Below are 144,179 nucleotides of genomic sequence, written 5' to 3'. Positions count from 1 at the left end.
AATTTTTCTATAGAAATAAAATTTTGACAAAACTTTCTATGGAAATAAAATTTTGACAAAACTTTCTATAGAAATAAAATTTTGACAAAATTTTCTACAGAAATAAAATTTTGACATTTGCCATAGAAATAAAATTTTTCTATAGAAATTAAATTTTTACAAAATTTTCTATAGAAATAAATTTTGACAAAATTTTCTATAGAAATAAAATTTTCTACAGATATAAAATTTTGACAGCATTTTCTATAGAAATAAAATTTTGACAAAATTTTCTATAAAAATAAAATTTTGACAAAATTTTCTACAGAAATAAAATTTTGACGAAATTTTCTATTGAAATAAAATTTTGACGAAATTTTCTATTGAAATAAAATTTTGACGAAATTTTCTATACGAACAAAATTTTGACAAAATTGACTATAGAAAAGAAAATTTGACAACATTTTCTTTTGAAATACAATTTTGACAAAATTTTCTATAGAAATAAAATTTTGACAAAAATTTCTATAGAAATAAAATTTTGACAAAATTTTCTATAGAAATAAAATTTTGAGAAAATTTTCTATAGAAATAAAATTTTGACAAAATTTTCTATAGAAATAAAATTTTGACAAAATTTTCTACAGAAATAAAATTTTGACAAAATTTTCCATAGAAATAAAATTTCGACAAAATTTGAAATACAATTTTGAGAACATTTTCTTACAAATAAAATTTTGAGAAAAATTTCTATAGAAATAAAATTTTGAAAAATTTTATAGAATAAAATGTTGACGGCCTACATCAATAACAACTCGTTGTGCCAAATTTCAAGAAGACAGCTTAGATCTTAAGGAAATCAACAGACGGATGTCGCTAGATCGATACTTCAATGTGTTACTAGCAGAATGACAATGTAATGGTGAAGGGTGTAACAATATGCAGACACTTTTCCAATTTTGAAACAATCGAAAAGTGCACAATCCGAAAAGTTGAAAGTTGGCTTTCAAATTTCTGATCTACCAGAAGCAAAAAAAAAACACTGTAACAGTATTGGATTGATTACAAAAATAAAACAGACATATATCTCTAGAGCGTCAAAGAATTCCTCGCCTATAGAAGGGCAAACTTATAGGAAACTCTATTTTTATCGCCTTTAATAGCTCGACAATTCTTATGAATTGCCAACAATCAATTTCCTCTAATAAAAGCCACTTTAGCAACCAATAATTTTTCCATCAACCTTTAAAATACATGGCATGTCATAAAGACATTGTGGAAGAAAAGGTTCAAATAACATGGCCATACCAAAGGAAGCCTAGACGATAAACAGCTAACTATCGAACCATTTGCACAGAAACCTGCAACCTTGCCGTTAGACCATAAAACTCTCAACATTCAAATAAAGCAAAGAAAAATACGATTTTTAAATTGATTTCTCATGTTTTAACAATTAGTTGGCAATGAATCACGTCCAAATGGAAGACAATTCAACAAGGATTGTCTAGTATCACGAAAACACACAAACACAAACTTACACGTGCACACATACATACATCTACATTCACACTTGTAATACGTCATAGAACCTAACGACGCCAAAGATATCTCAGTGTCGTTACAACACCTAACCAAAGTATGGTAAAATTATTATCGAACTTAAGAGTTTGTTGGCAAACGTTCGCATTCGATTTAGGAAGACAATGTCCATTCCATACCACCCACCACCAATTGCCATTACTTTGAGATCCTTAGAAAATGAATGAATGAAAAAAATTGAATTCTCTAAGAAGACGGTGGAATTGGAGCCAAATCAAATGTTAAGCAAAATATCAATCTCTTGGCATTTTTGGCACATATAGACGCGCAAATGAATTAAATTAAGTAGCGATAAATTCTGTGAGTGAGTTTTTGTGTTTTCTGCTTGAGAACCAAGCTGTGCGCCTTGGGCAAATCGAGGAGAATCTCACATTTGGGAGTACCACACCATCAGGGAATTTTCTTCCCGTCTAAGCTCTGTTTGGCATATGGCCATTATTGTGGAGTGCAGAGTCAAAAATTCAATGCTGGCATTTGCCACTTGGGGAGTTGGTGAAAATAATCTCTGATTTGGCATAGAATTGGAACATATCACGGTGTGATAATAGCATAGACGTAAATGAGACATTGATTGGCATTAAGAACTTGAAATATGCTAAATCAAATAACAGCAAACATTTTAACATAAAGGTCTTTAAATAGCAATCAGACATTGGTAGCTGCTTTAACCAAAATAAAAATCAAATGTTTGTTTATTTAGAGAGCAAAATAAAAATGCGGGACTTTTTTTTTAATGTTTGAGAATTTATTTCGAAAAAAAAATTATATAGTCCGATCAATCAGTGATGTCCATCGATGGCCACTATTTTTTGCATCTTTCCGCTAACATACAGAAACTTTACAAAAAAAAAAAAAAAAAACAACAACAACAACGATTCGTCTTTTGACTCAATCGACGAATCGATTCTTCCTCATAACAACGAAAATGCTGATCAGCCAGGTCACGTGTCATCGATCGTAACATGTGTTAATCAGAAGGAGCAATGTCTGGGCGATACGGCGCGTGGGATAGTTAAGTGACTCCAAATCATTTTTACCGACTTTGCAGCATGTGGCCGAGTCTTGTCGTGCTGCAAAACATTTTCCGGACATTTCCAATTATTGTGGCCGTTTATAACCCGAACGCATTATTTGAATTCCATACCAAGCTCGTATGACCATTTACGCAGCATAGGATTATGACCTGGGATATTCAGTTTTGCCTTCGATGTTGAGGTTATTTGAGTAACATGATTTTTATACCCTCCACCATCTGATGGGTGGTATATTAACTTTGTCGTTCCGTTTGCAACACATCGAAATATTGCTATAAGTCCCCATTAAGTATATATATTCTGGGTCGTGGTGAAATTCTGTGTCGATCTAAGCATGTCCGTCCGTGAGTGTGTTGAAATCACGCTATCTTCCGAACGAAACAAGCAATCGACTTGAAACTTGGCACAAGTAGTTGTTATTGGTGTAGGTCGGATGGTATTGCAAATGGGCTATATCGGACCACTTTTACGTATAGCTCCCATATAAACCGATCCCAGATTTGGTTTGCGGAATCTCTAGGAGGTACAAGTTTCACCCTATCCGATTTAATTTAATATATAGTGTTACTCTGTAGCCCTTAACAACCATGCAAAATTGCCCCATATTATATAAACAGATCCCTAGATTTGAATTCCTATTGGAAGAGCAAAATTCATCAGGCTGAAATTTAGTACGTGGTGTTAGATTATGCCCTCCTTTGACCATAATTATATATATATATATAAAGGGTGATACGGTCAAAATTTGGTCAAGGGAAAGCGCGTGTAAATCGGTGAAATCGTTTATTTAAAAAATCAAATTAAATTTCTTTTTCAAGTTCAATTAGTATAAAATTCAGGAAAAATATTCAGTTAGGCTTTCGCTTTTCCAAATCCGAATTGCCGGGCCTCACGCTTGACACCCACCATCAGATTTTGTACAGCCACCTTGTCCACCTTCTTCGCCGCAGAAAGCCAGTTTGCCTTGAACTGCTGCTCGTCCTAAGCAATTTTTTGGTCCTCTTTAGGTTCCGCTTGACAATAGCCCAGTATTTCTCAATTGGGCGGAGCTCTGGCGTGTTGGGAGGGTTCTTGTCCTTGGGAACCACCTGCACGTTGTTGGCGGCGTACCACTCCATGGCCTTTTTAATGTAATGGCAAGATGCCAAATCCGGCCAAAACAGTACGGAACAACTGTGTTTCTTCAAGAAAGGCAGCAGACGTTTATTCAAACACTCTTTCACGTAAATTTCTTGGTTGACAGTCCCGGAAGTTATGAAAATGCTGTTTTTCACGCCACAGGTACAGATGGCTTGCCAAACCAGATATTTCTTTGCGAACTTTGACAGTTTTATATGCTTGAAAATATCTACTACGTTTCCCCTTCCTTTTGCCGTATAAAACTCCTGTCCCGGAAGCTGCTGCGGCTTTGACGTAGGTTTCGTCGTCCATTACCACGCAGTCAAACTTCGTCAGCATCGTCGTGTACAGCCTCCGGGATCGCGCTTTGGCCGTCGTATTTTGTGTATCATCGCGATTTGGAGTCACTACCTTCTTGTAAGTCGATAGTCCGGCTCGTTTTTTGGCTCGATGCACGGTTGTAGACGATACACCCAGCTTTTTTGCGGCATCTCGGAGAGAGAGGTTAGGGTTTCGCTTGAAGCTACCGGTAACTCTCTTTGTCGTCTCAGCGGCTTCCGGTTTTCGATTTCCCCCCAATCCAGACTTCCGGGCTGTCGACAAACGTTCCCCAAACACTTTAATTACATTTGTAACGGTTGATTTGGCAACTTTTAGCGATTTTGCCAGCTTTGCGTGCGAGTAGCTCGGATTTTCGCGATGCGCGAGCAAAATTTTGATACGCTGCTCTTCTTGCTTGGACGGCATTTTGACAACTGAAGAGTGAATTCCAAAATTAAAATAGGAGCAACATTCTACACACACACACCTTCAAAATGAGGGGTGTTCAGGTGTTTTTTTAAATGCAAAATTGAAAGAAATACGTCAAGTTTATATTGACCAAATTTTGACCGTATCACCCTTTATGTCCCTATATAAACCGAGATTTGTCTTGTGGAACCTCTTGGAGGAGTAAAATTCACTCGATCCTTAATTCGAAAACGGCCATCGACTGCCGCAAATCTCTACACGAGATGGCTGAGCAGTACAATTTTCACCTACTATGGGTACCTGGCCATAGAAACATACAGGGGAACTGCGAAGCGTATGAGTTAGCAAGGCTGGGATATACCTTACATATTCCAGGGGAACTAGAATCTGTTGTTATGGTTCCAGCTACATGCAAACTCTTACTGCGTGACAAGGCTGTTATGATGACAAATGTTCGATGGAAGAATTGCAAGGGTTATAATGACACCAAGCAAATATGGTCCCATTTCAACTTAAACCGCACACTAGATACGCTAGTGTTCTCAACACGTCAGATATCAATCCTGATATATGCTGTAACGAGTCGCTCCCTGATAGGCGAGTTTGCTAAACCTTTTGGCCCAAAGTATAATATCATGATGAGGAGGAAAAGGAATCTTGTGTGAATGTCCTGCATTTTGTATAAGGCGCAGCGTTGCCACACTGAATTTTTATTTTGGACCACCATTTTTCCAAGATTGGACCAAAATTCATACCAGCGGACCATTTTTCCAAATTAAATTAATAACATTTGAAAGTTAAAATTTTTATTTCTATTCAAAATTTTTATTTCTATTTACTTCTTTTGACAATTTTTTCAAAATTTTATTTCTATAGAAAGTTGTATTAAAATTTTATTTCTATAGAAAATTTTGTCAAAATTTTATTTCTATAGAACATTTTGTCAACATTTTATTTCTATATAAAATTTTGTCAAAATTTTATTTCTATATAAAATTTTGTCAAAATGTTGTTTCTATAGAAAATTTTGTCAAAATTTTATTTCTATAGAAAATTTTGTCAAAATGTTATTTCTATAGAAAATTTTGTCAAAATTTTATTTCTATAGAATATTTTTTCACAATTTTATTTCTAAAGATTTTTTTTTTCAAAATTTTATTTCTAAAGAAATTTTTTTCAAAATTTTATTTCTATAGAAAATATTGTCAAAATTTTATTTCTATCGAAAAATTTTATTTCTATTTAAAATTTTTAAAAAATTTTCGCATATTTTTATACCCTGCGACACACTGTGGAACAGGGTATTATAAGTTAGTGCATATGTTTGTAACACCAAGAAGGAGACAAGACAGACACATGGTGTCTTTGGCAATAATGCTCAGGGTGGGTCCCTGAGTCGATATAACCATGTCCGTCTGTCCGTCCGTCTGTCTGTGAACACATTTTTGTGATCAAAGTCTAGGTCGCAATTTAAGTCCAATCGCATTCAAATTTTGCACATGTTGCTAATTTGGGTCAGAATAGAACCCTATTGATTTTGGAAGAAATCGGTTCAGATTTAGATATAGCTCGCATATATATTTTTCGCCCTATATGCACTAATATGGACCCAGCAGCCAGAGTTTTATTCCGATTTGCTTGAAATTTTGTACAAGCATAACACTTAGTCGTATAGTCAAGTGTGCAAAATTTGATTGAAATCGGTTCAGATTTAGATATAGCTCCCATATATATCTTTCCCCCGATATGGACTTATATGGCCCCAGAAGCCAGATTTTTGGCCGAATTTGGGTGAAATTTTGCACCAGGAGTACAATTAGTAGTATAGTCAAGTGTGCAAAATTTGATTGAAATCGGTTCAGATTTAGATATAGCTCCTATACATATCTTTCGCCCGATTTACACTCATATGACCACTGAGGCCAATTTTTAACTTGGATTTAGTTGAAATTTTGTAGAGGGAGTAGAATTAGCATTGTAGCTATGCGTGCCAAATTTGGTTGAAATCGGTTTAGATTTAGATATAGCTCCCATATATATGTTTTTCTGATTTCGACAAAAATGGTCAAAATACCAACATTTTCCTTGTAAAATGACTCTAATTTCCCTAAATTTGTAATACATATATATCGAGCGATAAGTCATAAATAAACTTTGCGAAGTTGCCTTAAAATTGCTTCAGATTTAAATGTTTCCCATATTTTTTACTAACATTGCGTTCCACCCTAGTGCATTAGCCGACTTAAATTGTGAGTCTATAGATTTTGTAGAAGTCTATCAAATTCTGTCCAGATCGAGCGATATTTAAATGTATGTATTTGGGACAAACCTTTATATATAGCCCCAAACACATTTGACGGATGTGATATGGTATCGAAAATTTAGATCTACAAAGTGGTGCAGGGTATAATACAGTCGGCCCCGCCCGACTTTAGACTTTCCTTACTTGTTTTATCTATACAAAATTCTTTTAAATTATATTGCTGTACAAAATTTTGTCAACATTTTATTTCTATAGAAAATGTTGTCAAAATTTTATTTCTTTAGAAAATTTTGAAAAAATTACCAATTTGACGAAAATGGACCAAGATCAACCAAATTCCAATTGGTCCGACCATCGGACCAAATTTAAAAATGAATAATTTTTTGGACCAATTTTGGTCCGATCGCACCAAAATTGCTACCCTGGTAAGGCGTAAGCGAATTTTAGGGGCATATAGCTTTAGATTACTGGCAGACCTGGAAAACGTTAACTTTAGAAGTCTGCTAATGTTTTTGGAACAATCTGATTGGTTTAGCAGAAGAAAATAATCGAGTAGGTTCAGTGGTTAAAACTAGAAGTGCCCATATGTAATTGGTACTTTTAGTGGAGGCGATAGTCTAATGGACGCAATAGTCTAAGTGAGCCTGAAGTAGATCGGGTTGTCACTTTAAAGAAACATTTGCAACGTATGCAACTTAAAAATCTAAATAAATAGTTGATTTAGCCACCACAATAAAAGTTGATTTAGCCACCGTAATGTAATGGTCACCGTTTGCGGTAAATAAGGTTGATAAAAATCGGCAAAGAAAAGGAAAGTAAGATGTTTTCAACGCCATCTATAGGGATCAGAATCTAAAGTTGACTTTCAGTTGTTTTGTTTTTCAAAACTTTACAAAAATAAAATTTCGGTCTTGAAACATGTTTGAAGTGATCATATTCCTTTAATTGTATAAAATGGTGTGTTTTTAGGCCTAGGAGTTTATCGGATCATTGTCAGAGCTGATCGGATCATTTTACTTAAATATAGCCATTTATTATGTTCAGAGCTTCATATAAAGCTTTTAGTGTAGATTTTACCCAAAAGGAAGGACTAGGAATTTAACCTGAATTCCTCAACTTCCGTACCATTTTTTCTCTTTATAGCTTTTTTGATTATTTCATTTGCGCTTGTCTTTTTGTATCAGAGCAATGAAATCCATAAAATTAAATGCCAAAAATTACATCAACTTATTGGTGTACTTACTTCGCTCGTTCACTGGACAAAGAGGCTCATTGGTAGATTGAATAAAATAATCATTTCAAGTAGAGTGATAAAATAAAAAACAAAACCAATGAACAAAATTCCCAAAAGTAGATTAAATTGAGGAAGACAGCAAAAACCATTTGGCACATTTATTCTCACTATGTGAGTGGGTGATGACTCCCTGTGAATCGTATTCCATGTTCCATACGACAGTCCAAGGCAGATCCTCAATGGGAACACAGATTACTAAATAAATTGTCGATTTTTCCTGAATGATGGCTTTGATGTAAAAACACCATTTGTGTGATGTGATTGAATGAGTAAAACAAAATTCTAGATGAGAAACGAAGGCAGTTGGTTGGAGTTGCAGCAGGCAAAAATTTGTTACCCCATAAAGAGTAACAACATTTTGAATAAATGAATAAGCAATTACAGCAAATAAATAAAATTGTCTACTTGTTTTCTTCCTCTTCTTCGACCTGATGAGTACCATTGTGTATGGCCTAGTCTTGCTGTTTTTTTTTTTTTTTTGCATCTCATTTCAATGCCATTTATCCATCCAGTGCAACATCATCACCAATTCGACAGTCTCACCAAAGCAATGGTGGTGGCATTTGAGTTTTTATTTTTTATTTTATTTTATTGTTAATCAATTACATGATAAAAATTCCCCCAGCTTAAGTTATAAAAATACGAATACGACACAGTAAAGTTTTAATTGCTACGCTAAAAAAGCAACATCAACCAAAAAGTGCAGATCACAAATGTTAAAAAATGAAATAAAAACCAAATTACAAGTGTACCCAAATTAAGTGCACTTTTTCATCATTCATTTCATGCTTAAGGCAAAACAGAGGGGGGTGTCACAATAACATTTTATGTCATTAAATTCAAATTTGGTAAGTGGGGCGGAATATGTCATATAAATACTGCAGTAAGGCAAAGAAATGCTATAGCTATCATCAACGAAATTTGGTCTTAAACAATTTTTAATTTGCTAATTTGAGAAAATAGCAGCAAAGATTAAAGTGAAAGTTGTATAATTTTTATACTCGTATAGTTTTTATATCTACCACAATGAGATGGTGATGGGGGTCTAACTAGTTTCTTTATAAGCGAGTAATTCTAAGACGATCGAACGATATCTGTCTCTCCGCCTGTCTGTTGTACTCGTAATAACCCTACAGCCTTTAACGATGGAACTATCGGTCGGAAATTTTCCACAGATTTGTTTTTGGTCAAAGATTGTCTATCTCGTTTCAGGGTTTTCTAGCACCCATATCCAGTGCAATTCGCATCCGATTTTACGGAAATAAGTGTTCAGAATCATCCATTTGGACTCCATGGACATTTATTTCATCCGACCTGGCTGAAATTTGGTACATGGTGTTGGTATATGGTGTCTTATAACCATGCAAAAATTGGTCCACATCAGTCGATAATTATATATAGTTCCCATATAATCCAATCCCCAGATTTGGCTTCCGGACCTTCTAAGAGAAGCAAATTTCATCCGATTCGGTTGAAATTTGGTACGTGGTGTTAGTATATGGTCTCTAACAACCATGTAAAAATTGGTCCATATCGGTTCATAATTATATATAGCCCCATATAAACCGATCCCCAATTTGGGGAAAAATCACCAATACTGGTAACACTGTGTCTATTCAACTTCGTCACTCCTGATTATTTCGCTCTATACTACCAACCTTACATTTTTAAAGTTTTTCTCTTTGTTTCGGCTCGCAATCACGGTTGTCACAGTAGAATTGTATCAAATTCTTGTATAATTCTTGACCTGTTGGTAGATTTTGCAAATTTTCACAAATTTTCTATAGAAATAAAATTTTCGCAAAATTTTCTATAGAAGTAATATTTTTGACAAAATTTTCTATAGAAATAAAATTCTTTTAAAAATTTTCTATAGGAATAAAATTTTGACAAAATTTTCTATAGGCATAAAAGTTTGACTGAATTTTTTATAGAAATAAAATTTTAATTCTATTTGTTTAGTTCGTCTTGAAGTCATGTGTTGTTGTTTTTGTGAGTTGTAATTATTATTTTTATTTATTCACATGACCTAAAGCCGAACTAAACCAATATAATTAACAGTTTAAAAGTCAACTATCAAACAACAACGAAATACAATTTTGACAAAATTTTCTTCAGAAATAATATTATGACAAAACTTTCTATAGAAATAAAATGTTGACTAAATTTTCTATACAAAATAAAATTTTGACAAAATTTTCTATAAAAATAAAATTTTGACAACATTTTCTAGAGAAATAAAATTTTGACAAAATTTTCTTCAGAAATAAAATTTTTGAAAACATTTTCTATAGAAATAAAATTTTGACAACATTTTTCTAGAGAGATAAAATGTTGACAAAGTTTTCTATAGAATAAAATTTGAACAAAATTTTATTCTATAGAATAAAATTTGGACAAAATGTTATTCTATAGAATAAAATTTGAACAAAATTTTATTCTATAGAAATAAAATTTTGACAAAATTTTCAATAGATATGAAATTTTGACAAAATTTTCAATAGGTATGGAAATTTCACAAAATTTTCTATAGAAATAAAATTTCCCAAAATATACTAAGGAAATAAAATTTTCGCAAAATTTTCTGTAGAAACAAACTTTGGATAAACACATTTTTTGTTTGGTAGTTTTCTGGTAAAATTTCTCCAAAATTTGGTATATTTTTTTGGCTCGAGTGGCAACCGTGCTAGCAATGCCAAAAAGAGATGTTGATTACTCATAAACTTTGAAACAACGAATTCAAGTTATGTATGGTTAATTAAAAAACGTAACAATATAAATACTTGCGAAAAACAACCTTAGATCTGATAGCTTAATCATATGGGAAATTTTAGAAACTAATAAACGGACCAAAATAATAATCACAATAAATACTTCAGGCTGAGGGATACGCTAAAAATATTTTAGGGGAATCCATTTTCTTTAATATTCTCATTCATTCCCCTATTGGAAATAAACTCAAGGTACTCTGACATTTTTGTGTGTCAGTGTGCGTTTTCAAGATGATTGGATATGACATCAGTGAATATGTAGCATTTTTAAATAACCACGTATACTGCGATTTAATTTTTGCCATACCATATGTTACAGTCTTCTCTGTATGAATGAGAGAAAATATTCTGTCGCTGTGGTGCATGGGAGAATTTAGAATAGATGCGTATGTGGCATTAATTGGTCTCTGTATTAGCTGTAGCAGTAGTGCTACGGTTCATAACGATAATGACACACTGATATTGTGGCTCTGACACACAGCAACACAGGAACACTAGCCCACACAACAGCATTCTTGAAATGACAACAACAGGCAAAGGCAATGTCATTTAGTACAGATTCTAAGTACCCGAAAACTGATGTACACTACTACATCCTACTCTAAGTGTACTACATTAATGTGAGAGTGTATTTAATTAACCAGTGGATATAATAAGGAATTAAGTTAAACATTAAGGGCCACAATAACATCATCAGACTACTTTTCACCATCAAATTTATTTACACTTTCCATTCAGAATTGCCAGTATTGTGGATTTGTACTAAAATTAGGCATTTTTCATAGAATGAGAGAAATTTGGGGATTGGGAGATTTGAAGAAATTTGGGAAATTATGTTTTTTATACACTGTGCCACACTGTGGAACAGGGTATTATAAGTTAGAACATATGTTTGCTACACCCAGAAGGAGACGACATAGTCATATTGTGTCTTTGACATTAATGCTCAGGGTCGGCCCTGAGTCGATCTAGCCAAGTCCGTCCGTCCGTCTGTCTCTAAACACATTTTAGTGATCAAAGTCTAGGTCGACTTTCGCACAAATATGTGGCTTCTTAGGACAAAATACAACCCTATTGATTTTGGAAGAAATCGGTTCAGATTTAAATATAGCTCCCATATATAAAGGAAAGTTCTTAAGAAATGCAAATGCCGGGCAGGGGGAAAATGTATATCCCGAATATATGGCGTAAAATGAAATACCCTCTATATCGCTTGCCAAGTTCATGTAAAGTTTTTTTTTTTTTTGTTTATACCCTCCACCATAGGATGGGGGGTATACCAACTTTGTCATTCCGTTTGTAAAACATCGAAATATTGCTCTAAGACCCCATAGAGTATATATATTCTGGGTAGTGGTGAAATTCTGAGTCGATCTGAGCGTGTCCGTCCGTCTGCTCAAATCACGCTAACTTCCGAACGAAAAATTTCAGCCGGATCATCCGAAATTTGGTACATGGTGGTACTATATGGTCTCTAACAACCATGCAAAAATTGGTCCACATCGGCCCATAATTATATATAGCCCCCATATAAACCGATCCTCCGATTTGGCTTTCGGAGCCTCTAAGAGAAGCAAATTTCATCCGATCCGGCTGAAATTTGGTACATGGTGTTAGTATATGGTCTTTGATAACCATGAAAAACTTGGTCCACATCGGTCCATAATTATATATAGCACTCATATAAACCGATCCCCAGATTTGGCTTGTGGAGACTCTAAGAGAAGAAAATTTCATACGATCCGGCTTAAAATGGGTGCATGGTGTTAGTATATGGTATCTAACAACTATGCAAAAATTGGTCTACATCGGTCAATAATTATATATAGCCCCCATATAAACCGATCACCAGATTTGACCTCCGGAGCCTCTTGGAAGTCCAAAATTCATCTGATTCAGTTGAAATTTGGTACGTGGTGTTAATACATGGCATCAAATACCCATGCAAAAATTGGTCGAAATCGGTCCATAATTATATATAGCGCCCATATAAACCGATCCCCAGATTTGACCTCCGGTGCCTTTTGGAGAAGCAAAATTCATCCGATCTGGTTGAAATTTGGTACGTGGTGGTAGTGTATGATATTTAACAGCCATGCAAAAAGTGGTCCATATCAGTCCATAATCATATATAGCCCCCATATAAACCGATCCCGCGATTTGGTTTTGGAGCCTCTTGGAGGGCCAAATTTCATCCGAGTCAGTTGAAATTTGGTACATAGTATATGGCCTGTAACAACCATGCCTAACTAGGTCCATATCGGTCTATAGTTATATATATCCCTCAGATAAATCGATCCCCAATCACACAAAAATTGGTCCATATCAAGTTCATAATTCATATAGCCCCGATATAAGCGACCCCCATATTTCAATTCTGGCTCTCTACCACGTATGGACTAACTCACAATTTAGAAAACGATGTTAAGAAGTTTTAAGATACCACAACCCAAGTAATTCGATTGTGAATGACAGTCTTTCGTAGAATTTTTTACGCAATCCATGGTGGAGGGTACATAAGATTCGGCCTGGCCGAACTTACGGCCGTATATACTTGTTTTTTTTTATATTTTTTCTATACAGTGCGCCACACTGTGGAACAGGGATTATAAGTTAGTACAAGAGAGATTGAGACAGATTGAGGCAAAGCCCCATATATATGTTCTTCCGATATGGGCAAATACATGGCCAAAATATCCACATGTCGCTTATGAAATCGCCACTACTAAGTCGAAAACTTGTAAAAATTAATCAAACTTTCTACACCTCTAAAATTACATTTTAGGTCTAGAGAATTTGTAGAAGTTTAATGAATGTTGTACATTATGGCTTAGATTTAAACATATGTATAGGATTTGAGATGGTGTCGAAAATGTAGATGAAAGTGGCGCAGGTATATTATAGTCAGCCGCGGCCGACTTTAGACTTTCCTTACTTGTTTTTCATCGGTTTTGTGAAGCAAAAAAAATTTAGATTTCGATTTTGGCCATGCACTTATGCAGTTTGTTATATTCAAGGCCTTTAACAATTTAAAACGGCGTTCTATTCAAAAGCAGCTTAACCCCATTTTAATTAATGCGACCACTGGGTAGATAAGCAGTTTGTATATATACATATGTATTCCTCCATTTATGCCTATGACACCAGGACAATAAGAAGACAAAGATATGTTAATGTATGGCAGAATGGAGAGGATACTCCATAGAGACCATAATGTCATCAACAGGAACTACAATGATATTTAGTGGCCATAATTTAAATGAAAACCCCATGCATGCTAATGTATTCTATTGTTGCGTGTGCGGAAAATCACTTGAGTCTCACTGATTATTGCATATCCAAAGATAGCATTGAATTTTGTGTGGAAATCTTTCTTTATTTGAACCAAATTTGTGTATGTAGTTCTAAAGCGTATCCGTGTAAAAGAATTGAAATGTTTTGCAAATCACTCGTCAGTCTATACTGTGTCTCATGAAAAATGAATTTGTACAATTACATTTAGCGCGTGTAACTTATTTCAACGTTATTATAGATAAAGCGACCTCACATTTGATTTCTGGTGAATCTTGAAAGAGCTGAAATCTGGTACGTCATGTAAGTTTATACCAGAAATTGGTCCAAATGGGTCTATAATGATATACGGCCCTTATATATACCGTTCCTTGGATTTGGCCTCTGGAGCATCAACCAATCCTGCTAGAACTTAATATCTGACGTCAAGGTTAGGTTAGGTTAAGTGACAGCCCGATGTATCAGGCTCACTTGGACTATTCAGTACATTGTGATACCACATTGGTGAACTTCTCTCTTATCACTGAGTGCTGCCCGATTCCATGTTAAGCTCAATAACAAGGGACCTCCTTTTTATAGCCGTGCCCGAACGGAGTTCCACATTGCAGTGAAACCACTTAGAGAAGCTTTGAAATCCACCGCTGAAAAACTTTTTGGTGTTCGGTCGAAGCAGGAATCGAACACACTACCTTGTGTATGCAAGGCGGGCAGGCTAACTATTGCACCTTGGTGGCTACGATGTCAATATACGACCTATACATTGGTCATTATGGCTCCATAATTATATATAGCCCACATATAAACCGATCCCTAGATTTAACTTGGGGATCCTCTTGGAGGAGTAAATTTCATCGGAACAGGTAGAATTTTTGTACGCTAAGTTATCATATGCCCTCTAGGAACCGAGCAAAAGTTTGTTCATCTCGATCCATAATCAGTTCAGAAACAGTTTAGATTTGTTCGAATTGGTTGCCTTAGTCATCACTCGGTGACTGAAAATTTTGAAGCAAGGGCATAACCTCGTGGCTCCAAGTATAATTTTTGGTTCAACGATGAGCTTGCGGACATTTAACAAGTGGACATTTAACAAGTGGACATTTAACAAGGCCGTAAGTTCGGCCAGGCCGAATCTTATGTACCCTCCACCATGGATTGCGAAGAAACTTCCACGAAAGACTGTCATCCACACTTGAATTATTTGGGTTGTGGTATCTTAAAACTTCTTAACACCGTTTTCTAAATTGTGAGTTAGTCCATATGTGGTATATATATTATGTATAGGTAAGTCTACAAATATGGACATTTGCACGGTACGTAGAGACCCAGAATTAAAATATGGGGGTCGCTTATATGAGTGCTATATACAATTATGCATTTTATATCGACCAATTTTTGTGTGATTGGGGATCGATTTATCTGAGGGCTATATATAACTATAGACCGATATAAACCTAGTTAGGCATGTTTGTTAACGGCCATATACTAGCACAATGTACCAAATTTCAACTGACTGGGATGAAATTTGCTCCTCCAAGAGGCTCCAAAACCAAATCTCGGGATTGGGTTATATGAGGGCTATATATGATTATAGACTGATATGGACCACTTTTGGCATTGTTGTTAAATATCATATACTACCACCACGTACCAAATTTCAACCAGATCGGATGAATTTGGCTTCTCCAAAAGAAACCGGAGGTCAAATCTGGGGATCAGTTTATATGGGGGCTATATATAATTATGGACTGATATGAGCCAATTCCTACATGGTTGTTGGATACCATATACTATACGTACCAAATTTCAACCGAATCGGATGAATTTTTCTCTTCCCAGGGGCTCCGAAGGTCAAATCTGGGGATCGGTTTATATGGGGCCTGTATTTAATTATGGACCGATTTGGACCAATTTTTGCATGGGTGTTTGAGGCCACATATTAACATCACGTACCAAATTTCTACTAAATCAGATGAATTTTGGTCTTCCAAGAGGCTCCGGACGCCAAATCTGGTGATAGGTTTATATGGGGGCTATATATAATTATGGACCGATGTGGACCAATTTTTGCATGGTTATTAGAGACCATATACTTACAGCATGTACCAAATTTCAGCCGTATTGGATGAAATGTGCTTCTCTTAGAGGCTCCGCAAGCCAAATCGGGGGATCGGTTTATCCCCCATATAAACCGATCCCCCGATTTGGCTTGCGGAGCCTCTATATGTAATTATGGACCGATGTGGACCAATTTGTGCATGATTGTTAGAGACCATATACTAACATCATGTACCAAATTTCAGTGAGATTGGATGAAATTTGCTTGTCTTAGAGGAATCGCAAGCCAAATTGGGGGGTCCGTTTAAATGGGGGCTATACGTAAAAGTGTACCGATATGCCCCATTTGCAATATCATCCGACTTACATCAATAACAACTACTTGTGCCAAGTTTCAAGTCGATAGCTTGTTTCGTTCGGAAGTTAGCGTGATTTCAACAGACGGACGGACGGACGGACGAACGGACATGCTCAGATCGACTCAGAATTTCACCACGACCCAGAATATATATACTTTATGGGGTCTTAGATCAATATTTCGATGTGTTACAAACGGGATGACAAAGTTAATATACCCCCATCCTATGGTGGAGGGTATAAAACTTCAATTTCGTCCAAGCTCATTTTTCATTATGGGTTTTATCCATTCTGGAGATATGTTCAGCACTTGGACAAGTTTTCTACTACTGAGGCATGGATTTCGATCAAATCTGGCCTCGCATTTCCACGTGTTGGACGCGGTTGCAACTCGAGCCAAAAAAAATCTACGGAAATTTGAAGAATACTACGCAATAAAAAAGTTATTTTGCAGTTTTTCATCAAAATTTTGTGGTTATTATGAAAATACGTTACTTTGAAATATTTTTAGCTTGCACCACAAGGGAAAATTGCTACTTCTAAAAAAGTGGTGAAACACCCAAAATGGTATATGATAGTATAAAGTATATTTCTTTTTTCCCTTTAGTTTATTTTGTCAAAATTTTATTTTTATAGAAAATTTTGTCAAAATTTTATTTCTATAGAAAATTTTGTTAAAATTTTATTTCTATAGAAAATTTTGTCAAAATTTTATTTCTATTAAAAATTTTTTCAAATTTTTATTTTTATAGAAGATTTTGTCAAAACTTTTTTATAGAAAATTTTGTCAAAATTTTATTGTCGTTGTTTTTGATTTCATCTTAAAACCATGCATTGACTAAACTACAAGTGTATCTTAACCAACAGAGGAAAAGAATGTTTGTCAAATTTATTTGGGCAAAGCCCTATAGACTGCAAGATGGTTGGATGGATGCACGTTTCGGAATTACCACATTCCTCAGCAGCATCCTCTACTTGCAGCAAAACTATCAACCAATTATCAGAATAAGTTCAGGCAGTTCATTAAACCCAACAATGAACCCCACTTGAACTTACCGAAAAAAAGGTTTTACATGATAGGCGGCTTATGCAAAAATAAGTGTATTAAGTGATCGACAAATAAAAGTGCGTGAAATTGCTAATAGCATTGGCATCTCAAATGATCGAGTCCATTTAATTTTGCATGAAGAACTACAGATGAAAAAGCTTTCTGCCGCATTTGTTAACAGTCCATCAAAAACGCATAAGGATGAACATTTCTCAAGCTTGTTTGGATCGTTTAAAGCGAAATAAAATGGATTTTAAGCGTCGTTTCCAAACAATGGACTGAAACTGGAGGAAGTGCCCCAAAGAAGGCAAAAACAATTCAATCGGCTGGTAAAGTTATGACAACGCACCAGCGCACAAGAGTGTTTTAACATTGGTTAAAATTAACGAATTAAAGTACGAGTTGCTTGACCACCCACCTTATTCTCCTGATTTAGCTCCCAGTGACTTTTACTTGTTCCCAAATCTAAAAAATTCCTTGCTGGCAAGCGTTTTACCTCAAACGAAGATGCAATTACAAGGGATAGAATTGCTAGAAGAGCGTTGGACTAAGTGTATTGAAGTTTCTGGAGATTATATTTAAAAATAAAATATTTTTGAAAAACTAACTACTCTCTTTCTTTTATAGGCTAAGAACTCTCCGAACCGCCCTCATATATATGGTCTGCGGTTGAAATCTTTATCTGACCAGGGCTTCAATATTGTCTTTAGGACTTTTTCCCGATATTTGGCTTTTATTTCTACTCTGCGATCGATAAATACTATCAGATGCCATTGACCATTACAATTTAATTTTTATAGAAAATGTTGTTAACATTTTATTTTTATAAAAATTTTTTAAAAAATTTATTTTAATAGAAAATTTTGTTAAAATTTTATTTGTTTAGAAAATTTTGTTAAAACTGTATTTCTATGGTATGGTAAACTTTTGTCCAAATTTTATTTCTTTTAAAAAATGTATGAAGTACCTCCTTAGTTGGGGAGGAATATTTTTCAAAATTTACAAAACACAAGAATTCTACCAATCTATCAAATTGTAAAAAAATCTAACAATTTTGGTAGAATTCTACCAACTATGTCAACCGTGGATGCAGCGCTGTCACTGTAACGAACAATGGTAGAAATAAAAAAAAATTATTCACATTTAAATTCCGAAGGAATGTAAAGATGGCCACATTTTGGCTTTCTATCCAAACATAAAACAATCACACTATCACGCTTGAATTCCATAACAAAAAAAAATATTTCTGAATGCGGTAGATGTTTCTTTTGTAAGCTTGTAAACAATAAAGCTCTGAGACGAGTGTTTTATAATTGATACCTATTTCAATACATATCAGGCAACATGTAAGTTATTTTTATACAGGATAATGGAAGAATTTTTATACCCTCCACCATAGGATGGGGGGTATATTAACTTTGTCATTCCGTTTGTAACACATCGAAATATTGATCTAAGACCCCATAAAGTATATATACTCTGGGTAGTGGTGAAATTCTGAGTCGATCTGAGCATGTCCGTCCGTCCGTCTGTTGAAATCACGCTAACTTCCGAACGAAACAAGCTATCGACTTGAAACTTGGCACAAGTAGTTGTTATTGATGTAGGTCGGATGGTATTGCAAATGGGCCATATCGGTCCACTTTTACGTATAGCCCCCATATAAACGGACCCCCAAATTTGGCTTGCGAGGCCTCTAAGAGAAGCAAATTTCATCCGATCCGGCTGAAATTTTGTACATGGTGTTAGTATATGGTCTCTACCAACCGTGCAAAAATTGGTTCACATCGGTCCATAATTATATATAGCCCCCATATAAACCGATCCCCCGATTTGGCTTGCGGAGCCTCTAAGAGAAGCAAATTTCATCCGATCCGGCTGAAATTTGGTACATGGTGTTGGTATATGGTCTCTAACAACCGTGCAAAAATTGGTCCACATAGGTCTATAATTATATATAGCCCCCATATAATGCGATCCCCCGATTTGGCTTGCGGAGCCTCTAAGAGAAGCAAATTTCATCCGATCCGGCTGAAATTTGGTACATGGTCTCTAACAACCATGCAAAAATTGGTCCATATCGGTCCATAATTATATATAGCCCCCATATAAACCGATCACCAGATTTGACCTCCGGAGCCTCTTGGAAGACCAGAATTCATCTGATTCAGTTGAAATTTGGTATGTGATGTCAATATATGGCCTCAAACGCCCATGCAAAAATTGGCCCCATATAAACCGATCCCCCGATTTGGCCTCCGGAGCATCTTGGAAGAGCAAAATTCTTCCCATTCGCTTGAAATTTGGTACGTGATGTTAGTATATGGTATCCAACAACCGTGCAGGAATTAGTTCCTATCAGTCCATAATTATATATAGCTCCCATATAAACCGATCGCCAGATTTGACCTCCGGTGCTTTTTGGAGAAGCAAAATTCATCCGATCTGGTTGAAATTTGGTACGTGGTGGTAGTATATGATATTTAACAACCATGCCAAAAGTGGTCCATATCAGTCCATAATCATTTATAGCCCCCATATAAACCGATCCCGAGATTTGGTTTTGGAGCCTCTTGGAGGAGCAAATTTCATCCGAGTGAGTTGAAATGTGCGGATGACAGTCTTTCGTAGAAGTTTCTACGCAATCCATGGTGGAGGGTACATAAGATTCGGCCTGGCCGAACTTTCGGCCGTATATACTTGTTTTTACATTTTTTTTTTGTTTTCTCGCCAAAAGTAAATATGCTTGCTGAACTCAGATACATAACTTCCGACAAAATAAAATGGTTGCGACAAATATATTACATGTTCATGGTTTGGTATTATTATATACTTCAGTACGCATAGAATCATATATAACCTCAAGTATGCCACATGGACAACTTGGATAATCTGATGGAGGTGTGCTTTATTCAAAATTAGCGTCTCTGGTATGGGTATATTAAAGTCATATTTTTCCCCTTGATGCGAGTATTCTCGTTCATTACATATATTTGGGTTTGTAACAATATTCAAATATGGATACGATATAATAGTAGCCATATTTGAGTAGTAAACTTTATCTTGTTTATTGCACCGAAATGAATCACATTTCAAGAGAAATGATGAAGGCATAACTTACCTCTAATTGCTTTTCTTTTATTTTCCATGAAAATAATCTAAGTTTGTCTGTTTTACTGGCAATTCGTCGACATAACAGTTTTTCGCTCATTACATTTACGATTTTAATTATTTTTGCATTTTAATAAGAACAGAGTATTATTTGATACACAATTTCCAGCCCCCCACACCACACCTCACCTAACTACCAGTATTGGTATATTTCTTTTGTTTGGCAATGTGTTCATTATAATACCACGAAAATGAAGAGCAAAAACAACATCAAAAGAAGCATCTAAGTAAACCCCATCCGTCGGTTAGTAAACAGACAAGGAGGAGGGTAACATCTAAAGATCCTGGAAATCAGGGGGTGGGAACATCAATGCCGAATGTTCATAATTTGCATTACTCCTAAGCGGCATAATTACAAACTCATTAAAAAGTTGTAGATGTTTTTTTTTCTGGTATGGTCGTAGCCGTCGACGATTTCTTTTTTTGCAACTTGGGCTTGTTTATTTGTATAAATTGTTTCATTTTTTAATAACGCCCAAGTTTTTATGTTTTTTCTTTCTTTCTTTCTTAATTTTTATGCATGTGTATGGAAAAACCAAAACAATGTCCAAAGCATTACAGCGTAAAATAATTTGGCCCAACCTCCCTTAAGAAGAGAAAATCCTCCTGCACTAGCATACTCGTACTATATTCACATTCACTTGTCTCCTCGACCCCTTGGAACCCAAACCTAGCGATTTTTACTGGTATGTTGTTTTTTTGTTCAGGGGCATTGTGCATGTAACTGTATACATTTGCCTAACAAGATACCAGCTAAACGCTAACAAGAAAGATATAAAATTTAAATAAACTTTAAGTATCGCATAACATTTTTGTTGTTGTTGTTTTTTTTTTAATTTTAATTGAAGCGTTATATTAATAAAATAAATTTTATTACATGGTGGTGGTATTTATTGGATAAAACAAAATCAACTGGAATAAAAAATGGTTCGAGATATAATTAAAATTCATCTAAGAAATCCTATTTGACCCAAAAAAAAAAAAAATAAATAAAATAAGAAAACAATGGCCGTAAGTTCGGTCAGGCCGAATCTTATTTACCCTCCACCATGGATTGCGTAGAAACTTCCAAGAAAGACTGTCATCTACAATCGCATTACTAGGGTTGTGGTATCTAAAAACTTCTTAACATCGTTTTCTAAATTGTATATATTAGATATACACAGAAAAAAATTTCACGAAAAGTTTTCCAATTAAAATCTTAATTGAGTTTTGAAAAATATTCAATTAAAAATTTAATTGATTCAACAATTTTTGTAATTGAAATAAAAATCAATCACACAAATTAATAGTATCAATTAATTTTTTAATTGTATCAATTAATTTTTAATTGACTGTCAATTAATTTTTTAATTGATACTATCATTTCTGTGATTGAAGACATTTCAATTAAAAAATTAATTGGATCAATTAATTTCGTGATTGAATCAGAAAAAAAAATTTTGTGTGTATTTATATATTAGTATATATTAGACAAAAAAGTTATGTACAAGTAAGTCTACAAATATTTACGAATCGATATGGACTCTTTGCACGATACGTAGAGAGTCAGAATTGATATATGGGGGTCGCTTATATGGGGGCTATATAGAATTTTGAACTTGATATGGACCAATTTTTGTGTGATTGGGGATCGATTTATCGGAGGGGTATATATAACTATAGACCGATATGGACCTAGTTTGGCATGGTTGTTAACGGCCATATACTAGCATAATGTATCAAATTTCAACTGACTCGGATGAAATTTGCTCCTCCAAGAGGCTCCAAAACCAAATCTCGGGATCAGTTTATATTGGGTCTATATATGATTATGGACTGATATGGACCACTTTTGGAATGGTTGTTAAATATCATATACTACCACGTACCAAATTTCAACCAGATCGGATGAATTTTGCTTCTCCAAAAGGCACCGGAGGTCAAATCTGCAATTAGGAATTAATAAAATGGTAAAAATTATTTAAATTTTGTCTAAAAAAAAATGTCAAATCCATTCTAGAAAAATTGTTTAAATTTTGTCTAAAAAAAAAATGTCAAATCCATTCTAGAAAAATTGCGAATTTTTGAAAATATTTTATGTCAAATGTTCCACACAAGCTTAAGAATGCGTTAAATCTCATAAAAAATTTTAAAAATTATTTATTTGTCAAAATATCACAAAATTTCTTAGTTCGCATTCAAAACATTGAATTTGCATCACACCTTAAGAAGTGATGCAAATTCAGTGTAACGGCTGTCAAAATGAGCCCATGTTAAATGCATCACTTCTGTGTCAATTTTGCACCACTTCCGTATCCAAAAATAACATTTTCTCTACTTTTTTGGCGACGCTTTTTTTACTGGGTAGATATATCAAAACCGGAACCGATATATGGTAGTTCATCTTCGAATTTGACCTGCATACAGAAAAAAAACAAGTATATACAGCACTAAGTTCGGCCGGGCCGAATCTTAAATACCCACCACCATGAACCAAATATTATGGTTTCCTTTGAAATTTCAGGAGAGCTTGAGGACTTGAGGACACTTCCCGAAGATAAATTTAAAGATTTCACCTATGAGGACTATATCAGATTCTGGATTTATAAGAACCATTTTTGTTTCGAGTTTTAGAGGAATCATTAACATCTCTTGTAAGTGTGCAAGAAAATTATAAAATAACGTCTTGATTTGAAATTTTAAATCTGTAGAAGTAAAATCTGGAAATTTTACATAAGTTTCAAACAATTTTCATGATCAGTGCGCCTTCTACACCCTCAAGAAATGAAGTCGGTCTATATGGAGGCATTACCAAATGTACCGATAAAAACTTAATCGGATACACGTTTTTGTGAGCCTAAAATGCCAGAATATTTACAATTTCAGGCAAATCAGATAAAAACTACGGTTTCTAGCCTCTACCTCTAGATTTCAAATTTCAGGCAAAAAGGATAAAAACTTCAGATTCTAGAAGCCCAAGAAGTAAAATCGGGAAATCGGTCTATATGGGTGCTATACCAAAATATGGACCGATACTCACCATTTTCGGCACACCTCTTTATGGTCCTAAAATACCTCTAGATTTCCAATTTCAGACAATTTGGATAAAAACTACGGTTTCTATAAACCCAAGACCCCAAATCGGGAGGTCGTTTTATATGGGGACCATACCAAAAGATGGACCGATACTCACAATTTTTGGCACACGTATTTGTGATCCTACTATACCTCTAGATTTCAAATTTCAGGTAAATTGAATAAAAACTGCGGTTTCTATAAGCCCAAAAAGTAAAATCGGGAGATCGGTCTATATGGGGGCTATACCAAAACATTGACCGATACTCACCATTTTTGGCACACCTCTTTATGGTCATAAAATACCCCTAGATTTCAAATTTCAGGCAAATTGGATAAAAACTACGATTTCAATAAGCCCAAGACCCAAATCGGGAGGTTGGTTTATATGGGGGCTATACCAAAACCTGGACCGATATAACCCATCTTCGAACTTGACCTGCCTGCAGACAAAAAATTTCAAATTTGTGCAAAATTTCAGCACGATTGCTTTATTATTGAAGACTGTAGCGTGATTACAACAGACAGACAGACGGACATCGTTATATCGTCTTAGAATTTCTCCCTGATCAAGAATATATATACTTTATATAGTCGGAAATCGTTATTTCGATGTGTTACAAACGGAATGACAAACTTATTATACCCCCGTCACCATTCTATGGTGGTGGGTATAAAAAAAAAACAAAATGCTTCAAAATTTCAGGGAGCCCCCGTGGCGCAATGGTTAGCATGCCCGCCTTGCATACACAAGGTCGTGGGTTCGATTCCTGCTTCGACCGAAAACCAAACTTTTTTCAGCGGTGGATTATCCCACCTCAGTAATGCTGGTGACATTTCTGAGGGTTTCAAAGCTTCTCTAAGTGGTTTCACTGCAATGTGGAACGCCGTTCGGACTCGGCTTTAAAAAGGAGGTCCCTTGCCATTTAGCTTAACATGGAATCGGGCAGCACTCAGTGATAAGAGAGAAGTTCACCAATGTGGTATCACAATGGACTGAATAGTCTAAGTGAGCCTCATACATCGGGCTGCCATCTAACCTAACCTAACCTAAAGGCTGTAGCGTGACTACAGCAGACTGACGAACATCTTTACAGGGTCATATAATTTAGCCCTCATCATTAAAATATAGATAATTCGAAATCCATATTTCCAAGTGTTACAAACGGAATTGCAAACCTTTTATATTATTTTATGATGGCTTGCATAAAATCTCCCAATCCTTAATGAAGGTCTTTACCAGTTTGGCCTATGGTACATCCATACTCCAGTTTTTCTTGGAATTTGTATTTTTCAAGAACACTTAGAATTCACCAATTTTCTACCATATAAGATATAACAAATATATTAAATTTATTTAGTTTATTTATTCTTTCAAACAAAATTTGTATATAAATTTACATTAGTGTATGAGTGTGTGTTTGTGTTTTATGTGGGTGTGTAACTATCCGTATAATACAATAAATTATTTCTTAATTTATTTTAAGGCAATTCTCTATGAATTTCAAAACACTTTAATTTTATGAAAATAAAAATTATGGAATATTCATAAACAAAAATAAAATAAAATGGTAGACAATCCCACATCAATGGTGATTGCCATAAATGATTAATTTATTTAAATTCGTATACAATTTTGGGAAACCATAACTGATTTGATTGATTTCATGTTAACTAAAATAAAATTAAATCTTTAGCTACAGCATATTCAATAAACCGAGATTATCTTATGTTAATAGACAAACAAATAAAGGGTGATTTGTTAAGAGCTTGATAACTTTTTTTAAAAAAAAAACGCATAAAATTTGCAAAATCTCATCGGTTCTTTATTTGAAACGTTAGATTGGTCCATGACATTTACTTTTTGAAGATAATTTCATTTAAATGTTGACCGCGGCTGCGTCTTAGGTGGTCCATTCGGAAAGTCCAATTTTGGGCAACTTTTTCGAGCATTTCGGCCGGAATAGCCCGAATTTCTTCGGAAATGTTGTCTTCCAAAGCTGGAATAGTTGCTGGCTTATTTCTGTAGACTTTAGACTTGACGTAGCCCCACAAAAAATAGTCTAAAGGCGTCAAATCGCATGATCTTGGTGGCCAACTTACCGGTCCATTTCTTGAGATGAATTGTTCTCCGAAGTTTTCCCTCAAAATGGCCATAGAATCGCGAGCTGTGTGGCATGTAGCGCCATCTTGTTGAAACCACATGTCAACCAAGTTCAGTTCTTCCATTTTTGGCAACAAAAAGTTTGTTAGCATCGAACGATAGCGATCGCCATTCACCGTAACGTTGCGTCCAACAGCATCTTTGAAAAAATACGGTCCAATGATTCCACCAGCGTACAAACCACACCAAACAGTGCATTTTTCGGGATGCATGGGCAGTTCTTGAACGGCTTCTGGTTGCTCTTCACTCCAAATGCGGCAATTTTGCTTATTTACGTAGCCATTCAACCAGAAATGAGCCTCATCGCTGAACAAAATTTGTCGATAAAAAAGCGGATTTTCTGCCAACTTTTCTAGGGCCCATTCACTGAAAATTCGACGTTGTGGCAGATCGTAAGTCTATTCATGATGAAATGTCAAAGCATACTGAGCATCTTTCTCTTTGACACCATGTCTGAAATCCCACGTGATCTGTCAAATACTAATGCATGAAAATCCTAACCTCAAAAGAATCACCCTTTACATATACATATTAACTAACTACCATAGAAATCTTATTTACACATATAGAGAGTACAGTAGCCGCAAGGGATATTTTGTTGGGAGTGGTTGGAGTGGGATGAGAATACTATAGAATACAGGCATTACCACCCATTCATTAATATAAACTGGAATTCATTGAAAGGATATTCCTTTTTTCCAAAGAGGTTCAATCATTTGGAAACAACCTATACCTTTGCTCCAATTTCGATTTCAAAATTTCCCTTTTGTATATGACCAGGAGTGTATGCAAGCAAGCATCACTGATTTAGCCAAGATCCTGCTGCAGCAACAACAACAACAATATACACCACTCGCAGCCATCATTCGCATATAGCTTGGAGCATACTCTACAACTTCACAAACATCCATTTCCCCAACATCCGCACCAAGGTATTTTACCACCCGTATTCGAACTAACCGACAGCTTCCGCCTCGTCGAGCGCATACTAAAACTGGCAGATGACTCACGCGACGAGGCTAAACTATTCGAGTTACGATCCGAACATGAGGCCACCGTCTCATGATTGCTATCCTGATGCGAATGATGGCTATGATGGGGATTGTTGCTATTGCTAACAAGCGATGAACTATGCTGATGATGATGATGATTATGATGGCCATGATGATGGCCGCCATTAGTACCACCACTAGCCCCACTACTACGTTGATTTGTATGGGAAACGGTACCCTCGGAATGACGTCGGGAACATTTCGATTTAACCACATTTGCAGCGGCACATGCAATTTCAGCAGCACTAGCTTTTATTGTATCCTGACTGTTTTTCCTCTGCTGGTGTTGAGCTCCAGACATTGCTGTATTGGGATAACTATTACTATGCGGATGATGATGATGTGGTGATCCATTACCATGAGATGATGTGGCTCGTCCATGCTGGTGCAAGGGTGATGTTGGGGTTATCGATATCGTTGGTGGTGGTTGCGGGGCTGTGGATTGGGGCTGTTGTACAGGTGTTGTTAAGGGTGAACCCTCATGTTTTCGCAAGGAATGTGGTGAACTGGGCGTACTCAGGCTGGGTTGTTTGAAATTTCGCAAAGCGGGATTTTGCATAACAGTGGGCAGATCCGAGCAGCTGGCTGTTGTGGAATTTTGTGATTGAATAGTTCGCACAGTAGGTGTTGGCTTGTCTGGTGTTCCTGGGCTATCTGTGTCAGCGCATACAATAGAAACTCTACGAGCTTTTCGTTTGACAAATTCGGCCATCTGTAAAAATAAAACAACAACAAAAACCTTAGAAGAATATAGAAAGAGTTGTAGGCATCAAAAATGAGGTATTACACAAAACAAAAATATATATTGAATCAAATAAAACACACAATTTATCCAATATTAGGAATAAAATAACTAAAAACAAGTCTATACGGCCGTAAGTTCGGCCGGGCCGAATCTTATGTACCCTCCACCATGGATTGCTTAGAAACTTCTACTAAAGACTATTATCCACAATCGAATTACTTGGGTTGTGGTTATCCATGCCGATGGCGAGGTATCTTAAAACTTCTTAACATCGTCTTCTAAATTGTAAGTTAGTCCATATGTGGAATATATTACACAAACAAACAGATTAAACACGTATATAATCTAGTTCTTGACCGGTATGTATAGGGAAGTCTACAAAATAATTACGAACCGATGTGAACTTTTGGGCGGTAATTAGAGAGCCAGAATTGAAATATGGGGCTCGCTTTATATGGGAGCTATCTATCTATATATATAAAATTCAATCTATGTTTGTTTATTTGTTTGTTTGATTGTTTGTTTGTATGTTCCGAGTTGGCTCCGAAACGGTTGAACCGATTTACTTGAAACTTTCAGAGATCGTACGGGGCGTTCATGTGGTGAAAATAGGGTACCTCATTTTTTGACACCTGATCGCGGAGGGGAACCTCCCCTTTGTCGGACTTTTTGAAAATTGGACCAAAGTTGACCGATTTGCTTGAAATTTTCATTGAAGATTGGGGTTGGTATCTAGACAATGATCCGCTACTTTATATTTCGATACTTGGTAGTGGAGGGGGATCTCCCCTTTGTTCGACTTTTTTTTAAGTACATTGAAAAAACTAAAATTTTCTAAATTATCTGAGTTTTACAGAGAACATGCGGTGAGGATATGGAATTAATGTGGGGTACCTAATGATTTCATATGTGGACGGGGAGGGGGACCTCCTCCATTGCCCTACTTTTTGAAACTTGGAACAAAATTATGCGATTTTCTTGAAATTTTCATTGAATGTTGGGGTTGGCATCTAGACAAAAATCCGCTACATTATTTTTCGATATTTGGTGGGGGAGGGGGACCACTCCTTTGCACGACTTTTTTTTAAAGTCCACTGAAAACAAAAATAAACTCCCCCGGCTGAAATTTTACGGAAAAATGGGTGAGGTTACGAAATTTACAGGGAACGTGGGAGGAGGTGAATTTTTACATGATTTTTAAATTAGTATATGATTTTTCGATATCTGGTTGGGGAAGGGGAAATTTGAAATAAACTTTGTCGATTTACTTCGATAGAATTTATAGGGACCATCGATATCAGGTCGGGATGGAGCGAAGGTGGGGAGAGGGTTCCCTTTGGCCGTTTTGTCCGTACCTATAAACGAAAAAGCAAGTAGTCCGATTTGTTTGAAAGAATTCAAATCTTTTTGAATTTGTTTTCAGCACGAAGGATATGGTTGACTAAGTTAACGCAAAATGTTCCTACAAATACGCTTCGGAAGGCGCAGTGAAGCGGGCCGGGTTACGCTAGTATATACTTATGAACCGATATGGACCAATTTTTGTATGGTTGTTAGAGACCATATACTTACACCACGTACCGAATTTCAACCGGATCGTATGAAATTTCCTATATATAATTTCGACCGATATGGACCAATTTTTGCATGGTTGTTATAGACCATATACTAACACCTCGTACCAAATTTCAACCGAATATGATGAATTTTGCCTCTGTAAGAGGCTCCGGAAGTCAAATCTGGGGATGGGTTAATATCGACCGATATGGACCAATTTTTTGCATGGTTTTTAGAGACCATATACTACACCACGTACCGAATTTCAACCGCATCGGATGAAATTTGCTACTTCAAGAGGTTCGGCAAGCAAAATCTGGGGATCGGTTTATATGGGGTCTATATATAATTATCAACCAATATGTACCAATTTTTGCATGGTTGTTAGAGATCTCGTACCAAATTTTAACAGGATCGGATAAAATTTGCTTTTCTAAGAGATTCCGCAAGCCAAATTGGGAGTCGGTGTGCCGTAAATGGTGCCTTTCGGTCCATGTTTCGATCGAAGATGGGCTATATCGGTCCAAGTTTTGATATAGTCCCCATATAAACCGAACTCCGGATTTGGGGTCTTGGGCTATTTAAAAACTGTAGTTTTTATTCAATTTGCCTAAAATTGGAAATCTAGAAGTATTTTAGGACCATAAAAAGGTGTGGAAAAATGGGGCGTATCGCTCTATCTTTTGGTATAGCCCCCATGTAGACCGATCTCCTGATTTTACTTCTTGGACTTCTAGAAACGGTATTTACTTTCCGATTTGCCTGAAATTTGAAATCTAGAGGTATTCAAGGACCATAAAAAGGTGTGCCGAAATTGGTGAGTATCGGTCCATGTTTTGGTATAGCTCCCATATAGACCGATCTCCCGATTTTATTCTTGGGCTTATAGAAACCGTAGTTTTTATCCAATTTGCCTGAAATTAAAAATCTAGAGGTACTTTTGAACCATAAAGGGGTGTGCCAAAAATGGTGAGTATCGGTTCATGTTTTGGTATAGCACCCATATATACCGATTTCCCGATTTTACTTCTTGAGCGTCTAGACACTGTATTTACTATCCGATTCGCTAAAAATTTAAAATCTAAAGGTATTCTAAGACTACAAATAGGTGTGGCAAAAATGGGACGCATCGGTCCATCTTTTGGTATAGCCCCTATATAGACCGATCTCCCGATTTTACTTCTTGGGCTTATAGAAACCGTAGTTTTTATCCAATTTGCCTGAAATTAAAAATCTAGAGGTACTTTTGAACCATAAAGGGGTGTGCCAAAAATGGTGAGTATCGGTCCATGTTTTGGTATAGCACCCATATAGACCGGTCTCTCGATTTTACTTCTTGGGCTTCTAGAAACTTTATTTACTATCCGATTTATCTGATATTTGAAATCTAGAGATATTTTAGTACCAAAAGTGGGTGTAGCGCAAATGGCGCATATTGGTCCATCGTCTGGTATAGCTTCCATATAGACCGATCTCCCGATTTTACTTCTTGAGCGTCTAGACACTGTATATACTGTCCCATTTGTCTGAAATTGAAAATTTAGAGGTATTATGGGACCACAGATAAGTGTGTCGCAATTGGGGTGTATTGGTCGATGTTTTGGTGTAGCCCCCATATAGATCGATCTCTCGACTATACTTCTTGTTCTTCTAGAATTCGTCTGAAATTGGATTTTTAGAGATATTTGAGGACCATTAAGAGATGTGTGGAAAATGGTAAGTATTGGTCTATGTTTTGGTATAGCCCCTATATTAACCTACCTCTAGAATTTATTTCTAGGACTTCTAGAATCCGGCTGACCACAAATAGGTCAGCTGAATATGGTGTGTGTCGAACCATGTTTTGGATCGACACACTGCATAGACCGATCTCCCGATTTAACTCCTTGGGCTTCTAGAAATCGTAGTTTTTATCCGATTTGCTCGAAAATATAAATATACTGGTATTGTAGACCCTCAAAAATTTGTGTCGCATTTATTTTTACCGGTCGATTTAGTAAGGCTTCGATATAGACCGAATTCTCTTCTTGACGGTACACCAAAAGAAAAAAATATTTTCCTCCGGAATGAAATTTTAGACAAACGAAATTCCCCTTTCGTATAAAGTATTTTCGTTTAGAGCAAATAATCCAAATTTTGATAAGTGATTCAACGATTGTCTCTAAAATTTGTGTCAAAAGGAAACTTTGCTTGTCTAAAATTTCGTTCTTCAGAATAGAAAACTCTTCTTTAGGAAGAATGCTTAAATTTATCTTCGGGAAGCGTACTTGATCAACTGATTTTCTGGGGAGAATATTTGTCATCAAACCCCCTGAAGTTCTATATATTATCAACTAACGCGCTACGATGAAGAGTTTTAAAAGGAAACTATTATATTTGATTTATGGTGGTGGGTATTTAAGATTCGGCCCGGCCGAACTTACTGCTGTATATACCTGTTTCTTTTTATACCCGCGCCACACTGTGGAACAGGGTATTCTAGGCATATGTTTGAAACACCCAGAATGAGACGAGATAGACACTTAGTGTCTTTGGCAATAATACTCAGCGACGGCCCCTGAATCGATCAAGGCATGTCCGTCCGTTCATCTGTCCGTCCGTCCGTCCGTCTGTCTGTGAACACATTTTTGTAATCAAAGTCTAGGTGGCAGTTTTAGGTCCAGTTGACAAATTTGGCATAATTATGTGATTTGGGTCAGAATAAAACCCTCCTGATTTTGGGAGAAATCATTTCAGATTTATATAGCTCCCATGTGCATCTTTTGCCCGATGTCCACTTATAAGGCCACAGAAGCCAGAGTTTTAAGCCAATTTGTTACAGAATCCAAAGTTTTAATCCAATTTACTGGAAGTTTTGCACAGAGAGTAGAATTAGGCTTCTGCATATGCCTAATAATTTTGGTTGAAATCGGTTAAGATTTATATATAGTTCACATATATATCTTTCGTCCGATTTACTCTCATATGACTACGGAAGCCAAAGTTTCACTCTGAAAATTTTGAAATTTTTCAAAGGAATTGCATTAACATTTTTTTTAATGTGTGCCAAATTTGGTCAAAATTGGCTCAGATTGAGACAAAACCTCCATGTATATATTCTTCCGACTTAGGGAAATATGGACTAAATACCAACATGTTCCTTGTAAAATCGGCACTGCTAAATCGAAAACTTGTAACAATTAATCGAATTTTTATATACCATTGCCATTTTTTTTTGCCACTTTTTGGAAATTCTCAACGATATTTCTGCCAAAAACGTATGCAGAGAATTTTTGTTTTCACATCCGCATAAAAATTATTCAAGCGAACCACAATAAAATCCCATACTAACCTCCTTTTCATTCTTATCACTTGTTAGCGAATTTTCATTGGCACTCTCGAGTAGACAATCCGTTTCTAGAGATCTTGTCATATGTGTTGGTTGTGATCGAAATTGTGCTCTTTTCGCCGCTGCATTTGCTATTGCTGAAAACAGATGACTTTTATTGGGATGTACTCCAGCACATGGTATGGGAGAACCTGTCGGTGATTGTATGGCATTTGTCTTATAGCTCACTGAAGAACTTCTTTGTATACCGGCACATTTAATATTCAACGGTGAGGGAAATGAACGGGCAGGCGGTGTGGGAGGAATGGATTTACCATTGCCCTGCAAAGGTATATTCAAATTGGTGACCAGAGGTGATAAAGGTAAATGTGTCCTATGACCATGGGGTGTAGCTATAACTGGTGATGTTTGTGTTCCTGTGGCAGCCACTACAATTCTCGGTGACTCCACTGTTGTAGTTATAGCCGCTGTAGATGCAGCCATAGATGCAGCTGCTACACTATTTAAATGATCAAATCCTATATATTTACGATTATCTGGAAATGGTTGCATGGGATCTGGTATATTCGGCGAAGGACTATCTGTGTGATCCCTTTCCAATGATCTTGTTCTCCTTCCGGTTCCATTGTCTCCTGGGTTTTCTGTGGAACTTTTATTTAAATTTGTGGAGGGATGAGCCTGTATTATCGTAGGATTATCTCCATCATAGGTGAGAAGTAGATTCATTTCAGATCTATAAGGTTTGGAATTTTTATTGTTTTGTTGTAGGGGTGCATTTGCTTTTGTGATCGCTTTCGCTGCCTTGCCAGCAAGATTTTCCCTTGATCGAGATTTTTCCAATTGTATGGCTAAAATGTCTTCCGATATGGCTTCAATGTCATTTAAAATGGACTCTAAATTTGCAGAATCGGTCTGAAAAAGACAATAAAGAATATAAATTTAGTAAATATGGGAAAATTGTTATTGAAGAATCAGTTTTGGTTTGGGGGTTGGCAATTGAAAATTCACAAAAAAATAAAATAAAATAATACAAAAAAGGAAATTTTTGTTTAGTTTTTTTTTAGAACATTAAAAGCCTGTACATAAATAATATTTTTCTACGGATGTTAATCGGTGGGAAATCTGTTAATATCTTGTTTGTATTAAATTACCGATTTTTATGGACCCTCTCACTTTTGATTTTTGAGGGTGTAATTTTAACATAAAGAATTTTACGCGGATTGGATGGAATATACGCTCTTAAGCGATGATAAAACATTTTCGTCAAAATCAGAAAAACATATATATGGAAGCTATATCTAAATCTGAACCGATTTCAATCAAATTTGGCACACAAGTCTATATTACTACCCAGCAAAAAAATTTGGAAGTTCTTCCAAAGCCACAACTTTAGAAGCACTTCCAGAAGATGCACTCCCAATGATGTTCCTTATTTTAACAACCCTGGAAGTTCTTTTAATTCAGTTTTTTATAACTTGGGTTTTTCATATTTTTAATGGGTAATTTTAACTTTTTTGTTTCAAATAGGTTAAAAACAGAGTAAGAATTCATAAAATGGTACAAATCATTTAAATTTTGTCGAAAAAAATGCTAAATCCAATCTGAAAAAATTGTGAATTTTTGAAAATATTTGAGGTCAAACGTTTCTGACAAGCGTTAGAATCCATTAAAAATTATAAAAAATTATAAAAATTATTTATTTGACAAAATATCACAGAATTTTTTTTAGTTACATCCAAAACATTGAATTCGGATCACACCAAAAGAAGTGATGCAAATTCAGTGAAACGGCTGTTGAAAGGGAGGACTTCCGTCCTATGACAAGCCCATGTTAAATTCATCGCTTCTGCGTAAATTTTGCACCACTTCCGGATCCAAGAAGAACATTTTCATTACTTTTTTGGCGACGCTTTTTTTGCTGGGTAATTGTATTCCTAGTGCAAAATTTCAACCAAATTCGGCCAAAAATCTGGCTTCTGGGGCCATATAAGTCCATATCGGGCGAAAGATATACATGGGAGCTATATCTAAATCTGAACCGATTTCAATCAAATTTTGCACACATGACTATACTACCAATTTTAGTCCTTGTGCAAAATTTCAAGCTAATCGGGATAAAACTCTGGCTTCTGGGTCCATATAAGTGCATATCGGGCGAAAGATATATATGGGAGCTATATCTAAATCTGAATCGATTTCAACCAAATTTGGCACGCATAGCTACAATGCTAAATCTACTCCCTGTGCAATTTCAACCAAATTGGGCCAAAACTCTGGCTTTTAGGACCATATTAGTCCATATCGGGCGAAAGATATATATGGGAGCTATATCTAAATCTGAACCGATTTCAATCAACTTTTGCACACTTGACTATACGACTAAGTGTTATGTTTCTACAAAATTTCAAGCAAATCGGTATAAAACTCTGGCTTTTAGGACCATATTAGTCCATATCGGGCGAAATATATATATGGGAGCTATATCTAAATCTGAACCGATTTCTTCCAAAATCAATAGGGTTCTATTCTGACCCAAATTAGGAACATGTGCCAAATTTGAAGGCGATTGGACTTAAATTGTGACCTAGACTTTGATCACAAAAATGTGTTCACAAACAGACGGACGGACATGGTTATATCGACCCAGGGACCCACCCTGAGCATTATTGCCAAAGACACCATGTGTCTATCTCGTCTCCTTCTGGGTGTTACATTTATAGCCTGCGCCACACTGTTCCACAGGGTATAAATATTTGCATCCAATTACATTTTTTTTCTTGAGTGTAAAATGCTTTAATTATCTATTGCACAAAATTTATTCCTGTCATTTATTTTTGAGGTCCATAATCCAATCAAATGTTTATGTTAATTAATTGAAAAAAAAATAGTTATACCTTTATTAGTTTAACATTGTCAACGATTTGGTTAAGTTTATATAATTAACAAATAAATACAGTATAATGTCAATATAAATATGTTTATTTAAATTGTTCATATTATGTTATATTGGCATATTAAACATAACTTTGTGATTTTTAATGGTTAATGGATTGGCCATATGCAAATAACTAACTAACATATGGGAATGTTATAAACTCAAATTTCATAGGTCATATATTATAGATTTTAAACAGGTCGAATATTTCGAAAATGGTATGAAAGGCTATGACCAATATCACAAGATACGATTTATGGAAAGAGAAGTATATTCGGCCAAAAATTCGGCCAGACCAAAACTTATGTACCCTCTATCATGTAAGGCGTACAAAATTCTACTGAAACTCCAATGGCAAGATATTTTAAAACTTCTTAGCTTTGCCTTAATAATTGTTAGTTACTCCATATAGAGCATATGTTAGATGAAACAAGTATATACGAACAATAGGTCGACGGTATATATGTATTTCAAATCAATTGCTATATCGGTATATATGTATCTCAAATCAATTGCTAGTATGTCAAATGAAAATTACTCTTTCCATGGGCCCAATAAGTCAAACCGGGAGATTGGTCTATAATAGAGTTATATCGACACATTGATCGATATAAACTACATTTGGGATATCAACTTTGGGATTTCAAATCGGATGAAACTTGCGGCTTCCATGTCTTCAAGAAATCAAATCTGGAGATCGGTCTAAAAGTGCGCTATTTTAAAATTTGGCATCTTAGTAATTTAGCTCTCGTTAGTACCTCTGGGTTTTTAATTCCAAGCAAGTCGAATACAAATTGCGATTTCCATTTCCTCAAGAATTCAAATAAAGAGATCGGTATATTTGGCATATTTTTATGGCTCTAAAATATATCTGGATTTCCAATTACAGGAAGGATGAAGTAGGTGAAGGCCAGATTTGATTGAAATCCATGCCATAGAACATATCGCGAGGACGCTGCAACCCATATTGAAGTATGAGCTTCGACTAAAGCCATTAAAATACACAAAAAGGGCTCAGCGATGTACAAAACACTTAGTTCGAAAAGAGCCATGGGAATCGAAGAAACGATTGCACGAACGAGACCAGTTACCCAGTATGGGTTTTGTCAAAATTTTATTTCTATAGAAAATTTTGTCAAAATGCTATTTCTATAGAAAATTTTATTAAAATTTTATTTCTATAGAAAATGTTGTCAATTTTTTGTATAGAAAATGTTGACAAAATTTTATTTCTATAGAAAATATTGTCAAAATTTTATATCTATAGAAAATATTGTGAACATTTTATATCTATAGAAAATATTGTCAAAATATTATTTCTATAGAAAATGTTGGCAAAATTTTATTTTTATAGAAAATTTTGTCAAAATATTTTTTCTCTAAAAAAATTTGTCAAAATGTTATTTCTTTAGAAAATTTTGTCAAAATTTTATTTTTTTATTAGAAAATTTTGTCAAAATTTTATTTCTATAGAAATTTTTGTCAAAATTGTATTTCTATAGGAAATTTTGTCAAAATTTTATTTCTATAGAAAATTTTGTCAAAATTGATTCCAAATTGAGAAAGAGCCATGGAGTCTATTCGATTGTACGAAGATGGACATATGGACGAAAAAGACTGTTTGTCATATGTTTGGGTGTAAAAATTATATGTTTGGAACTCAAATTTTTTAACACAATATTTTTAAATGCAAGCATATAATGTTCATAAACTGCCATAACATGTTTGGGACATATATGTTAATATGTTAGAACATATTATGTTTGGAACATAAAATGTTTGTAAATATAATATGCTAAGATGCAAACATATATTAATTTGGAAATAGCCTATAAACATATATGTGTTTAGAAAGAGAGACCTAGAGAGTATGCTGCAAGTAAACTAATTGAAGTATCCCATTGGCGCCTTAAATATATATATCTACACAAAGAAAATTTCATTAAAATTTTTTACTACTAGTCTATGCCCTAAGGTGAAACATAATATGTTTGAACAATATTTTGTTTGCACCAATCCTGAAAATATATATGCTTGAAGCAAAATATGTTTGGGGTATATGTTACAGAAGTGATTTTTTTTTTTTGAGGGTGCAGTTATTAATTTTATTTTTTCCGATTGAGCAAACAAATTGAAAAAAAAAACAAACAAGTATATACGGCCGTAAGTTCGGTCAGGCCGAAGCTTATGTACCCTCCACCATGGATTGCGTAGAAAATTCTGCTGAAGAAATAACATTTTGACAATGTTTTCTATAAAAAAAAAAAAAAAAATTTGGTAGATTATTTTTGGCTCGAGTGGCAACCAAGATTATGAACCGATGAGGACCAATTTTTGTGTGATTGGGGATCGCCTATATATAACTATAGACCGAAAATCTGGGAATCGATTTATATGGGGGCTATATATAATTATGGACCTATATGGACCAATTCTGGCACGGTTGTTAGAGACCATATACTAACACCACGTACACAATTTCAACCGGATCGGATGAATTTTGCTCCTCTAAGAGGCTCCGGAGGTCAAATCTGGGGATCGGCTTGAATGGGGGCTATATATAATTATGGACCGATATGGACCAATTTTGGCATGGTTGTTAAAGACAATATACTAACACCACGGACCAAATTTCAATCGGATCGGATGACTTTTGTTCCTCTATGAGGCTCCGGAGATCAAATCTGGGGATCGGTTTATATGGGGGCTATATATAATTATGGACCCATGTATACCAATTTTTGCATGGTCATTAGAGAACATATACCAACACCATGTACCAAATTTCAGCCGGATCGGATGAAATTTTCTTCTCTTAGAGGCTCCGCAAACCAAATTGGGGGATCGGTTTATATGGGGGCTATATATAATTATTGACCGATGTGGACCAATTTTTGAGTGGTTGTTAGAGACCATATTCTAACACCATGTACCAAATTTCAGCCGGATCTGATGAAATTTGCTTCTGTTAGAGGCTCAGCAAGTCAAATCGGGGGATCTGTTTATATGGGGGCTATATATAATTATGGACCGATGTGGACCAATTTTTCCATGGTCATTAAAGAACATATACCAACACCATGTACGAAATTTCAGCCGGATCGGATGATATTTGCTTCTCTTAGAGGCTCCGCAAGCCAAATCGGGGGATCGGTTTATATGGGGGCTATATATAATTATGGACGGATGTGGACCAATTTTTGCATGGTTGTTGGAGACCATATACTAACACCATGTACCCAATTTCGGACGGATCGGATGAAATTTGCTTCTCTTGGAGGATTCTTGCAGTGCATTATAAAGAGACGGACCATATGTTCACGGAGCATGTTTATCATCAGAAACCGGCACAGGAGCTCTGAACATGGACGGATCAAAGATGGAGGAAGGAACGGACAGCGGAATTTATTGCAGCGAATTGGGAATAAGGGAGTCTTACACACTGGATAGTGATGGCAGTATTTTGCAGTGCTGACATAAGGTAGTCAGCTACTGTCGTAGAGAACTCAAGGTTCTCACTGAACTCTGTGCTGGGTACCTGGGCACTGTGGGATAATAGGAAATGAGGAAGAGGATGTGCTGGCTAAGGAGGGAGCTCGTGGAACGAATAATGTCCTAGCGGACGTTTTTCCTCCACCTTCTTCTTATCATTACAAGATGGAGATCAAATAAATTATGATCAACTATGTCGAAGACTCTGGTTCTCTTCGGATGGTTGTGAGCAAACCAAGTTGATCTGGGACGAAAAGGAACTGTGAAATTTTAATGTCGATGAACAGAGAGCCCATGGGCTCAGCAGAAATGCCGAATATTGTCCGAAAAATATCTTAAAAACAATATTGAGAATGGCTTAAAAATGATGTCCTTGCATCATATCTAGAGCACAATGGTCACCTTAAATCTGCGGATCTCAATCCATTGGACTTTTGCGCCAAGAGCATTTTGAAGAGTAAGGTTAGCACTAAAAATATTTATCTGGTGGTCGGTTTATATTGAGGTTATTACAGATCAATTACTGACATCACATACCAAACTTCTACCGGGTCGGCTGAAATTTGCTTCTCCAGGAGGCTCAAGAAGTCAAGTCTGTCGATTGATTGATATGGGATTATACCTAAAGTGGTCCGATATGGCCCATCAATATAATCAATAACAAATACTTGTGACAATTTCAAGCCGATATCGGGTTGCGTTCAGAACCCAGCAAAAAAATTCTGGATTAGTACATTTTTAAGTAGAATATTTTGGAAGTATATATACAAATTAGAAATTAGGATTATATTGTGAATTATCCAAAGACTGAATAAATAAATAAATAAATAAATAAAAAATTTGGAAGTTCTTCCAAAGGCACAACCAAAGCACTTCCAGAAGAGGTACTCTCAATGATGTTCCTTATTTTAACTTCCCAGGGAGTTCTTTTAATTCAAATTTGTATAACATGTTTTGTTCATACTTTTACGGCCATTTTCATGTATCTCCGTTAGGCTTAACTCCCAGCTAACAGAAAGTAAAATCGAAATATCTTCTCTCCGGTTAACTTTAACTGAAAAATTTTTATCAGTTAAGTTCCTAACTGGCATATGTAATATATAGACAAGATGACAGACATGTCCATAGTATGGTTTTAAAGTTCGTTAGCTAACGTAGCACTAACGGAGCTTCCTGAAAATTGGGGTTAATGGGTAATTTTAACTTTTTTTTGTTTCAAATAGATTACAAACAGAAAAAAAATGCTAACTCCAATCTGAAAAAAATGTGAATTTTTGAAAATATATGCGGTCAAACGTTTCTGACAAGCGTTAGAATCCATTAAAAATTATAAAAAATTATAAAAATTATTTATTTGACAAAATATCATAGAATTTTTTAATTTATATCCAAAACATTGAATTCGGATCACGCCTAAAGAAGTGATGCAAATTCAGTGAAACGTCTGTTGAAATGGAGGACTTCCGTCCTATAAGAAGCCCATGTTAAATTCATCGCTTCTGCGTCAATTGTGCACCACTTCCGGATCCAAAAAGAGCATTTTCATTACTTTTTTGGCGTCGCTTTTTTGCTAGGAAGTTAGTTTGATTTCAACGGACGGACGGATAGACTTTATGGGTTCTAAGGCAAATATTTCGGTAATTACGAACGGAGTGTCTATGTTAATATACCCTTTATCATGGGGGGGGGGGGGGGGGTAAAAAAAAATATATAATAATCCACACCAGTAAAAAAGGGACTTCCAAAAATGACTTTATATCTCCAACTTCTGATATGCACGCAGAGAAGGAATATGATCACCCCAACCATGTTTCAAGAGCAAAATGTTATTTTTGGATGGTGACCATGTAACATGTTTATGGCAAAAATGTTCTTTTCTCGCCAAAAATAATATGCTTGCCGAATTCAGACACATAACCTCCGAGAAAATAACATGGTTGCGACAAACATGTTACATGATCACCATTCAAAAATAACATTTTGCTCTTGAAACATGGTTGAGGTGATCATATTCCTTCTCTGGGTGTGGAAATACTGAAAATTTCGATCGTCTCCAATGAGTTTTGCGTGGAGTAGTTCCATCCCGTTGTCACTTTCGATCTCATACGTTGTTCTTCTACGGAAGTGAAAAAATAAAACCGCACTAGTTCAAATCATTTCCGCTTAAAATTTTTAATTTTTTCCAGTATGGCCCATTTATCAACAGACAACCGATAATAGCCCAAAGCAGCAAAAACGAGCTTCCAAAAAAGTAGTTTGCATCTCCATCCTTTGATCCGGAAGTACTGCAAATTTGGATTGGCTCCAATGAATTTTATATGGACTTATTATGGGACGAAAGTACTCCATTTTCTCTTATAATCTTCATATAATCGATTTTATATCGATTTTTTATATATATATCGATTTTTTTTTGTAATTTCGAGGAATGTCATTCAACATTTTTTTTATCTTTCATTTCTCCTTTTTCCAGATTTTACGTTATTTTTTTATTTGTTTTTTTTTTTTTTGAATTTTTAAAATTTCAATTTTTTTTGTGCCCGAAGAAAATTTCAATTTATTTTCCACACCAAATTGTAAACGAAAAAAATTAAGAAAAAAAAAAAACAATTTGTTACCATAAAGAAATAAATAAATGGAATACGGATGAAATTGTTTCGATATGACATGACCATGACCCACATAGGTTTCATATCAAACCATTCGCTCAGGCTAGCTGGGGTCTTGTGTGCATACGACATTAACCTCACCTGACACACTGAGTTGCCAACTGAACAATTCATGGATGTGGTTTCGACAACAATCTCCGATGGATCTTGCAAGGAATTTATGGAAACACAGCAGGAAGCATGTGAATTCAAATTGGATGAATGGATACAAATGTTAGTAACTTTCGTTTTTTCCATTGGAGTTGGAAGTGTAGATGCCATTGTTGCAACTATTATGGTCGATTCACCTGATGCTGATGTAGTCGTAGTTGCTACTGTGTCTTTTGTTGTTTCTATTGTTGTAGCCACTCTAGGTGTTGGCATAGGTGTTACCACCACTGTTGATGGACAACACTTGACAATGGACGACATCAAAGGTTGCCGAACAGCGGGAGCAATTATTAAATTTTGGCAAATATTTTGTGCGATTGCATACACAGGGCCACCAACACTATTGGCCTTGGCCACATTTATTTGAGGATTTACAAATTTAAGGGAACCTAAGCCAGCTGGCAAACATGGCAGAGAACACAAGGCGGATGATCCTGTTGATGATGATGATGATGAACAAAAGCCGGATAATATCGAAGCTTCAGCCGATGATGTGGCCATTGTGGTTATTGTTAAATCTAATGAATTACACATAATGTTGGAAGCATGCAGGGCATTTGTTAGTGTATTCCTCCAATGGGAAAAGGCAGGAGGTAAAAAGCAAAGCGTTGTAGTAGTGGAAGTGGTGTCACTGGTGCTACCAGTAGCCTTGTTAGTAGGTGTTAGTAGTAGCTCTGCTAGTCCACTTGTTGTTGCTGTAACATAGACTTCATTATTAGCATTGGTCCCATGGCAGTTGCAACCATGAAACTGATGCTGATAGTGAGGTATGTGCTCGCAGTAACCATATTGCAGGTGGGGGTGCTGATGCACCTGCTCATGATGAAGCTGATGCTGCAGTTGCTGTAGCTGTAGCTGTGGATGGTGGTGATGCTGGTGCTGGTGGTTTTGACTTGATTGATATTGCCTTGATTTGCGTCTTTGACGTGGGGATGGCGACAGCGATGACAATGACGACGAAGAACTTACTTGTGCTGTTGATGTGGCATTTGATGTGATTCGTTGCGGTATGGGAGGTGGCTGGACTGAAGGTTTCACTGGATGCTTATAGGGTGTAGCCAAGCCATTGGTCACGTAAATGTCAGGTGGTTCACATTTCGTAGGACCTGGATTTCCTAAAATGCCATTCGCAAAGGGAGCTTTACCAGATGACGATGATGATGCATTGGCCCCTAGTGCCACTGTTGGCGGTGGTGGTGGTGGCATTCTTCTTTGATTGGCCAAAGCGGTGTTCAATTTTAATTTCGGTTTGATTGGGGCAAAGAAATGCTTTGGCTTTCCTTGGCCATTGTCATTGCCATTGATGCTGACATTATTATTGTTCACGTTCCCATTGGAGTTTATGATGCTTGGCTTAATATTGTTGTTGCCATTGCCGCCATTGATGGGCATTGTGGTTATGGGAACTGTCTCTATCACTGGCATGGCGGATTCTTGACTTATGATCGCTGGACCCGGCATTTCCGTTTTAGTGGCAACTGTTTTCTCTGACGGAGGTGGTGTTACCGTAGTCGTAGGTACAAATGTGCTTAATGTTTGTGCTGCTGAACGTTGTTGCAGTATGGGCGATATTGAATTTGGTGGATAGCGTTTTTGTGAGAAAGGCGATTGAATGTTATAATCCCAGCCATTTGTGTGTCGTATAACAGTTTTCCCACTATTGGACGAAGAAGTTCCAGGGGTGCTACCTAGGAGAAAGAAGAAAAAATGGGGATGTCGTAGTTAATAAATAAGAAAGAGAGGGCATTCCCCGCAGGCTAACTGTAAAAAGGAATAAAATCAGAAAATCTGTAAAATTTGCCCGCTGCAAACTTTATACAGTGAAACCTCCCAAACTTGATTACTCTGAAAACCGGACACCACTCAAACGTAGATAATTTTTGTGAGACGTTTGCTACTATATACGAGTATCATATTAAAAGTAAGCTCCAATGACTAGACACTCCCAAATGTGGACAAAATTTAGGCGATCGTGAGAGGTCTCACTGTATACTTACCGTGGATATTAATTGTTAGTTCTATTGTGAAAATAATTGAAACAGCAGAAGAAAAATGTTCAATTTGAGACTAAAGTCTAAAGGTCGTGAAAGGAGTCAGATACAGCGAAACCTCCCTAATATGGTCACTTTGAAAACCGTACACCTCTCAAAAGGGAAAGTTGTTGTTAAACGTCTACCTCTCATAATTGTGGACAAAATTTATTAAAATCAAATTATTTTGCCAGTTCGAGGCGAAACACCCTCTTGTGTTAGAGGTTTGGTATGAGGAAGTACCTACCAGTGTGCAGAAGAATACATGCCAAGTGCAAAAGAATGCATGCCAAGTAGGGACTTCCGCTTGACGATCAGAGTTGACTAATGGATTATGTTCTTTTAGATGGGATGTTTGGTAACGCAAAGCACTCGTAATGGAACATCTTAATGTTGAATTGAGAATGATTTGGACTAAGAGCCACGAGGTTAGTTTAGGTTAGGTGGCAGCCCGATGTATCAGGATCACTTAGACTATTCAGTCCATTGTGATACCACATTGGTGAACTTCTCTCTTATCACTGAGTGCTGCCCGATTCCATGTTAAGCTCAATGACAAGGGACCTTCTTTTTATAGCCGAGTCCGAACGGCGTTCCACATTCAGTGAAACCACTTAGAGAAGCTTTGAAACCCTCAGAAATGTCACCAGCATTACTGAGGTGGGATAATGCACCGCTGAAAAACTTTTTGGTGTTCGGTCGAAGCAGGAATCGAACCCACGACCTTGTGTATGCAAGGCGGGCATGCTAACCATTGCACCACAGTGTTTGGTGTAAATCCCCAATCGCTCCGTTTTAGCCCAGCCCAAGATCCCAGATCCTCTGAATCCCGAGGCCATTTCACCAATTCACAAAACCCATAACTCGTTCAGCACGGTGCTCCAGATCGATTCTTGCATCAACTTTACGACAAGCAAGATATCCACATATGACGAATTCTTAAATCCCTGTCCATTTTACCCAAGCCTATTTCTTGTAAACTATTTAGACGGACTGATAGATAGATTGACGAACAGCTAGAACTCGATTGTTTTAGAAAGTGATTTGGTCCATAGGTTGGGTTGGGTTAGGTGACAGGCCGATGTATCAGGCTCATTTCACTATTCGGTCCATTGCGATACCACTATTCAGTCCATTGTGATACCACTATTCAGTCCATTGTGATACTAAATATTCAGTCAATTGTGATACCACAGTTGTAAACATCTCTCTTATCACTGCATACTGTCCGATTCTACAATATGGAGTTATTGACAGAGATTCATGTGTTGGCTGTATGACTATGGTTAAAAGAAATGTAATACGATGTAAAGGGTGATACGGTCAAAATTTGGTCAAGGGAAAACGCGTGTAAATCGGTGAAATCGTTTATTTAAAAAATCAAGTTAAATTTCTTAGTTGACTGTCCCGGAAGCTATGAAAATGCTGCTTTTCAAGCCACAGGTACAGATGGCTTGCCAAACCAAATATTTCTTTGCGAACTTTGACAGTTTTATGTGCTTGAAAATATCTGCTACCTTTCCCCTTCCTTTTGCCGTATAAAACTCCTGTCCCGGAAGCTGCTTGTAATCGGCTTTGATGTAGGTTTCGTCGTCCATTACCACGCAGTCAAACTTCGTCAGCATCGTCGTGTACAGCCTCCGGGATCGCGCTTTGGCCGTCGTATTTTGTTTATCATCGCGATTTGGAGTCCCTACCTTCTTGTAAGTCGATAGTCCGGCTCGTTTTTTGGCTCGATGCACGGTTGTAGACGATACACCCAGCTTATTTGCGGCATCTCGGAGAGAGAGGTAAGGGTTTCGCTTGAAACTACCGGCAACTCTCTTTGTCGTCTCAGCGGCTTCCGGTTTCCCCCCGATCCAGACTTCCTGGCTATCGACAAACGTTCCCAAACACTTTAATTACATTTGTAACGGTTGATTTGGCAACTTTTAGCGATTTTGCCAGCTTTGCGTGCGAGTAGCTCGGATTTTCGCGATGCGCGAGCAAAATTTTGATACGCTGCTCTTCTTGCTTGGACGGCATTTTGACAACTGAAGAGTGAATTCCAAAATCAAAATAGGAGCAACATTCTACACACACACACACCTTCAAAATGAGGGGTGTTCAGGTTTTTTAAATGCAAAATTGAAAGAAATACGTCAAGTTTATATTGACCACATTTTGACCGTATCACCCTTTAATCTAGGCCAGGATGCATGACTTGCAGTACGGTTAATGAATGGACAGCCAGAGCTAGACCAATTCGGGAATCGACTCAGTATATGACCCATATCTCAGGTATGAAGATTTCCCCATAGATCAACGTTAGAATTTATAGAATGCGAATGAATTCAACCAATAAAAATATACTTGCCCATAGTATGATGGACATACACAATATCCATAAAATCGGTCTGTATTTCATTTACACTCAAAATTCTAGTCTAATCGAGTGTCGAAATGGCACTTGAATCGATCGGGACGTATATCATATAAAGACGGACTAATAAATATCACAGAGAAAATCAGATAAGATCTAATCTAGAGTAAAAATTCTAACAGACAATCGGTTGCTTTTTTGGTCTCGTAATAACTTTGTCTCACAGTTTTATAATAGACTGAGTTTATCTATATTTTCTACCAGCACAATGCAAAATTTATTAGGATCTCAACTTAAAGAATTCTAAAAATCTCGATATCGTAAAACCTTGTAATACTTACTAAAATTTGAACTCATGTGCTGTTGAAGAATATTTTCGAAATATGATAATGGTGGCACCTTTGCCTGTATATCATTCAATTCATTGGCCACCATTTCAATGGGTGTCAGCGGTGTCAAAGGCCCCACCAAACTAGGCAAAGTAGTTTGTGATCCACTTATATCTGGAGTATAACCCAAAAGATTCTCCGTATTCACAGTTAAGACATCGCTATTACTTAAAGTCTCTTCCGATACCACTGATAAATGATCAAAATTTGTTAGAATACTGGGTAATGGAGCTGCAGGGGCTATTGAGGGTGGTGGTGGTGGTGGTGTGGCCACTTGGCCACAATCAGTTATCGTTAGTTTACTACTATCAGTCGGTGATATCTCTTCATGTTCCATTGGCAATGAGGCACCATTTTTGGTTTCGTTACAACATTCATCGGTACACACAATATCGTTGTGCTCCTGGCAGCAACAGGAATCGCATGAATCCGAATCCTAAAAGGAGAAAAATTTTATTATTACTATGGAATGGGGTTTAAATTTTTTGTGATGATCTTCTTACCTCACTATTACATTTGGAGTGTCCCATATCACATACGGCTCCTCCCTCGGGACATTGACAGGAACATCCCCCTTGACTACAACGGGCATTACATTGGTCCGCCTCAATGAATTTGGTTTTGAAGCGTTTATTAAGGCGATCGTATTCATCTCGCAATGACCAGATTTCTCGTCGTAAATGATCATTCTCTTTTCGCAAACGTTTGATATCGGATTGACCTTGAAATATGAAAAAAAAACACAAAAAACAACAGACATTATTGTTAACTTGATATTAAAAAAAGAACATAAGGTATTTTGTTTGTTATGCTTTAATAGGGATTTCCCAGATTTTTAGAGACACCTTTGATAATTTTTTTCTATAAGCTTTTGCATAGAAAAATTTATTTGAAAATAATTTGACATCAATGCCTATATGTATGGTTCTCAAATTTTTGGTGGGGAATTTATTTGGCCCATTACCAATAATAAATGCTTATGGTGACCTTGCTAAATATGGAACCTGATCTAATTGACACATCAAAGAGAATACAAAAATGCACATCTTGCCCCTAAAACACTAAACACTTTACCCGAAAAGCCCAATAATAACATGTCAAGCCTTTTGTGACAGTAATTTTCATTTATTTTTCTTCTTCTCCAGCAATTCTAAATTTACATAAACATTTGCACTTCCGCCCTTTATTCCGAGGCTTTTGTCACAATCTCTTAATTATTTTTACCTTCATTATATTCAATTTTGGCACTACGATATTGCATGAGTAAAATTTATTATTATGCGTACTACTCAACCCACGATCGACTTGTTGTTGATGGAATAACAATAAAATGCTTAATAGTTTTTAATAAGTTTTTCGCTAAATTTGCAGACATCTCTTGATTTTTCACTCACTCAATGCTAAAGAGAGAGACTAATAGAGTGTGTGTGTCATAAACAATAATAGCAAGCTGTCACTGTTTTTCATTTGTGTTGCCATACTGATGATCTATTTTTTTGTGTATTGTAAAGGGGCATTGCCAACATCTCATATAGGAGTGGGTGACATTGTCATCTGGACAGTGTTTGTATACACATAAATTAATTTAGGCTATGGTCACACTAGGCAAATATTTGACCAAAATGAGCGTCAAACATTTTTCCAGAATTATTTTCCAAATATCTGGATACGGTTTTTGGAAAATAATCCTACCGTGATGTTATATATCCCATATGAGCTAAATATGTTTTCTAGTTTGGCTGTGGCAACGGATTCATTTTTGATTTCTGTCAAATATTTGCCCAGTGTGACCATAGCATTAGGATTTTCGTTCTTGAAAATTACAAATTTCAATCGATTTATTTAGTGCCTTTTTATACCCTGCACCATAGGATGGGGGTATATTAACTTTATCATTCCGTTTGTAACACATCAAAATATTGATGTATGACCCCATAAAGTATATAAATTCTGGGTCGTGGTGAAATTCTGAGTCGATCTGAGCATGTCCGTCTGTTGAAATCACGCTAACTTCCGAACGGAACAAGCTATCGACTTGAAACTTGGCACAAGTAATTGTTATTGATGTAGGTCGGATGGTATTGCAAATGGGTCATAGCGGCCCACTTTTACGTATATCCCCATATAAACGGACCCCCAAATTTGGCTTGCAGACACTTTAAGAGAAGCAAATTGCATCCGATCTGGCTGAAATTTGGTTCATTGTGTTAGTATATGGTCTCTAACAACCATGCAAAAATTGGTCCACATCGGTGCATAATTATATATAGCCCCCGTATAAACCGATCCCCCGATTTGGCTTTTGGAGCCTCTAAGAGAAACAAATTTCATCCGATCCGGCTGAAATTTGGTACATGGTGTTCGTATATGGTCTCTAACAACCATGCAAAAATTGGTCCACATCGGTCCATAATTATATATAGTCACCATATAAACCAATCCCCCGATTTGGCTTTCGGAGCCTCTAAGAAAAGCAAATTTCATCCGATCCGGCTGAAATTTGGTACATCCCAGCAAACAAATTTGGAAGTTCTTTCAAAAGCACAACTTTAAAAGCACTTCCAGAAGATGCACTCCCAATGATGTTCTTTATTTTAACTACCCAGGAAGTTCTTTTAATTCAATTCTTTATAACTTGGTTTTTCATACTTTTAATGGATAATTTTAACTTTTTTGTTTCAAATAGGTTAACAACAGAGTAAGAATTCATAAAATGGTACAAATCATTTTAATTTTGTCGACAAAAATGCTTAATCCAATCGGGAAAATTTATGAATTTTTGAAAATATTTGAGTTCAAACGTTTCCGACAAGCGTTAGAATCCATTAAAAATTATAAAAAATTAAATAAATTATTTATTTGACAAAATATCACAGAATTTTTTTAATTTACATCCAAAACATTGAATTTGGTTCACACCTAAAGTAGTGATGATAATTCAGTGCAACGGCTGTTGAAAGAACTTCCTTCCTATGGCAAGCCCATGTTAAATTCATCGCTTCTGCGTCAATTTTGCACCACTTCCGGATCCAAAAAAAACATTTTCATTACTTTTTTTGGAGACGCTTTTTTGCTGGGATGGTGTTAGTATATGGTCTCTAACAACCATGCAAAAATTGGTCCACATCGGTCCATAATTATATATAGCCCCCATATAAACCGAGCCCCAGATTTGACCTCCGGAGCCTCGTGGAAGAGCAAAATTCAACCGATTCGGTTGAAATTTGGTATGTGGTGTTAATATATGGCCTCAAACACCCATGCAAAATTGGTCGAAATCGGTCCATAATTATATATAGCCCCCATATAAAGCGTTCTCCAGATTTGACCTCCGGAGCCTCTTGGAGGAGAAAAATTCATCCGATCTGGTTCAAATGTGGAACGTGGTGTTAGTATATGGTCCCTAACATCCATGCAAAAATCGTCCACATCGTGTCTTGGAGGAGCAAAATTCATCCGATCCGGTTCAAATTTGGAACGTGGTGTTAGTATATGGCCGCTAATAACCATACCAACATTGGTCCATATCGGTCTATAGTTATATATAGCCTATCTCCAATCACACAAAAATTGGTTCATATCGGTTCCTAATCATGGGTACCACTCGAGCAAAACATAATCTACCAAAATTTTATTTCTATAGAAGCTTTTATCAAAATTTTGTTTCCATAGAAAATTTTGTCAAAATTTTATTTCTGTAGAAAATTTTGTTACAATTTCATATCTATAGCAAATTTGGTCAACATTTTATTTCTGTAGAAAATTGTGCAAATATTTTATTTCTATAGAAAATTTTGTTAAAATTTTATTTCTATAGAAAATTTTATCAAAATTTTATTTCTATAGAACATTTTGTCAAACTTAATTATATACGTATTTAATCGGCCTTTTTTAGTTTAATATATACCACATATGGACTACTTTGCAATTTAGAAGACGGTGTTAGGAAGTTTTAAGATACCTTGCCATCGGCAAGTGATACCGCAACCCAAGTAATTCGATTGTGGATGACAGTCTTCAGTAGAAGTTTCTACACAATCCATGGTGGAGGATACATAAGCTTCGGCCTGGCCGAACTTACGGCCGTATATACTTGTTATTCTTTAAGCAGTTTGCAGGATAGTTATCATGTAACTAGCCCTTGGACTTCTCCAAGGGGTTAGTTGTGTGAGTGCGTTTGCCGATGGCTGTGAGGGTTTGAGAACGGAACAAGATGGCGGGAAGGTATTTTTTCTCGTGTTGCTTGATCACTCACAGGCATTCGACACGGAAGATCCCGCCTTCTATGCCTCATATTGAGATATTGCGAGTGCAAATTAGTAATGCGCGATTAGCAATAGATTGCAGATATACTCATCATACAATACTGAAAATTCATTTTGAATGTACACTCCCACTAATTTTTTTAATTTTTCCCGAAGCGCTTGCGTTTTTTTACGAATTCATATTACTGGAAGGTTACCAACAGTTCGTATAGAAAATTAAATATCTGGCCCATTCACATTTCTGGAAGTGTTCCGCAAGGTTTTACACTAAGGTTACTTCTTATATCATAATCTATGAATAACTTAACTGTATTCTTCTTCTCAATAGTAATATTCATATGTATATTGATGATATTCAGATCCATTGTGCACGTGATCATAATACGGAATACTTTTTAGAAAACTTAACAATCAACTTCAAATTCGAAATACCTATTGCTACACAGGCGATGGTTACAATGTATTGGCATTGTTTCTACTCCCAAGAAACAACACTTACCCCCATTTTCATGAAGCTCCGTTAATGATAGGTTAGCTAACGAACTTTTAAACCGTACTATGGACATATCTATCATCTTGCCTATATATTCTATATGCCAGTTAGGAAGTTAACTGCTAAAAATTTTCAGTTAAAGTAAACCGGATAGAAGATATTTCCATTTTACTTTCTTTTAACTGGGAGTTAAAGTCTAACGGAGCTACATGCAAATGGCCGTTAGACGAGAAGTGGTATGTTAAACTATGTTTAACGAAAATATAATTATAATATACACGTGATATAAAAAACCTAAAAACATGAATTGTATTTAAATGAAATTTCTGAATGAAATTTAAATTTGTATTACTTTTCCTATATAAGAAAATCTGTTTCTTATAAAAATGTGACTATAAAGGTTGAATTACACACCACGCGTCAATCCGTGCGTTGATGGAAGGGTTGATTTTTTTCTGTTTGAGACATACTATTCGAGTTTTTGATTTCAGAGAGAAATTTCAACTCTTCAATCATCGGACGCATTGTACGCATTGAACGCATGGTATGTAATTCTACCTTAAAGCAATTATTTTATACACTATGGAATCTCTTTTTTCGCGCAAGTGGATAAAAAATTTCCCATATATGAGAAAACTACTCAAATTACATCGCTTACCGCTGAATGTAATCAATCATGGCTTCCCCATTCTATGCTTACCAATATATAGCCATTCCCATAAAAGGGAGTCTAGCGGTAAGACATCCTAAGCGACAAACAATAAACACAATTTAGAATTCTGAAAAGCATTTTTCGGTTCTTTTCTTTTATTTTCATATTGGGTACTTTTCTATACTTTTTTTACAATCTGTGAGTAATATACAAAATTAATACAGTTCTATATCGTAAACCTCACAGAATTGTAGGATTGTACAAGAAGTTTAAAAATCCTCTATTAAATACAGAATATCATGTAGTTCCCTTTTATGATAATTATACCCTGCGCCACACTGTGTAACAGGGTATTATAAGTTAGTGCGATAGACATATGGTGTCTTTGGCAAAAATGCTCAGGGTGGGCTCCTGAGTCGATATAGCCACGTCCGTCTGTCCGTGAACACATTTTTGTAATCAAAGTCTAGGTCGCAGTTTTAGTCCAATCGACTTCAAAATTGGCACAACCATGTATTTTGGCTCAGAATAGAACCCTATTGATTTAGGAAGAAATCGGTTCAGATTTAGATATAGCTCCCATATATATCTTTCGCCCGATATGGACTAATAAGGTCCCAGAAGCCAGAGTTTTGGTTGAAATTTTGCACTAGGAGTACAATTAGTAGTGTAGTCAAGTGTGCCAAATTTTATTGAAATCGGTTCAGATTTAGATATATCTCCCATATATAGCTTTTGCACGATTTACACTCATATGACAACAGAGGCCAATTTTTTGCTCCGATTTAGTTGAAATTTTGCACAGGGAGTAGAATTAGCATTGTTGCTATGCGTGCCAAATTTGATTGAAATCGGTTCAGATTTAGATATATCTCCTATATATAGCTTTCGCCCGATTTACACTGATATGACCAGAGGCCAATTTATATCGGTCCACTTTTACGCATAGCCCCAATATAAACGGACCCCCAAATTTGGTTTGCGATTGCTCTAAGAAAAGCAAATTTCAACCGATCCGGCTGAAATTGGGTACATGGTGTTAGTATATGGTGTCTAACAACCATGCAAAAATTGGTCCACATCGGTCCATAATTACATATAGCCCCCATATAAACCGATCCCCCGATTTGGCTTGCGGAGCCTCTAAGAGAAGCAAATTTCATCCGATTCGGCTGAAATTTGGTACATGGTGTTAGTATATGGTCTGTAATGACCATATACTAATACCATGTAAATTGGTCCACATCGGTCCATAATTATATATAGCCCCAATATAAACCGATCACCAGATTTGACCTCCGGAGCCCCTTGGAGGAGCAAAATTTATCTGGTTCAGTTGAAATTTGGTACGTGGTGTAAATATATGGCCTCAAACACCCATGCAAAAATTGGTCGAAGTTCATAATTCTATATAGCCCCGATATAAGCGACCCCCATATATCAATTCTGGCTCTCTACGTACCGTGGCGAATGATAAATATTCATTTAAGGGACCTAAATGCAACCCAACTTTCAAATATCAAACAAATCTCCGATACTTCCAAATTTATTCTAATCTTCGAATTTGACCCCAACAATTTCTGAAAACTAAGGTTAGGTTAGGTTAAAGTGGCAGCCCGATTAAGATTCAGGCTCACTTAGACTATTCAGTCCATAGTGATACCACATTAACTAAAAGTACCTATTACATATGGGCACTTCTAGTTTTAACCGCTGAACCTTCTCGATTATTTTCTTCTGTTGAACCAACCAGATTGTTCCAAAAACATTAGCAGGCTGCTTATGTTAACGTTTTCCAGGTCCGCCAGTAATCTGAAGCTATATGCTCATAAAATTTGCTTACGCCTTACACAAAATGCAGGACACTTACACAAGAGGTGTTTAATTGATTCCTTTTCCTCCGCATCATGACAGCTCATACACGCCAATAGTTTTTACAAAATCGCCTATCAGGCAGCAACCCGTTATAGCAGATATCAGGAGTGATATCTGGCGTCTCGAGAACACTAGCATATCTAGTGTGCCGTTTAAGTTTAAATGGGGTCATATTTGCTTGGTGTAGTTACAACCCTTGAAATTCTCCCATCGAACATTTGCCATCATGACAGCCTTCTCACGCAGTAAGAACTTGCAGGTAGCCAGAGGCATACCAACAGATTCTAGTTCTCCTGGAATATGTAAGGTAGTTCCTAGCCTTGCTAGCTCATCTGCTTCGCAGTTCCCGGTATGTTCCTATGGCCAGGTACCCATATTAGGTGAATATTGGCTGAGCATCTCATTGAGAGATTTGCGGCAGTCGATGGCCGTTTTCGAGTTGAGGAATACAGAGTCCAAGGATTTTATTGCAGGTTGACTGTCTGAGTATATATTAATGACAATATTGTTTGGAGCATTACTTATCATCCAATTCACCACTTCTCTTATTGCTAATATTTCAGCCTGAAAAACACTACAGTAATCAGGTAATCTTTTCGCTATTCGAAGTTCCAGATCTTTAGAGTATACTCTGAAACCCACTTGTCCATCCAATTTGGAGCCATCAGTGTAGAAATCTATATATCTTTTATTCCCCAGGGTCCGTGTACACCACGCCTCACTGATGGGAATTAGAGTCTCAAACTTTTTGTCGAAAAGTGGTCAAAGTGTAATCTACTACGTTAGCCACATCTGGCATTACTTTGAGGACCGAACTGTGACCGTAACTTTTTTCCGACCATAGCGATAGCTCGCGCAACCGCACAGCCATTGTTGCAGCTGACTGTTTGGCCAAAATGTTTAAAGGCAATAGATGCAGTATGACATTAAGGGAATTTGTTCCTATCTTGCTGAATGCACCTGAGATACACAAGCACGCTGAACTTTGTCTAAACTTGTCGGCTGGTGAAGTGCCGGCCACCAGACTACAACACCATATAGCATTATAGATCTAACCACTGCCGTGTATAGCCAATGCACAATTTTTGGTTTTAGTCCCCACTTTTCCCCTATTGCCTTTTTGCACGAAAGGATAGACTAATATAGCCAAATTTCTTTACCACGAAATGATTACACTAACCCCGTTGCTACTCGTAAGGGATATTACCTTACTTTGTACAACCTAATGAAGCGCATTGTAAGACTATTACCCACTAAGCACTTACCTCTTTCAACTTCAGCATTAATGTTGATGGTGCGTAATCTTAGTTCTTCATTTTCATAGACCATGCCACGTGATGACTTCCGATCCAATCTGAAAAAATAAAACAAAATATTTTTTATTAAAATTTTGCATTCTTTAAATTGCATCAAATTTAAACACAAAAGATTATATACGAAATATAATATAAATCGGTTTGCCTTCTCCATTTACACTGATTCCATGGTCTTGTAAATGTCATCATTGTATCACAAATTCTAAATCTAAATTTTGAACAAAACTAGAACGAACGTTTAAAATCGCATTAAACAAAAACTACTAGCACCAAAAAAGAGATTAAGATTTCTATACAATAAAATTGGCCTCCTTAATGTTCGGAGTGTTGTAAATATACTAATTTGTTAACTTACGGATGATCATCGATATGCAAAAGTATGTTCTTAGAGTAGAATTTAGACTTTCCAGTAGCTAATACAAAAAAAATCATTCTATTTTGTTGTTATGTTTTTTTTTTATTTTTCTATGTCCAATAAATTAAGTTTGTGAATTTGCGTTTGCCTTTCTATGTTTGAATAGAAATTAAGTTTATTTTTGTTTTTTTATTTTTTTTTTTATATTTTCATTTTCAAAAAAAGCACGTGTGCTTTTTATACGACAGAACTATGTTAAATGGCATTTGTTTATAAAAGAAAATCTTAAAAAAATAAATTAGTTTTCAACAAAATTCATTATTAAATATACAAATGTACATCTGGAGAAAATTGGGTCTTCATACTTGTACACAGTTACTAAGTAATATGCCTAAAATTTAGTTAATATTTTTCCCGTTAAAATTGTAACAAAAAATATATTGTTTATTTTTTTATCGTTTAAGCTTTTTTATGATTGTTTATGAAAATATTTTTCCATGTGTATATGCCAAGACTCGGTAGAAAAGCAATACAAATTTCAAGATAGCTGATTCTATTAAATTTCAATATTTATTTGTATGTGTCTTTTTTTCTTGTTTGTTCGTTTTTTTTTTTTTTGCTCCATTACCAGCATAACTGTCAACATAAATTAAAGAAAAATCTAAAATTAAATGTGGGAAAAAATGTTTTTAAATAATTTCTGAGGATCAAGGTAAAAGAAGAACGACATTTTTATTATTTTGACACTTTAGGAAATAGTTTTAAATATATTGGAAAATTATGTTGTCATAGAGGGGAAATGGAATGACTAATTCTAAGCAGAAAAAACCAAACAGAAAGCAAGTAAAAATAGAGACATTAATTTAATTAGATATTTCAAAAGTACTTGGAAAAGATGAGTTAATTTGGTTGCGGATTTAGTTTTTTTTTCTTTGTTTCATTAGCTGAATGAATGAATAACTGAATTCAATATCAAACATCACTAAACAGTAAATTCGAATGGAAACGACGGCATCCTCCTTATTTATTTATTTATTTTATTTTTTTTTTTAAATAAATTACTTTTATTTTACAATATACTTTAAAATTAGAAACTGAATAGAGAGTAGTCCTAGGGTGGAATTTGGATCTATTTCTATGTAATGAGGGTGTTAAGACAAGCAACATTTAAGTCGTATTTTTAGCCCAATTTATCCAAAATTAAAAATCAAAATTTTTTTCTAGAGTTCAATAACGAGCAACGAAGATGATTCACATCGGTACATGTGTATACCCACCACCATAACAGGTTGGCTGATAAGTCCCCGGTCTGACACATAGATGGCGTCGCTAGTACTAAATGCATATTATTTTTATATAGTACCAACCTTCAAATGATTCTTGCCAAAATTTGACGTCTGTAAGTCAATTAGTTTGTGAGATAGAGCGTCTTTTGTGAAGCAACTTTTGTTATTGTGAAAAAAAATAAAAAAAAACAATTTCGTGTTTTGATAAAATACTGTTTTCTGAAGGGAAAAAATACGGTGGAAGCAAAAACTTGATAATAAATTTCCGGACTCTGCCCCATGGACATCAACAATAATTGATTGGTATGCAAAATTCAAGCGCGGTGAAATGAGCACGGAGAACGGTGAACGCAGTGGACACCCGAAAGAGGTGGTTACCGACGAAAACATCAAAAAAATCCACAAAATGATTTTGAATGACCTTAAAATGAAGTTAATCGAGATAGCAAAGGAACATGTTGGTCATATCATTCATCAGTATTAGGATATGCCGAAGCTCTGTGCAAAATGGGTGCCGTGCGAGCTCACATTTGACTAAAAACAACAACGTGTTTATGATTCTGAGCGGAGTTTGCAGCTGTTAACTCGTAAAACACCCGAGTTTTTCCGTCGATATGTGACAATGGATGAAACATGGATCCATCACTACACTCCTGAGTCCAATCGACAGTCGGCTGAGTGGACAGCGACCGGTGAACCGTCTCCGAAGCGTGGAAAGACTCAAAAGTGACTATTATATGGCATTATTGGAGCGTTTTACGGTCGAAACCGCGGCGAAACGGCCCCATATAAAGAAGAAAAAAGTGTTGTTCCACCAAGACAACGCACCGTTCCACAAGTCATTGAGAACGATGGCAAAAATTCATGAATTTGGCTTCGAATTTCTTCCCCACCCACCGTATTCTCCAGATTTGGCTTCCTGCGACTTTTTCTTGTTCTCAGACCTCAAGAGGATGGTCGCAGGGAAAAAATTTGGCTGCAATGAAGAGGTGATCGCCGAAACTGACGCCTATTTTGAGGTAAAACCGAAGGAGTACTATCAAAATCGCTCTTGAAGGGAACTATGTTGAATAATAAAAATGAATTTTGACAAAAAAATGTGTTTTTCTTTGTTAGACCGGGGACTTATCAGCCAATCTGTTATATGGCCCCAAAAGCCAGAGTTTTGCCGTGATTTGCTTCAAATTTTGCACAAGGGGTACATTTAATGGTATCGTTATGTGTGACAAATTGCAGATTTAGGTATAGCTGCCATATATATGTTTCGTCCGATACGCACTTATATGGCCCCAGAGGTCAAAATTTCACTGCGATTTACTTGAACTTTTGCACAGAGAATAGGACTAACATTCTTGCTAGGTATGCCAAATTTGGTTGAAGTCGGTTCAGATTAAGATATAACTCCCATATATATCTTCCGCCCAATTTAGATTCACATCAGAGAACTGCAACCGGTGGCTTTTTTTCGTATTGCAATCTTACCCACAAAATGTCGGTGGCAGTGGGTAAGACACCAATTACCATGCGATCTTTTACATTGATACAAATGCGAGAATAAAAACACCAATAATATATAACAATGTTCGTATGCAGTGTCTTGCAATCATATACCAATCGACATCGTAACAACGCTTGGTAAACAAAAAACGAGGTTGGCACTGAAGTGTGATTGCACTCAACAACAACAATTACTAGCAGTTGGCATTAGCTCAAGAGAATTGAGAGAGTAATAAATAAGAGAATACCAAACTGCTGAGATATGGGTAACCAATTTGTGTGATTCAGTGCTGCCGCTAGTACTTCAATCGAAGTATTTTGCTTCATTTTCACAAAATTTACTTCGTCACTCCTTCTCCCAAAAATCTGCTTCACTTTTTGTTCTGCTTCAATTTTTAAAATTTTCCCCATATTACCCAATTGTTTTTCCTATTCCTTTAATTACGATGAACATAGTAGTTTTAATCATTGAACATATGCAAACCCTATTTTTCATCGCTGGAATGGCAACCCTTTATTTTTGCTTTGTACAAGTGTCAATGCGTGAACTGTCAATAATTTCCATGAAAAATATAAATATATTATTAACAAGTAAGGAAAGTCTAAAGTCGGGCGGGGCCGACTATATTATACCCTGCACCACTTTGTAGATCTAAATTTCGATACCATATCATATCCGTCAAATGTGTTGGGTGCTATATGTAAATGTTTGTCCCAAATACATACATTTAAATATCACTCGATCTGGAAGAATATGATAGACTTCTACAAAATCTTTAGACTCAAAATTTAAGTCGGCTAATGCACTAGGGTCATAACCGTAGGAAGGCCTCTGGGGAGGGGGCTTAGACCCCCCAGAAAAATTTTAGCCCCCCCCCCAGAATTTGAAACTCTATTTATGATTTTCCATTTTTCAATAAATGTCAATAGTTTTTTTTAATTTTTAGAAAAATAAAACAAGTATATACAATTGCACAAAGTTCCGCTAATGACTTTCATGAACAATCGAATTACTTGGGTTGTGGTAACAGTTGCCGATGGCAATGTTTGAAGTCAGATATTTATGAAATAAAGCTGTGGTTGAATTTATGATTGATTTAGTTTAGTCAATTTAATTAAAAAAATAGTAATTGATATTAAAACATTCTTTCATAAATTAATATCTTAATAATGCTGCGAAAAAGCGTTGCCTAAAAAGTAGTGAAAATGTTCTTTTTGGGTCTAGAAGTGGTGCAAAATTGGCGGAGAAGCAATGAATGTAATATGAGCTTGTCATAGGACAAATGTTCACCGTTTCAACAGCCGTTGCAATGAAGGTGAGATCCGAATTCAGTGTTTTGAATGTGAATTAAAAAATTTTGTGATATTTTCCCAAATAAATAATTTTTATATAGATTTTATGATTTTTAATGCATTCTGACGCTTGTTTGAAACGTTTTTCCTCGAATAATTTCCAAAAATCGATTTTTCTATAATGGATTTAGCAGTTTTGTGGCAAAATTTGAATAATTTGTACCAATTTATTTATTCTTACTCTTTTAAACTATTTGAAAAAAAAAGAAAACAAAAAATTACACATTAAAATATGAAAAAAAAAAAATGAAGTAGTTAAAATAATTGAGGACATTTTTGGAAGTACTTTTAAAGTTGTGCCTTTAGAACAACTCAGAATTTTCTTGCTGGGAAAAGTGTGGAACTACTTTTAGTTGCTTTATTATAAATTAATTGTCGAGTTATTTTGGTGTCCAATTTTTTATTCAATTTTATGAAATAAAACATTAATTGAACCTATAAGTTCAGTCTATAAAATTTTAGCTAGGGGGGCTATAGCCCCCCCTAGGAAAATTGTCTAGCTACGCTAATGACTAGGGTGGAACACAATGTTAGTAAAAAAATATGGGAAACATTTAGATATATCTATATATGGGAGATATATCTAAATCTGAACCGATTTCAACCAAATTTGGCACGCATAGCTACAATGCCAATTCTACTCCCTGTGCAAAATTTCAACCAAATTGGGGTAAAACTCTGGCTTCTGGGACCGTATTAGTCCATATCGGGCGAAAGATATATATGGGAGCTATATCTAAATCTGAACCGATTTCAATAAAATTTGGCACACTTGACTATTGTACTAATTGTTCTTCTTGTGCAAAATTTTAAGCAAATTAGGGTAAAACTCTGGCTTCTGGGGCCATATAAGTCCATATCGGGCGAAATATATATATGGGAGCTATATCTAAATCTGAACCGATTTCTTCCAAAATCAATAGGGATCTATTCTGAGCCAAAACACATAGTTGTGCCAAATTTGAAGTCGATTGGACTAAAACTGCGACCTAGACTTTGATTACAAAAATGTGTTCACGGACAGACGGACAGACGGACATCGCTATATCGACTCAAGAGCCCACCCTGAGCATTTTTGCCAAAGACACCATGTGTCTATCTCGTCTCCTTCTGGGTGTTGCAAACATATGCACTAACTTATAATACCCTGTTCCACAGTGTGGAGCAGCGTATAATTAAAAATTCTTTAATGTCTTTAGCAAAGGAATACGCTCACCGACGCTATTGTTTTGCTTTCAAAAATGTATGTTACTTCAATTTTATTCAATCTACTCCACTTTTTTCCAAAATCTACTTCACTCAATTTTTTACTAGCGGCAGCACTGGTGTGATTGCTTTACTACGGTGTTTTCGAGAGACCAACACTCATACTAACAAACACCGACAGTCGTCGGTTGCATTGGATATTGGTGGTTGATTTTTTTTTTACCAATTGGTGTTTTAAGATTGCAAATGTTGGTGTTTACTAAATACAATGGTCGGTTGCGGTAGATCGCAGCCGTTCTCTGATTCACATGACCACGGAGGCCAAAATTTCACTTCGAAAATTGTGAAGTTTTGCACTGAGTGTACAATTAAAATTTTAGTATCAAACGATAAATCATAAATGCAGGCTAGAGAAATTTTATGCAATTTAAATATTTCCAATATTTTTATACCCTGCGCCACACTGTGGAACAGGGTTCCACATTGCAGTGAAACCACTTAGAGAAGCTTTGAAACCCTCAGAAATGTCACCAGCATTACTGATGTGGGATAATCCACCACTGAAAAACTGTTTGGTGTTCGGTCGAAGCAGGGATCGAACCCCCGACAATGTGTATGCAAGGCGGGCATGCTAACCATTGCACCACGGTGGCTCCCATAATTACATATAGCCCCCATATAAACCGATCCCCCAATTTGGCTTGCGGAGCCTCTAAGAGAAGCACATTTCATCCGATCCGGCTGAAATTTAGTACATGGTATAAGTATATGGTCTCTAATAACCATGCAAAAATTGGTCCACATCGGTCCATAATTATATATAGCCCCTCCATATAAACCGATCCCCCGATTTGGCTTGCGGAGCCTCTAAGAGAAGCACATTTCAACCGATCCGGCTGAAATTTGGTATATGGTGTAAGTATATGGTCTCTAATATCCATGCAAAAATTGGTCCATATCGGTCCATAATTATATATAGCCCCCATATAAACCGATCACCAGATTTGACCTCGGGAGCCTCTTGGAAGACCAAAATTCATCTGATTCAGTAGAAATTTGGTACGTGATGTTAATATATGGCCTCAAACACCCATGCAAAAATTGGTCGAAATCGGTCCATAATAATATACAGGCCCCATATAAACCGATCCCCAGATTTGACCTCCGGTGCCTTTTGGAGAAGCCAAATTCACCCCATCTGGTTGAAATTTGGTACGTGGCGGTAGTATATGATATTTAATAACAATGCCAAAAGTAGTCCATATCAGTCCATAATCATATATAGCCCTCATATAAACCGATCCCGAGATTTGGTTTTGGAACTTCTTGGAGGAGCAAATTTCATCCGAGTCAGTTGAAATTTGGTACATTGTGCTAGTATATGTCCGTTAACAAGCATGCCTAACTAGGTTCATATCGGTCTATAGTTATATATAGCGCTAAGATAAATCGATACCCAATCACACAAAAATTGGTCCATATAAAATTCATAATTGTATATAGCCGTCATATAAGCGACCCCCATATTTTAATTCTGGGTCTCTACGTACCGTGCAAAAGTCCATATCGATTCGTAATTATTTGTAGATCTACCTATACATAACTGGTTTGTCTAATATATACCACGTATGGACTAACTCACAATTTAGTAAACGTTGTTAAAAAATTTTAAGATACCACAACCCAAGTAATTCGATTGTGGATGACAGTCTTTCGTAGAAGTTTCTACGCAATCCATGGTGGAGGGTACATAAGATTCGGCCTGGCCGAACTTACGGCCGTATATACTAGTTTTATTTTTTTTTTTAAATTTTTTTCATTAGCTGAATGAATGAATAACAGAATTCAATATCAAACATCATTAAACAGTAAATGCGAATGGAAACGATGGCATCCTCCTTATTTATTTATTTTATTATTATTATTATTATTATTATTATTATTATTATTATTATTATTATTATTATTATTATTATTATTATTATTATTATTATTATTATTATTATTATTATTATTATTATTATTATTATTATTATTATTATTATTATTATTATTATTATTATTATTATTATTATTATTATTATTATTATTATTATTATTATTATTATTATTATTATTATTATTATTATTATTATTATTATTATTATTATTATTATTATTATTATTATTATTATTATTATTATTATTATTATTATTATTATTATTATTATTATTATTATTATTATTATTATTATTATTATTATTATTATTATTATTATTATTATTATTATTATTATTATTATTATTATTATTATTATTATTATTATTATTATTATTATTATTATTATTATTATTATTATTATTATTATTATTATTATTATTATTATTATTATTATTATTATTATTATTATTATTATTATTATTATTATTATTATTATTATTATTATTATTATTATTATTATTATTATTATTATTATTATTATTATTATTATTATTATTATTATTATTATTATTATTATTATTATTATTATTATTATTATTATTATTATTATTATTATTATTATTATTATTATTATTATTATTATTATTATTATTATTATTATTATTATTATTATTATTATTATTATTATTATTATTATTATTATTATTATTATTATTATTATTATTATTATTATTATTATTATTATTATTATTATTATTATTATTATTATTATTATTATTATTATTATTATTATTATTATTATTATTATTATTATTATTATTATTATTATTATTATTATTATTATTATTATTATTATTATTATTATTATTATTATTATTATTATTATTATTATTATTATTATTATTATTATTATTATTATTATTATTATTATTATTATTATTATTATTATTATTATTATTATTATTATTATTATTATTATTATTATTATTATTATTATTATTATTATTATTATTATTATTATTATTATTATTATTATTATTATTATTATTATTATTATTATTATTATTATTATTATTATTATTATTATTATTATTATTATTATTATTATTGTTTTTTAATAAATTACTTTTACTTTACAATATACTTCAAATCAAAAACTGAATAGAGAGTAGTCCTAGGGTGGAATTTGGATCTATTTCTATGTAAGTGAGGATGTTAAGAAAAGCAACATTTAAGTCGTATTTTTAGCCTAATTTATCCAAAATTAAAAAAATCTAAAATTTTTTCTATAGTTCAATAACGAGCAACGAAGATGATTCACATCGGAACATTTTTGAGGAACAATAAAACATTTTATATTTCAGTATTAGAGAATAAAAGCAAATACTAATTATCCAAATTCGATTTATTGTTTTGCAAAATATTCTCCATTATCGAAGCACTTTTGGCACTCTAATTAAGGTATCTCCAAAACATGCATTCTGAACCCTTCTGCCGTTTCCTCAGGTGTCGCAAAACGTTGTCCTCCCCTTTTTATTTTTTATGTACGGCAATTAAAAAGTCGTACTGCAATAAAAAGCCATTACAAATCTGGACTATACACCGGATGACCTATTAAATTGAGTGCTCAAAAATGCAGTTGTTGTGGAAAGGCAATTAGCAAGACGATATAACGATGTCCGTCTGTCTGTCTGTCTGTTGTAATCACGCTACAGTCTTCAATAATGAAGCAATCGGTCAAGGCAGGTCAAGTTCGAAGATGGGCTATATCGGTCCAGATTTTGATATAGTCCCCATATAGACCGATCTCCCGCTTTTACTTCTTGGGCTTATAGAAACCGCAGTTTTATCCCATTTACCTGAATTTGGAAATCAAGAGGTACTTTAGAACCGTAAAGAGGTGTGCCAAAAATGGTGAGCATCGGTCCATGTTTTTGGTATGGTCCCCATATAAACCGACCTCCCGATTTGGGATCTTGGGCTTATAGAAACCGTAGTTTTTATCCAATTTGCCTGAAATTGAAAATCTGGAGGTACTTGAGGACCATCAAAAGGTGTGCCGAAAATGGTCCGCATCGTTCCATGTTTTGGTATAGCCCCCATATAGACCGATCTCTCGATTTTACTTTTTGGGCTTCTAGAATCCGATGTTTTTATCCGATTTGCCTGAAATTGGAAATCTAGAGGTATTTTCGATCCATAAAGAGGTGTGCCGAAAACGGTGAGTATCGGTTTATATTTTAGTATAGCCCCCATAAGAACGATCTCCCGATTTAACACCTTGGGTTTCTAGAAACCGTAGTTTTTATCCGATTTGCCTGAAATTGTAAATATTCTGGTATTTTAGGCTCACAAAAACGTGTATCGGATTAAGTTTTTATCGTTCCATTTGGTAATGCCTCTATATAGACCGACTTCGCTTCTTGAGGGTATAGAAGGCGCACTGATCATGAAAATTGCTTGAAACTCAATGTAAAATTTCCAGATTTTACTTCTCGGGTAAAAATCTACAGATTTAAGATTTCAAATCAAGACGTTATTTTATAATTTTCTTGCACACTTACAAGAGATGTTAATGATTCCTCTAAAACTCAAACAAAAATGGTTCTTATAAATCCAGAATCTGATATAGTCCTCATAGGTGAAATCTTTTAATTTATCTTCGAGAAGTGTACTCAAGCCCTCCTGAAATTTCAAAGGAAACCCTAATATTTGGTTCATTGTGGCGGGTATTTAAGATTCGGCCCGGCCGAACTTATTCTGTATATACTTGTTTTTAATTTAATTATCCAAAACTCAAATTTTCTATTAAAAGAGTACAGAGTACATACGATTCGGCCTGGCCAATATTTACTTGTTTTTTGTTGTTGTTTTTTATACCGAGCAACATGGTATGTTTATCGGGGTCTAATAAGTTTGTCATTCCATTTATTACACATCGAAATATCACTTTCCGGCATATACAGTGTATATATTTTTGATCTAGGAGAAATGCTAAGATGATATAGCCATATCTGTAGATCTTCATTTTTATCCAATTTTCCTGAAAATGGGCATCTAGAACAATTTTAGGCCCACCGAGGAATGTGTTTCCATGTAAAGTTTAGATTTCAAACCAAGGCGTTGTTTCATGTTTAACGAGATGTCTAAGAATCCTCCAAAACTCTAGTTTTATAAATCTAAAATCTGATGGAGTCGCCATATGAAGAGATTTTAAATTTAAAATCCAAATTCTATATATTTTTATGCAACCCGCTACGGCGAGAGCCTTTTGGAGAAACTGTTATATTCAGGTCATGGTGGTGGGCATTTAAAACTCGAGCCGGCCGAACTTACGACTTTATATACTTGTTATTTATTTATTTATTGTTTTACTATTTTTATTATTTTGATACTTCAAATAATTTATGTTTTACTTAGATTGAGATTTTCAAAAAAAAAAAAATTAATTTATATTTTCGTATCCTTTTTTTGCAAGATGATTATTTGAATCGCGGAAAATAATATCCTTAATTTGAGATAAATTTTTGAAATATTTTTGTTTTTATAAATGACACTTGGTGAGTAATTTATGTTTAATTATTCACCTTTGATGTACAGTGCGAGTGCTATTGAACTTCACTCAGTTGGTGGGTGTGAGAATGTTTAAAAACCAATTATTTAAATTTATTACCATTACATACATCCATAAACAATTCAATTTTTGGCAGTGTAAAGTCAGCGAACCATCTCATGAACACATGTTGCTAGGTCAATGTCGAACAACTGGACGTATACTTAATCATAGCTACCCCGAAAAACAGTCATACGTAGATGGCCAATACACAGGGACGTATACGCAACATCGATTGAATTTTCAATCGCTTATAATAAGCAATCATAAATAATTTTGTATATTTATAAGTCTATAAACATAAATATATATATTTTTTTTTTCGTGGGCCATTAGAAAAGCTATGCTACTAAGTATTAGAAAAATATATAAAACGACGAAGAGAATATTTCATCAATTTATTACCATCGAAAGAACAAGTCAACAAAATTTTAGTGATGTAGTCATAATGATTCTTATTCACATTTTCAAAATAAACAAAAACCTTCATTATAGATAATAATAATGAAAGATTAAACAAAAATTCATTCAAAAATACTCACAGGTGTGACGATAACAATAGAAAATCTGTATTAAGTAAATATTTAGCATAACAATAGAGGAAAACTAAAAGAAATACCGAAACAATAAAATGATCAAACAATTTCCACACATATAGCCGGTTGTAGTGTAGCATTAACATTGCCACACTTGGGAAATATCCTACTGAGTAGGCATTCTCAATACGCTCAGAAAAACTTATTGTAAAATCTGTATAGAAGAAAGTTCAGTATTTGAATTGATTCTTGTTTGTAGATCACTGATCTCCGGAAGATACATCAAAAAGCGAAATAAAAGAGAGAATGTTGTTGTTCTTTACTTTAAGAACTTCTCCTTTGACGACTACCTACAAAAATTTTAGTTTTCAAGTAGTTTCACTGCAATGTTAAACGCTGTTCGGACTCGGCTAAATAAGGAGGCCCTCGTCATTGAGCTAAACATAGAATTGATCAGCAATCAGTGATAAGAGAGGAACTGTGGTATCACAATGGACTTAATAATTTCTGTGAGCCTTAAATATCGGGCAACCACTATACCTAACCGACTTATTTTAATAAATGTAGATCTCACATTATGGAGGAGGAGATAATCCAGGTCGGCATTCAGAATGAATAGCGGGCTGAAAAAAATTAGGAAATTCGTAAAAGACCAAAAATTCATGAAATAAACAAGTATATACGGCCGTAAGTTCGGCAAGGCCGAATCTTATGTACCCTCCACCATGGATTGCGTAGCAACTTCTACGAAAGACTGTCATCCACTATCGAATTACTTGGGTTGTGGTATCTTAAAACTTCTTAACATCGTTTTCTAAATTGTGAGTTAGTCCATACGTGGTATATATTAGACAAAAAGTTATGTATAGGTAAGTCAACAAATAATTACGAATCGACATGGACTTTTGCACGGTACGTAGAGAGCCAGAATTGAAATATGTGGGTCGCTTATATGTGGGCTATATACAATTATGAACTTGATATGGACCAATTTTTTGTGATTTATCTGAGGGCTATATATAACTATAGACTGATATGGACCTAGTTAGTCATGGTTGTTAACGGCCATATACTAGCACAATGTACCAAATTTCAACTGACTCGGATGAAATTTGCTCCTCCAAGAGGCTCCAAAACCAAATCTCGGGATCGGTTTATATGGGGGCTATGTATGATTATGGACTGATATGTACCACTTTTGGCATGGTTGTTAAATATCATATACTACCACCACGTACCAAATTTCAACCAGATCGGATGCATTTTGCTTCTCCAAAAATGCATCTGGGGATCGGCTTATATGGGGGCTATATATAATTATGGTCTGATATGAACCAATTCCTGCATGGTTGGTGGATACCATATACTCGTACTAGCATCACATACCAAATTTCAATCGAATCGGATGAATTTTGCTCTTCCAAGGGGCTCCGGAGGTCAAACCTGGGGATCGATTTATATGGGACCTATATATAATTACTGACCGATTTCGACCAATTTTTGCATGGGTGTTTGAGGCCATACATTAACACCACGTACCAAATTTCAACTGAATCAGATGAATTTTGGTCTTCCAAGAGGCTCCGGAGGTCAAATCTGGTGATCGGTTTATATGGGGGCTATATGTAATTATGGACCGATGTGGAGCAATTTCTGCATGATCATTAGAGAACATATACCAACACCATGTACCAAATTTCAGCCGGATCAGATGAAATTTGCTTTTCTTAGAGGCTCCGCAAGCCAAATCGGGGGATCGGTTTATATGGGGGCTATATGTAATTATGGACCGATGTGGAGCAATTTTTGCATGATCATTAGAGAACATATACCAACACCATGTACCAAATTTCAGCCGGAGCGGATGAAATTTGCTTCTCTTAGAGGCTCCGCAAACCAAATCGGGGGATCGGTTCGTATGGGGGCTATATATAATTATGGTTGTTAGAGTCCAATTTTTGCATGGATGTTAGAGTCCATATACTAACACCATGTACCAAATTTCAGGCGGATCGGATGAAATTTGCTTCTCTTAGAGCAATCGCAAGCGAAATTTGGGGGTCCGTTTATATGAGGGCTATACGTAAAAGTGGACCGATATGGCCCATTTGCAATACCATCTGACCTACATCAATAACAACTACTTGTGCCAAGTTTCAAGTCGATAGCTTGTTTCGTTCGGAAGTTTGCGTGATTTCAGCAGACGGACGGACATGCTCAGATCGACTCAGAATTTCACCACGACCCAGAATATATATACTTTATGGGGTCTTAGAGCAATATTTCGATATGTTACAAACGGAACGACAAAGTTAATATACCCCCATCCTATGGTGGAGGTTATAAAAAGCGAGTTATAAAAAATGGTCTCTCAAATGGACTTCCTGTGCAGTTCAAATAAAGAACATCGTTGGGAGTACTTTTTTGGAAGTACTTTTAAAGTTGTACCTTCCAAATTTTTTTGCTGGGTATTTATAGAATCCCTTATATATACCTGTCAAAAACTGAATTGCATAAGTATTTAATCTGCCTTTTTGTTCCATACGGACTTACTTACAATTTAGAGGACGATGTTAAGAAGTTTTAAGGTACCTTGCCATCGGCAAGTGTTATCCCAACCCAAGTAATTCGATTGTGGATTACAGCCTTTGGTAGAAATTTCTACGCAATCCATGGTGGAAGGTACATAAGATTCGGCCTGTTAGAACTAACGGCCGTATATAATTGTTTAATAAACTTTTTGTAAATTCAATATATAACTACAGGTTTCTCTAAAATAACTTGTTTATTTGGGCAGGCATAGTGGGTTGTTATACAGACACTATTGATCTACTTAAGCACATACCATTGTTTTGTTTTAAAAGAAAAGAACAAAAAAAAAACATTTGTATTAAAAATTATTTCAGACATCCCTAATTTATTTATTTTAAATCATGACATCTGGGCATTTGTCCAGATTTAATTTGTTTCAAATGCTAATAAAGGTTGATGGGATAATTTATTACTTTTCTGTCAACTGCAATTGACTTTGTTTTGGATAAGAAACATTTTGATATATATTTAAGAAATTGTACATATATGTATCTTTGAACATCTGCTTGTATCAACCAAACAAAAAAAAAAAAAAACATAAAAGGAAACATAACATTTAATTTATTATAAAATATTTAAAAGTAAAACTGTAAGTTAAAAATTTAATATTAGTAAAATTGTGATAAATTATACAGCAGAGGTAATAAGTACACACAAAAAAATATTTTTTTGTCTTCAATCACGAAAGTAATTGGTCCAATTAATTTTTTTTTTTTATAGAAATGTCGTCAATCACAGTGGAATGATAGTATCAATTAAAAAAAATAATTGATCCAATTAAAAACTTAATTGATATTAATAATTTTTGTGATTGATTTTTTTTTTTCAATAAAAAAATTTTTTGAATCACATAAATTTTTAATAGAATATATATATTTTTTTTGTTTTTGTTTTGTTTTAACTCAATTAAGACTTTAATTGGTAAAATTTCTGTTAATTTTTTTGTGTAAGAAAATTTCTGTTAAATTTTTTGTGTAAGGAAAGACAGCAGTCGTGCTAGGCCGACTATATTAACATATACCATGCACTACTTATTAAATCATAGGTGGCATTTATAGTTAAAATATAAACTCTAATTTCCGTGCAAAATTTCACGCAAATCGGACGAAAGCTTTGGCCTATGTGCTCATATGAGTTTAAATCGGACCAAAGACATATTTTCCATAATATATTGAAATCTGAGCCTATTTGAAGTAAATTTGGTTCATATTGCGACACTTAGACAATTATACTCCTTGTGCAACATTTAAAGCAAATCAGGTTTTAAAGCAAATCACTTCTGGGACTATATAAGTGTATATCAGGCGAAAGATATATATGGGAACTATATGTAAATCTGAACTGATTTCTGATTTTAGGTTAGGTTAGGTGGCAGCCCGATGTATCAGGCTCACTTAGACTATTCAGTCCATTATGATACCACATTGGTGAACTTCTCTCTTATCACTGAGTGCTGCTCGATTCCATGTTAAGCTCAATGACAAGGGACCTCCTTTTTATAGACGAGTCCGAACGGCGTTCCACATTCTAGTGAAACCACTTAGAGAAGCTTTGAAACCCTCAGAAATGTCACCAGCATTATTGAGGAGGTCGAAGCAGGAATCGAACCCACCACCTTGTGTATGCAAGGCGGACATGCTAACCATTGCACCACGGTGGCTCCCAATATTGCCTATGACACCATGGGTCTATCTCGTCGCCCTCTGCGTGTTGCAAACATATGCACTAATTTATAATATCCTGTTCCTGTGGTACAGGGTATAAAAATTCTGATCAGATAGACTATTTTCTTAGTTGAGGTTAAATACTCGTAGCTGTAATATAGGATCAATTATAATAGTTTTTATTTTTTTTTTTGAGTGTAGTATCATACTTAAAGATAAATTGTTCTCGATTAGTCAACAGAATAAAAACTATCATAAAACAGACAATTACTCGTACACAAAATAGGAGAAAAATTATTTGCCATACAAAGTGAACCCGTAAATTCACACAAACCCCATGTTGCTAAAAACACTGAATACTCTGGGTGATAGGGAAAACTAACCACATTTAGTAGCAAAATCTTGTTATTTGTTTATAATTTTAAGAATCAAAAATGACTGCACGTACAAATATTTTACGTTTATTTTCCGAAAAATAAAATGTTTATTGATAAAATTCGTGACAGTTTTGGCTTACACGAAGACTATCAGCAATTCCTTAAGGCATTTCAAGGATTTTCAATTGCTGCTACATGGTTTTTATCCTCATCATCGAATTGTACGAATACATTTTTTTCTTTTTGAAGAATCAAAGGAAATGCAACAATGTTCCACTTTGCAATTTGTTTGTGTTACTTCTTTATGACGCAAAATTGAAAATCTTTAGAGGAAAGTTCATGGCCCATTGGATATTTTGCCCAACAAAGCACATCTGTTCGAACGTGTTAAACTTTAATGTTTAAATTAACAACTTATATACATGTTTCCCAAAAATTAAGCATTGTTTAGTGTTAATGATAATTTTATCGTTAATGTGAAACATAAATAAATTCGATGAATTTTGAGCGTAAAATGAAAGACAGCGAAAGGAGACTAAGAAAAAAAAATATTATAGAAATAAAATTTTGACAAAATATTCTATAGAAATAAAATTTTGAAAAAACAATACAGAAATAAAATTTTGAGAAAATTTTCGATGGAAAAATTTTTGAGAAAATTTTCTAACGAAATAAAATTTTAACAAAATTTTCTATAGAAAAAAAAATTTTGACAAAATTTTCTATAAAAATAAAATTTTGACAAAATTTTCTATAGAATAAAAATTTTGACAAAATTCTATAAAAAAAAATAATTGACAAAATTTTTCTATAAAAATAAAATTTGTAGAAAATTTCTACAGAAATACAATTTTAACAAAACTTTCTATAGAAATAACATTTTGACAATATTTTCAATAAAAGCACAATTTTGACAAAATTTTCTATAGAAACAAAATGTTGACAAAATTTTGTATAGAAATAAAACTTGAACAAAATTTTCTATAGCAATAAAATTTCAACAAAATTTTCTATAGCAATAAAATTTGGACAAAATTTTCTATAGAAATAAAATTTTTCCTAAATTTCTATAGAAATACAATTTTGACAAAATTTTCAATAGAAATAAATTTTTGACTAAATTTTCTATAAAAATAAAACTTTGACAAAATTTTCTATAGAATATAAATTTTGACAAAATTTTCTATAGAACTAAAATTTTGACAAAATTTTCTATAAAAAAAAATAATTGATAAAATTTTCTATAGAAATAAAATTTGTAGAAAATTTCTACAGAAATACAATTTTGACAAAATTTTCTATAGAAATAACATTTTGACAATATTTTCAATAAAAGCACAATTTTGATAAAATTTTCTATAGAAAACAAATGTTGACAAAATTTTCTATAGTAATAAAATTTTTCCTAAATTTCTATAGAATTAATATTTTGACAAAATTTTCTATAGAATTAAAATTTGGACAAAATTTTCTATAGAAAACAAGTAAGTAAAGTCTAAAGTCGGGCGGGGCCGACTATATTATACCCTTCACCCCTATGTAGGCCAACATTTGTGTTACCATCTCAACTACTTCACATTTGCTGGAAGCTATATAAAGGAGAAATTTTTTTTACTTCTACAAAATCTCTAGAATTAAAATTTAAATCGGCTAACGCTATCCAGTTAATTGGAGGAAACTTCCATTGAAGATGGGTCTAAAATGTATAACAGTGGAATGCTATATATATGGGAGCTATATATAATCTGAACCGATTTTGACACGTAACATTAGTTAGAATGATAATTCTGCTATCTAAGCGAAATTTCACGTAAATGGGAGTATAACTTTGGCCCCCTGGTCATATGAGTGCAAATCGGACGGAAGATATATATGGTAGCAATATCTAAATCTGAACCGATTTTAACCAAATTTGGCACAATTACCAATACTACTAAGCGTACCCCTTGTGCGAAATTTGAAGCAAATTACGGCAAAACCCTGGATTTTGAGGCCATATAAGTTCAAATCGGACAAAAGATATATTAGGGAGCTATATCTAAATCTGAATCGATTTTGACCATATTTAGCACATACAATAGTATCGTTAAAAGTACCGCTTGTGTAAAATTTGAAGTAAGTCAGGGCAAAACTCTGGCTTTTTAGACCATATAAGTCCAAATCGGGCGAAAGATATATATGTGAGCTATATCTAAATCTGAACCGATTTTAACAAAATTTGACACACTTCACGACACTACTAAACGTACCCCTTGCGCAAAATTTGAAGCAAATCACGGCAAAACTCTGGCTTTTGTGGCCATATAAGTTCAAATCGGACGAAAGATATATATGGGAGCTATATCTAAATTTGAACCGATGTCAATCAAATTTAGTAAGCCTTGGTAGAATGTCAATTCTACCCTCTGTGCAAAATTTCACGAAGATCGTAGGTAAACTTTGGCCTCTGTGGTCATATGAGTCTAAATCGGACGAAAGATATATATGGGAGCTATATCTAAATCTGAACCGATTTGGCTAATATTTTGCAAGATTTTCGAGATTCATAAAATATTTAGATGTACGGTATTTCACGAAAATCGGTTGATAAACACGATAACTATGACCAAATCGGTGATAAATATATATGGCAGCTATATCTAAATCTGAACCGATTTTTTCCAAAACCAATAGCGATTGTCTCTGTCTAAAGAAACGGCCTTATGCCAAATTTGAGGACGATCGGACTTAAATTGCGAGCTGTACTTTGTGCACAAAATTACATATACAGACAGACGGACAGACAGACAGACAGACAGACGGACATCGCTAAATCGACTCAGAATTTAATTCTAAGCCGATCGGTATACTAAAAGATGGGTCTATGACCTATATTTCTTGGCGTTACATACAAATGCACAAACTTATTATACCCTGTACCACAGTAGTGGTGAAGGGTATAACAATTACAAAATTTTCTATAGAAAAAAAATAAAAAATTTTTTATATGTAGAAAAAATACAAAATTTTCTATAGAAATAAAATTTTGACAAAATTTTCTATTCAAACTAACATTTTTACAAAATTTTCTATAGAAATAAAATTTTGACAAAATTTTCTATAGCAATAAAACTTTGACAAAATCTTCTAGAGAAATAAAATTTTGACAAAATTTTCTATAGAAATATAATATTGAGAAAATTTTCTAAAAAATTAAAATTTGACCAAATTTTCTATAGAAATAAAATTTGGACAAAATTCTCTCTATAAATAAAATTTTGACAAAACTTTCTACAGAAATAAAATTTTGACAAAATTTTCTACAGAAATAAAATTTTGAGAACATGTTCTATAGAAATACAATTTTGAAAAAAATTGCTATAGAATTAAAATTTTGAGAAAATTCTCTATAGGAATCAAATTTTGAGAAAATTTTCTATAGAAATAAAATGTTGGAAAAATGTTGTATAGAAATAAAATTTGGACAAAATTTTCTATGGAAATAAAATTTCCTATAGAAATAAAATTTTCTATAGAAATAAAATTTTGTCAAATCTGTAGACAAAAAATTTGAAAAAAAATTGCTATAGAAATAAATTTTTGTCAAAATCTTCTATAGAAATAAAATTTTGACAAAATTTTCTAAAGAAATAAAATTTTGACAAAATTTTCTAATAAATAAAATTTTGACAAAATTTTTTATAGAAATAAAATTTTTACAAAATTTTCTATAGAAATAAAATTTTGACAAAGTTTTCTATAGAAATAAAATTTTGACAAAATTTTCTACAGAAAAAAAAATTTGTTGTTGTTTTTGATTTCAGCTTAAAACCATGCATTGACTAAACTACAAGTGTAGCTTACCCAATAGAGGAAAATAATGTTTGTCAAATTTATTTGGGCAAAGCCTTAAATACTGCAAGATGGTTGGATGAACGCACGCTTCGGAATTACCACATTCCTCATCAGCATCCTCTACTTGCAGCAAAACTATCAACCAATTATCAGAATAAATTCAGGCAGTTAATTAAACCCAACAATGAACCACACTTGAAGCTTCCGAAAAAGGTTTAGCCGGCTTATGCCGAAATAAATTCCTACAAACATATCTCTTTTCCTTTGCCACCGTTAAATCATCGATTTGAGTGCAAGAATAACAAAACAAAACGAATAAAATTTTTCCTAAATTTCTATAGAAATACAATTTTGACAGAATTTTCTATAGCAATAAAATTTTAACAAAATCTTCTAGAGAAATACAATTTTGAAAAAATTCTCTCTAGAAATAAAATTTTGACAAAAGTTTTTACAGAAATAAAATTTTGACAAAATTTTCTACAGAAATAAAATTTTGAGAAAATGTCCTATAGAAATAAAATTTTGAGAAAATGTCCTATAGAAATAAAATTTTGAAAAATTTTCGGGAGGTTCAAGTGTAGTTCACTTTGGGTTGAGTGAATTACCCTAATTTATTCTGATAATTGGTTGATAGTTTTGCTGCAAGTAGAGGATGCTGATGAGGAATGTGGTAATTCCGATACAGCTGTACATCCAACCATCTTGCAGTCTATAGGGCTTTGCCCAAATAAATTTGACAAGCATACTTTTCCTCTGTTGGTTAAGCTACACTTGTATTTTACTCAATGCATGGCTTTAAGCTGAGATCAAAAACAACAATAACGATTGAAGAGAAGCCAACAATAACAAACAAAACGAATGAAGATAGAGGAAGGACGCTCAAAAACAAACCCAGCCAAATACATTCAAATCGATGATTTGAGTTTGGCAAAGGAAAAGAGACATGCTGGCAAATTTGTTTAGGCAGTAGCCGACTATCAAACCCTTTTTCGGGAGGTTCAAGTGTAGTTCACTTTGGGTTGAGTGAATTACCCGAATTTATTCTGATAATTGGTTGATAGTTTTGCTGCAAGTAGAGGATGCAGATGAGGAATGTGGTAATTCCGAAACAGCTGTACATCCAACCATCTTGCAGTCTATAGGGCTTTGCCCAAATAAATTTGACAAGCATACTTTTCCTCTGTTGGTTAAGCTACACTTGTAGTTTAGTCAATGCATGGCTTTAAGCTGAGATCAAAAACAACAATAACGATTGAAGAGAAGCCAACAATAACAAACAAAACGAAAATTTTCTATAGAAATTAAATTTTGAGAAAATTCTCTATAGTAATAAAATTTTGAGAAAATTTTCTATAGAAATAAAATATTGACAAATTTTTCTATAAAAATAAAATTTTAACAACATTCTCTATAGAAATAAAATTTTGACAAAATTTTCTATAGAAATAAAATTTTGAGAAAATGTTCTATAGAAATAAAATTTGGACAACATTTTCTATAGAAATAAAATTTTTCCTAAATTTTGACAAAATTTTCTATAGCAATAAAATATTGACAAAATCTTCTAGAGAAATACAATTTTGACAAAATTGTTTTTAGAAATAAAATTTTGACAAAATTTTTTACAGAAATAAAATTTTGACAAAAATTTCTATAGCAATAAAATTTTGACAAAATCTTCTAGAGAAATACAATTTTGACAAATTCTCTCTAGAAATAAAATTTTTACAAAATTTTCTACAGAAATAAAATTTTGACAAAATTTTCTACAGAAATAAAATTTTGAGAAAATGTTCTATAGAAATAAAAGTTTGAAAAAATTTTCTATAGAAATTAAATTTTGAGAAAAGTCTCTCTAGGAATAAAATGTTGAGAAAATTAGGCTTTAGGCTTTAACTGCCAGTTAACAGAAAAGTACATTTACCCCCATTTCCATGAAGCTCCTTTAGTGTTCCGTTAACTAACGAACTTTTAAATCGTATTATGGACATAGCTGTCATCTTATCTATCTATTCCATATGCCAGTTAGGAACTTAATTGCCAAAATTTTTTCAGTTAACCGGAGAGAAGATATTTGCAATTTACGTTGCGTTAACTTGAAGTTAAAGCCAAACGGAGCTACATGAAAATGGCCGTTAAGATTTTTTCAATACGGTTTAATTTTTGATTGAATTTATTTAAAAGTTCTTAGCTGACATTTGAGTATATACGATTAAAACGTTCATCTGTGTATTCTTCTCCGTACATGGGAAAGGGGGCAAAAATTTTTCAGATATTTATAACAGTCAATATATCGGGTTTTTTAGTTCATTCATTCATTCAGAATTCATTCTCAGAAATATAATAAGTGATTGCTTACAATTTATTATTTTTTAAAACAATTGATCTAAATTATAATCCTATGACATGAAATATGTTTTCCATCACATAATCGAAATAAAACAAAACGGAGCAATTCTTTTCCTATAACTACACAAATAAATATTAAAGATTTTTCTTTTGTGATTTACAATTTCCTATTCACTTAACACTTATTAGCCACTAATGAGGAAATCATAAATTACAAAAATGATTTATAGCATAAACATACTTGAGTGATTTTTCGGAACGTTTATTACTTTTACGCTCGGAATTTCCATATTGTTGCCTTGTTCGCCTGGCGCTTTTCATTTAATCCACAAAAATTCTGAGATTAATACACTTGGCAAAAAAGATAACTAAGCACTTGTATTTAAATAAACTTGTTCTAATTGATTATAATATTTTTTCGTCCTTAAATTACTTTTTTTTTTGTTATATGGCTTTGAATATAAAAATAAATAATTTAGGAATTTCATTAGCACAAATATGTTGGTAGATATTTTTTTTTGTTTTTATATCAATAATTTATTTTACGGTGCCAAAATTAAATTCCTTTTGCATAATACAACATTTATTTATGAACATGTTGTAGCGGAATTAATTTTATTATTTTTTTTTCGGGATTTTTTGTTGTTGTTGTCATGCTTTATATGTGAAACGAAAAGAATTTCAATATTTTTTTCATAATTGCATGAAATTGAATATCACCATAATACACTAGCTAATATGGAAGAACTTTCTCAGGCTTTAGGAATTTTGTTACATTTCACTTTTTTGGGATTTTATTTTTCATTGATGTCCTTTTTTTTTGCACGAAGTTCTATAATATAATGAAGTTGAAATATTTCCCAAAAATTCCACTAATTTTCCGGTCATATGTATTATGGATAGACGTTACTTGCTGGCTATAATTTTTTTTTCCTGATACCATTAAAAATTTTTCAATATTTTTTTTATGTATTGACGCTTTTGAATGACTTTGTCAACACTACCCGATTGCTCTTGATTTCGTTGTTTTTCTGTTTTTTTTTTTTTTTTTGGTATTACTCTCTACCCATACCGCGGAGAGTAGACTAAATGTTTATTTTACAGCCTCGTAGTCATTCTACTGACCAAACGACTATGACGCTTAATAACATTTTTCTGTAAAAACCGCCTCGATTGTGTTCGGCTTTTCTCTGCGATTTTGTTTTTCAGTTTTCTATAGCCAGCGGTCGTTAATTTCATTGCCATACGTTCGATGGAACTACCATTGATGACTGGTGCAAAAGTGGCATCGTACTGATTTTGGGGAGACCATATAGAAAAAAAAAAATTATCAAAAAAATTAAATCCTCAAGTAAAAAAATGAAATCGACAAGAAAACACAACATATTCTCTGTTATGAGTATAGTAAAGGAGATTTTGACGTTCGCTTACCCTACACTATATTATGGGGGTATGTTTGAGTAGGCAAAGAGGAGGTAACTTTTTTGTAATGAACCAGGATAGTGAGGAATTTTACTCACTATTCTTTAAAAATATTTCAAATGAATTTAAGTGATTTCAATACACTGAAAATTTTTTGTCATATTTTTAACAAAATATAGAGAAACAGACGAATTGTATTTTCCTAAAAATCCTGAATTTTTCCCATATCAGTTGGGACAAACCAACAACTTCAACCGAATGTGGACCTGAAAAAAATTGATTCAGCAACGTCTGTCAACTACCTTCAATAATGGAAATGTTTCCTGAAATAAGTTCGAAGATTGGATATATCACTTAATTTCGCGAATTGCATCATATATATAAAAAATATTTTGAAAAAAATTGTGATTAATTTCCCACCTTTGGGTCCTTTTATATCTAGTTTATTGTAATAATAAGGGTGGTGTATACACTGAAAAAAATATCTACGTGATAATAAAGATTACGCTACCTTAATTTTAGGATGCGCAATTTACAAAATACTAAGGAAAAATTTCTTTAAAATAATTAAATTTTAATTAAAAGAGAGTATATAATATTTGCTTGAATTTTTTTTTATTAAATTTACCCCTACTACAGAGTCGTATGTTATTGCACTAGGGCAAAACTTCCTTAAAGTTAAGAAACACATTTTTAATAGAAGGAAACCGTTCTTAAGTTCACTGAAATACAGAATCTTTAAATTTAAGACATCTTTGGTTCAATTTTTTTTTTTTTGAATTAAGGAAACATTTTCTACTTTGAAAGATCCGTTATAATTTAGATTTTTAAACTGGCATTTGTTTGTGCGTGAAAAGAGAATGAAAATTCGATAAATGAGGTCTGTATTCTACTTGTAATTTTATTGATCTTAGATAGGTCGCTAAAAAATGTCTTTATTTTAAAGAAGCCACATTTTGACTCGGAATCCACACCAAAATCCTAAAGGGAATGTCAAAAACTTTGGATCTAAGTAAACATAGATTGTCCAAAAAGATTGTCACAAGCGCTTCTCTCAGAGGAAATAAATCACATCTGCAAAATTTTTTTAATATTTGGCTAATTGATGGGATTGAACCCATGACTACTTTTTGAACCCATGACTACTTTTTGTAATCTTCAAAATCGACTAAAACTTAGTAGAATCGACTCAATTTCGAATAATCAAACTTAAAACAAGTATATAAGGCCGTAAGTTCGGCCAGGCCGAATCTTATGTACCCTCCACCATGGATTGCGTAGAAACTTCTACGAAAGACTGTCATCCACAATCGAATTATTTGGGTTGTGGTATCTTAAAACTTCTTAACATTGTTTTCTAAATTGTGAGTTAGTCCATACGTGGTATATATTAGACAAAAAAGTTATGTATAGGTAAGTCTACAAATAATTACGAATCGACATTGACTTTTGCACGGTACGTAGAGAGCCAGAATTGAAATTAATTAAGAACTTGATATGGACCAATTTTTGTGTGATTGGGGATCGATTTATCTGAGGGTTATATATAACTATAGACCGATAAAGACCTACTTAGGCATGGTTGTTAACGACCATATACTAGCACAATGTACCAAATTTCAACTGACTCGGATGAAATTTGCTCCTCCAAGAGGCTCCAAAACCAAATCTCGGGATCGGTTTATATGGGGGCTATATATGATTATGGACTGATACGGACCACTTTTGGCATGGTTGTTAAATATCATATACTACCACCACGTACCAAATTTCAACCAGATCGGATGAATTTTTCTTCTCCAAAAGGCAACAGAGGTCAAGTCTGGGGATCGGTTTATATGGGGGCTATATATAATTATGTACTGATATGAACCAATTCCTGCATGTTTGTTGGATACCATATACTAACATCACGTAACAAATTTCAACTGAATCAGATGAATTTTGCTCTTCCAAGGGGCTCCGGAGGTCAAATCTGGGGATCGGTTTATATGGGGCCTATATATAATTATTGACCAATTTCGACCAATTTTTGCATGGATGTTTGAGGCTATATATTAACACCACGTACCCAATTTCAACTGAATCAGATGATTTTTTGTCTTCCAAGAGGCTCCGGAGGTCAAATCTGGTGATCGGTTTATATGGGGGCTATATATAACTATGGAACGATGTGGACGAATTTTTGCATGGTCATTAGAGACCATATACTAACACCACGTACCAAATTTCAACCGAATCGGATGAAATCTGCTTCTCTTAGAGGCTCCGCAAGCCAAATCTAGGGATCGGTTTATATGGGGGCTATATATAATTACGGACCGATATGGACCAATTCTGGTATGGTTGTTAGAGACCATATACCAACATCATGTACCAAATTTCAGTCGGATCGGATGAAATTTGCTTCTCTTTGAGGCTCCGCAAGACAAATCTGGAGATCGGTTTATATGGGGCTGTATATAATTATGGACCTATGTGGACCAATTTTGCATGGTTGTTAGAGACCGTATACCAATACTATGTACCAAATTTCAGCCAGATCGGATGAAATATGCTTCTCTTAGAGGCCCTGCAAGCCAAATCTGGAGGTCCGTTTGTATGGAGGCTATACGTAGAAATAAACCAATATGGCCCATTTGCAATCCCATCCGACCTACATCAATAACAACTACTTGTGCCAAGTTTCAAGTTGATGGCTTGTTTCGTTCAGAAGTTAGCGTGATTTTAACAGACTGACGGAGGGACGGACATGCTTAGATCGACTCAGAATTTCAGCACGACCCAGAATATATATACTTTATCGGGTCTGAGAGCAATATTCCGTTGTGTAACAAACGGAATGACAAAGTTAATATAAATACCCCCATCCTATGGTGGATGGTATAAAAATCACGTTTGCGATCAAATTTGAGCCCACGATTAAATTCATGTTCACTATAAAACTACTTCAGCAGTTTAAAGCTAAACCGAAGGAATTTGGAAAACCAGAAATATATAGAGTATACATAATTCGGCATTACCACTCTTACGAATTGTGTGTGTTTTTCTTAATTTTTAATTTTGTTAAATAAAATTGATTTCACCAAATATGCCATAAGGCTTCAAATTGCTATGATGGCTGGCCCGATACCCATTGGCATGGCACAAAGAGCATCAACGTTTCACGCCAGACACTGGCATCGCTGATACAATGATTTCTCAACAAGAAATCGTATGGCAAACAAATCATTATTTGCGAATGGACCCATCATCATGGTGGACTCTATGTCGGAGGGTAGGGGAAGAGGAGTGCAAATTGTCTACATAGCTCACCAAGCATCCATGGCGTGAAAAAAGGCCAAAACAGAATGTCTTATCGAAATATTAAATGAACTTTTCGGCTTTTGGCTTCTCATTTTTATTTTTTTATTTTACAGCAACGTTTTTGCTATGCTTTAATTTTGAAGGAAAAATGATTAGCGTATGTGGGGGTGTAGGAGGCTTATAGAAAATCCCAGAAGTTCCCAAATCATAATCCACCTATTTTTCATATAAATTATAGGGGGTCATAAACAGAGACAGGTTGGATTATAATGCACTAAGCTTTTATAAAATACTAGCGTAACCCGGCCCGCTTCGCTGCGCCTTCCGAAGCGTATTTGGAGGAACATTATGCGTTAACTTAGTCAACTATATCCTTCGTGCTGAAAACAAATTCGAAAAGATTTGAATTCTTTTAAACAAATCGGACTACTTGATTTTTCGTTTATAGGTACAAATACGGCGAGAGAGGGTGTACCCTTTCCTCCAAATTTTTTTAATAATGTTCTGTATTCAAGTAGTTGGACAATCTTCTATATTTCTTGTGAATTTTAAGTGTGGTTTGTCAAGGAAAGGTATCCTTTTCCTCAACAAATCTGAAAATTAAGCACTATATTATCCAATAAATCGGAAAAAGCTAACGTAGTAAAAAATTTTACCACATTAACATTTGCTAAAATGTTGGAAAATGATACACCCTCTATGTTGGCTGCCAATTTCATGTAAATTTAAGTTCTTTACTAAAAAGAAGTCTGGCAGAAGCCCGTGCAAAAATCATAAAATTATGTACCGAGTTCCCATTTACGGACAACCCTCTACTTTCAATTTAAGAAAAATAAAACGGACAAAAGGGCACCCTCTCCCCACCTTCGCACCACTCCCACCTGATATCAGACTATCACGTACCCTATATTAATTTCGCAACTACTCAATGGTCCCTATAAATTCTATCGAAGTAAATCGACAAAGTTTATTTCAATTTTCCCTTCCCCAACCAGATATCGAAAAATCATGTACCAATTTAAAAATAATGTATAAATTTAATCACCTCCTCCCACGTTCCCTGTAAATTTCAAGTAGATCAGCGATGTTTAAATTTTGCTCTATTGTTTTAAAGGGACGTCACTTTCCCCGATACAATATCGACAAACACCGTAGTGAATAGCACCCCTAACCTTCCCAGAAAATTCTTAAAACTTTCCTTCAAGTGTGGGGCAAGGAAGGTTGCCTCTTCGTTCATAACGTTCCCCCACTGCTTTTGTAAATTTCAAGAAAACTTAATTTTTTTTGCAGTTTTAGAGGAGGACCTCCTCCCCGACCAAATATCGAAAAGTGATGTAGCGTATCTTTTGTAAACGTCCCAAAAAATGTCAAACAAATTATAAGCCTAAAGGGGCGGCCTCTCTTCCGTCCAAATATCACAAAATCAGGTATCAACTATTAATATCGTAACCTCTCCCCAGTCCTCAAGTAACTCGGTAAAGTTTAATTGTTTCTCTGTATGTACTTAAGAGAAGCGGATGTCTCCCTATGCCCTTTTATTTTTATTAAAAAATCAGGAACCTGGTATAAATTTCATAACCCGTTTTTTCCGTAAAATTTCAGTCGGGGGAGTCTAGTTTTGTTTGTACTTTCAAAAAAAAAAGAAATCGGCAAAGGGGAGGTCCCCCTCCCCGACCAAATACCGAAAAATAATTTAGCGGATTTTTGTCTAGATGCCAACCCCAACATTCAATGAAAATTTCAAGCAAATCGCATAAGTTTGTTCCAAGTTTCAAAAAGTAGGGCAAGGGGGAGGTCCCCCTCCCCATCCACATATGAAATCATCAGGTACCCCATATTAATTCCATAACCTCACCACATGTTTTCTGTAAATCTCAGATAATTTAGAGAATTTTAGTTTTTTCACAGTACTTTAAAAAAGTCGAACAAAGGGGAGGCCCCCCTCCGCCACCAAATATCGAAATAAAAAGTAGCGGATCTTTGTCTAGATCCCAAAACCAATCTTCAATGAAAATTTCAAGCAAATCGGTCAACTTTGGTCTAATTTTCAAAAAGTCGGACAAAGGGGAGGTTCCTCTCCGCGACCATATGTCAAAAAATGAGGTACCCTATTTTCAGCACATGAGTGCCCCCCACGATCTCTGAAAGTTTCAAGTAAATCGGTTCAGTCGTTTTCGCGCCAACCCGGAACATACACATAAACAAACAAACAAACAAACAAATAAACAAACATAATTTGAATTTTATATATATAGATGAAGAAATTTTTATTATCACAGCGACTATAACATTTTAATGGAGGATCTAGTTAAGGTGGTCTTTGAGTAAATAGAAATGATTTGCAGGTTCCGTATATGTATTTCTGTACTATTTTATTATCTGGGTGTTCCGTAAGCGAATAGCTATCAACATTATGTGAGAAAAGTCGTTGGCCTTATTTCGGCAGATCTCTGAGTCAGCGTAAACTGAGGCAGTAGAAATTTCAATAGACCCCAATGATGAAATAGAGCTGGAACTCATTTGTTCAATCCAGACAAAATTTGAAACGTGAGACCATTTCACGGCAGTGTTTAAAGCTTTTAATCAAAATCTTAGAAAGCTTTTTTGTCGTTTCATGTCAGACGATGTCACAGGGACCGGTTGGTGCCCACAATTGACCCAAATCTGGCCAGGTCAAAATAGTGGAACAGACCCAGTGAACTTGAATATGGCGTTTGGCCGTAGTCATATTTTCGAACTTTTTTCTTTAATTGTTTTGTCTGGAAGATTTGCAAGATTATCCATACCTACTATCTGGGGAAGGTAAATTATGATCTCTAAGAGCACAATGTTATTTTTTGGCCGGAACATGAACATTTTCGCCGAAGAAATAGGGGCTCCTCGCCAAACATAGTATCCAAGAAAATAATACGGTCCCCACAAACATGTAGCATTTCCTCCGTCCAACAATAATATTATGGTCTGGAAACATGTGATCATATTCCTTCTCTGAATGTATCACTGGTTTTTAAACTCCTATTTGTCTGCACACCTTGGAACCCCTAGTCGAAGGTAGTGCCACAAGCACACAAACACCGTAGCAACTAGCAAAAGTTTGAAAATCATCGGAAAGCTCTGGGAAATATAGGCCCTTCCTGCCATTTACAAGCGTCAATATTGTCATTTTTGGGAATCCATTTTAAAAAGTCTGGAAAAATCTTGGGAAACGACAAAAAGCAACAAACTATCAGGGGCTCAAAGACGAAAGTGAAGAAAGATCAAATAACATAAAAGGCGAACACACAAGATCATATGCAAGATCTCCAAAAGTGTAGAACATTGAAACGCCGGGAAAGAAATTAAAATGCACGCCATTTTCAGCCATATGGAAGACCATCTATTGGTCCCAGAGAGTATATATCAAACAGAATCCGATGGTCGGTCCAAATTCAACCGAGTCCTCCGCGAAGAGCAATTATAATCAAAGCCACTTCACAGAAGAAAAAAACGGACGATGAAAAGTATAGAAAGGTAGAATCCTGTGTCAACATGGCTAAGAGGCACAACTGGGAACAGCTTCATGATAAAGTGATCAATCGCAATAGCGCATCTGGAAAAATACCTTCACAGAAAAAAATTTCACGAACATTTTTCCAATTAAAATTTTAATTGAGTTTTAAAAAATATTCAATTAAAAATTTAATTGATTCAACAATTGTTTTAATTGAAACAAAAATCAATCACAAAAATTAATAGTATCAATTAATTTTTTAATTGGATCAATTAATTTTTTAATTGACCTTCCATTAATTTTTTAATTGATACTATCATTTCTGTGATTGAAAACATTTCAATTAAAAATTAATTGGATCAATTTATTTCGTGATTGAATCAGAATTTTTATACCCACCACCATAGGATGGGGGGTATATTAACTTTGTCATTCCGTTTGTAACACATCGAAATATTGCTCTAAGACCCCATAAAGTATATATATTCTGGGTCGTGGTGAAATTCTGAGTCGATCTGAGCATGTCCGTCCGTCCGTCCGTCCGTCTGTTGAAATCACGCTAACTTCCGAACGAAACAAGCTATCGACTTGAAACTTGGCACAAGTAGTTGTTATTGATGTAGGTCGGATGGTATTGCAAATGGGCTATATCGGTCCACTTTTACGTATAGCCCCCATATAAACGGACCCCAAAATTTGGCTTGCGAGGCCTCTAAGAGAAGCAAATTTCATCCGATCCGGCTGAAATTTGGTACATGGTGTTAGTATATGGTCTCTAACAACCATGCAAAAATTGGTCCACATCGGTCCATAATTATATATAGCCCCCATATAAACCGATCCCCCGATTTGGTTTGCGAGGCCCCTAAGAGAAGCAAATTTCATCCGATCCGGCTGAAATTTGGTACATGGTGTCAGTGTATGGTCTCTAACAACCATGCAAAAATTGGTCCACATCGGTCCATAATTATATATAGCCCCCATATAAACCGATCCCCCGATTTGGCTTGCGAGGCCTCTAAGAGAAGGAAATTTCATCCGATCCGGCTGAAATTTGGTACATGGTGTTAATATATGGCCTCAAACACCCATGCAAAAATTGGTCCATATCGGTCCATAATTATATATAGGCCCCATATAAACCGATCCCCAGACTTGACCTCCAGAGCCCCTTGGAAGAGCAAAATTCTTGCCATTCGGTTGAAATTTGGTACGTGATGTTAGTATATGGTATCCAACAACCATGCAGGAATTGGTTCCTATCAGTCCATAATTATATATAGCTCCCATATAAACCGATCCCCATATTTGACCTCCGGTGCCTTTTGGAGAAGCAAAATTCATCCGATCTGCTTGAAATTTGGTACGTGGTGGTAGTATATGATATTTAACAACCATGCCAAAAGTGGTCCATAACAGTCCATAATCGTACATAGCCCCATATAAACCGATCCCGAGATTTGGTTTTGGAACCTCTTGGAGGAGCAAATTTCATCCGAGTGAGTTGAAATTTGGTACATTGTGCTAGTATATGGTCGTTAACAACCATGCCTAACTAGGTCCATATCGGTCTATAGTTATATATGGCCCTCAGATAAATCGATCCCCAATCACACAAAAATTGGTCCATATCAAGTTCATAATTGTATATAGCCCCCATATAAGCGACCCCCATATTTTAATTCTTGCTCTCTACGTACAAAAAGTCCATATCGATTCGTAATTATTTGTAGACTTAACTATACATAACTTTATTGTCTAATATATACCATGTATGGACTAAATCACAGTCTTTCGTAGAAGTTTCTACGCAATCCATGGTGGTGGGTACATAAGATTCGGCCTGGCCGAACTTGCGGCCGTATGTACTTGTTTTTTTTTTGTATTAGGACTAGAAAGTAGAGAGTAATCTAGTACCCAAGATGTATAGTATACACAAAAAATTTAAATGTTTTCAATCACAGAAATGATAGTATCAATTAAAAAATTAATTTAAAATCAATTAAAAAATTAATTTAAAATCAATTAAAAAATTAATTTTTGTGATTGATTTCTGTTTTAACTAAAAAAAATTGTTGAATCAATAACATCTTTAATTGAATATTTTTTAAAACTCAATTAAGACTTTAATTGGGAAAATTTTCCTGAAATTTTTTTCTGTGTATAATGGGTAGTAAAAATGCGTCGATATCTCATTCACAGCCTTGGAAACCGTACTGGATTTTAAAGACATAGAGATACATTTCAAAATTTAAGACGTCAGTACGGCGGTGCGACTGAAAATGTTGAGAAAATATAAGGAACTTGACGACCATCAAATATTAAAAAGAGAGGGTCCTGGAGATGCCGTGGACACAGCAAAAAACCATAATTGCATATCTGTCGAGTGTTAAATTCTGGTGAAAAATGGTTCTGAGGGATAGGGACCCCATGTAAATACTGCTGGATTGAAAATGATACAGAGAACGGACCTGGGTGCATACCTGGTAGACCCGGACATCGAAATTCTAGGATTCTCGGATCATTACACACTTCTGCAGGTAGAGGCCCAAGCGATAACTAAAATTTTTAGATAAGTCAAAAGTAACATGAGACCAGAAAACTGGATGTTTGATTCGCTATAAACCAAATTTCAATCGCATCGGATGAAATTTGCCTATCCAGGAAGCTAATTATTGATCGATATGAACTAATTTTTGCATGATTATTGCTCATTCAGGAGGATCCAGAACTGAAATATCGGGAATCGGTTTATATAGGGACTATATATAAATGGTTCGATATAGACCAATTTTTGTATGATTGTTAAAAGACATATATTATTACAACGTATTAAATTTAAATCGGATAAAATTTAATTTGCAGGCAGCAGAAATCAAATCTTAGGATCGGTTTACATGGGTATTGTACCTCAAAGTGTTCCAATCTGACCCATTTTCAATACCACCCGAACTACGTCAAGTTTCAATAGGACCACTTGAATTGTTCGGAAGATAGCACGATTTCAACAGACGAACGGAGAGACATGGCAAGATCTACTCAGGGTTTCACCACGACCAAAAATATGCGTTACAAACAGAATGACAATATTACTATAACCCCATTCTATGATGGAGAGTATAGACAAGCTTAGGTATTATGGTAGCCCTTTATTTTGACTCACATAGATTACCCACCAAAAAAAAAAATTGTGTAAATTTTCTTTTTTGGATCCGGAAGTGGTGCAAAGTTGCCGGATAAGAGATGAATTTAACATAGGCTTGTCATATGACGGATTTTGCATTTGCATCGCTTCTTCAGATGCGATCCGAATTCAGTGTTTTGGGAGTAAATAAAAAAAGTTTGTGATATTTGGCCAAATAAATTTTTTTTATATTATTTTCTGATTTTTAATGCATTCTAACACTTGTCTGAAACGTTTGACCCCACCTAATTTAAAAAAATTCGCATTTTTATACAATCCACCATAGGTTGGGGGTATTAACTTTGTCATTCCGTTTGTAATACATCGAAATATTGCTCTCAGACCCCATAAAGTATATATATTCTGGTTCGTTGTGAAATTCTGACTCGATCTAAGTATGTCTGTCCGTCCGTCCGTGTGATTTCAAATCACGCTAACTTCCGAACGAAACAAGAAATCGACTTGAAACTTGGCACAAATAGTTCTTATTGATGTAGGTCAGATGGTATTGCAAATGGGCCACGTCGGACCACTTTTACAAATAGCCCCCATATAAACCGATCACCAGATTTAAACTCCGTAACCTCTTGGAGGAGCAAAATTCATCCAAATTTTGTAGGTGGTATTAGTATATGGTCTCTAACAACCATGCCAAAATTGGTCCATATCGGTGCATAATTATATTTAGCCCCCATATACACCGATCCCCAGATTAGACCTCCGGAGCCTCTTGGAGGAGAAAAATTCATCCGATACGGTTGAAATTTGGTACGTTGTATTAGCATATAATCTCTAACAACCATGCCAAAATTGGTCCATATCGGCTCATAATTACATATAGCCTCCATATAAACCGATCTCCAGATTTGGTTTTGGATCCTTTTGGAGGTTCAAAATTCATCCGATTCGTTTGAAAATTGGTTCATTTTATCAGTATGTGCCCGCTACCAACCATGCTGAAATTGATCCATATCGGTCTATAGTTGTATATAGCCCTCCCATAAATCGATCCCCAATCATACAAAAATTGCTCCATATCGGTTCATAATGTATATAGCCCCCATATAAAGCGGCCCCATATTTCAATTCTGACTTTCTAATTACCGCGCAAAAGTCCATATCGGTTCGTAATTATTTGTAGATTTCTAATTATTTGTAGATATATACCTTTTTTGTCTAACATATACCATGTATGGATAAACTTACAATTTAGAAGACGATGTTAAGAAGTTTTATGATACCTTGCCATCGGTAAGTATTACCACAACCCAAGTAATTCGATTGTGGATGACAGTCATTAGTATAAGTTTCGACGCAATCCATGGTGGAGGGTACATAAGATTCGGCCTGGCCGAACTTACGGCCATATATACTTGTTTTAGGATGCATTTAGCATGTTTTCGACAAAATTTAAATAATTACTTCGTTTTTAACCTATTTGAAACAAAACAAGCAAGAAAAGTCTAAATTCGGACGGGGCCGACTATATTATACCCTTCACCACTATGTACACCAAAATTTGTGTTACCATCTCAACTCCTTCAAATTTGTTTGGAGTTATTATGAAGATTTATATTCCCATATTCAAATATCTATATCTTAACCGATTTGAAGATATTTGGTCTATTGTGGGTTATGATATATTATTTGGCCAAGTCGGGTGATATTTCCACAATTCGGAGCCTTATATAAAACTCAACCATTCTGTGGAAAGTCTGGCAGTACATTGTGTTTGATTACAATGTTGGGAAATCATCACAGAATTTTGTGTAAAATGTGGGTATTTGGGCCATATTTGTATAAACCGGAAGAACAACTATATTGAGGATTTATTTAAATCTGAACCAAATTAGATCACACTTGACACACTTGAATAGCGAATTAAATATATTCTCTGTCGAAACTATCATGTCAATTGGAGGAAATACCATTAAAAATGGGAATAAAATATGAAAAATTCTACCATATTTCCATAACTCTGGCGTATACATAACATACATGGGAGCTGTATCTAAATCTGTACCGATTTTGACCAAATTCGACATGCTTAGTTAGAATAATAATTTTGCAATTTCTGCAAAATTTCACGTAATTGGGAGTATAAATTTGGCCTCCGTGGTCATATGAGTGTAAATCGGGCGAAAGTTATATATGGGAGCTATATTTAAATTTGAATCGATTTCAACCAAATTTGGCACAATTAACGATACCATAAAACGTACTCCTTGTGCAAAATTTGAAGCATGTCAGGGCAAAACTCTGGCTTCTGAGGTCACATAAGTTCAAATCGGACGAAGGTATATATGGGAGCTATATCTAAATCTGAACCGATTTCAACCAAATTTGGCACACATAACGATACCATCAATTGTACCTCTCGTGCAAAATTTGAAGCAAATCACGGCAAAACTCTGACTGTCGAGGCCAGGGCTGTGGAGTCGGAGTCTTGGAGTCGGAGTCTGAAGATTTGGCTGAAGTCGGAGTCGTAAAAATTTTGCTCGACTCCGACTCCGGCTAAACCAAATTTTTTAAAACACTTCACATTTTTGTAACTAAAAAAGTTTTTACGCAAATTAGTTTCCAATGCGTTATGCATTCGATCAATGTACACCATGATTGGAAATGAAAATCAACTTCCAATTACGGCTATCATTTTATGTTTCCTATTAGAATGTTAGACTAGCAAATGGGCTGGATCGATCCATTTTAATCCCCATATCAATTTATTTGAAATAATTCGAACAATAATTCGAATTTATTGTTTTTAATTTTATTTTAAGGCTATATACCTACACACATATGACAGAAAAAATTGTCAAAGCTGTTTTTTATAGAAAATTTTGTCACTATTGTATTTATATGGAATGTTTTGACAAAATTTAATTTCTATAAAAAAAATTATTCGAAATATTATTACTATAGAAATATTTTTTTCTATAGAAAATTAAGTCCACATTTATTTATTTATTTATCAGATTCCGGATTTATAAGAACTATTTTGGTTTGAGTTTTAAAGGAATCATAAACATATCCTGTAAATGTGCAAGAAAATTAAGAAAAAATACCTTGATTTGAAATCTAAAATCTATAGTACACCAACTGTTTTATGATTACGAGTAGTAATATCTGGCAAATTTACATTTATGGTAAATGCACCTTCTGTACCCTCAATATCTGAAATCGGTCTATATGGAGGCCTTACCAGCGTTGCAACAACGAATTTTTATTTTGGACCAAATTTTTCCAAAATTCGTACCAGGGGACCAGTTTTCTAATTTAAATTAATATAATTTAAAAGTTACAATTTTTCTAAAATTTTTCTTCGAAAGAAAATTTTTTCAAAATTTTATTTCTATATAAAATTTTGACCTCATTCTATTTCTATCGAAAATTTTGTCCATATTTTATTTCTATAGAATTTGACCCAAATTTTATTTCAATAGATTTCATTTTAGCCAAAATTTCAATTTAGTCAAAATTTAATTTCTATAGAAAATGTAGCCAAAGTTTAATTCTATTGAAAATTTAGCCAAAATTTAATTTCTGTAAAAAATTTAGCCAAAATTTTATTTCTATTACATATTTAGCAGAAATCTTCTTCTATAGAAAGTTATCGCAAAATTTTATTTTTTCTTAAATTTTGTACAAAATTTTTGCATAATATTGTAACCCAAAATTTTTTAAGAAGCTTATTTCTATACAAAGTTTTGTTAAAATTTTATTTCTATGAAAAATTTGTTAAAATTTTATTTCTATGAAAATTTTGTTAAAATTTTATTTCTATAGAAATTTTTGTCCAAATGTTATTTCTGCAGAAAAATTCCATTTGGTCTGACCATCGGACCAACTTCAATAATTTTTTGGGTCTATTTTGGTCCAATCGGACTAATGGGGCTACGCCAAAAACATGGAAGGATACGTACGGTATTCAGCACATCTATTTTAGTTCTAGAATATAGACCCCAAAACGGAGGGCCGGTTTATAAGGGGACTATATCAAAAACTGGACCGATACACAATATAATCGGCACACCTCTTAATGGTCCAAGAATACCTCCAGATTTCCAATTTCAGGCAAATTGGATAAAAACTACGGATTGTAGAAGTCCAAGAAGTAAACTCGTAAAATCGGTGTAAAAGGGGGCTATATCAAAACTTCGTCCGATAATGACCATCGTCGGCACACCTTGTAATGGTCCTATAATACCTCTAGATTTCCAATTTCAGACAAATTGGATAAAAACTACGGATTCTAGAAGTTCAAGAAATAAAATCGGGAGTTCTGTCTATATGGGAGCTATATTAAAACATGGTCCGATAATCACCATTTTCAGCACTCCTCCTTATAGCCCTAGAATACCTCTAGGTTTCCAATTTCTGGCAAATTGGATAAAAACTACGGTTTTTATAAGCCCAAGACCCCAAATCGGGCGATCGGTTGATATGGGAGCTATATCAAAACCTGGACCGATCCACCTCATCTTCGACATGACAAACTTATTATACCCCTGTCACCATTCTATGATGGTGGGTATAAAAATATTTTTATGTAGAAAATTTTTTCGAAAATTTATTTCTATAGAAAATTTAGCCAAAATTTTGCTTTTATAGAAAATTGTGCAAAATTTTATTTACACAAAAAATTTTCCAAAATTTCTATTAATAATTTTTTCAAATTTTTTTCTATAGAAAATTGTGCCAAAATTTTGTTACTATAGATTTTTTTTATACAAAATTTGTACAACATTTATGTCGATAGAAAATTTAGTCAACATTTTATTTTTATAGAAAATTTAGTCTAAATTTTCTTTCTATAGAAAATTTTGCAAACTTTTATTTACTACACAAAAATTTTTTCAAAATTTATATTTATATTTTTTTTTTCAAAATTTTATTTCTATAAAACAATTTGTCAAAATTTTATTTATATAGCAAATTTTCTCAAATTTTTTTCTTACTGTTACTCACTGCTAAGTCGAAAACTGGTAAAAGTGACTCAAATTTTGCTATATAAAAAATTATGAATGTTTCCCAAATATTGCACGAGATTTTGTAGAAGTCTGATTTCAGATTTTATCAAAATGTAGATCTAAATACAAAGTTGTGCAGAGTATGTTACAATCGGCCCGCCCGACTTTAGACTTTCTTTGCATTTTTATTTTTTGCTATAATTGTGTTACGTCCCATAACGTTAGATTTAAATTTTAGGTACAGAGATTTTCTAGAAGTATATACAAATTTGTCTAAATCGATTCAGATTCAAATTCATGCATATGGGAATATAACCCTTTATAATAATTTTCGTCCACAAATACGTATACTGTCGGTATCTTCTCATATTATGATGGGTATTTATATCATTATTTTATTTATTAATCATTGCCCTAAATTTGAAATAAAGAGTTTAATTGGTATAAATGCGAAATTAAGACCTTTCTTGCACACATAAAAAAATACGATACTTTATATCGATCCATATATATACCCCATATATACCCCCTCAATAGAACTACAAATTAATGGTACTAAAATGAGATTTAGTTATATTACCCGGAGTCGACCCCGGAGTCGGAGTCGGAGTCGAGCAAAATTGGCTCGACTCCACAGCCCTGGTCGAGGCCATATGAGTGCAAATCGGGTAAATCTGAACCGACTTAAATCAAATTTACCAAGCATTGGTAGAATATCAATACTGCTCTCTATATAAAATTTCATGAAAATCGGTAGTAAACTTTGGCCTCTGTGGTCATATGAGTCTAAATCGGACGAAAAATATATATGTGAGTTATATCTAAATCTGAATCGATTTGACTGAAGTTTTTCGAGACTCATAAAATATTCGGATGTACGGAATTTGAAGAAAATCGGTTTATAAATACGCCAACTATGACCAGATCGGGGATAAATATATATGGCAACTATATCTAAATCTGAACCGATTTTTTCCAAAATCAATAGCGATTTTCTCTGTCCCAAACAACGACCCTATGCCAAATTTGAGGACGATCGGACTTAAACCAGTGCTTTGCACACAAAAATACATGAACAGACGGACGGACGGACAGACAGACAGACGGACATCGCTAAATCTACTCAGAATTTAATTCTAGGACGATCGGTATACTAAACGATGGGTCTCTAACTTTTCCCTCTTGGCGTTACATACAAATGCACAAACTTATTATACCCTGTACCACAGTACTCGTAGTGGTGAAGAGTATAAAAATGTAAAACTACCCGTTAAAAATACGAAAAAAGCGAGTTGTAAAAAATGTACTCAAATGAACTTCCGGTGCAGTTAAAATGAAGAACATTCTTGGGGATGGCATTTTTGGAAGTGTTTTTAAAGTTGTGTCTTTAGAAGAATTTCCAAAATGTTTGCTGGGTATTCAATGATTGCTGCCTGATTCCATGTTTAGCTAAATGACAAGGGACCTTCTTTTTTAGCCGAATCCGAAAGCTGTTTCATACTCCAGTAAAACCGCATAAGAAAGCTTTTCAACGCTAAGAAATATTACCAGAAATACTGAGCGGGGATAATCCACCTTTGAAACATTTTTGGTGTTTGATCCGGGGTAGAACTCAAGACGGTCTGTAGGTAAGGTGGTCAGGAATACCACTTCACTATGGGGGAGGGAATAAAAAGGATCCAGATTTCCTTGCTTGCATATAGCATACACATCTTTTCGTCTTCCCATCATAACCAATTTATCAATTTGTTTCGAGTCCAGCAACGAAAATAATGAATGAATGAATGAATGAAAATGTGATCTCTATTCGCTGACTAGTTTTTATTTAGGCAGAAAAATACGCATTAAAGCAAAAGCTTTCGATAACTCTTACAACTACACTTGTTAAGCACTTCATTAGTCAATGACTACAATTCCGAAAAAAAGTTTATATCAATATGCCAAAATCGTATATGGAAATACCCATATGTATTGTCACACAGTTGTTAAGAAATATTTCACCCTCCTTCTATATTCACCACGAAATAGCCAAGTGCTAATGACTTAATTAATCACCTAGTAATAGGAATGTAATCTCACTTATCAAGGCATTCTAAGAATGAAGGGCAGACTCATAAATCCTATTGCAATGAGTTCAAACATTGATCTCACTTGCCAAAAGTAATTATGGATGAAAGACATCATCAATGAACTAACTAAAACATAGCTGCTAGTTAATACCCCATGCCAAGAAAATTTAAAAAATTATGGGTCATTATGCTATTGATGATGCCATTCATTGATATGAGAGCGATGAATGAAATGTTCATAGTATAGAAATTTGGAAAAATTTTACATATCATATATCTATCATTATTTGAAAATGAAAAAGGTATTTCAATTGGCCCATTATACGTAAATTATAAATATTTATTTTGTTTAAATAAATTTTTTTCTCATCTTCAATTTTTAATTGATTTTCATAGGAATTTCATATTTGTTGGTCATTCACTAAAAACAAAAGAGTAATGGCCCATTCACTTGTTGAATATCTTTTTGATTTTTATGTTTGTTTATACATGTCAATTGTCCATGGCTCATAAAAATACCACCGAACCACAAATAAAAATCAATAAAAATGAATCTTTTTTTAAATAAAACAATGAAGAGAAAAAAAAACCCAAAACTTAACGAAATAAATTAAGAAGCTTTCAATATTGGATATTTCTTTTGTGGTGTTGTGACCAAAACAACCAAAAAGAAAAGCATACGTAAAGAAAAAGTCAGAGCCTACTTGAATATATCGCCAGTGGCTGGCAGCACATGGTGTTGGTCCAGTTAATGGAGATTTATGTGCCTGTAGCCATACATGACGCAAATATCTCAGCATTATTCGATTACTTCTGTTGATTATTGGCTTATTTATTGGCTTTGTTTTTATCGATAAATGGTCGAAGGGTTTGCGGGGGAAACCAAAATGTATCCTCCTGAATCATAATCGTACACTTAGAAAAATTAAATGTTTTAAAATTTTAAATTAGCACTTATATTTAATCTATAAATTCATTGAAAACATTAAGAATTAGGTATAAAGGGATACGGAAATATTTAGCACCTCGCGTCATATCGGCTTGATTTCGGGTAATTTCGGGCCCACTTCGTACATCTTAATACCACAGTGGTGAACTTCTATCTTATCACTGAGTGTTGCTTTATTCTATGTTTAGCTAAAGTGACCTCCTTTCTATAGACAAGTCCGAAATGCGTTGGGGAACCACTTGGAAAATCTTTGAGACACACAGGCGATAAAACACTTCTGAGAAACATTTTGCTGTTTGCTCAAAACTGGGATTGTACACATGAGCCTTTGTATGCAAGGCGGGTATGGTAATCATGACCCATGGTGGCTCCCATTCACGGTTGCCACTCGAGCCATAACACATAAACCAAATTTTAGGGAAATTTTAACCAAAAAACCACCAAAACCAACAAATTGTAATTTTTTTTTTTTTGCAAAATTTTATTCCTTTAGAAAATTTTGTCAAAACTTTATTTTTATAGAAAATTTTATCAAAATTTTATTTCTACAGGAAATTTTGTCAAAATTTTATTTCTATAGAAAATTTTTTTTTCAAAATTTTATTTCTATAGGAAATTTTAACAACATTTTATTTCTACGGAAAATTTTGTCAAAATTTTATTTCTATAGAAACTTTTGCCAGAATTTTATTTCTATAGAAACTTTTGCCAGAATTTGATTTCTATAGAAAATTTTGTCAAAATTTTATTTCTGTACTAAGTTTAGTCAAAATTTTATTTCTATACACAATTTTGTCAAAATTGTATTTATTTTTTGTCAAAACTTTATTTCTATAGAACATTTTGACAGAATTTTATTTCTATAGAAAATGTTGTCAAAATTTTACTTCTATTGAATATTTGGTGATTTTTTTTTATAGACAATTTTGTCAAAATTTTATGTCTATAAAAAATTTACCAAAAAATTTATTTTTATAGAATTCTTTTGTCAAAATTTTATTTCATTAGAAAATTTTTTCAAAATTTTATTTCTATAGAACATTTTGTCAGAATTTTATTTCTATAGAAAATTTTGTCAAAAATTTATTTCTATTGAACATTTGGCAATTGTTTTTTTTTTTTCTATAGAAAATTTTTTTCAAAATTTGGCAAACATTTATTTTTGTAGAATTCTTTTTCAATATTTTATTCCTATAGAAAATTTTGCCAAAATTTTATTTCTATAGAAAATTTTATCAAAATTTTATTTCTATAGAACATTTTGTCAGAATTTTATTTCTATAGAAAATTTTGTCACAATTTTATTTCATTAGAAAATTTTATCAAAATTTTATTTCTTTAGAAAATTTTGAAAAAAATTTATTTCTTCAAAAAAATTTTGTCAAAATTTTATTTTTATAGAATTCTTTTTCAAAATTTTATTTCTTTAGATTTTTTTTCTTTAACTTTTATTTTTATAGAAAATTTTGTCAAAATTTTATTTTTATAGAAAATTTTGTCAACATTTTATTTCTATAGAAAATTTTGTCAAAATTGTATTTCTATAGAAAATTTTGTCAAAATTTTATTTATATAGAAAATTTTGTCAAAATTTTATTTATATAGAAAATTTTGTCAAAATTTTATTTATATAGAAAATTTTGTCAAAATTTTATTTATTGAAGATTTTGTCAAAAATTTTATTTTTATTTCTATATTTTTATTTCTATATTTTTATTTCTATAGAAAATTTTGTCAAAATTGTATACCTATAGAATATTTTATCAACATTTTATTTCTCTAGAAAATTTTTTCAAAATTTTATTTCTATAGAAAATGTTGTAAAAACTTATTTCTATGGATAATTTTTAAAATTTGTTATTTCCGTGAAAAATTTTATTTCTATAGAAACTTTTTTCAAAATTTTATTTCTATTGAAAATTTTGTCAAAAATTTATTTGTATAGACAATTTTATCAAAATTTTATTTCTATAGAAAATTTTGTCAAAATTTCATTTCTATAAACAATTTTGTTAAAATTTTATTTCTATAGAAAATTTTGTCAACATTTTATTTCTATAGAAAATTTTGTCAAAATTGTATTTCTATAGAAAATTTTGTCAAAATTTTATTTATATAGAAAATTTTGTCAAAATTTTATTTATATAGAAAATTTTGTCAAAATTTTATTTATATAGAAAATTTTGTCAAAATTTTATTTATATAGAAAATTTTGTCAAAATTTTATTTATATAGAAAATTTTGTCAAAATTATTTTCTTTAGAAAATTTTTGTCAATTTTTTTTTATAGAATATTTGGCAAAAAATTTTTTTTTTTTTTCAAAATTTTATTTCTATAGAAAATTTTGTCAAAATTGCGTACCAAACAGTAAAAAATCTACCATTTTTGGTAGAATTTTTTCAACAGTGGCCACCGTGCTCCCACGTCCTTATTGCCAATAATTTTTCTACATAGTCTCTTTTCAAGCTAAGTTAGAAGAGACTTAAATGTTTTTGAAGCCTTTTTAAATTTTGGGAACAAAGGCGGATTTATAAAAACAAAATTTTGAGTTTCAATTCAATTTAATTGGAGTTTAAGAGGAATCTTAAACCTCTCAGCAAAAACTAGAGCTTCCAAAAAATTAATTTGGATCACCAATATGTAATCCGGAAGTAATGCAAACATGTATCATCTCTAATGAATTTTACATGGGCTTGTCATAGGATGGAAATGCTAAATCTTCTCGAAAGAACTTTCATTTTTTAGTTTGGGCAACTTGGATGTTCTTCTATCCATCATGAAGTTAAGGCCGGGTTATTTGTCTTTATGGAGGCTTTGTCAAAAACTGGACTCATAGCAACTAAATTCGACACAGGTCTTTGTGGGCCAAAAATACGTCCAATTTCAAGCAAATTGAAAACATATGCGTTATCTAGAATCCCAATAAGTCAAATTAGAAGATCGGCCTATATGGGGGCTATACCAAGGCATGGATATTTAACAAATTCATCCACCTTGTCGAGATTTAAATCATATACTTATAGATTTACTAATCAATTATGTGGTAACTTTTTTTCACAATAAGTTCTTAGATTTTTTTTCGGTGTTATCCGACGATCAATAGACACACAATTTTGAGATTAAAAAATATTCGTGATGTTTTTCTCCAAGAAAAAAACGTCGATGTCATTTTTTATATTTTCGTTTTAGTAGCATAATTAGTGACGATCAATTTGATATGTCATGTAGGATTAAATTTAAATCAATTTTTGTGTAGGTTGATTCAGTAAAAATAAAATTAATTTTTTCACAAATCTACAACAATTTCCAACAATAGATACCCTTGATAAATAAATGGAAAATGACATAAACAAAACTATTAATATTTATATGCGATACATGAGGTCATAGTATATTGAGAGCATATAACGTTTGACCTGTGAAAAAAGTGTGGCACTAACAATATTGTTGGAGGACTTTTTATTTTTACTTTATATATACTACGTGGCTTAGAGTAAAATCGGTCTATTATTTGCGCTATAGAGGTCACAAGAAAGTCTCCTTTGGCTTGCAATTTTTAATGAAAACGTTTTTGGCTCAAGAAAAAAAGCTATTGAAATCACATAGTAGCCTTTCAGTCGGTTAAAACTTTTAAATTATTTTTTTATATTTATGTACGTCTTTTATATTTATTTATGTCGAAATATAATCCTTCAATAACTGTGATGTTGATGTAGAAAAAACTATTTTTATAATATCTCTCAAGTACATCAATCACCATACGATTATAATATATTTGGTGTAGGGTATCATGTGGCCCCTCAACTCACGGAATCATATGGTTCTTATTTATTTTCTTATAAGTATTGAACAATTTTATATAATTTTTGATGATATTTCACTAATAATATTTGTTATAATATTTTCTTAAAATTTTCTAAAAGTAAGATATATTTCTTACTGAAATTTAGTGTTATATTTGTTATTTACTTTAAAAACGCATTTTAATTTTGTATCATTAAAATATTAGACATAGGAAATTAATAATATTGTAAAGCATACTTTAGGGCGAACTATTAAATTGATCGCAGTACCAATACAATAGACGCCATTAGCCATTGTATTATTCTCAAATGAATGTTACGTTTTCCATAGCATTAGGCGAAAACTTCTGTGCAAATAGGCTCTTGTGTATAGCAAAATATTTATAAAATTTTTAGAATAGAATTATTATGTTTTGTGAATTATGTAATTATTAAGATTACCATTTTTAAATGATCAAAATATTGTTTCCAACCATTTATAGTACATATAATTTTTTCAGGCTAATACCCAGAAATAAAAATATCCGTTTCAAAATTTTGTATGCAGTTAAGAGCAAATTGTTAGTGTAGAAAGTGTAGACCAAATCATTTATTTTCTAATATATTTTTTTTTTCAAAAATTTGAATCGTCCCAAACGGTAACGAGATATTTTGAATAACATTGGCAAGTTTTCACTAAAACATTAATTCAAAATCCATTAGAGAATAATTGACCGCAATATTTGCATACTAAACGATATTTGCGCGATATTGGAATTTTATTAATTTTGTGTAGGAGTATTACCTACTCACCGAATCGGACTATTTTTTTTTTTAATATTTTTTTTTTTTTTCATGTTAGAGAAGAAAGTTGAAAGCTATATAAAATGGGAGACATATTTAAAAGTAAAATATTTTGGAAATAATTAGGATTAGAACTAGGTTAGGTTAGGTGGCAACCCGATGTATCAGGATCACTTAGACTATTCAGTCCATTGTGATACCACATTGGTGAAGTTCTCTCTTATCACTGAGTGCTGCCCGATTCCATAAGCTCAATGACAAGGGACCTCCTTTTTATAGCCGAGTCCGAACGGAGTTCCACATTGCAGTGAAACCACTTAGAGAAGCTTTGAAACCCTCAGAAATGTCCGAACGGCGTTCCACATTGCAGTGAAACCACTTAGAGAAGCTTTGAAACCCTCAGAAATGTCACCAGCATTACTGAGGTGGGATAATCCACCGCTGAAAAACATTTTGGTCTTCGGTCGAAGCAGGAATCGAACCCACGACCGTGTGTATGCAAGGCGGGCATGCTAACCATTGCACCACAGTAGCTGCAAAAAATTTAAATTTTAACAATATTTTCTATAGAAATATAATGAAAAATTGTTCTATAGAAATAAAATTTTTACAAAATTTTCTTTAGAAATAAAATTTTGACGAAATTTTCTATAGAAATAAAATTTTCGCAAAATTTTTTATAGAAATAAAACTTTGACAAAAATTCTATAGAAATAAAATTTTGACAAAATTTTCAATAGAAAAAAAATAGACAAAATATTTTTTTTATATAAATAAAATGTTGACAAAATTTTTTATGGAAATAAAATTAAAAAAAATCTATACCAATAAATATTTGGACAATAATAAAATTTTGACATAATTTTCAATCACAGAAATGATAGTATCAATTAAAAAATTAATAGAAATGAAACTTTGACAAAAAATTCTATAGAAATAAAATTTTGACAAAATTTTCAATAGAAAAAAAAAGACAAAATATTTTTTTTTTATATAAATAAAATTTTAATAATTTTTTTTTTATGAAAATAAAATAAAAAAAATCTATACCAATTAATATTTGGACAAAATTTTCTATAGAAATATAATTTTGACATAATTTTCAATCACAGAAATGATAGTATCAATTAAAAAATTAATTGATACTATTAATGTTTGCAAGTGACTTTTATTTCAATTAACAAATTAGTTGAATCAATTAAATTTTTAATTGAATTTTTTTTAAAACTCAATTAAAATTGTAATTGGAAAAATTGTCGTGAAGTTTTTTTCTCTGTTCTATAGAAATAAAATTTTGGTCAAATTTTCTATAGAAATAAAATTTTGAAAAATTTTTCTTTAGAAATAAAATTTGGACAACATTTTCTATTGAAATAAAATCTTGACAAAATTTTCTACAGAAATAAAATTTTGACAAAATTTTCTACACAAATAAAATTTTTACAAAATTTTCCATAGAAATAAAATTTGGACACAATTTTTTATAGAAATAAAATTTTGACAAAATTTTCTATAGGAATAAAATTTTGAATTTTTTTCAATAGAAATAATAATTTGAAAAAATTTTCTACAGAAGTAATATTTTGACAAAATTTTCTATAGAAATAAATTTTTGACAAAATTTTCTATACACTCAAAAAAAAAAGTTTACTTGGATCCAAAGATTTTGACCTTCCCTTAAGGATTTTGGTATTAATTCCGAGCCAAAGATGCATCTTCTTTAAAATAAAGACATCTTTGACGGACCTCCCTGGCTTTAAATGTAGGATAAATAAAATTAGATACAGATCTCATTCATCGAATTTTTATCCTCTGTTTGCGATATATTAATAAAGGTTTACGAGTATTTATGTACAAACAAATTCCAAATTAAAATCCAAATTATGACAGGTACTTCAAAGTAAAAACAGTTTTCTTAATGTTAAAAAAAAAAAGCTTTAAACCAAATATGCAAATCCTTAAAATAAGTCTTAGCCTATATTTGAAGCGATTTTATCTTAAATTTAAAATTTTATATACGTTTGTTGTTTTTGTTTTTTTGACCTTTTTTTGTTATCAAGCTCGAGGTCAGACCTCGAGCTTGAATTTACAAAAAGAAAACAGAAAGTTAATTTTAAAATGCAATATGTCAGTTGAGTTAAAGACGATTTCGTTAAATTAAAAATGTTTTTATTTATTTTAAGGAAAATTTGCCTTACTTCAAAGATCTACAACTTCAGCAGAGAGATGGAAAATTTCAAGATATGTGCCCTAAATTTAATGTTCTGTTTTTTTTTTTTTTTTTTTTTTTTTTGAAGCAAGGATTATAAACTTCCATTTAATTAAAATATCATTTTTTAAAGTATTTCGTCCTTAACATTAGGTAAATTTCGATTCCTAAAATTTAAGTTGCATAATCTTCCATATTAGGTCAATATTTTTTTTAGTGTAGAAATAAAATTTTGACAAAAATTTCCATTGGAACAAATTGTTGACAACATTTTCTAAAGAAATTAATTTCGACACAATTTTCTATAGAAATAAAGTTTTGACAAAAAAATTTTTTATAGAAAAAAATTTTGACGAAATTTTCTATAGAAATAAAATTTTCCCAAAATTTTCTGTAGAAATCAAACTTTGACAAAATGTTCGATGAAAATAAAATCTTGGCAAAAATTTTCTATGGAAATAAAATTTGGACAACATTTTCTATAGAAATAAAATTTTGACAAAATTTTCTATAGGAATAATAATTTGACAAAATTTTCTATAGGAATAAAATTTTGAAAATTTTACAATAGAAATAATAATCTGACATAATTTTCAATAGAAATAAAATATTGATAAAATTTTCTATAGGAATAAAATTTTGAAACATTTTCTGTAGAAATAATATTTTGACAAAATTTACTATAGAAATAAAATTTTGAAAAAATATTTCCCTAGAAATAAAATTTGGACAAATTTTTAATAGAAATAAAATTTTGGCAAAATTTCTATTGAATTAAAATTTTGACAAAATGTTCTATAGACATAAAATTTTGAGAAAAAATTTTATAGAAATAAAATTTTGAGAAAATTTTTTTTATAGAAAAAAATGTTGTATAGAAATAAAATTTGTACAAAATTTTCTATAGATATAAAATTTTGATAAAATATTCTACATTTTTATTATTTCTCGCAAAACAAGATTTTTTTGGTATATTTTTGGTAAAATTTTCTCCTCGAGTGGCAACTGTGGTTATGAATAACCCATGTAAAATACATTGCTTTTTATCCGATTTCGCATCACTAATATATCCATGGCACTATTTTTAATGCTTTTATGGCCACATTTTCTACTGATATGTTCCTGACTCAATTATATTTTTCAGTTTAAATATTATATTCTATTATTAATAATATGGTACTTCCTCTTTACGAACCGAGGGCTCAGCTAGATAATCATTACTTAATTTGAGAGAATATTTATTTAATTAATTTCCAATTTTTATGCTTCTTAAACATAGAAACGCTGTTTCGTAAATAAATATTGTCCCCTTAGGAGAATTAACAAACTATCGTGGAGATAGCAATTTTCCATGGAACTATGTGTGAAAATATTTTCCCTAATTTAATCACCAACTCCCTATGGAATTTTTAATGCAACTGATCACATTAGCACATGTTGGTCATATATTAAAATATTTTCAGATCACAAGCAAAATATTTCTAAATTTTACATCATTAGCCTAAATCACATAAATGAGATTTTCCCTACAATGAAAGGGAAAATATTTGAATTGAAAAAAAAAAAATTAAAAAGAGAGAGAACATAGAAAAAAAAAACAAAAGAAATTTACCTGTTGTTTAGCTTGAAGTGCGCATGCCGTCTCCGTTCTCGTAGCATTGTAGTGCGTTAATATTTCCCATAGTATGTGAAATATAGCAGAGAGACCATCAATAATAAGAAAAAGAGAACAAAAACAAAATAAAGAATGGAATAGCCAAAGGAGGGGAAATGGAAAATAAAATTTAGAAAATTGTTGTTTTATTTGCAGCCATTACCAAAAAGAAATCACATGGTGAGAATGAGGAGATTTTTCAACAAAAACAAATTAAGTAAATAAAGAGATACGTAATTAGGTTAAGAGTACATAAGTTATAATAAAGAGAAATAGAGAAAAAAAAGAGAAAATAGATTTCAATTTGTTAGTTATATTTGGAACTTTTGTATATAAATTTTGAATATTTTGTGTAAATATTGTATTTTTGTGTGAAAATGTGAATTAAAGTTTATTTTATTTTGTTTACTTTTTGTTTATTTTGTATTTTTTTTTTTTAGATTTTCTATTTGATGTTCAAATATACGTTTTTCTGATATATGTTTGTTTAATACATATGATTTGTTTTCGTTTTCTTTGTTTAAAAAATAAATATCATGTTTTGCCTTCAGCGCTCATTTGGAAACATACGCTGACAGTTTCTTCAACTTTTTCTTAAGCAGACGTTAATTATGCCTATGCTACAGCCGGGTCACATCATTTTCACTTAGTCAGCCTCATCCACATGGACGGTGCGTGTGGCGAAAGACTTTTTAACATAAAAACAACAACAATAAAACATACATAATGAAAATTAAATCGGATTTTATGAGAACCAATTTGTCGGTGCTTTTCACTTTTGTCATAATTTGCTTTCATATAAACATTGTTATTTTTTTGATTCTTTCATGTGCGTTAAACTTTTCTGTCAAAAATATTCAGTAAGACTCTGTGCTTAAAAAAATTCATTTTTATACCCTCCTCCATAGGATATTAACTTTGTCATTCTGTATGTAACACATCGCAATATTGATTTCCCCATAAGACCCCATAAAGTTTATATATTCTGGGTCATGGTGAAGTTCTGGGTCGATCTAGAGATCCCCGTCCGTCTGACTATTGCAATCACGCTAACATTTGAATGAAACAAATTATCGACTTTCAACTTGGAAAAATACATCTGTAAATGTCCGATGGTATTGCAAACAAGCCACTTTTAGGTATAGACCCATATACCACAAAAACGTTTACTTGAATCTAAAGATTTTGACATTTCCTTATGGATTTTGGTTCTTTAATATAAAGAAATTGTTTGCGACCTATCTCGCTTTAAACGAACAGTAAAATTAAAATTAGGATACAGACTTTATTTATCAAATTTTCATTGCGGTGTATTAATAAAGATATTCACGTAAAAAAATCTGTTTAAAAAATCAAATTATGCTTCAAAGTAAAAAATGTTTTTCTTAATTTCAAACAAGTATATACGGCCGTAAGTTCTGCCAGGCCGAATCTTATGTACCCTCCACCATGGATTGCGTAGAAACTTCTACGAAAGACTGTTATCCACAATCGAATTACTTGGGTTGTGGTATTTTAAAACTTCTTAACATCGTTTTCTAAATTGTGAGTTAGTCCATACGTGGTATATATTAGACAATAAAGTTATGCGTAGGTATGTCTACAAATAATTTTTGTGTGATTGGGGATCGATTTATCTGAGGGCTATATATAACTATAGACCGATATGGACCTAATTAGGCGTGGCTGTTAACAGCTATATACTAGCACAATGTACCAAATTTCAACTGACTCGGATGAAATTTGCTCCTCCAAGAGCCTCCAAAACCAAATCTCGGGATCGGTTTATGTGGGGGCTATAACAATTATGATTATGGACTGATATGGACCACTTTTGGCATGGTTGTTAAATATCATATACTACCACCACATACCAAATTTCAACCAGATCGGATGAATTTTGCTTCTCCAAAAGGCACCAGAGTTCAAATCTGAGGATAGGTTTATATGGGTGCTATATATAATTATGGACTGATATGAACCAATTCCTGCATGGTTGGTGGATACCATATACTAACATCACGTACCAAATTTCAACCGAATTGGATGAATTTTGCTCTTCCAAGGGGCTCCGGAGGTCAAATCTTGGGATCGGTTTATATGGGGCGTATATATAATTATTGACCGATTTCGACCAATTTTTGCATGGGTGTTTGAGGCCATATGTTAAAACCACGTACCAAGTTTCAACCGGATCGGATGAATTTTGCTCCTCTAAGAGGCTCCAGAGGTCAAATCTGGGTATCGGCTTATATGGGGGCTATATATTATTATGGGTCGATGTGGACCAATTTTTGCATGGTCATTAGAGAACATATACCAACACCATGTACCAAATTTCAGCCAGATCGGATGAAATTTGCTTCTCTTAGAGGCTCCGCAAGCCAAATCGGGGGATCGGTTTATATGGGGGCTATATATAATTATGGACCTATGTGGACCAGTTTTTGCATGGTTGTTAGAGACCATATACTAACACCATGTACCAAATTTCAGCCGGATCGGGTGAAATTTGCTTCTCTTAGAGCAATCGCAAGCCAAATTTGGCGGACCGTTTATATGGGGGCTATACATAAAAGTGAACCGATATGGACCAATTTTTGCATGGTTGTTAGAGACCATATACTAACACCATGTACCAAATTTCAGCCTGATCGGATGAAATTTGCTTCTTTTAGAGCAATCGCAAGCCAAATTTAGGGGTCCGTTTATATGGGGGCTATACGTAAAAGTGGAACGATATGGCCCATTTGCAATACCATTCGAGCTACATCAATAAAAACTACTTGTGCCAAGTTTCAAGTCGATAGCTTGTTTCGTTCGGAAGTTAGCGTGAATTCAACAGACGGACGGACGGACATGCTCGGATCGATTCAGAATTTCACCACGACCCAAAATATATATGCTTTATGGGGTCTTAGAGCAATATTTCGATGTGTTACAAACGGAATGACAAAGTTAATATATCCCCATCCTATGGTGGAGGGTATAAAAACAATCTTAAACAAAAGATGCTAAATCCTCAAAATAGCCTATATTTGAAGAGTTTTTATATTAAATCTAAAAATTCAATATTTCACTTAAATTAAGATCGATTTTTTTTTTAATCAAAAATACGTTTCTTTATTTTAAGGAAAAATTTATTTAAATTAAATTTTTACTTTTTAAAATTTTTTTCGTAAATTTAATAAAAAAAAACTTTTTGAAGCTAAGATTATAAACCTTATTTTAATTAAAATTTCATTATTTTAAAGAATGTTGTCTGTAACATTTCTTAAATTGTGCATCCCAAAATTTAGGTTACGTAATCTTTAATATAACATAAATATTTATACCCTTCACCACTACTGTGGTACAGGTTATAATAAGTTTGTGCATTTGTATGTAACGCCGAAAAGGAGTAGTCATAGACCCATCTTTTAGTATACCGATCGGCTTAGAATTAAATTCTGAGTCGATTTAGCGATGTCCGTCTGTCTGTCTGTCTGTTGATGTATTTTTGTGTACAAAGTGCAGCTATCAGTTTAAGTCCAATCGTCTTCAAACTTGACATAGGGCTCTTTTTCGACTCAAAGACGATCCCTATTGATTTTGGTTCAGATTTAGATATAGCTGCCATATATATTTAGAACCGATCTGAATATTTTGTGAGCCTAGTAAATTTTGTAGAATAACAGTCAAATATGTTCAGATTCAGATATAGCTTCCATATATAGCTTTCGCCCGATTTACACTCCTAGGGCCCCAGAGGCCAATATTTTGTTCCGATTTACGTGAAATTTTGCACAGGGAGTAGAGTTAACATTATAAATAACATTTTTAATATGCATGCCAAATTTATTTGAAATTGGTCCAGATTTAAATGTAGCCGACATATATATTTTTCGTCCGATACGCACTTATATGGCCCCAAAGGTCAAACTTTCACTCCGATTTACTTAAAATGTTGCACAGAGAATAAGACTAATATACACATGGCAAATTTGGTCAAAATCGGTTCAGGTTTAGATCTAACTCCCATATATATAACAGGTTGGCTGATAAGTCCCCGGTCTGGCACATAGATGGCGTCGCTAGCATTAAATGCATATTATTTTTATATAATACCAACTTTAAATGATTCGTGTCAAAATTTGACGTCTGTAAGTCAATTAGTTTGTGGGATAGAGCGTCTTTTGTGAAGCAACTTTTGTTATTGTGAAAAAAATGGAAAAAAGGAATTTCGTGTTTTGATAAAAATACAGTTTTCTGAAGGGAAAAAATACGGTGGAAGCAAAAACTTGGCTTGATAATGAGTTTCCGGACTCTGCCCCAGGGAAATCAACAATAATTGATTGGTATGCAAAATTCAAGCGTGGTGAAATGAGCACGGGGGACATCAAACAAATCCACAAAATGATTTCGAAGGACCGTAAAATGAAGTTGATCGAAATAGCAGAGGCCTTAAAGATATCAAAGGAACGTGTTGGTCATATCATTCATCAATATTTGGATATGCGGAAGCTCTATGCAAAATGGGTGCCTCGCGAGCTCACATTTGACCAAAAACAACAACGTGTTGATGATTCTGAGCGGTGTTTGCAGCTGTTAACTCGTAATACACCCGAGTTTTTCCGTCGATATGTGACAATGGACGAAACATGGCTCCATCACTACACTCCTGAGTCCAATCGACAGTCGGCTGAGTGGACAGCGACCAGTGAACTGTCTCCGAAGCGTGGAAAGACTCAAAAGTCCGCTGGCAAAGTAATGGCCTCTGTTTTTTGGGATGCGCATGGAATAATTTTTATCGATTATCTTGAGAGGGGAAAAACCATCAACAGTGACTATTATATGGCGTTATTGGCGCGTTTGAAGATCGAAATCGCGGCAAAACGGCCCCATATGGAGAAGAAAAAAGTGTTGTTCCACCAAGACAACGCACCGTGCCACAAGTCATTGAGAACGATGGCAAAAATTCATGTATTGGGCGTCGAATTGCTTCCCCACCCACCGTATTCTTCAGATCTGGCCCCCATCGACTTTTTCTTGTTCTCAGACCTCAAAAGGATGCTCGCAGGGCTGCAATGAAGAGGTGATCGCCGAAACTGAGGCCTATTTTGAGGCAAAACCGAAGGAGTACTACCAAAATGGTATCAAAAAATTGGAAGGTCATTATAATCGTTTATCGCTCTCGAAGGGAACTATGAATACACTGAACAAAAAGGATACTCGTCTCCAAAGATTTTGTCTTTATTTTAAAAAATTTGGTATTGATTCCGAGCCAAAGTAGCGGAGAATACAAGTAAGGATACTTTTAAGACACAATTCTCTTTTAAATCTAGGTTTTGTGTACTTGCTTCTAGGAAGCAAATTTTAATTTTTCGCTTTCTCAGATTTGTTATTTCATATGCTATCAAAGTCCTTTAAACACGAGTTAACGGCAACTTTATTTTCCAAATTAGGACTTGACTTCCAGTAGAAATTATGCTATGTTTGAAATAAAAAACTTCTTTAAAATAAAGTTTTGAAAAACATGTCCTATATTTGAACGATTTTTTGCTTTGTAGTCAAGATGTAAAAAGACAACAAATTTAAAGACAATTTCATTAAATTTAAAGAATTTTTCTGAATTATTAAAGTCAAGTTGACCTTTGCCTATAATTTTTTTCTTTCATGTTAAGATACCCATTTTTAAGTCAAATCACTTAATTATAAGGACAATACGACTTCATTGAAAAGTTTATCGACTTTTGGACAAGGAAAATAACTTTATGTTAGAGAAATGCGTCTTCTATGCTAATCAAAATTTGTATTCGTATTTTAAAGACATGAAATCTTTGACCTCACGACAATATTTTTTTCAGTGTAATAAAAACGAATTTTGACAAAAAAAAAGTGTTTTTCTTTGTTAGACCAAGAACTTATCAGCCAACCTGTTATGCTCACGACAAAAAATCCCGTTTACAAACACAAAACGCTTACGATTCATTTCCAATTTTAGTGACACCTACGTATGGGAGCCACCGTGGTGCAATGGTTAGCATGCCCGCCTTGCATACACAAGGTCGTGGGTTCGATTCCTGCTTCGACCGAACACCAAAAAGTTTTTCAGCGGTGGATTATCCCACCTCAGTAATGCTGGTGACATATCTGAGGGTTTCAAAGCTTCTCTAAGTGGTTTCACTGCAATGTGGAAAGCCGTTCGGACTCGGCTATAAAAAGGAGGTCCATTGTCATTGAGCTTAGGTTAGGTTAGGTTAAAGTGGCAGCCCGATTAAATTTCAGGCTCACTTAGACTATTCAGTCCATTGTGATACCACATTTAATTAAAAGTGCCTATTACATATGGGCACTTATAGTCTTAACCACTGAACCTTCTCTATTATTTACTTTTGTGGCACCAACCGGATTGCTCCAGAAACATTAACAAACTACTTAAGGTAACGTTTTCCAGGTCCGCCAGTAATCTAAAATTCGCTTACGCCTTACACAAAAAGCAGGACACTAACACAAGAGGTGTTTAACCCTCTAATGCCCAAGTCCGCCTTTAGGCAGGCTTCATTTAATAAGGAAGCTTTTAGTAAAACACACCTTAAGACAATAAAAATGGGCAAAATAAAAAGAAAACTTATTTGAAACTATTCAAGAGGCTTTGCAGCATATGCTGAATTTTACCGATTACATTTTTCATGCTTAGTTCTCTTGCTTTGGTGTCGTTAACATTGAAAATTTAATCAGCTGGCAAAATAATTGGGGCATTAGAGGGTTAATTGATTCCTTTTCCTCCACATCATGACAGCTTATACAATAGTCATTATACTTCGCACATATAGTTTTTGCAAATTCGCCTATCAGGCAGCGACCCGTTATAGCAGATATCAGCAGTGCTATCTGACGCCTCGAGAACACTAGCATATCTAGTGTGCGGTTTAAGTTTAAATGGGGCCATATTTGCTTGGTGTCGATACAACCCTTGCAATTCTCCCATTGAATATTGGCCATCATAACAGCCTTCTCACACAGTAAGAGCTTGCAGGTGGCCAGAGGCATACCAACAGATTCTAGTTCCCCTGGAACATGTAAGGTAGCACATCTGCTTCGCAGTTCCCCGGTATGTTCCTATGGCCAGACACACATATTAGGTGAATATTGTACTGCTCAGCCATCTCGTTGAGAGATTTGCGGCAGTCTATGGCCGTTTTCGAGTTAAGGAACACAGAGTCCAAGGATTTAATTGCAGGTTGACTGTCTGAGTATATATTAATGCCAATATTTGTTGGAACATTACTTCTCAGCCAATTCACCACCTCTGTTATTGCCAATATTTCAGCCCGAAAAACACTACAGTGATTAGGTAATCTTTTCGATATTCGAATTTCCAGATCTTTAGAATATACTCCGAACCACATTTGTCCATTCAATTGAGCTTAACATGGAATCGGGCAGCACTCAATGATAGGAGAGAAGTTCACCAATGTGGTATCACAATGACCTGAATAGTCTAAGTGAGCCTGATACATCGGGCTGCCTCCTAACCTAACCTACGTATGGTGTTAGAACTAACCCTCTCGATTTTCATCTCATGTTTTCAGTACGGTCCCTCATGTAAATCACTGGATTTTTTGTAAGTCACGAAATTTTCAATCGTGAGTATAAGTCTTTAAAATATTTTCGTGCGTGAGCGTTAGCCCTACCAAAGACATCGTGCGTGAGTGTGCGTCAGCACACCTCTAACATAATTCCTATATAGGCCCGTCCGCATTTAAGGCCGTATTTAATTGTTTTACTTGTGCGACATAGCCTACAAATAGTTCCGCACGCAGAGAAGGAATATGATCACCTCAAACATGTTTCAAGAACAAAATGTTATTTTTGTACGGTGAACATGTAACATGTTTGTCACTAAAATGTTATTTTCTCGTCAAATATAACCTGCTTGCCGAAATCAGATACATGATTTCCGAGAAAATAACATGGTTGCGAAAACCATGTTACATGGTCACCACCCAAAAAATAACATTTTGCTCTTAAAACATGTTTGGGGTGATCATATTCCTTCTCTGGGTGCGGATTTTAATTTTTGATGATGTATAGTACAAGTCGTAAAATTTTTGCAAATTTTTGAGGGTAAGTTTAGTTTATTTCGAATTTATTCCGGGAAAAAGTTAGCAACATATTTTAGTGTACGTCGGCTTATGTATGTCATATCATTAATAAAAATTCATCACTTCCTACAAAAAAAAAAATCATAAAAAATTTAAATAACCTATTTTCATTAAATTTAGATATAATTCTAGTTATTTTTATATTTGCATATGGTTTTCAACATACAAACTTCTTTACTACGAGTCCAATACATTACAAACAATGTTATGTTGCCATATAGGGCAAAATAACACAAAAAAAAACGAAAGACATTAATCACTTACTCAGAATCGTAAAATGAACTCATAAGGAAACGGCTGACACTAAAAAAAAGTGCGTTGAGTTGTTACTCTAGACGTTCTTGCTCGCTGTTATTTTTTTTTTATGCTTTATTCTCGTATACGACACAGTTCGGAAATATTAAAATTTATGCACACACAAACAATAATAAAAAAAATTGCATTTTTTTCGTTTCTATTTTTCTTTTCATAAGGGAAAAATCCCAGAGTCGTAAAAATCACCGAAAATACATTACGATGTCGTTGTTTATTGATTTAAATCGAAATTAAACAAAAAGAGAAAAATTATGAATGAAAGAAAGACCTTTTGATTTTATTTTATTACTGGGAATAAATCTTTCCCATAAAGGCACAAATCACATTCAATTTTGTTAATATTTGTTTAAATATATATATTTTTATGTTATACGTTTCATTTGACCAACACTAGCTACTCGGGCCTATGTAGCTACTCAACACGCACGAGACCAAATAGCATACTAAAGACGATGGCAGTGGCCAATAATCATAGTCTTGGAAAAGGCAAAAATTATGCGCGTTGCAACTTTTTTGTTTGTTGATTTTTTTTTTTTTTTTTTTGGATTGTTTAACTTTTTTCTGTAAGCAGATTTCTGTCTTTCTTTTTTTTTTGTCTATATGCTTTGCTTGTTTGCCTCAGTGTTTGTTCGTTTTCTGTAAAATATGGTATTACGAAAATATCCATATAGTTGGCCAGACAATCCAACAGACAGACATAGGCATCTTGTGTTAGAATATCTTTAGATATGTTTTAACAAAAACAACCCAAATGTTGTTGCAACGCTACGGTCCGACATCAGAGATGAAACAGCGTAACAAAAAACATCGCAAAACGCGGCATTTGTGGAAAACGCATTGGCTATGCTGCCCCCACTGTTCTTCGATTCGTGCTGACGCTATGGTTGCTCGCGTTCATTAGAGCTTCTCCGATGCCTAATGCTAATGCCGCGATGCGTGTAGCACAAGATGTTGTTGATCAAACTAAACGACAAACCTCGCAACGCCTAACCGCTGCTAGAGCACAGGAAGAAATACGTTTATAATTTGCTCTAGAAAAAGTCAACAATAAAAAATGTTTAGACAAAAATCTACGTAGATACGAATGCGTAAGAATTTTTTTTTTTTTTTGTTTCTTTTTGATGCTAAATTATATGCATATATATATTTAAACAAAAAATGAAACATACACACCGACAAAGCAACAAAAACACACTGTGAAATGTATACGTCTTTGATTTGTTTTTATAAAAGCGCGGTAAACTGTTTTTATTTGTAAAACCCACCGTTTTGTTTGAGGTAGAATATACAAATATTGAGTATTAGGGTGGAATGGAAATGGGAGAAAGATAGGATAAAAGTATGCTACTAAGGGACTGAACCGAATCCAAACATATTTGACACACTTTACGAGACTATTAATTGTACTCCTTGTGTAAAAATTAAGTACATATAGGGCGAAAGATACATATTGGGGATATATCTAAATTTTAACCGATTTATTCACAAAATCAATTGAGTTCTATTCTATTCCAAAACACATGCTTATGCCAAATTTCCAAAATTGGGTTAAAGCTGCGACATACACTTTGATCACAAAAATGTGATCACAGACGGACGGACATTATGGCTGAAGGCACCATGTGTCCATCTCGTCTCCTTCACAATAAATTGCGGGAATATCACAGGAAAATTGCTGTTTCTATTAGTACAAGAAGTCAAATTGGGAGTTTTGTCTATAAGGAAGTTATATCGAGCATATACGCAAAAAAAATAATTCTTTCCTCTCAAACGAAATTTTAGACAAACAAAGTTCGTTTCTCATTTGCTTGTCGCTGTAAAGAAGTTTATTTGGAAGAAAAGTATATACTTTTTGTGATAAACGTGTATTCGTTTCCAGGATGTAAAAACAGTTTCATAAAAACTAACTCAAAAAACAATATTTTCTGGCTAATTGCATTTTCCCACACATCTTTCTCATTTCCACCAGGTTTTTTAGTGCTTAGCACTTTGTTCTGTAATACAAACAATGTAGGAGAAATTATTCGATTTTATAAATTTTTAACTTTACCTTTCGCCTGGACGGAGAATCGAACCGCGGACCATGCAATTTGTAAGCCAACACTCTATCCACTGAGCTATGTAGCTGTTATTGTCATCAATAGACAATTATCCATACAAGTTATATTTATATAGCAAAGCTTGCGGCATCCACGAGCCGATTAAACAAACTTTATTTAAAAAAACATACAATTAGTTGGGAACCGTGGCGCAGTGGTTGCTATGTCCGCCTTACATGCCAAGGGTCGTGGGTTCGATCCCTGCTTCGACCGAACACCAAACAGTTTTTTTACATATATTCCAGATATGTTCGGAAGATTCCGAAAAGATGTTCAACATTACATACTACTATATTAAATTTTTACTATGAACTGTAAAATGTAACTTATTAAGGACCTAAAGTCAGAAAACAACAGTGCTTGATATAAACGAAATGGACTGCGTTGTTGGTTCAAAAATATTTTTTTATTGAAAAAAAAAAAAAAAATGTTGTAACAACCGAATTTTTTTGGTGATAAAAGTTTAAAATTTATTTGGTACACGTTTTCCAAACGTTTTTTTTTCTTTCTTTGCGTATATGAACAAACTTTGGATAGCTTCTGTTGGATCCCAAAATTTAAAAAACTAAGTAACTCGGATGGAAATTGCACGGCCTCAAATCAGATCGGTATATATGGAGGCTATATCAAAGTATGTACCCACATATATCAAATTTAGCCCCGCTCTCTAATTTTTTTTGCAAAATTTTGACAAAATTTTCTATAGAAATAAAATTTTGACAAAATTTTTTATAGAAATAAAATTTTGACAAAATTTTTTATAGAAATAAAATTTTGACAAAATTTTCTCTAAAAATAAAATATGGACAAAATTTTCTATAGAAATAAAATTTTGACAAAATTTTCTATAGAAATAATATTTTGAAAAAAATGTTCTATAGAAAAAAATTGACAAAATTTTCTATAGAAATAATATTTAGAAAAAAATTTTCTATAGAAAAAAATTGACAACATTTTCTATAGAAATAAAATGTTGACAAAATTTCCTATAGCAATAAAATTTTTGACAAAATTTCTTATAAAAATAAAATTTTGACAAAATTTTCTATAGAAATAAAATTTTGACAACATTTTCTATAGATATCAAATTTTGACGAAATTTTCTAAGAAACAAAATTTTCTATGGAAATAAAATTTTGACAAAATGTTCTATAGAGATCCAATTTTGATAACATTTTCTATAGAAATAAAATTTTGACAAAGTTTTATAGAGATAAAATTTAAAAAAAAAAAACTTCTGTAGAAAAAAAAATTTTCTATAGATATCAAATTTTGACAAAAATTTCTATAGAAACAAAAGTTTGACACAATTATCTACAGAAATAAAATTTTGACAAAAGTTTTTATGGAAATAAAATTTGGACAAAATGTTCTATAGAAATAATATGTTGATAACATTTTCTATAGAAATTAAATTTTGACAAAGTTTTATAGAGACATGAAATGTTAACAAAATTTTCTGAAGAAATAAAACTTTGATAAAAATTTCTATAAAAATAACATTTTGAAAAATTTTCCATAGAAATAAAGTTTTGAAAAAATTTACTATAGAAATTAAATTTTGACAAAATTTCTTATAGAAAAAAAATTTTGACAAAATCTTCTATACATTCAATGTTGACAACATTTTCTATAGAAATCAAATTTTGACAACATTTTCTATAGATATCAAATTTTGCCAAATTTTCTATAGAAATAAAATTTTCTATGGAAATAAAATTTTGACAGAATGTTCTATAAAAATAAAATTTTGACAAAGTTTTATAGAGAAATGAAATTTTGAAAAAAAATTCTGTAGAAATAAAATTTTGACAAAATCTTCTATACATTCAATGTTGACAACATTTTCTATAGAAATCAAATTTTGACAACATTTTCTATAGTTATCAAAATTTGCCAAATTTTCTATAGAAATAAAATTTTCTATGGAAATAAAATTTTGACAGAATGTTCTATAGAAATAAAATTTTAACAAAGTTTTATAGAGACATGAAATTTTCACAAAATTTTCCGTAGAAATAAAATTTTGATAAATTTTTCTATAAAAATAAAATTTTGACAAAATCTTCTATACATTCAATGTTGACAACATTTTCTATAGAAATCAAATTTTGACAACATTTTCTATAGAAACAAAATTTTGACAAAATAATCTACGGAAATAAAATTTTGACAAAATTTTCTATACAAATAAATTTTTTACAAAATTTTCTATAGAAATAAAATTTGAAAAAAAATTCCTATAGAAATAACATTTTGACAAAATTTCTTATAGAAATAAAATTTTGACAAAATTTTCTATATATTCAATTTTGACAACATTTTCTATAGAAGCAAATTTTGACAAAATTTTCTATCAAAGTAAAATTTTGACAAAATCTTCTATAAAAATGAAATTTTGATAAAATTTTCCATAAAAATAAAGTTTTGACAATATTTGCTACAGAAATTAAATTTAGACAAAATTTCTTATAGAAATAAAATTTTACAAAATCTTCTATACATTCAATGTTGACAACATTTTCTATAGAAATCAAATTTTGACAACATTTTCTATAGATATCAAATTTTGACAAAATTTTCTATAGAAATAAAATTTTGGCAAAATATTCTATGAAATAAAATTTTGACAAAATTTTCTAAGAAATAAAATTTTCTATGGTAATGAAATTTTGACAAAATGGTCTATAAAATAAAATTTTGATACAGTTTTATAGAAAATAATAGAGAAATGAAAAAAATTTCTGTAGAAGTAAAATTTTCTATAGAAATAAAATTTTGACAAAATTTTCTATAAAAATAAAATATTGACAAAATCTTTTTTAAAAATAATATTTTGACAAAATTTTCTATGGAAGTAAAATTTTGACAAAATTTTCTATAGTAATAAAATTTTGACAAAATTTTCTATAGTAATAAAATTTTTACAAAACTTTCTATAGAAATAAAATATTGGCAAAATTTTCTATAGAATGAAAATTTTGCAAAATATAATTTTTTTTGCTGGTTTTTTGGTAACATTTATGGCTCGAGTGACAACCGTAATGGCAGCCTGTTATGTTACCACATACATTGAACTTCATTTAATTTATTGCATTCAATCCATGAGAGTCTAAGTAAATTTTTGCTACTAGTTTCTTCTCAATATCTTGAAATTATTAATTTAGATGCACTTTCCCATTTTAAATATTTCCATTATTATGTTTTTCTAAGTGTGCCACATTTATCGCCACCTTCCAATAACAATTTCGATTTTATTAGAGAAAACTATTAAATGTCCAAAATGAATTTCATATTTCAACAAAAATTATGTTCGGCGATCTCGTTTGAATATTCTGCTTTTAATATCTCTGGGCGCAAACGCATAAAAAAATATTGTAATAGGAAAAATCTTTTTCCACCGCCAGTCAAATAATAAAGCGGCATACTTAAATACATCAGCGCAGCATAAGCTGATATGGTTTTATGGTGAGAAATTTTTGATATATGTTTTTCCATTTCCACTAAAATGAAAACCATATATCATCATAAAATTTAAGATTACATTGGACGGCATCAAAGTGGGTGGATTTTGTAAATATTCTTATTAGTTAAACAAAGTGAGAAAAGAAAAAAACAATATTTTTCGAAAAAATTAAATTGGAAATATAGAATATGAAATCTCCAATTTATTATTTTTGTGTATTTAAGCCGATAGCCTAAGTTGCTTGTTGATTTTTTATAATACATGTATTATAATTTGTAATTATAATAAATATTTTAATAAACAAATAAAACACATGCGTGTGTCTTTATAACCACTAGAGAATAATCATCATTACTTCGCTATACAAATGGCATATCCATGGTAGATGATTGTAGTTTCTAGTTCTGTGTAGGAATTGTAAGAAATTCGACTTTCTTAACAAATGAATCTACTCGACAATTCTGCTCGACTCCATTTATCACCAGCCTCGACTACGGGTAAATCCCATTTTAATAGCACTCTATTTGCAATTTTATAGTAGAGAGTAACAAAAAATGGACCGCTATAAATTATCTTATTTATTGATTTATTTATTCTGTAGCACCAAAATAAACATACGATCTAAATTTTATTCACATTGTATGCATGTGAATGATATGCGCCCAAGAAATCGAACCGAAAATATGGCTACTATTTGGCATATTTCTTGAGGGATCCCAAATTCTGGCAAATCGTATGAAAATTTTAGAGTGGCAACAAATGTTTGACTTTTTGACAAAAACAAATCAGAAGATCGGTTTATATCTGAGTCTTATATCACAAAACTACTCGCTGTGTCCTATCTTCGAGCGCGATGTCTACAGACGGACGGATATTAAAATAAAATTAAAAAAAAAAAAACAAGTATGGAAAGTTTAAAGTCGGCCGACAATATTATACCTTTCACCACTTTGTAGAATATAATTTTTGAAACCATCTGAAATTCTTGAAATTTCTGATCTGAACCGATTTGGACAAAATTTGCTACTCTTTTACAAAATCTCTAGACTTAAAATTTAAATCGCCTAACGCCAAAAAACAATGTATGTAAGAAAAACTGGGAAATCTTTTTTCATTTCGCATTTTGGCAAAAGTGAATTTATTATTTATCGGGCGATAGAGAACTGAAAAAAATATTTACGTGATATTAATGATTACGCAACCTCAATTTTAGGATGTGCAATTTACAGACTTTTAAGGACAAATTTCTTTGAAATAATGTAATTTTAATTAAAAGAAAGTTTATAATATTTGCTTCCAAAATTTTTATACCCTCCACCATAGGATGTGGGGTATATTAACTTTGTCATTCCGTTTGTAACACATCGAAATATTGCTCTAAGCCCCCATAAATTATATATATTCCGGGTTGTGGTGAAATTCTGAGTCGATCTAAGCATGTCCGTCCGTCCGTCTGTTGAAATCACGCTAACTTCCGAATGAAACAAGCTATCGACTTGAAATTTGGCATAAGTAGTTGTTATTGATGTAGGTCGGACCATATAAACGGACCCTCAGATTTGGCTTGCGAAGCCCCTAAGGGAAGCATATTTCATCCGATCCGGCTAAAATTTGGTACATAATGTTGGTATATAGTATGTAACAACCATGCAAAATTGGTCTACATCGGTCCATAATTATATATAGCCTCCATGTAAACCGATCCCCAGATTTGGCTTGCGGAGCCTCAAAGAGAAACAAATTTCATCCGATCCGGTTGAAATTTGGTACATGGTTTTGGTATATGGTTTCTAACAACCATGCCAAAATTGGTCCACATCGGTCCATAATTATATATAGCCCCCGAGGCTCCGGAAGTCAAATTCTCCTCCTCCGGAGCCAAGAGTAGAATTCATCCGAACCGGTTTAAATTTGGAACGTAGTGTTAGTATATGGCCGCTAACAACCATACCAAAATTGGTCCATATCGGTCTTAAGTTATATATAGCCGATCCCCAATCACACAAAAATTGGTCCATATCGGTTCATAATCATGGTTGCCACTCGAGCCAAAAATAATCTACCAAAATTTTATTTCTATGGACAATTTTGTCAAAATATTATTTCTATATAAAATTTTGTCAAAATTTTATTTCTATAGAAAATTTTGTTAAAATTTCATTTCTATAGAAAATTTTGTTAAAATTTCATTTCCATAGAAAATTTTGTCAAAACTTTATTTCTATTGAATATTTTGTCAAAATTTTATTTCTATAGAAAATTTTGTCAAAATTTTATTTCTATGGAAAATTTTGTTAAAATTTTATTTCTATAGAAAATTTTGTCAACATTTTATTTCTATGGAAAATTTTGTTAAAATTTTATTTCTATAGAAAATTTTGTTAATTTAATATATACCACGTATGGACTTACTTGCAATTTAGAAGACGGTGTTAGGAGGTTTTAAGATACCTTGCCATCGACAAGCGTTACCGCAACCCAAATTATTCGATAGTTAGAAAAAGTTTCTATGCAATCCATGGTGGAGGGTACATAAGCTTCGGCCTGGCCGAACTTACGGCCGTATATACTTGTTTTCATTAAATTTATGTCACTCATTATGAAAATGTGCATCCCTTCGTTAAAGTTGCATGTCTTTAAACAATGGCAAATATTCCCGAAATATTGAATCATTAGATTTAAGATAAAAACGATTCAAAAATAGGATAAGACTTAATTTGTGGATTTAGCATCTTTGGTTTAATTTTTTTTTTTTTTTTTTTGAAATTAAGAAAATATTTTTTACTTCGAAGTATCCCATATAATTTTGATTTTATAAAGATATAGGCTAGATCTGGCTAATAAAAACCTTTTAGAAAATATAGAAGTAGAAGTTGCAGCGCAATTATAGTCAAAATGTTTATGGATCAATTCAAGAACCCAATGGAATTTAATTTATATAAATATTTGCTTAGTTACCAACATATGAAGCCCTTTAAAATTTGGTCTTGGCCGGAGTCGGATTCAAGCTAAATTTGTACGACTTCAACTGCAGCAAAAACTTCAAACTATGACTCCAAGAATCCGACTCCACAGCTCTGCCCCAAAGCAAATTGAACAGTCCCAAATAATCCAAAATTCATTCCAAAATCTAACATAGATCTCTTATATGAATACCTTGTTATACCCACCACCATAGAATGGTGACGGGGGTATAATAAGTTTGTCATTCCGTTTGTAACACATCGAAATATCGATTTCCGACTGTACAAAGTATATATATTCTTGATCAGGGAGAAATTCTAAGACGATATAACGATGTCCGTCTGTCGGTCGGTCTGTCTGTCTGTTGTAATCACGCTACAGTCTTCAATAATGAAGCAATCGTGCACAAACTCGTCTTTTGTCTGCAGGCAGGTCAAGTTCGAAGATGGGCTATATCGGTCCAGGCTTTGACATAGTCCCCATATAAACCGACCTGCCGATTTGGGGTCTTGGACTTATAGAAATCGAAGTTTTTATCCAATTTGCCTGAAATTTGAAATCTAGAGGTATTTTATGACCATAAAGAGGTGTGTCAAAAATGGTGAGTATCGGTCCATGTTTTGGTGTAGCCCCCATATAGACCGATCTCCCGATTTATTTCTTGGGCTTATAGAAACCGCAGTTTTTATTCAATTTACCAGAAATTGGAAATCTAGAAGTATTGTAGGACCACAAATACGTGTGCCAAAAATTTTGAGTATCGGTCCATATTTTGGTATAGCCCCCATATAGACCGATCTCCCGATTTTACTTCTTGGGCTTATAGAAACCGCAGGTTTTATTCAATTTACCTGAAATTGGAAATCTAGAGGTATTTTAGGACCACAAATACGTGTGCCAAAAACTGCGACTATCGGTCCATGTTTTGGTATGGTCCCCATATAAAACGACCTCCCGATTTGGGGTCTTGGGCTTATAGAAACCGTAGTTTTTATCCAATTTATCTGAAATTGGAAATCTAGAGGTATTTTAGGACCATAAAGAGGTGTGCCGAAAATGGTGAGTATCGGCCTATATTTTGGTATAGCCCCCATATAGACCGATTTCCCAATTTTACTTCTTGGGTTTCTAGAAATCGTAGTTTTTATCTGATTTGCCTGAAATTGTAAATATTCTGGTATTTTAGGCTCACAAACACGTGTATCGGATTAAGTTTTTATCGGTCCATTTGGTAATGCCTCCATATAGACCGACTTCACTTCTTGAGGGTGTAGAAGGCGCACTGATCATGAAAATTGCTTGAAACTCAATGCAAAATTTCCAGATTTTACTTCTACAGATTTAAGATTTCAAATCAAGACGTTATTTTATAATTTTTTTGCACACTTACAAGAGATGTTAATGATTCCTCTAAAACTCAAACAAAAATGGTTCTTATAAATCCAGAATCTGATATAGTCCTCATAGGTGAAATCTTTAAATTTATCTTCGGGAAGTGTCCTCAAGTCCTCAAGCTCTGAAATTTCAAAGGAAATGAATATTTGGTTCATGGTGGTGGGTATTTAAAATTCGGCCCGGCCGAACGTAGTGCTTGTTTTTATACATAGATTTATATCGATATTACCAAATATATTTAAACTTTAGTCTGATTGATGTAAATGCTATGAAATCTCTCAAACGGAACAAACGAGCATACTGTCATATTGTCGAACTATTTCTATTCGTATTATCTCATATCCAATTCTGTGATGCTTTTGTATTTTAATTAATTTTTTTATTGTGTTATATGACAGGTAATTGAATTTTAGATTCCTTTAACACAATTATTTCTATGAAAGCTGAATATTGAATTGTTCAATATGTCGGTGATAATATAGCGATTAAATAATGCCGTTTTTTAATATCCTCTTCAAATATTTTGATATGAGCTGCAAACTGATTAATTAATGCCTTGTGCTTTCATCGAATTCCAATGAGATGGAAAAAAAACAACATACATTGATAACAATCAAAACCACATTTTGATATGTAAATGTTGTTTTTTTTTTATCGTTTTTGTGCCCTGCGTAATTGTGGATATGATTAAAGTTAAATTAAACAACGCAAACCAAACTAATTGACAAAACATTATGCGGCCAATTGAAATAAACATAAAAAATTGACCAAAGGCAAAAATTAATTTCAATTACCAGGGCATTTCAATTGTGGTGGCAATATGGCAAGATAAATGAGATTTTTTTGGACCATTAATTCTTCTTTTTTTTTATATATATAGACATAAAAGGAAATTTTATGGAATTAGAAATACTTTTAAAAATATTAAAAAAAAAGTTAATGAAATAAATTTAAAATTAAGAAAATATTGAATTCAGTTAAGACTTTAAATTTCGTAGAATTTTATCAATAAATTAATAAGCATAAGAGGATTTTTTTTAAATTCATACTCCAATCTATGTTTTTTTTTCTTTCCATCATAATATAAACGTAATATGTTTCCATTTATTTCATTGTTTTTAATCTTGATGATTTAATGAGATTAACGTATTAAGCAAAACATGATATTTGTTTTTTTTTTTTTTTTAATTAATCACACCTTGGATAAATATTTATTTTGCTGTAGAATTGCATTTAAATATTCTCGCCTGTTTATATAACATTTGTGACTTTGTTGCTATTACCGTTTTTTTTTTTTCATAAAAATAACTCAACATTATTACATGCACCAGTGAAAGATTGTGTGGCCCATATCACATAATATAAACTCTTTGCGTTGACATTGTATTTGCAAATAGGATTTTTGCTTGTGAATCCAATTGTTGAAGATAAATATTTTATACTTTGATTTTATGGCACTATATTAAATATCAAGGATTATTAATTAAATGAATTAAGGAAAACACCAAAGCTCATTTTAATAAATTTTTATACCCTCCACCATAGGATGTGGGGTATATTAACTTTGTCATTCCGTTTGTAACACATCGAAATATTGCTCTAAGACCCCATAAAGTGTATATATTCTGGGTAGTGGTGAAATTCTGAGTCGATCTGAGCATGTCCGTCCGTCCGACCGTCCGTCTTTTGAAATCACGCTTACTTCCGAACGAAACAAGCTATCGACTTGAAACTTGGCACAAGTAGTTGCTATTCATGTAGGTCGGATGGTATTGCAAATGGGCCATATCGGTCCACTTTTACGTATAGCCCCCATATTAACGGACCCCCAAATTTGGCTTGCGGGGACTCTAAGAGAAGCAAATTTCATCCGATTCCACTGAAATTTGGTACATGGTGTCAGCATATGATCTCTAATAACCATACAAAAATTGGTCCACATCGGTCCATAATTATATATAGCCCCCATATAAACCCATCCCCCGATTTGGGTTGCGGAGCCACTAAGAGAAGCAAATTTCTTCCAATCCGGCTGAAATTTAGTACATGGTGTTAGTATATGAACTCTATTGACCATGCAAAAATTGGTCGAAATCGGACCTTAATTATATATAGCCCCCATATAAACCGATCCCCCGATTTGGCTTGCGGAGCCTCTAAGAGAAGCAAATTTCATCCGATCCGGCTGAAATTTAGTACATGGTGTAAGTATATGGTCTCTAATGGCCATGCAAAAAATGGTCCACATCGGTCCATAATTATATATAGCCCCATATTTGGCTTGCGGACCCTCTAAGAGAAGCAAATTTCATCCGATCCGGTTGAAATTTGGTACATGGTGTTAGTATATGGTCTCTAACAACCATGCAAAAAGTGGTCCACATCGGTCCATAATTATATATAGCCCCCATATAAACCGATCCCTCGATTTGGTTTGCGGAGCCTCTAAGAGAAGCAAATTTCATCCGATCCGGCTGAAATTTGGTACATGATGTTAGTATATGGCTCTCTAATGGCTATGTAAAAAATGGTCCACTTCGATCCATAATTATATATAGCCCCCATATAAACCGATCACCAGATTTGACAGCCGGAGCTCCTTGGAAGACCAAAATTCATCTGATTCAATTGAAATTTGGTACGTGGTGTTAGTATATGGTCTCTAACAACCATGCAAAAATTGGTCCACATCGGTCCATAATTATATATAGCCCTCATAAAAACCAATCCCCCGATTTGGCTTGCGGAGCATCTAACAGAAGCAAATTTCATCCGATCTGGCTGAAATTTGGTACATGGTGTTAGTATATGGTCTCTAACAACCATGCAAAAATTGGTCCATAATTATATATAGCCCCCATATAAACCGATCCCTCGATTTGGTTTGCGGAGCCTCTAAGAGAAGCAAATTTCATCCGATCCGGCTGAAATTTGGTACATGGTGTTAGTATATGGCTCTCTAATGGCTATGTAAAAAATGGTCCACTTCGATCCATAATTATATATAGCCCCCATATAAACCGATCACCAGATTTGACCTCCGGAGCTCCTTGGAAGACCAAAATTCATCTGATTCAATTGAAATTTGGTACGTGGTGTTAATATATGGGCTCAAACACACATGCAAAAATTGGTCGAAATCGGTCCATAATTATATAGCCCCCATATAAACCGATCCCTAGATTTGACCTCCGGTGCCTTTTTTTTGGAGAAGCAAAATTCATCCGATCTGGTTGAAATTTGGTACATGGTGTTAGAATAAAGGGTGATACGGTCAAAATTTGGTCAATATAAACTTGACGTATTTCTTTCAATTTTGCATTTAAAAAACCTGAACACCCCTCATTTTGAAGGTGTGTTTGTGTAGAATGTTGCTCCTATTTTGATTTTGGAATTCACTCTTCAGTTGTCAAAATGCCGTCCAAGCAAGAAGAGCAGCGTATCAAAATTTTGCTCGCGCATCGCGAAAATCCGAGCTACTCGCACGCAAAGCTGGAAAAATCGCTAAAAGTTGCCAAATCAACCGTTACAAATGTAATTAAAGTGTTTGGGGAACGTTTGTCGACAGCCAGGAAGTCTGGATCGAGGGGAAATCGAAAACCTGAACCGCTGAGACGACAAAGAGAGTTGCCGGTAGTTTCAAGCGAAACCCTAACCTCTCTCTCAGAGATGCCGCAAATAAGCTGGGTGTATCGTCTACAACCGTGCATCGAGCCAAAAAACGAGCCGGACTATCGACTTACAAGAAGGTAGTGACTCCAAATCGCGATGATAAACAAAATACGACAGCCAAAGCGTGATCCCGGAGGCTGTACACGACGATGCTGACGAAGTTTGACTGCGTGGTAATCGACGACGAAACCTACGTCAAAGCCGACTACAAGTAGCTTCCGGGACAGGAGTTTTATACGGCAAAAGGAAGGGGAAAGGTAGCAGATATTTTCAAGCACATAAAACTGTCAAAGTTCGCAAAGAAATATCTGGTTTGGCAAGCCATCTGTACCTGTGGCTTGAAAAGCAGCATTTTCATATCTTCCGGGACTGTCAACCAAGAAATTTATGTGAAAGAGTGTTTGAATAAACGTCTGCTGCCTTTCCTGAAGAAACACGGTTGTTCTGTACTGTTTTGGCCGGATTTGGCATCTTGCCATTACGGTAAAAAGGCCATGGAGTGGTACGCCGCCAACAACGTGCATGTGGTTCCCAAGGACAAGAACCCTCCCAACACGCCAGAGCTCCGCCTAATTGAGAAATACTGGGCTATTGTCAAGCGGAACCTAAAGAAGACCAAAAAAACTGCTAAGGAGGAGCAGCAGTTCAAGGCAAACTGGCTTTCTGCGGCGAAGAAGGTGGACAAGGTGGCTGTACAAAATCTGATGGCAGGTGTCAAGCGTGAGGCCCGGCAATTCGGATTTGGAAAAGCGAAAGCCTAACTGAATATTTTTCCTGAATTTTATACTAATTGAACTTGAAAAATAAATTTAATTTGATTTTTTAAATAAACGATTTCACCGATTTACACGCGTTTTCCCTTGACCAAATTTTGACCGTATCATGGTCTCTAATGGCCATGCAAAAAATGGTCTACCTCGATCCATAATTATATATAGCCCCTATATAAACCGATCACCAGATTTGACCGCCGGAGCCTGTTGGATGGCCAAAATTCATCTGATTCAGTTGAAAAGCCCCCATATAAGCGATCCCCATATTTCAATTCTGGCTCTCTACCACGTATTGACTAACTCACAATTTAGAAATCGATGTTAAGAAGTTTTAAGATACCACAACCCAAGTAATTCGATTGTGGATGACAGTCTTTCGTAGAAGTTTCTACGCAATCCATGGTGGAGGGTATCTAAGATTCGGCCTGGCCGAACTTACGGCCGTATAAACTTGTTTATATTATTTTTTATTTTAATGGAATTTGCAAAGCTTTATTTATTTTTTTTTTTATATAATGATTTTTTTTTTTGTTGAAATTCAATTTGTAGGTTTGTAATTTATTTAATGTAGTGTATCTAAGTTTTGATCACTGCTAAATGTTTTTTTTTTTGTTGTCCTATTAACTTTTTTATGCTAAGTGAGATGTATAAGTACCTCAGGTTTGCAAATGCATTGTTTGCATTTATTTTGGCATAAACAATATGCATTTTTATGATGCCATTAAGTCAAGTAAACATAAAATATTTTTATATACATATTATCGAAGTTGTAAAATAGATGTAAACATTGATAGCAAATTGGTTCGTTTACAGTCTAAATATGCAGCGATTGTTTTTATGTGAATAAAAGTTAGTCTTTTAGACTACTTCAAAGCTAAAAATAATAATAAAATAAATAAATATTAAATCAAATAAGAGATCGCTCACATATAAGGGTAGAGTAGGGTAGATTAAACGAAGAATAATCAGGGACATTTTTATACCCATGGATAGTGATGGGGGCTATAAGTTTTTCATATACCATACAAGGTACTCTTGTCTTGATAGGGCGGACAATTTATATGGAAGCTATTTAGATAATCTAAACCTATGTCCATCAAATTTAGCTCACTTGATTATATCGCTACTCAGCAAAAAAAGCGTCGCCAAAAAAGTAGTGAAAATTTTCTTTTTGGATCCGGAAGTGGTGCAGAATTGGCGCAGAAGCGATGAATTTAACATGGGCTTGTCATAGGACGGATGTCCACCATTTCAACAGGCGTTGCATTGAATTTGCATCACTTCTTAAGGTGTAGTCCGAATTCAATGTTTCGGATGTGAATTATCAAATTGTGTCATAATTGGCAAATAAATAATTTTTATTTTTTTTATGGCATTTAATGCATTCTAACACTTGTCTAAAACGTTTGACCCCAAATATTTTCAACAATGTGCAATTTTTCTAGAATGAATTTAGAATTTTTGTCGACAAAATTTGAATAACTTGTACCATTTTATTAATTCTTACTCTCTTTTTAACCTTGTTAAAACAAAATAATTTTTAATTTTTTATTAAAAATACGAAAAGGGAGTTTTAAAAAATTGAATCGTAAGAACTTCCTGTGTAGTTAAAATAAAGAACATCTTTGGGAGGGCATTTTTGGAAGTGCTTTTTAAAGTAGTGCCCTTAGAAGAACTTCACATTTTTTTTTTGCTGGGTAATTATACTCATTGTGCAAAAATTTGAAGCGAATTAAAACAAAACTCTGGCTGAGAATTTTGTAAAACAATTTTTTTTTTCTTTTTTTTTAAATTGCCGATTTTGAGGTGAGAAGAACTCATATCCTATTTGACCACAATGGCTGTTTGCTGCTGAAAGCATGCACCTATTTGGTGTTCTACAAGAAAAAAAAAATTGGAAGAAGTTTAAAAAAAAATGTTACGACAAAAAGAATATATGTGCACTTTCCGGAAAAATTGGTCAAAATTCGGTACATTTTTGAAATTTTTAATTGTAGAGTCTCAACTATTAATCTAAAGCCCATATATAAAAAAAATGTTCTTCTAAAATGTGAATTTTGTAGAGAATGCAGTTAAGGAAAGAAAACAAAAATCCGTCCTAAAACAGACCTTGAAGGTTCAAATACTGACCCCACTTTGTTAAAATTTTGCCAACAAATAAATTATAGGGCCCATATCCTGCAAACTATAGACGATAATCGCACATCTTTTTATAGGGGTTTATAAGTTCAATTCAGCAAAGATCGAATATCGAAATCGGTTCAGATGTTAATTGCGGATTTCACAGATAAAACAAAATTTCATAACCCCGAGGTGACCAACTTTCGACATCTACAGGTCAGCCCGTGGACCCCCTAGGCACCTACAAAAACTTAGAGGAAAATATCTCAGCTTTTAGACATAGAAACAATTACGTTGATATATTTAATCACTCAAAAGTTGCAGAATTTCAAAAAAAAAAAAAACGATTTGGAACCACTGTGCAGTAATGAAGTAAACATCCTGAAATTTTGCAGGTCAAGTTCGAAAATGGGCTATGCCCACAATATTTCGATATAGCTCCCATATAGACCGATCTTCCGTTTTGATTTCTTGCCGCCCTGGAAGCCGCAAATTTCATCCGGTTTGCTTGGATTTTGAAATTCAGAGGTATTTTAGGTCCATAAAAAGCTGTACTAAATTTGGTATATATCGATAGATATATCCCGATATCCCGATTTGACTTTTTGAGAGCATGAGATTCCCATTTTGCATATGAGTTGCTTGAAATTTTAAACCTAGAAGCTAGATAGCTGTCCATTGTTCGATATAGCCCCCATATGGACCAATCTCTCGATCAAATTATAGTTTTAGAAAAAAAATTTTAGAAATTTGATAAAAATGAACAAAAATCGACCAAATTTAAAAACTTATTTCTTTGGAAAATTTTTCAAAATTTTATTTCTATACAAAAGTTTATTTCTATACAACTTTTGGAAAATTTTATTTCCAAAGAAGATTTTATTTCTTTAGACAATTTTGTTAAGATTTAATTTATATAGAAAATTTTCTCAAAATTTTATTTTTAATTTTGAGAAAATTTTATTTGGATGGAAAATTTTGAAAAAAAAACACCAATTTGATGAAAATGGACCAAAATCAACTAAATTGAAAATGGACGAAAATCAACCAAATTTAAAAACTTATTTCTATAGGAAATTTTTTAAAAATTTTATTTCCATACAACTTTTGCAAAATTTTATTTCCAAAGAAAATTTGGTTAAAATTTTATTTACAAAGAAAATTTTCTCAAAATTTTATTTCCAAAGAAAATTGTCTCAAAATTTTATTTCCAAAAAAAATTTTCTCAAAATCTTATTTCCAAAGAAAATTTTCTCAAAATTTTATTTAGATAGAAAATTTGGAAAAAAATACCAATTTGATGAAAATGGACCAAAATCAACCAATACCCATTTGGTCGGACCAAATTTAAAAATTAATAATTTTTTTTGACCAATTTTGATCCGATCGGACCAAAATGCTAACCCTGATGGTCATCAAAATTTTGAACTCTCAATCCGTTGTACGTTTGCGCCTGCATATATTTTGGAGAGAATGTTTGGCACTAAAAAATAGAAAAGTGTAGATTAACTCAAGACGGTGCTTCGCTGGAAATGGTCACAATACCGCAGGGTTACCTTCGTGTCATTTGAATGCCATAATTCGTACCAAAGCTAGGCAATCTGAACAAATCTAAACTAATTCTAAAATTTATTTCCAACAATTCTTGCTTTTTAACAATAAAACTAAAGAAAAACTAAAAAACAAGCGACGAAAGTATAAAGTTGGGCGGGGCCGACTATATTATTTATACCTTGCACCGCATTGTAGATCTAAATTTTTGATACCATCTCAAATGAAATTAGTGAATATTGGGCGAAACATATATGTGGGAGCTACATCTAAATCTGAACCGATTTCTTCCAAAATCAATAGGATTCTATTCTGACCAGAAAACACATACTTGTTACAAAGTCGATTGGACTAAAACTGCGACCTTGACTTTGATCATAAAAATGTGTTCACAGACACACCGACGGACAGACGGACAATGCAAGGGTCCGGCCCAGAACATTCTTGCCAAAGACACCATGTTTCTATGTTAACTCATTATGGGTGTTGCAAACATATGCACTAACTTTTAATACCCTGTTCCACAGTGTGGCACAAGGTTTCTGCTTTGTTGAATTACATATTAGCCAGCCTGTAATTATAAAACTATATGGACCCATTTTTGCACGATTATTAGAGATCATATACTGACATACTAAATTTTAACCGGATCGAATGAAATTTGTTCCTCCAGTAAGAAGCAAAATTAAATCTGGGGGTATAAAAAACACTAGACCAAAGGAGATGCTGTGCTTACTTGAATGATGTAAAAATATGCGCCAATTTATTTATATTATATTTAGCAAATTATTATGGGAACAAGTAAGGAAAGTCTAAAGTCGGGCGGGGACGACTATATTATACCCTGCACCACTTTCTAGATCTAAATTTTCGATACCATATCACATCCGTCAAATGTGTTGGGGGCTATATATAAAGGTTTGTCCCAAATACATACATTTAAATATCACTCGATCTGGACAGAATTTGATAGACTTCTACAAAGTCTATAGACTCAAAATTTAAGTCAGCTAATGCACTAGGATGAAACACAATGTTAGTAAAAAACAAGTAAGGAAAGTCTAAAGTCGGGCGGGACCGACTATATTATACCCTGCACCACTTTGTAGATCTAAATTTTCGATACCATATCACATCCGTCAAATGTGTTGGGGGCTATATATAAAGGTTTGTCCCAAATACATACATTTAAATATCACTCGATCTGGACAGAATTTGATAGACTTCTACAAATTCTATAGACTCAAAATTTAAGTCGGCTAATGCACTAGGGTGAAACACAATGATAATAAAAAAAATATGGGAAAGATTTAAATATGAAGCAATTTTAAGGAAACTTCACAAACTTTTATTTATGATATATATGTATTAGAAGTAGAGAAAAATTAGAGTAGTTTTTACAACTTTTCGACTAAGCAGAGGCGATTTTAAAGGGGAAATGTTCGTATTTCGACCATTTTTGTCGAAATCAGAAAAACATATATATGGGAGCTATACGTAAATCTGAACCGATTTCAATCAAATTTGGCACGCATAGCAACAATGCTTAGTATACTCCCTGTGCAAAATTTCAACTAAATCGGAGTAAAAAATTGGCCTCTGTGGTCAAATGAGTGTAAATCGGGCGAAATCTAAATCTGAACCGATTTCAACCAAATTTGGCACGCATAGCTACAATGCTAATTCTACTCCCTGCAAAATCGGAGCAAAAAATTGGCCTCTGTGGTCATATGAGTGTAAATCGGGCGAACGCTATATATGGGAGATATATCTAAATCTGAACCGATTTCAACCAAATTTGGCACGTATAGCTGCAATGCTAATTCTACTCCCCGTGCAAAATTTCAATTAAATCGGAGTAAAAGATTGACCACTGTGGTCATATGAGTGTAAATCTGGCGAACGATATATATGGGAGCTATATCTAAATCTGAACCGATTTCAACAAAAATTGGCACACTTGACTGCACTACTAATTGTCCTCCTCGTACAAAATTTCAACCAAATTGGGATAAAACTCTGGCTTCTGGGACCGTATTAGTCCATATAGGGCGAAAGATATGTATGGGAGCACATACTTGTGCCAAATTTGAAGTCGATTGGATTAAAACTGCGACTTAGACTTTGATTACAAAAATGTGTTCACGAACAGACGGACAGACGGACAGACGGACAGACGGACAGACGGACATGGCTATAACGACTCAGGTGCCCACCTTGAGCATTTTTGCCAAAGACACCACGTGTCTATCTCGTCTCCTTCTGGGTGTGGCAAACATATGCACTAACTTATAATACCCTGTTCCACAGTGTGGCGCAGGGTATAAAAATATTTTGGAAGCTTTTGTCGAGCTATGGTTGAGATAAAAAGTCCAAATCGTCAGATGCCAATTTGAGGATTTTTTTTACCATTTTATAAAATAGTCGTGTTGAAGAATGTCAATGCAGGAGTATATGTAAAATTTAAATATAGGCAAAAAACGGAAGATTACATTCGTGCAGTTTGTCTGCAGTTGTTCGATTGACACAATTTTATAAATTTGCCAATTTCATAATGAGGTAAAGACACAATTTCATAAACAACGTAGCTTTTCGTTATTGTGTTAAATGTTCGCCTTTTGATATACTTTGATTTTTAATATACCTTTTAAAATATATTTCATACAATCAATGAACAAATACATAACTTTTCCATTTTGCCAATGAAAAAAAAGTCATTTTTATGAAATTTTCTTTGTGTGTGGTTATGACAAATTGTAACTAATTCGAACGAAAGTTGATGAGTTTTTTAATTTGATTTCTTGAACACACTTTTGCTTTTGGCATAAATAAAACGAAACATATCCTTACACTTTGTTTTTCTATAGTCATCAAAGTTTTTAATTTTTATTCAATTAGGTCCTGAGGCAATAAAATCCTTCAGCAAATGCAATGTCTCTTAAAGTTTCTTATTCAACAGCAAAATAAATATTTTTGTGATTTCTTTTAAGAATGATTGCAAAGTAGAATAATTTAAGCAACTTTAAGTATTTATACAACTTACTTGCTTTCGATGTTGATGTTAATCCCCTGAGATTTTGTACTTTTCGATTGGATGAAGATGAAGATGATCGGAAGCGATTTCGTATGCCACTGCTTGTTGAAGCTGTTCGAGAGACACGTCGATTATTGTCACTTAGTTCACCATTACTGTCACCACTTAGGAATGAACTGCTGATTAAATTGTCATCAAATGTAAAGCCATCCATCCAATACATGACATGGTATTTTCCCACACAAAATAAAATCAATTTAAAAACACTTAATTACTTTTTCTTTATTAAAAGTATGCTCGTTTAAAAATTATTAAGAACTTATTTTTTACGCATCACTTATATGTTGTTAATTGTGTTTTATTAATTTGCTTAAGCGATTTATTTATTTTCTCTAAAATGATATGAATAAAATTTAATATATTTTTTTTATATCACTATATTTGAAATTCATTCATATTTTTTAATTTTCCATTTGATTTCATATAATATAGTAGTATTGATTGAATTTTTTGTGTTGTTTTTTTTCTCTTATTCAGGTAATTTCACATGTTTTTTTTAGTTTTCAGGCCGGCCGAGTTTGGTGTATTTCATATGTTTTTTGTTTCCTTTTAATTCTGCGTTAATTTACGCGTTTTCATGCGCCATAATAAACTGAAATATGATGTTTTGCTTTCATCGGGGCAAACTGCCTGAATGGAATATGAGAAAAAATCATTTTGCTCAAATAAACCATTCAAAATTCACCAGAAAAAAAATAAAAGCAACAATAATAAAATGAAGCAAACGATTTCGATAATTCCTATCGATCGATTTGCATGTACTAGAGCAAAAAAAAACGGCAAGTATTACAGTCAGTCAAGTAAAAGTTGAAAACACACAAAATAAAAATCATCACTTGTTCGATGGCATTGTTTTAGCTAAGTACAGTGCTAGTAGATTTGTTGGCACAGTGTGCCAAAAACATACATAGTTTTAGTACTAAAAGTAAAACTAATGCAGAAATTAACATTTTGGGATTTCAGGTTATCAAATCTTTCAATATGAGCAAAGCGATGTCTGATTTAGCACCCATTTAAAATCATTTTCTGATTCGACTGATTCATTATATCGACCCACAAGATAGTTCACCAAAGTCCTTGTTTACACAAAACATATGAAAAACAAAATCAAATTATACGCTTCCCGAAGTTAAATTTTGTATGTTAGTATCCCGGTTAGCATACCCGACTTGGATAAAGGGTCATGCGTTCAATCCTAGTTTGGACCGTACACCAATAATTCTTTCAACGGTGGATTGTTCTATCATAGTAATACTGGTCATATTTCGGATTGCTTCAAAGCATCTCCAAGTGGTTTCACCGTAATGTGAAGCGCCGTTCGGACTCTGTGGCAATTTGCATGATCAATGTGCTTTCTATTACCCTGAAAAATGACATCGGTAGATCCGTCTATACCAAATAATGGACCGATAAAAATGAAATTTGAAGTAGTCTGTTGTGGGTCTCAAATACCTCTAGATTTCAAATTTCATTGATTCATATGGGGCTTCAGCATACCTACTTGCGTCTTCAAAATACCCTTTTTAAAGGAAATCGGATAAATATGGGTCTATATGGGGTATATATGGGGTATATATCAAAACATTGACCGATACACACTAAATTCAGCATAGCTATTTGTGGTCCCAAAAAAACGTTAGATATTCATTTTCATGGCAATCAGATAACAATTCGATTTCTAAAATGATCTCAAATAGGTCTTTATAACAGCTATACCAAACCATGGGCCGAAACACAAAATATTCAACACAAATATATGCGGATCAATATATGTCCAGATATCTATTTTAAGGAAAATTGGATAAAAAGTGCGGTTTTTAGAAGCCCAAGAAGTACGTTTGCCATAGTTAGTAGTTTGGTAGATTGGTAGACCTCTTGATGTTTTGGTACATTTTGCAAAATATTCCTCTCCAACTAATGGGAACCATTACAAATTTTTAATAGAAATACAATTTTGACAAAATTTTCTATAGAAACATCATTTTGAAAAAATTTTCTATAGAAACAAAATTTTGACAATTGCTTCTATATAAATAAAATTTTGACGAAATTTTCTATAGAAATAAAATTTTGACAAAATTTTCCAAAGAAATAAAATTTTGAAAATATTTTCTATAGAAATAAAATTTTGACAGTATTTTCTGTAGAAATAAAATTTTGACAATATTTTCTATAGAAATAAAATGTTGACAACATTTTCTATAGAAATAACATTTTGACAAAATTTTCTATAGAAATAAAATTTTGACAAATTTTTCTATAGAAATAAAATTTTGACAAAATTTTCTACAGAAATAAAATTTTGACAAAATTTTCTACAGAAATAAAATGTTGACAAAATTTTCTACAGAAATAAAATGTTGACAAAATTTTCTATAGAAGTAAAATTTTGACAAAATTTTCTATAGAAATAAAATTTTGACAAAATATTCTATAGAAATAAAATTTTGACAAAATTTTCTATAGAAATACAATTTTGGCAACATTTTCTATAGAAATAAAATTTTGGCAAAATTTTCCAAAGAAATAAAATTTTGACAAAATTTTCCAAAGAAATAATATTTTGACAAAATTTTCCAAAGAAAAAAAATTTTGACAAAATTTTCCAAAGAAAAAAATTTTGACAAAATTTTCCAAAGAAATAAAATTTTGACAAAATTTTCCAAAGAAATAAAATTTTGACAAAATTTTCCAAAGAAATAAAATTTTGACAAAATTTTCCAAAGAAATAATATTTTGACAAAATTTTCTATAGAAGTAAATTTGGATAAAGATTAGCGCCATTATTTAAGACTTCAGCATATTTACAACAGATAGATATACAGACATTATTATAGTGTCTTATAATTTCTCCTGATCAAGGATATATGTTATGTACTTTGTATAGTCAGAATTCGATATTTCTATCGAAAAGTGAACTTTTTGAGAAAAAAAAAAACGATGATGTATCCCTACACTGAAAAAAAGCATGCCCGTTTCCAAAGATTTTGTCTTTACTTTAAAAATTTTGGTATTGATTCCGAGCCAAAGAAGCGGAGAATACAAGTAAGGATACTTCTAAGACACAATTCTCTTTTAAATTTGGGTTTTGTGTACTTGCTTCTAGGAAGCAATTTTAAATTTTTTGCTTTTTCAGCTTTTTTTTTTTCTTCATATGCTATCAAAGTCTTTTAAAAACGAGTTAACAACAACTTAGTTTTCCAAATTAAGACTCGACTTCCAGTAAAAATTATGATATGTTTCAAGTAAAAAAGTCTTTAAAATAAAGTTTTGAAAAACATGTCCTATTCTTGAACGATTTTTTGCTTTGTAGTCAAGATGCAAAAATACAACAAATTTAAAGACAATTTCATTAAATTTAAAGAATTTTTCTGAATTATTAAAGTCAAGTTGACCTTAGCCCAAACATTTTTTCTTCCATGTTATGATACCCATTTTTAAGTGAAATTACTTAATTATAAGGATAATACGACTTCATTGAAAAGTTTATTGACTTTTGGACAAGGAAAAAACTTTATATTAGAGAAATACGTCTTCTATGCTAAGCAAAATATGCATTCGTATTTTAAAGACATGAAATCTTTGACCTCACGACAAAATTTTTTTCAGTGTACTATAGCATACAACCGTGTTAACTTTTTTAGACCCTTAATGGGTCTAAAATGGTTAAAATCACTCAAACCCTTGTTTTAGAACCATTAACATGGTTCAAAGCTGTAAATATAAAAGTCATAAGTGTCTAAAAATCCCAAAAAATTATCGAATTTTTGACAAAATTTAAAGTCAACATTATTGTTATTATACCCTCCACCATAGGATGGGGGTATATTAACTTTGTCATTACGTTTGTAACACATCGAAATATTGCTCTAAGACCCCATAAAGTATATATATTCTGGGTCGTGGTAAAATTCTGAGTCGATCTGAGCATGTCCGTCCGTCCGTCCGTCTGTCGAAATCACGCTAACTTCCGAACGAAACAAGCTATCGACTTGAAATTTGGCACAAGTAGTTGTTATTGATGTAGGTCGATTGGCATTGCAAATGGGCCATATCGGTCCAATTTTACGTATAGCTCCCATATAAACGGACCCACAAATTTGGCTTGCGATTGCTCTAAGAGAAGCAAATTTCATCCCATCCGGCTGAAATTTGGTACATTGTGTTAGTATATGGTATCTAACAACCATGCAAAAATTGGTCCATATCGGTCCACTTTTTCGTATAGCCCCCATATAAACGGACCCCCAAATTTGGCTTGCGATCGCTATAAGAGAAGCAAATTTCATCCGATGCAAAAATTGGTCCACATCGGTCCATACTTACATATAGCCCCCATATAAACCGATTCCCCGATTTGGCTTGCGGAGCCTCTAAGAGAACCAAATTTCATTCGATCCGGCTAACATTTGTTGCATGGTGTTAGTATATGGTCTCGAACAACCACGCAAAAATTGGTCCATATCGGTTCATAATTATATATAGCCTCCATATAAACCGATCCCCCGATTTGGCTTGCGGAGCCTCTAAGAAACGAAAATTTCATCCGATCCGGCTGAAATTTTGGTACATGGTGTTGGTATATGTTCTCTAATGACCATGCAAAAATTGGTCTATATCGGTCCATACTTATATATAGCCCCCATATAAATCGATTCCCAGATTTGTCCTCCGGAGCCTCTTGGAGGAGCAAAATTCATCCGATCCGGTTGAAATTTCGAACATGGTGTTAGAATGTGGTCTCTAACAAACACGCAAGAATTGGTCCATATCGGTTCATAATTATATATAGCCCCCATATAAACCGTTCCCCAGATTTGATCTCCGGAGCCTCTTGGAGTAGCAAAATTCATCCGATCCGGTTGAAATTTGCAACGTGGTGTTAGTACAAGGCCGCTAATATCCATGCTAAAATTTTCCATATCGGTCTATAGTTATATATAGCCGATCCCCAATCACACAAAAATTGGTCCATATCGGTTCATATTCATGGCTGCCACTCGAGCCAAAAATAATCTGCCAACATTTTATTTTCATGGAAAACATTGTCAAAATGTTATTTCTATAGAAAATTTTGTCAACATTTTATTTCTATAGAAACTTTAAACTTAATTATATACGTATTTAATCGGCCTTTTTTAGTTTAATATATACTACGTATGGACTACCTTGTAATTTAGAAGACGGTGTTAGGAAGTTTTAAGATACCTTGCCATCGGCAAGTGTTACCGCAACCCAAGTAATTCGATTGTGGATGACAGTCTTCAGTAGAAGTTTCTACGCAATCCATGGTGGAGGGTACATAAGCTTCGGCCTGGCCGAACTTACGGCCGTATATACTTGTTTTTTAATACGATTAATCTACATTTGATTTGTTTCAAATCCGAGTAATCGATATTTAATATTTGTGACACTGGATGTCCGAAACAGCAAGACGGTTGAAAGGCCAACAAGAGCGAATGGGAGAAACCCGAACAAAATCAGAACCAGGTACTGGCAAAACTAATCAATATGTTATTTTAATAGACATACTGTGTATAAATTTTAAAAGACATAATTTTGTACTGTCTACAAATTTTATAATGGCAATGATAGGGAGCGAATTTAGAACTTGTGATCAGGGATCCGGAGCGGTCCATTTTTTTCGCTCCGCTCCGCTCCCGCTCCGGAGAAAAAAAAACCGCTCCGCTCCACGCTCCGCTCCGAGAAAAAAAAATCGCTCCGCTCCGCTCCACGCTCCGCTCCGCTCCTCTTCGAGAAAATTATAGTACAAACATTGCATTATTTGTTCAATTGAGTTTTATTTTATTTAGAAAGATCGGGCGGTACATATATGGGAGCTATAGCTAAATCTGAACCGATTTTGCACATATAGTCAGTGCTATAGAAGATTACATTTCGCCAACTTTGAGTAAGATCGGTTGATAAATAAGGGTTTTATGACCTAATTTGGCAAAATCGGGCGATACATATATATGGGACCTATATCTAAATCTTAACCGATTTCGATGAAATTTTCAGACTTAAAGGGTGATACAGAAGATTATTTTGTGCTAAATTTGACGACGATCGGTTAGTAAAAAAGTGCAACGTGACCCCATTTGTCGAAATCGGGCAATACATATATATGGGAGCTATATCTAAATTTGATCCGATTTCTTCAAAATTCAATAACGTTCGTCCTTGTGCCCAAAAAAACTCCCTGTACCAAATTTCATCAAAATCGGTTAATAATTGCGACCGAAATCCTGTGAACAACAAATACATGGACAGACGGACGGATGGACGGACGGACACCAAGCGCTAGATCGACTCAGGAGGTGATTCTGAGTCGATCGGTATATATTTTATGGGGTCTAAAATCAATATTTCTTGTAGGCACATTTTTTTTCAGATCAAACTTATTATACCCTAACCACTATGTGGTTTAGGGTATAATGACTTTAAAACAATGTGTTGAAACATTTTATTAATTTTGAAGATTTTTTCAGAAATATTAAATCCATTTTGACTTCATTAAAACGAAATTTGCATTCATGTTAGGATACACATTTTTATGTCGAATCACTTAGCTATAAGGATAAACAGACTTCATTGAAAAGTTTAGAGACTTTTAGACAAGGAAAAACTTTTTTTCAGAGAAATACGTCTTCTATTCTAAGCAAAATTCGTATTTTAAGCATGTGAAATATTTGGCCTCCCGACAATATTCTTTGCGGTGCACCATCTACTATTTAATATTTGATAGAAACACCAAATTTATGAAAATGGACCAAATTCTGTTTGGTCTGACCATCGGACCAAATTTAAAAATTAGAAATCTTTTGGACCAATTTTGGTCCGATCGCTCCAAAACGGCAACGCTGATTGGAATTGAAAGTCTATACACAGAGTAGAAGTAACTACTCTCCGAAAGTTTTTATACCCTTCACCACTACTGTGGTACAGGGTATAATAAGTTTGTGCATTTGTATGTAACGCCAAGAAGGAAAAGTCTGAGACCCATCGCTTAGTATACCGATCGTTTTAGAATTAAATTCTGAGTCGATTTAGTGATGTCCGTCTGTCTGTCCGTCTGTCTGTCTGTTGATGTATTTTTGTGTGCAAAGTACAGCTCGCAGTTTTAGTCCGATTGTCCTAAAATTTGGTATAGGGTCCTGTTTCAGCTCAAAGACGATCCCTATTGATTTTGGAAAAAATCGGTGCAGATTTAGATATAGCTGCCATATATATTTTTCACCGATTTGGTCATAATTGGCGTGTATATCAACCGATCTTCCTCAAATTCCGTACATCCGAATATTTTATGAGTCTCGAAAAACTTGCAAAATATCAGCCAAATCGGTTTAGATTTACATATAGCTCCCATATATAGCTTTCGCCCGATTTACACTCAAATGACCACAGAGGCCAATTTTTTGCTCCGATTTAGTTGAACTTTTGCACAGGGAGTATAATTAGCATTGTAGCTATGCGTGCCAAATTTGGTTGAAATCGGTTCAGATTTAGATATATCTCCCATATATAGCTTTCGCCCGATTTACACTCATATGACCACAGAGGCCAATTTTTAACTCCGATTTAGTTGAAATTTTGCACAGGGAGTAGAATTAGCATTGTAGCTATGCGTGCAAATTTGGTTGACATCAGTTCAGATTTAGATTTAGCTCCCATATATATTTTTTCTGATTTCGACCAACATTTTCCTTGTAAAATCGCCACTGCTTAGTCGAAAAGTTGTAAAAATGACTCTAATTTTCTTAAACTTCTAATACATATATATATCGAGCGATAAATCATAAATAAACTTTTGCGAAGTTTCCTTAAAATTGCTTCAGATTTAAATGTTTCCCATATTTTTTTACTAACATTGTGTTCCACCCTAGTGCATTAGACGACTTAAATTTTGAGTCTATAGATTTTGTAGAAGTCTATCAAATTCTGTCCAAATCGAGTGATATTTAAATGTATGTATTTGGGACAAACCTTTATATATAGCCCCCAACACTTTTGACGGATGTGATATGGTATCGAAAATTTAGATCTACAAAGTGGTGCAGGGTATAATATAGTCGGTCCCGCCCGACTTTAGACTTTCCTTACTTGTTTTTGTTTTGCAACAGACGTAGAGAAGAGGTTTTGTTATATTTGTAATGTGTGTGTGTGTATGTTTATGTTTGCAACAACCTCCATCGACATCAGTCCGTGGTATACCTACGAATATTCTTACTCAGATCTAGTGTTACCTAATTTCGCTTTTTTCCCCTTTATTGTATAATAAATGTATATGCGCACATTTTTCAACCAAAATTTAAACTATCCATAATTTTAATAAAATTTTCGAGAACTAATATCAGAAACAAGAGAATGCTAGGATATAGTAAAGCAATATGAATGTCCTTACACTGAAAAAAGCATGCCCGGTTCCAAAGATTTTGTCTTTACTTTAACAGTAAGGATACTTTAAAGACGTAATTCTCTTTTAAATTTGGGGGTTATGTACTTGCTTCTAGGAAGCAAATGTTAATTTTTCATTTTTTTAGATTTTTTTCGTCAGTTGTTATCAAAATCCTTTAAAAACGAGTTAACGAGTTATTTTTTTCCATATTAAGACTCGACTTCCAGTAGAAATTATGCTATGTTTCAAGTAAAAAGCGTCTTTAAAATAAAGTGTTGAAAAACATGTCTTATTTTTAACGATTTTTTGCTTTGTAGGCAAGATGCAAAAAGGAAACAAATTTAAAGACAATTTTATTAATTTTAAAGAATTTTTCTTAATTATTAAAGTCACTTTGACCTTACCTCAAAAATTTTATCTTTCATGTTATAATACACATTTTTAAGTAAAATCACTTAATTATAAGGACATTACAACTTCATTCAAAAGTTTATTG

At 33.5% G+C, this 144,179-nt stretch overlaps 1 protein-coding gene across 4 annotated transcripts; it reads right to left on the bottom strand.

Moving 5' to 3' along the window:
• Positions 1 to 26,193: 26,193 nt before the first annotated feature.
• Positions 26,194 to 135,582, bottom strand: LOC142220534 (uncharacterized). 4 transcript variants are annotated; one of them, XM_075289718.1, is made up of 8 exons: positions 135,235 to 135,582; positions 105,647 to 105,683; positions 55,212 to 55,300; positions 47,165 to 47,382; positions 46,614 to 47,097; positions 41,812 to 43,568; positions 32,638 to 33,546; positions 26,194 to 27,716 (listed from the first exon to the last, which is right to left on the bottom strand). In XM_075289718.1, exons 1-8 carry the CDS (start codon positions 135,446 to 135,448, stop codon positions 26,850 to 26,852), a joined length of 4,575 nt encoding a protein of 1,524 aa, XP_075145833.1. In that variant the 5' UTR covers positions 135,449 to 135,582; the 3' UTR covers positions 26,194 to 26,849. The 4 variants fall into 4 exon arrangements, with proteins under 4 accessions (XP_075145833.1, XP_075145834.1, XP_075145835.1 ...); XM_075289721.1 differs by having other exon boundaries at positions 26,206 to 27,716; positions 42,850 to 43,568; positions 135,235 to 135,578; XM_075289719.1 differs by lacking the exons at positions 105,647 to 105,683; positions 135,235 to 135,582 and adding an exon at positions 78,090 to 78,249.
• Between the last annotated feature and the right edge of the window lie 8,597 nt (positions 135,583 to 144,179).

The sequence above is a fragment of the Haematobia irritans genome, chromosome 1 (assembly GCF_050003625.1).
Source record: "Haematobia irritans isolate KBUSLIRL chromosome 1, ASM5000362v1, whole genome shotgun sequence".
NCBI classification, from domain to species: Eukaryota; Metazoa; Arthropoda; class Insecta; order Diptera; family Muscidae; genus Haematobia; species Haematobia irritans.
Note: the sequence above shows the minus strand (reverse complement) of the source record. Positions and strands in the feature narration are given on the sequence as shown.

Excerpts from the sequence above, each read along its gene's own strand:
- LOC142220534 (XM_075289718.1), bottom strand. The coding sequence starts at position 135,448 with ATGTATTGGATGGATGGCTTTACATTTGATGACAATTTAATCAGCAGT. Across the intron at positions 43,569-46,613 it reads GCACATGAGTTCAAATTTTA|GTAGCACCCCTGGAACTTCT; the intron begins GTAAGTATTACA and ends TCTTTCTCCTAG. Across the intron at positions 33,547-41,811 it reads TTGGCAACTCAGTGTGTCAG|ACCGATTCTGCAAATTTAGA; the intron begins GTGAGGTTAATG and ends TGTCTTTTTCAG.